General features: G+C 45.0%; 3 protein-coding genes, 2 long non-coding RNA genes and 2 other non-coding genes across 10 annotated transcripts; 3 read left to right on the forward strand and 4 right to left on the reverse strand.

Moving 5' to 3' along the window:
* Positions 1–1,979: 1,979 nt before the first annotated feature.
* Positions 1,980–40,969, reverse strand: LOC136316669 (uncharacterized). 3 transcript variants are annotated; one of them, XR_010727787.1, is made up of 4 exons: positions 32,688–32,747; positions 29,902–29,996; positions 18,138–18,293; positions 1,980–2,113 (listed from the first exon to the last, which is right to left on the reverse strand). It is a non-coding gene; the product is annotated as an uncharacterized lncRNA (long non-coding RNA). The 3 variants fall into 3 exon arrangements; XR_010727786.1 differs by lacking the exons at positions 1,980–2,113; positions 32,688–32,747 and adding exons at positions 4,898–5,076; positions 40,896–40,969; XR_010727785.1 differs by lacking the exon at positions 1,980–2,113 and adding an exon at positions 4,898–5,076.
* Positions 40,970–41,165: 196 nt separating this feature from the next.
* UPF3B (UPF3B regulator of nonsense mediated mRNA decay) lies at positions 41,166–64,461 on the forward strand. 2 transcript variants are annotated; one of them, XM_066248641.1, is made up of 11 exons: positions 41,166–41,427; positions 42,529–42,635; positions 42,803–42,909; positions 49,764–49,862; positions 53,458–53,568; positions 54,594–54,637; positions 55,083–55,265; positions 55,690–55,728; positions 57,642–57,802; positions 58,103–58,403; positions 63,472–64,461. In XM_066248641.1, exons 1-11 carry the CDS (start codon positions 41,275–41,277, stop codon positions 63,619–63,621), a joined length of 1,455 nt encoding a protein of 484 aa, XP_066104738.1. In that variant the 5' UTR covers positions 41,166–41,274; the 3' UTR covers positions 63,622–64,461. The 2 variants fall into 2 exon arrangements, with proteins under 2 accessions (XP_066104738.1, XP_066104739.1); XM_066248642.1 differs by lacking the exon at positions 55,690–55,728.
* LOC136316668 (uncharacterized) lies at positions 42,221–79,790 on the reverse strand. Its single transcript, XR_010727784.1, has 6 exons — positions 79,662–79,790; positions 78,633–78,746; positions 74,467–74,507; positions 49,584–49,808; positions 42,517–42,631; positions 42,221–42,351 (listed from the first exon to the last, which is right to left on the reverse strand). It is a non-coding gene; the product is annotated as an uncharacterized lncRNA (long non-coding RNA).
* On the forward strand, positions 79,783–83,870 carry RPL39 (ribosomal protein L39). Its single transcript, XM_066248646.1, has 3 exons — positions 79,783–79,929; positions 81,741–81,844; positions 83,621–83,870. Exons 1-3 carry the CDS (start codon positions 79,927–79,929, stop codon positions 83,667–83,669), a joined length of 156 nt encoding a protein of 51 aa, XP_066104743.1. The 5' UTR covers positions 79,783–79,926; the 3' UTR covers positions 83,670–83,870.
* LOC136318000 (small nucleolar RNA SNORA69) lies at positions 83,001–83,129 on the forward strand. The gene has a single exon (XR_010727981.1). It is a non-coding gene; the product is annotated as a small nucleolar RNA SNORA69 (small nucleolar RNA).
* Positions 83,871–104,398: 20,528 nt separating the features above from the next.
* On the reverse strand, positions 104,399–104,505 carry LOC136317988 (U6 spliceosomal RNA). The gene has a single exon (XR_010727971.1). It is a non-coding gene; the product is annotated as a U6 spliceosomal RNA (small nuclear RNA).
* Positions 104,506–116,931: 12,426 nt separating this feature from the next.
* Positions 116,932–118,968, reverse strand: SOWAHD (sosondowah ankyrin repeat domain family member D). The gene has a single exon (XM_066249073.1). It carries the CDS (start codon positions 118,464–118,466, stop codon positions 117,510–117,512), a length of 957 nt encoding a protein of 318 aa, XP_066105170.1. The 5' UTR covers positions 118,467–118,968; the 3' UTR covers positions 116,932–117,509.
* Positions 118,969–143,138: the final 24,170 nt, after the last annotated feature.

Genomic DNA, 143,138 nt, shown 5'->3' on the forward strand with positions numbered 1-143,138 from the left:
ATAGAGCCTTGGCTGCGGGAGGGGAAGAGAGAGACAGAGAGGAAAGCGCGGCGGAGGGGTGGAGAAGCAAATGGGCGCCCCTCCCGTGTGCCCTGGCCGGGAATCGAACCCCGGTCCTCCGCACACTAGGCCGACGCTCTACCGCTGAGCCAACCGGCCAGGGCAATAAAATGTTTTTTTAAAATAAGCAGGTATCTGGCAGAAGAACATTCAAGAGAATACTCACATGCAAAGGCACTGAAGCAGGAAAGTACCAGATATGGCCTAGGAACAGTGAAGAACAAATATAATTGGAATGGACTCAAAGAAGACAAAAAATTCTAAAAGTGGCCCTAGCCAGGTAGCTCAGTTGGTTCATCCCAATATACCAAGGTTGTGGGTTTGATCCCTGGTCAGGGCATATACAAGAATCAACCAGTGAGTGCATAAATAGGTGGAACAACAAATTGATGTTTCTTTCTCTCCCTCTCTCTAAAATCAATTAAAAAAAAAAAGAATATTAAAAGGAAAAAGAAAGTACCGAGTTAAGAAGCGAAACAAAGGATGTATCAAGTTCAGGTCCTATTTTCTTTTTTAGCTTTAATACTAAAAATGAAATCACAAATAGGGCCCATGATATGTTAACCTTCTAAAATTCTTATTCTCAATTAGACTAAAAATTTATTAATTTTGAACTAAAAGTTCCAAAACAAATTAGGTATGACTGTTGGGAGGGAAGCAGAGAGAGGGGTTTAGTTATGGATTTGCTTAGAGATATAAAGTTGTATTTAAACTTGGTGAAGCAGTCTTACGAGTCTTTATTGGGTACTATTTACACATTTTTTTATTACAATCATGCAGTATGATTCCATTTGGGATTTCAAGGAAAGTTGGAATGCTTTAGTTCCTAAAAAAAAAAAAAAAAAAAAAAAAAAATGTTTAAGGGGGAAAAAAGGAATGTGGCCCTACCAAGTTGGCTCAGTGGATAGAATGTCGGCCCGGCGTCGACTGGCGTCGGCCCGGCGTGCGGGCATCCCAGGTTTGATCCCAGTCAGGGCATGCATGAGAAGCAACGATCTGCTTCTCCCCCCCCTTCTCTCTCTTCCCCTCTCGCAGCCAGTGGCTTGGTTGGTCTAAGCATCAGCCCCAGGCTCTGAGGATAGCTTGGTTGGTCCGAGCGTTGGCCAGACAGGTCGCTGGGTGGACCCAGGTTGGAGAGCATGCAGGAGCCTGACTCACTATCTCCCCTCCTCTTAAAAAAAAAAGTAAAAAAGGAATGTAATAATTCTGGCCAAAAGGTCTCCTGGAATTCATGATAAATGAAAAGAATTTTGGCAGTTCCTGTATCATTATGCATCTCCCAAGCAATGTGCAATTCCTCGCTACAACTTGGTTATTCACTGAAACACTGGTCTTATTACAAAACAAGTTAAACAAACAAAGCCTCCTTTAGTTCCCACCTTGATTCATTATTAGAATTCACCTTTCCTTTCACCTCACCCACAATCCCAGATATTGAATTGCAGATGTTGGTCTCACTGAAGAACAGAACATTTGACAATTTAAACTTCAGCAAAATTGAACTCAGCTATCCTTAGTCACTGATTGATGACTCTATTTCTATTTTTACATTTTTAAAGTAACACTATGTCCTTCCTGGAAGTTCTTTGCATTCCAGATTGTAACAGGGGCTGAAGTACAAGTAAAAATGCAAAATTTCAAGTGTCAGTATAAGTTAGATGCATACACACATATGTAGGTAAGTCTGGTTCAAATTCCTGTTCAGTAACATACTGATCTTTATAAAAATTTTAAATAAATACTACTTAATTTAGCTTAAAGAAACTAAACTTTGCCTTAGTATCAAATTTAAAATGTGATCTGAAAATATACATTCTAACAAATATAAGGGGAAGTATTTACAAAGCATTTTACAACTCTAATAAATAATATTTCACTGTACCACTAAAAAAAAAATACAAGCCTCACCAGTGGTGGCACAATGGATAGAGCATCAGCCCAGAATGTTGACGTCCGCAGTTTGAAACCCTGAGGTCACTGGTTTGAGCCCTGGTTTGTCGGCTTGAGCATGGGATCATCAATATGACCCCAAGATCGCTGGCTTGGCTTGAGCCTGTGGTCAAGGCACAGACAAGAAGCAATCAATGAACAACTAAAGTGACCAACTACAAATTGATGGTTCTCACTCTCCTTCCTCCCTCTCTCTCTCAAAAAATCAATCATTTTTTTAAAATACAAAACTGACATCATGTATCATCTTCCAGGTCACTCCCATCCCCCTCACTTGCACACAGGTAACCACTACACTAACTTATGTTAATCACTCCCTTGCTTTTTTGTGTGTGGCAGAGACAGAGTCAGAGAGAGGGACAGACAGACAGGAACAGAGAGAGATGAGAAACATCAATTTTTCGTTGCAGCTCTTTAGTTGTTCTTGGATTGATTTCTCAGATGTGCCTTGACCGGTGGGCTACAGCAGACCGAGTGACCCCTTGCTTGAGCAAACGACCTTGGGCTTAAGCTGGTGAGCCTTGCTCACACCAGATGAGCCCGCGCTCAAGCTGGCGACCTCGGGGTCTCGAACTTGAGTCCTCCGCATCCCAGTCCGACGCTCTATCCACTGCACCACCGCCTGGTCAGGCAATCACTCCCTTGCTTTTACTTGTTTATTTGTTTATTCATTTTAGAGAAGAGAGAGAGAGAGAGAAAGAAAGAAAGAGAGAGATGGGGGAAGGAGCAGGAAGCATCAACTCCCATATGTGCCTTGACTGGGCAAGCGCAGGGTTTTGAACTTGCATTCCAGGTCGACGCTTGATCCACTGCGTCACCACAGGTCAGGCTCCCTTGCTTTTTTTTTTTTTAATGTATCACCTCCTCTTTGTAGCCTGTGGAGGCTTGAGAGAGACATGAAGGGAAAGAGAGTGAGAGAAGCATCAAATCATAGTTATTGCCTGACCAGGCGGTGGCACAGTAGATAGAGCGTCGGACTGGGATGCCAAGGACCCAGGTTCGAGACCCCGAAGTCGCCAGCTTGAGCACGGGCTCATCTGGTTTGAGCAAAACTCACCAGCTTGGACCCAAGGTTGCTGGCTCGAGCAAGGGGTTACTCCATCTGCTGAAGGCCCATGGTCTAGGCACATATGAGAAAGCAATCAATGAACAACTAAGGTGTCGCAACGAAAAACTAATAATTGATGTTTCTCATCTCTCTCCGTTCCTGTCTGTCTGTCCCTGTCTATCCCTCTCTGACTCTCTCTCTGTCTCTGTAAAAAAAAAAAAATCATAGTTACTTTCACTTTAGTTGTGTGTTGATTGTTTTTCATACATCCCTTGACCGAGGGGGATCAGACCTCGGACCTATGCCAAGCTAGCATCCCCTTGCTCAATACAGTGACCTTTGGGCTCAAGCTGGCCACCTTTGGGATAGTGTGGATAATCCCCTACTCAAGCCAAAAACCCTGCACTCAAGATGACACAGATGAGCCCGCGATCAGAGCCGACAACCTAGGGGTTTCAAAACAGTGGCCTCAGCATTCGGGTCAACACTATTCACTGCACCGCCACCAGCTGAGTCACTCCCTTGTTTTTTTCCCATTTTCTCAGACTTCTTCTTTAACTATCTCTTCTTCCCTCTCACCAAACCAAGGATAATGTTTGCTTAATATCTTGCCTTTTTTTAAAAATTTTTTTAAAGATTTTATTTATTCATTTTAGAGAAGGGGGGACAGAGAGGGGAGGAGCAGGAAGCATCAACTCCCATATATGCCTTGACTGGGCAAGCCCAGGGTTTCGAACCGGCGACCTCAGCGTTCCAGGTCGATGCTTCATCCACTGAGCCACCACAGGTCAGGCAATATCTTGCCTTTCTCATCTCCCATTTACTCTCTTTTTGTAATAGCTTTATTGATATAATTCACATATATAAATATCATATCTCATTCACTATTTTAAAGCATACACTGAGTGGCTTTTAGTATATTCACAAGGTTATGCGAGCATCACCATCTAATTCAAGAACATTTTAAACACCCCCAAAAGATACCCACCCTCATTAGCAGTCACTCTCCATCACTCCCCCTCATCTCCACCCACGCAGGCAACCACTAATCTCCTTTTTGTCCATATATTTGCCTTTTCTGGGACATTTTTTCTTCTTTTCCAAATGAGAGGAGGGGAGATAGACATTCTCCCACATGCACCCCAACTGGGATCCACCCGGCAACCCCTGTTTGGGGCTGATGCTCTGCCTGTCTGGGGCCGTGCTCATAACCAAGCTATTTTTAGCTTCTGAGGTGGAGGCTCCTTGGAGCCATCCTCAGCACCCAGGGCCGATGTGCTTGAACCAATCTAGCCATGGCTGCAGAAGGGGAAGAGAGAGAGACAGAGAGAGAAAGGGGTGGAGAAGCAGATGGGTGCTTCTCCTGTATGTCCTGACCAGGAATCAAACCTGGGACATCCACATGCCAGGCTGACATTCGAACACTGAGTTAGTTTGACCAGAGCTTGGACATTTCTTATCGATGGAATCATATAATATGCAGCCTTTCTGACTGCCTGCTTTCACTTAGCATTTTTCCAAGGTCCATCCATGTTGTAGAGTGTATCAGTACATGCCTTAATGTGACTAAATACTATTCCATTGTATGTATATACTACATTTTGCTTATCCATTCATCACTTGATAGACATTTGTGTTGTTTCCATACTTTGGCTATTATGAATAATGATGCTATGAACACTCATTACACATTTTTGTGTGGACATTGTAATTTCTCTTGAGTAGGTACCTAGGAGTGGAAAGCCAAGTCAAAGGTAACTATTTACTCGTGTTCTTTTAAAAATATTTATCTTTATTTATTGATTTTAGGAAGAGGAGAGAGAGAGAGAGAGAGAGAGAGAGAGAGAGAGAGAGAGAAGGGGGGAGCAGAAGGAGCAGGAAGTATCAATTCATAATAGTTGCTTCTCATATGTGCCTTAACTGGCCAAGCCCAGGGTTTTGAACCGGTGACCTCAGCATTCCAGGTCAACACTCCATCCACTGCACCACCACAGGTCAGGCAACAAACATGTTCTTTACTAAAATGAAATTCACATAAAATTAATAAATTTAGAGTGAACAATTCAGTGGTATTTACTACATTCACAGTGTTGTGAAGCAAACACCTTTATATCATTCTAAAACATTTTCATCATCTCAGAAGAAAACTCCGAATCCATTAAGCAATTGCTCCTCATTCATTCTCTCCTTCCTGCATTGCCTAGAAACCACCAATCTGCATTCTGTTGCTATGGAGTTAGCTATTCCAGATATTTTATATAAGCAGAATAATACGTTATACAATCTTTTGTGTCTGCTCCTTTCACTTAACATATGTTTTCAAAGTTGATCCACATTGTAGCATGTGTCAGTACTTCCTTTTCAGGGACTGAACAATATTCCATTGTACATATTTACAATTTATCCATTCATCTGTTGGGACACTTCTGCATTTCCTACCTTTTGACTATTATGAATAGTGCTGCTCTAAAAAATGGGTGTACATAGAGTAGACTTGAGTACCTGTTTTCAATTCTTTTCAGTATTCTCACCTAGGAGTAGAATTGCTGGGTCATATGGTTATACTCTCTTTAACTTTTTGAAGAAACTTTGCCATAGCAGCTACACCATTTTACATTCCCACCAGCAATGTAAGAGGGTTCCAATTTCTCCACATCCTCACCAACACCTGTTTATTTCTTTATTTTTAAATGGCAATCCTATTAGGTATGAAGTGGGATCTTATTGTGGTTTGGATTTGCACTTCCCTAATGACTAATGGCAAGCATCTTTTCATGTGCTTGTTAGACGTTTGTGCATCATCTTTGGAGAAATGTCTATTTAAGTCCTTTACACATTTTTATTTATTTATTTATTTTTTTTTCATTTTTCTGAAGCTGGAAACAGGGAGAGACAGTCAGACAGACTCCCGCATGCGCCCGACCGGGATCCACCCGGCACGCCCACCAGGGGCGAAGCTCTGCCCACCAGGGGGCGATGCTCTGCCCATCCTGGGCGTCGCCATGTTGCGACCAGAGCCACTCTAGCGCCTGGGGCAGAGGCCACAGAGCCATCCCCAGCGCCCGGGCCATCTTTGCTCCAATGGAGCCTCGGCTGCGGGAGGGGAAGAGAGAGACAGAGAGGAAAGTGCGGTGGAGGGGTGGAGAAGCAAATGGGCGCTTCTCCTGTGTGCCCTGGCCGGGAATCGAACCCGGGTCCTCCGCACGCTAGGCCGATGCTCTACCGCTGAGCCACCGGCCAGGGCTAAGTCCTTTACACATTTTTAAAATGGGTTGTTATTATTTTTTCTTTTTAGCAAGAGAAAGAGACAAAGATAGACAGGCAGGCAAGCAGGAAGGGAGAGAGATGAGAAGCATCAACTCATAGTTGTGGCATTTTAGTTGTTCATTGATTGCTTCCTCATATGTGCCTTAACCAGGGGCGGGGGACTCCAGCTGAGCCAGTGACCCCTTGCTCAATCCAGCAACCTTGAGCTTCAAGCTAGCGACCTTTGGGCTCAAGCCAGTAACCATGGGGTCATGTCTATGATTCCATGCTCAAGCCAGCAACCCTGCGCTCAAACCAGTGACCCTGCGTTCAAGCTGGTGAGCCCGCGCTCAAGCCAGATGAGCCTGTGCTCAAGCTAGCGACCATGGGCTTTCAAACTTGGCAACTGAGCATCACAGGCCAATGCTTTATCCACTGTGCCCCTCCCTGGTCAGACTGGTTTGTTGTTGTTGTTTTTATTTATTTTTCAGTTGTAAGTTCTTTATGTATTCTAGATACTAGGCCTTTATCAGATACATGATTTCCAAATATTTTCTCCCATTCTGTGGGTTGTCATTTTACTTTCTTATTGGTATTCTTTGAAGCAGAAAAGCTTCTAATTTTGATGTACAATTTATTTTCTTTTGTTATTCATTCTTCTTAAATTTTGAGAGTATGTTTGTTAAAGCAGGGGACAGAGAAACAGGGTAGGGCTTACGATGGAACAAGCAACAGGAGAGCTAGGCGGGCCTGCTCTGGCTCTCCGGAAGTGCTACAGAAATAAAATGAGTCAAGGCAAGGCTGCTCTGGCTCACTGGGAAGTCAGAGAAAAGGAGCCTTGGAGACAGGCTCAGCAGTGAGCCTGGAATGAGCTGCTGCTGGTCATTGCTCCCCTAGTTGAAGTCATGAGGTCCCTTAGAGAGTAAGAGATGCTCACCTATGGGGGAAGAATAGGGGGAGAGGAAAGGTGTGGGCGTGCTCCCCTCCCCACCTTGCTTTCATATTTTTAGTATTACATTTAAGAATATATTGATAAATCCAAGGTCGCAGAGATTTACCCCTATGTTTCCAAGATATTTATAGTTTTTGCTCTTACATTTAGATCTTTGATCAATTCTGAGTTAATTTTTATATATGACATGAGGTAAGGGTTTCATTTCATTCCTTTGTCTGTGGTTATACAGGGATCCAGCTTCATTTCTTGAAAAGACCATTGAATGTTCTTGGCATTCTTGTAAAAAATCAGTTGACCATGGACACATGGGTTTATTTCTGGACTCACAATCCTATTCCATTTATTTTTGTCTGTCCTTATGCCAGTACAATAAAGTACTGATTACTATAGTTTTATAGAAAGTTTTTTTGTTTTTTGTTTTGTTTTGTTTTTTTTACAGAGACAGAGAGAGAGTCAGAGAGAGGGACAGACAGGGACAGAAAGAGATGAGAAGCATCAATCATCAGTTTTTCGTTGCAACACCTTAGTTTTTCATTGATTGCTTTCTCATATGTGCCTTGACCGTGGGCCTTCAGCAAACCGAGTAACCCCTTGCTCAAGCCAGCGACCTTGAGTCCAAGCTGGTGAGCTTTGCTCAAACCAGATGAGCCCGCACTTAAGCTGGTGACCTCGGGGTCTTGAACCTGGGTCCTCCGCATCCCAGTCCGATGCTCTATCCACTGCGCCATCACCTGGTCAGGCTATAGAAAGTTTTGAAGTCAGAAAGTATGAGTCCTCCTACTGTTTTGGATATCCTGGTTCTCTTGCAATTCCTTATGAATTTTTTAATCAACTTTTCAATTTCTACAAGTAAATCGGCTGGATTTTTTTTTCAGCTGGGATTTTGATAGAGATTGCATTGTAACTGTAGATCAATTTAGGTAGCAGTGCCATCTTAACAATATTAATTACTTTAATTTTTTTTTAGCAAGAGAGACAGGAAGGGAGAGAAATGAGAACCATCAACTTATAGTTGCAGCACTTTAATTGTTTATTGATTGCTTTCTCATATGTGCCTTGACCAGGGGGCTCCAGCCGAGCCAGCGACCTCTTGCTCAAGCCAATGACCTTGGGCTCAAGCCAGCAACCTTTGGGCTCAAGCTGGCAACCATGGGGTCATGTCTATGATCCCACGCTCTAGCCGGCAACCCCTCGCTCATGTGAGTGAGCCCGTGCTCAAACACGCCAGGCTGACGCTCTACCGCTGAGCCAACCGGCCAAGGCCTCCTTTTTCTTTTTTTTTTTTTAATAATTGATTTCTTAATCTTGATCTGTAACTATGCTGAACTCCTCAGGATTTTCTGTATATTTAAACATGTCATCTGGAAAGAGGAATAGTTTTACTTTTTTCTTTCTTAATCTGGATGCCTTTTATTTCATTAGTTTAAACAACTGCCACAGCAGGAACCACTAGCACTGTGTTGTACAGAAGTGGTGAAAGCGACATCCTTGTTTTGTTTATGATCTTAGGAGGAAAGCATACAATCTTTGACCACTAGGTATGTTGTCAGCTATGAGTTTTTTGTAGGTGCTCTTTATTTTTAATTTTGAGAAAGTTTCTATGCATAGTTTAAGTGTTTTTATAATGAAAAGGTATTGGATTTTTTTTTTTTTTGTATTTTTCTGAAGCTGGAAACGGGGAGAGACAGTCAGACAGACTCCCGCATGCGCCCAACCGGGATCTACCTGGCACGCCCACAGGGGGCGACGCTCTGCCCACCAGGGGGCGATGCTCTGCCCCCCCCCCCGGGCGTCGCTCTGTTGCGACCAGAGCCACTCTAGCACCTGGGGCAGAGGCCAAGGAGCCATCCCCAGCACCCGGGCCATCTTTGCTCCAATGGAGCCTCGGCTGCGGGAGGGGAAGAGAGAGACAGAGAGGAAGGAGAGGGGGAGGGGTGGAGAAGCAGATGGGTGCTTCTCCTGTGTGCCCTGGCCGGGAATCGAACCTGGGACTTCTGCACGCCAGGCCGACGCTCTACCACTGAGCCAACCGGCCAGGGCCAGTATTGGATTTTTTAAAGATGCCTTTCCTGTGTCTACTGAGATGATTATATGGGTTTTGTTTTTATTTAAAAAATATAGTGTATTACGTTTTTTGACCTCTGGATGTTAAATCAACCTTGCATTCCTGCAATAAATCTACTTGGTCTTGCTGTATCATTATTTTTATATGTTGTTGGATTCAGTTTGCTAGTATGTTGTTGAAGATTTTTTGTTGTTGTTGAAGATTTTTGTGTTCATATTCATAAGAGAGATTGGTCTGTAGTTTTTTTTTATAATGTCTTTGTCTAATTTTGATATCAGGGCAGTGGTGGGATTCAGCCGGTTTGCATTGGTTCGGCAGAACCGTTACCTAATTTTTTGTTGAGTTCTGTGAATCGGTTGTTAAAATGGCACTTGTAATCAGGGTTCTCTCTAAGGTGGGCACCTGGGCAGCCACCCAACGTGGAAATCACAAATTCCTTACTCTTTTTTAACGTTCATCTGCGCAACAGCGTATTCTCAGTGCCTGTACTAATGTTCATTCTCTCCATTGGTGAAAAAAATTGCAAGTGAGGACGCCAATCAAGAAGCAATATGGAAATATCATAAATAACAGTATTGTTTTTTCTCAGATATTATTTAATAATTTTCATTAATATTTTAAAACTCTTTCTTATAATCCAGTTTTGTGTACCTCTTTTATTGTTTTATTTAAGTATTAAATGCGTGAAATAATAAACTACCTTTCGGTGTATCATTTTCTTATACTTAGAATTGTCATTAGGGCAGAGAACCAGTTGCTGAATGATTTGAATCTCACCACTGTATCAGGGTAACACTGGTCTTATAAAATGAGTTGGGGCCTGACTGGTGGTGGCGGAGTGGATAGAGGATAGACTGGGATGCTGAGATCGAAACCCTGAGGTTGCCAGCATGAGCGTGGGATTGTAGACATGACCCCATGGCTGCTGGCATGAGCCCAAGGTCGCCGGCTTGAACAAAGGGTCACTGGCTCGGCTGGAGCCCCCCAGTCAAGCCACATATGAGAAGCAATCAATGAACAACTAAAAGTGATGCAACTACAGTTGATGTATCTCATTTCTCTCTTCCCCTTACTCTCTCAAAAAAAAAAATGAGCTGGGGAATGTACATTCTCTTCTATTTTTTGGAAAAGTTTGTGAATTATTGGTATTAATTCTTCTTTAAATATTTGGTAAAATTCAGCAGAGAAGCTATCTGAGCCTGAGTATTATTAGCAACCTTTTTAATGGTATTCCTTTATAATCCTTTATTATTTCTATAAGGTCAGCAGCAATGACCCCTCATTCATTTCTGATTCTTGTAATTTGAGTCTTCTGTTTCTTAGTAAATCTGAGGTTTGCCAATTTTATTGGTCTTTTCAAAGCTCTCCTTTTTTTAAAAGAAGAGAACTAGCTTTTGGTTTCATTGATTTTTCTCCATTGCTTTCTATTCTCTATTTCATTAATTTCCACTCTTATTTTTATTTATTTATTTATTTGTTTATTTGTTTGTTTTACAGAATCAGAGAGAGAAATAGATGAGGACAGACAGACAGGAACGGAGAGAGATGAGAAGCATCAATCATTTGTTTTTTGTTGCGTGTTGCAACATCTTAGTTGTTCATTGATTTCTTCCTCATATGTGCCTTGACCGCGGGCCTTCAGCAGACCGAGTAACCCCTTGCTTGAGCCAGCGACCTTGGGTCCAAGCTGGTGGGCTTTGCTCAAACCAGATGAGCCCGCATTCAAGCTGGTGACCTCGGGGTCTCAAACCTGGGTCCTCCGATCCCAGTCCAACGTTCTACCACCTGCACCACCTCCTGGTCAGTCTCCACTCCATTTTTTTTTTTAAAAGAGATACTCCTTCTTTAAATTTTTGTTTGATTTTAGAGAGAAACATTGATTTATTGTTCCACTTATTTATGCATTCATTCGTTGATTACTGTATGTGCCCTTACCAGGGATCAAACCCACACTCTGGCGTATTGGGACAATGCTCTGACCAACTGAGCTACCCGGCCAGGGCTCCACTCTAATCTCTATTATTCCCTTCCTTCTGCTAGCTTTAGGTTTAATTAGCTCCTTCTTTTCCAGTGTCTTAAACTGGACAGTTAGGCTATTAATTTGAGATTTCTTTTTTTTTTTTCTGAAGCTGGAAACAGGGAGGCAGTCAGACAGACTCCCGCATGCGCCCGACCGGGATCCACCCGGCACGCCCACCAGGGGGCGATGCTCTGCCCCTCCGGGGCGTCGCTCTGTCGTGAACAGAGCCACTCTAGCGCCTGGGGCAGAGGCCAAGGAGCCATCCCCAGCGCCCGGGCCATCTTTTGCTCCAATGGAGCCTCGGCTGCAGGAGGGGAAGAGAGAGACAGAGAGGAAGGAGAGGGGGAGGGGTGGAGAAGCAAATGGGCGCTTCTCCTGTGTGCCCTGGCCGGGAATCGAACCCGGGACTCCTGCACACCAGGCCGACGCTCTACCACTGAGCCAACCGGTTTTTTTTTTTGTTTTGTTTTGTTTTTCATTTTTCTGAAGCTGGAAACAGGGAGAGACAGTCAGACAGACTCCCGCATGCGCCCGACCGGGATCCACCCGGCACGCCCACCAGGGGCGGTGCTCTGCCCCCCAGGGGGCGATGCTCTGCCCATCCTGGGCGTCGCCATATTGCGACCAGAGCCACTCTAGCGCCTGAGGCAGAGGCCACAGAGCCATGCCCAGCGCCCGGGCCATCTTTGCTCCAATGGAGCCTTGGCTGCGGGAGGGGAAGAGAGAGACAGTGAGGAAAGCGCGGCGGAGGGGTGGAGAAGCAAATGGGCGCTTCTCCTATGTGCCCTGGCCGGGAATCGAACCCGGGTCCTCCGCACGCTAGGCCGACGCTCTACCACTGAGCCAACCGGCCAGGGCGAGATTTCTTTTCTTAATGTGAGCATTACAGCTGTAAATTTCTCCCTAAGCAGTGTTTTTGCTTCATCATGTAACTTTTGGTATGTTTGTCTTCAACTTCATCTAAAATTTCTAATTTTCAATTTGAATTATTCTTTGACTCATGGTTTTAGAGTGTTAACTTCTACATATTTGTAAATGTTCTAGTTTTTCTCGTGTTATTGCTTTCTAATTTCAATCTATTCTGGCTATACTCTATATTCTTTCAGTTCAAGTTATTGAGGCTTGTTATAGGACTATCATTTGGCCCATCCTATATAATGTTCCATGTATAATTGGGAAGAATATATATTCTACTGTTGTTGGGTAGTATGTTCTATGGGTGGATTGTACCTGTTAAGCCTAGTTGGTTTATAGCAGGGGTCCCCAAACTACGGCCCGCAGGCCACATGCGGCCCCTGAGGCCATTTATCCGGCCCCCGCTGCACTTCCGGAAGGGGCACCTCTTTCATTGGTGGTCAGTGAGAGGAGCTTAGTTCCCATGAAATATTGGTCAGTTTGTTGATTTAAAGTTACTTGTTCTTTATTTTAAATATTGTATTTGTTCCTGTTTTGTTTTTTGTTTGTTTTTTTACTTTAAAATAAGATACGTGCAGTCTGCATAGGGATTTGTTCATAGTTTTTTTTTATAGTCCGGCCCTCCAACGGTCTGAGGGACAGTGAACTGGCTGTGTAAAAAGTTTGGGGACCCCTGGTTTATAGTGTTGCTCAATTTTTCTCTTTCCTTGTGAATCTTCTGCTTAGTTGCTCTACCCACTATTGATCGTGTGATATTGAAGTCTCCATATTCAAGGAAAAATCCCTGTCCCACCAGAGGAGGCCTCCACCTCTCTCCTGCACTATCTCAGAACTTAGCCTCCACAACAGGTAGCTGAAAGCAGAGTGAGAAATGCTGATGTTCTTTCCTTTTTGGGACGATATCCGCACAACTGAGAGCTGCATGGAGAGGGAATTGTGTATTCCTGGCTACATCACTCTGGACTGGAGCTTCCCTCTATCTCACTGAGCTGGGAAGGGGGAGGGAGGGAGAGGACAGTCCTGATTCAAATACCACAAACTTGTTCTTATGGAGTCTTAGATTTTTTTGAATAGATATCTTCCTCATTTCATATGTCCACATAGGAAACATCCAAACCTGTAGAGGTTTTTTGTAACAGTTTATTTGAGCCTGACCAGGCAGTGACACAGTAGATAGAATGTCGGCCTGGGACGTTAAGAACCCAGGTTTGAAACCTCAAGGTTGCCAGCTTGAGTGTGAAATCATAGTCATGATCCCATGGTCACTGGCTTGAGCAAGAGCCACTGGCTCAGTGGGAGCCCCCAGGTCAAGGCACATATGAGAAAGCAATCAGTGAGTAACTAAGGTGCCACAACTATGAATTAATGATTCTCATCTCTCTCCCTTCCTGTCTTTCTGTCTCTCTCTCGCGCTAAAAATAAAAAGTTGATTTGAGCAAAAACTGATAATTGGTGGGAAGCAAGATCTCAAATGCTCTGTAGAATAGCACTTTGCAGCTTCTTTTATGCATTTGGAATTAAGGATGGAACATAAAAAAGGTTACATGAGTATAGCAGGAGGCAAAGCAGGATTAGATTATATAGTTCAAATTATGTGTTCTGTCATCTTAAAGGTGTGTTAACATAGATGCACAAGACAGGGCTGCCTTAAAAACCTTTCACTAAAGCCTCACAAACAGCAAAATGGCCCCTCGCAGTGGCGGGCAGGCAATCTGCCATCCGCGATCCCCCATCTCTGGAGTGCAAGCACCCCTAGCCTTATACAGCCCATACACACGTGGCGCTGCCACGCAGTCACATACCAGTCAGGCAAAGTGCTTGCAGCTGGTAACCCCGCCAGCAAGTCTAACACGGCTGCCGCACACTTCCATTGAGATTTAATCAACAAGTTTTGGTTTTACAATAGTGGGTAGGGGAAATATTCCCCAGCCAGACATACTATCCATTCCTATTTTAACATTCATGTAACAGAGCTTCTTTATATAATACCTGCTTAAACAATCCAACTTTTGCCTGACCAGGTGGTGGCACAGTGGGTAGAGCGTCGGACTGGGATGCGGAGGACCCAGGTTCGAGACCCCGAGGTCGCCAGCTTGAGCGTGGGCTCATCTGGTTTGAGCAAAGCTCACCAGCTTGGACCCAAGGTCGCTGGCCGAGCAAGGAGTTACTCAGTCTGCTGTAGCCCCTAGTCAAGGCACATATGAGAAAGCAATCAATGAACAACTAAAGTGTTGCAATGAAAAACTAATGATTGATGCTTCTCATCTCCGTTCCTGTCTGTCCCTGTCTATCCCTCTCTCTCTGACTCTCTAAAAAAAAAAAAAAACAAACACACACACACACACACACACAAAACCTTTCACTAAAGAATTTAGAGGCCTGGGCCATGACTACCCATCAGGACCTGCCCAGACCCATATTTATCCACAGGTTTGTGCTCTTACAATTATTTTCAGACATGAAAAATGGTTGTTTTTAAAGAATAAGCATCCTACTAATCTTTAAGAATTTTGTTTTGAGAGAGAGGAGATACGAGAAGCATCAACTCATAGTTGCTTCACTTCAGGCGTTCATTGATTGCTGTCATATATACCCTGACAGAGGAGGGGCTTCAAGTTGAACCAGTGGCCTTTGGCTCAAGCCAATAACCTTGGGATCGTGTCTATAATTTTGTGATAAAGCCAGAGACTCCATGCTCAATCTGGCAACCTCGGGGTTTCGAACTGGGATATCAGTGTTCCGGATTGACTCTCCAGCGAGTCACCACCAGTCAGGCACTAATTTTGTTTTTTAATAGTTTCACTGCCAAGACTGGTTCCATGGAGAAAGGCATGCTGTCTACAGGAAGTCAGTCCTTCTCTCATTTCCTCTTTTTAGCTCACCAGAAAGTTATCCTTTGGCCTTATCATTTTCCAGCCACATTCTGTTTTAAATGTTTTATTTTTATTTTTTGTAAGAAATACAGAGACAGCCTGACCAGGCAGTGGCGCAGTGGATAGATCGTCGAACTGGGATGCAGAAGGACCCAGGTTCGAGACCCCAAGGTCGCCAGCTTGAGTGCGGGCTCATCTGGTTTGAGCAAGGCTCACCAGCTTGGACCCAAGGTCGCTGGCTCAAGCAAGGGGTCACTCAGTCTGCTGTAGCCCCGGGGGTCAAGGCACATATGAGAAATCAATCAGTGAACAACTAAGGAACCGCAACGAAGAATTGATGTTTCTCATCTCTCTCCCTTCCTGTCTGTCTGTCCCTATCTGTCCCTCTCTGTCTCTGAAAAAAAGAAAAGAAAAAAAAAAGAAATAGAGACAGGAAGGGAGAGAGAAGCATCAAGTCGTAGTTGCTTCACTTCAGTTGTTCATTGATTGCATCTCATATGTGCCTTGCCTGCGGGGCTCCAACCAAGCTGGTGACCCCATGCTCAAGCCAGATGCACCTGTGCTCAAGCTGGCAACCTTGGGGTTTTGAATCTGGGACCTCAGGTTGCCGCTCTATCCACTGTGCCACTACTGGTCACGCAAGCCACATTATTAATACTGACCAAAGACACTGTTCCCCTTTCTTTGGGGTCATACAGGAAACTATAAAGGCATATGTGGGGCAGCTGCGTTAGGCTTGCTCGCGGGGTTACCAGCTGCAAGCACTGTGCTTGATTAGCGCGTGAGCACGTGGCAGAGGCCCGTGTGTCTGGCTTATGTAAGTCTATGGGTGCTTGTCCTGGGCGGCGATTCTCCCAGATCGCTCTCCCGACACCGTGAGGTGCCATTTTCCTGCTCCCTTGCCCTTACTGAGCATAGCAAGTTTTCCTTTATTAGCTCTTTCCCTTTTGTTGTTTATTTGCTCGCTAGTCCTTGAGAGCCTCCAATAAACAGGAATGGCCCGACACTTCCCGGCTCAGCAGTTCCTCTACCATCTGCCCGAATCCAGTGTGGACCTGCCTGGCCTCAGCCACCGGCATCACAGCATATCTTGGGGACATTATTTTAAGCTGCTTAATTTCAAGAAAGAGCAGACATGGAAGAAGCTCTAAAAACCAAATAGAGCCTGACCAGGCGGTGGCGCAGTGGATAGAGTGTCGGACTGGGATGGTGAGGACCCAGGTTCGAGACCCCAAGGTCGCCAGCTTGAGCGCGGGCTCATCTGGTTTGAGCATAAAGCTCACCGACTTGGACCCAAGGTCTCTGGCTCAAGTGAGGGGTTACTCGGTCTGCTGAAGGCCCGCGGTCAAGGCACATATGAGAAAGCAATCAATGAACAACTAAGGTGTCACAACGGGCAACGAAAAACTAATGATTGATGCTTCTCATCTCTCCGTTCCTGTCTGTCTGTCCCTGTCTATCCCTCTCTCTGGCTCTCTCTCTGTCTCTGTTAAAAAAAAACAAAAACAAAAAAAACAAATAGAAGTTACCCTTTGTAAAAGGACATTTACAGCCTGACCAGGAGGTGGCGCAGTGGATAGAGTGTCGGACTGGGATGCTGAGGAACCAGGTTCGAGACCCCGAGGTTGCCATCTTGAGCGCAGGCTCATCTGGTTCAAGCAAGGGCTCGCCAGCTTGGACCCAAGGTCACTGGCTCCAGCAAGGGGTTACTCGGTCTGCTGAAGGCCCGCGGTCAAGGCACATATGAGAAAGCAATCAATGAACAACTAAGGTGTCTCAATGCGCAAGGAAAAACTAATGATTAATGCTTCTCATCTCTCCGTTCCTGTCTATCCCTCTCTCTGACTCTCTCTGTCCCTGTAAAAAAAAAAAAAAAAAAAAGGACATTTACATTTGTAAGGGAAATGTTAAAAAAAAGTCATGATCTTTCCCTCACTCCCAGGAAGAGGACATCCTAATCTCTAGAAACTGTTACCAATAAAGGCAATGGCCTGGACTTAAATTTGCATAACAATATTACCAGTGGTGGAATTCAAATAATTTAACAACCACTTCTTTGCCCTAATGACCATTTTAAGTATTAAAAAACGGTGTACCAAAAGGTATTTTACTATTTCATGCATTTAATACTTGAATAAGAATAAAAGAGATACACAAAACTAGATTATAAGAAAGTTTTAAAATATTAATGAAAAAATATTAAATACCTGAATAAAAACAATAAAACTGTTATTTATTTCTATATTGCTGCTAGATTGGCATCCTCACTTGCAATTATTTTCACCTATGGATGAAATGAACATGACTATAGGTGTTTAGAATACACTGTTGTGTAGATGAACGTTAAAAAAAAGAGTAAGGAGCCTGATGAGGCGGTGGTGCAGTGGATAGAGTGTCAGACTGGGAAACGGAGGACCCAGGTTTGAAACCCCAAGATCGCTGGCATGAGCACGGGCTCATCCGGCTTGAGTGTGGGCTCACCAGCTTGAGTGTGGGATCATAGACATGACCCCATAGTTCCTGGCTTGAGCCCAAAGGTCACTGACTTGAGCCCAAGGTCGCTGGCTTGAGCAAGGTGTATGTATATGTGCCCAGTCAAGGCACATATGAGAAAGCAATCAATGAATAACTAATCTCTCTCCATTCCTGCCTGTCTGTCCCTCTCTCTGTCACTGTCACACACACACACACACACACACACACACACACACACACACACACACACAAAGAGTAAGGAATGTAAGTTTGTGATTCCCACATTGAGCAGCTGCCCAAGCACACACGTTAGAGAGAACCCCGATTACAAGTACCATTTTAACAGCTGGTTCGCTGAACTCAATAGAAACTTAGGTATCAGTTCTGCTGAACTGGTGTGAACTGGCTGAATCCTACCACTGACTATTCCCCTGTTTGCTCTGTTTTTCCTGCTAACATCCCATAACTGGCTCTCCACTCCCAAGGTCTTGTCTTCAGCTAAATGTACTATTTAAGGTGTCAGCTTTTACCATTTGTGGAAGTTACTCAGTTTTCCTGGATCTTTTCCATGTCTACAGGAGGTGTAATGCTGGTGGTTGAGGCCAGGCAGATTCATATTGAATTTGGGCAGACGGTAGAGGAACCGTGGAGCCAGAAGGTGTAGGGCTGCTCCCATCCACTGGAGGCTGGCAAAGACAGGCAAGCAAATAAACGAAAAGGGAAAAGAGCTAATAAACAAAGGAAAATCTGCTTTTTGCAGTGAAGGGCAAGGGAGCAGGAAAACCACACCTCGCAGTGGCGGGAGAGCGATCTGGGAGAATCGCTGCAGAGGGTGAGTCTCCATGGCCTTCCATAGACTATCCACACGTGGCGCTGCCACGCGCTCACGCACTAATCAAAGGGCTTGCAGCCGGTAACCCAGTGAGCAAGCCTAACAGCTGTTTGCCCAATAGGCGGTATACATGTTATTAAACTTTAATTTGTTTTTCTCCTGCTAACCTGCCTCATTTTAATTTCACTATTAGATGAGCCACAAGAAGCAGCCTAAAATAATCCTTATGCCAAAGAGATATATTTTGGCCTGACAAATTCTGCTCTCTCACACTCCCACATATGAAACTTCAAATAAGTTTTACATTTCAGAAGCTAAGTTGATAGAGTGTTCCATATTGCATTAAACCAGTCTCAGTCTTGAGACTAGGTCAGTTCAGTTAAACAGTTGTGTCTCATTTCAGGAGGTGGTCTCGCAGGTAGGCACCCAAGTTGAGCCTATATAATGCAAACAATCAGGTGATTAGTAAGAGGTATGTCCTTGGAAACAAATGAAAAACAATGGTTAATGTTTGCAGCAAATGATATGTTTCTGAGCTAAGGGTGCCACCAGTCAAGATTTGTAGATGTCAGGGTTGAAACATCTTTTGATGGAGTGAAGGCAGGCAGTGACAATCAATTAGATTTTTTTGGTTTTCAGTTTGAATGTCTGTGGTGAGCTTTCTGCAGTGGGCACGGCAATTGTCCATAGATTAGCTATTGTGGAGATTCCTCTGGGTTTACATCAACTCATCTAGTTTCAGTCTGAAGGGCTTCAGGAACTAGGGCAGTTTTAGTTCTCAATAATTCCAAGTCAGAAGGGTGGGAGAAAACTAAAAATGTGAGTTTGGAGAGCTATAACCATGTATTTGAGGAAATGAGAATTCTAGTTTACAGGTAGAAAACAAAATCTCAGAGTCAATTAACTAGATTATAATATCCACATGTATGTATTATAGTTTCTACTGAAACAAGTTTTCTCTCTAAAATCACATTTTAGCCTGACCGGTGGTGATGCAGTGGACAGAGTGTCAACCTGGGATGCTGAGGCCCCAGGTTCAAAACCCCAAGGTTGCCAGCTTGAGCACGGACTCACCAGCTGGTGTGAGGTGTCACCAGCTTGATCTGGGATCATCATGATTCCATGGTCATTGGTTTGAGCAAGGGGTCACTGGCTTGGCTGGAGGCCCCCAGTCAAGACACACATGAGAAAGCAATCAATGAACAATTAATATGCCACAACTATGAGTTGACACTTCTCATCTCTCTCCCTTCCTGTCTCTGTCTCACTAAAAAACATTTTTAAATCACCCCATTTTTACTAAAGACAGCCAAATTAAGGCTAATCTGTTTGAAAAATAAGACTAGATTCAATAAGATTGTCCTGTTATTTACATAGGAGCACAGGAGCAGCAAGAAGAGCAACGAACTATACTATATAGGCTCTTTTAAATTGCTTTACTGGAACCTGACCAGTGGTGGTGCAGTGGATATAGTATCGACCTGGGATGCCGAGGTTCCCAGTTCAAAACTCTGAGGTCACTGGCTTGAGCCTGGGGCCACTCAAAGTTTGGTGGCTTGAGCAAGGAGTCACTGGCTCTGCTTGAGCCTCCTCCCTCAAGTCACATACAAAATGCAATCAATAAACTGCTAATGTGAAGCAACTGTGAGTTGATGCTTCTCACTCTCTCTCTCTCTCTCTTCCCGTCTCTCTGTCTCATACTAATAAACAAACGAACAAACAAACTGCTTTACTGGAATTTTTCATGAGGAATCTTCAGATTGAACTTTAAAAGACCTCTCAAGGCCAGAAGACACTACAAGGACTTAGCCTCAGACTCTACCTGCAATACATATAGATTTGGGTGTTTCTGCATCTGCCAGGAAATGAACTTTCTTACTCACCTTGGTAAGGCTACTAGGATTCTTGTGAACAAGGTGGCAAGCCAGTGTTTCCAACGAGTTTATTGGCTTCTATAAGTCAATCAGAATTTCTTTAAGCTGTCTAGTCATATTTGAGTCTATGCATGTTGCTCTGACTTTCTAATCAAAGCCTTGGTAATATGACATGTATAGAACACAGTTTCCAAGTGTGTTCTATCCAAGAAGAACAGATTCTTCTTGAATTTATACAAATAATGACATGAGCATGAAAATAAAAATACTCACTGAAAGCTTCTGAATTCTGGAGGGATCAACTAGGGGAAAAAAGAAATGTTTAAATTCTGCTTATGGGCCCTGGCCGGTTGGCTCAGCGGTAGAGCGTCGGCCTGGCGTGCAGGGGACCCGGGTTTGATTCCCGGCCAGGGCACATAGGAGAAGCGCCCATCTGCTTCGCCACCCCCACCCCCTCCTTCCTCTCTGTCTCTCTCTTCCCCTCCCGCAGCCAAAGCTCCATTGGAGCAAGGATGGCCTGGGCGCTGGGGATGGCTCCTTGGCCTCTGCCCCAGGCGCTAGAGTGGCTCTGGTTGCAACAGAGCAACGCCCCAGAGGGGCAGAGCTTCGCCCCTGGTGGGCGTGCTGGGTGGATCCCGGTCGGGTGCATGCGGGAGTCTGTCTGACTGTCTCTCCTTGTTTCCAGCTTCAGAAAAAAAAAATTCTGCTTACGAAGCTGTAGTTTATTAAACTATTCTAAGTCATAGTTAGCTTAAGAGGAAAGGTTTCTGCCCTGGCCAGGTAGCTCAGTTGTTTAGAGCATTGTTCCGACACACCAAGGTGGCTGGTTCGATCCCCAGTCAGGACACATGCAAGATTCAACCCATGAGTGCATGGATAAGTAGAGCAACAAATCAGTGTTTCTCTCTCCCTTCCTGTCTCTAAAAATCCATCAATAAATAAACTTTAAAGAAAAAGAAGAGGAAAGGTTACCTTAAATCTTAGAAAAAAACAAAAATTTTAAAACCAGCAATATTTTCTTATTGATTTTGAGAGAGGAAGGCAGAGAGACAGACAGAGAGAGAGAGAGAGAGACAGAAACATTGATTTGTTAATTTTTTTTCCTTTTGTCTGACCAGGTGGTGGTGCAGTGGATAGAGCATCGGACTGGGATGCGGGACCCAGCTTCGAGACTCCGAGGTCGCCAGCTTGAGCCCAAGGTCACTGACTCGAGCAAGAGGTCACTCCGTCTGCTGTAGCCCTCCCCCCCCCACCCCGGTCAAGGCACAGATGAGAAATCAATCAATGGACAACTAAGGAGCCACAAGGAGGAATTGATGCTTCTCATCTCTCTCCCTTTCTGTCTGTCCGTATCTGTCCCTCTCTCTGCCACAAAAATAAAAATGTTTTTCCTTTCCATTGACTTTAGAGAGAGAGAGAGAGAGAGAGGAGGAATATGCCCTCATGGGGAATCAAACCTGAAACCGTAGCATGTCAGGACAATACTCTAACTGACTGAGCTTCCTGGCCAGGGCGTAGAACCAGCAGTATTTTAAACAAAAAGTCATAAAAACTATAATCATCCCTGTGCGGCAGCTGTGTTAGACTTACTCGCAGGTTTACTGGCTGCAAGCACTTTGCCTGATTGGTATGTGACTGCGTGGCAATGCCACGTATGTATGGCCTATATATGGTTAGGGGTGCTTGCACTCCAGAGAGATGGGAGACTGCAGATCCGTGCATTGCCTGCCTGCCACTGTGAAGGGCCATTTTGCTGTTTGTTTGCCTGAGGGGCTGTTTCCCCTGCCTGTGTGCTTGTCCGCCATTGTGAAACTTTATTAAACAAAATGACCCAACCTTTCCCGGCTCCGCAGTTTTTCTACAGTCTGCCCAAATCCAATGTGAACCTGCCTGGCCTCGGCCACTGGTGTTACATTTGGTGTAGTGGGCAGGATTTGGTTCAGACTGATAATGGAGCCACCAACACTCTTGAGGGGTGGAATACAGTGGCTGCTCCTGGTGGCTCTCCTTCTGGTGGGGACCTTGGGTTGGATTTTTTTACAATTCTGCCAGAAAAAACCAAGAACTCTGTGTGAGAAGCTGAGCGAGGCCGAAAGCTCCAGGATCAGCTGCACACTGAGCAGCAACGACAGTATGAACTGCAGTGAGCACTGGAGAGGGAGGCCGACTGGGTCCAAGAGTTGCAGTGTGAGGTGCAGGCTGAGCGCCAACGGCACCTGGAACTAGACTGGCCTCTGGACAAAGAGTTACAGGTTTCGCGAGTTGCAATTTGCCCTGGAAACTGAACTTTGGCAGCGACAGCTGTCAGAAGAACAATTACAGGTTCAGGAGCTCGAGAGTCAGCTTCAGGCTGAGCCAGGAGTCACAAGAGCCAAAGCGGGCATGGAAGACGGAGCTGCATTCCTGCTGGCAGAGTGGCTCTGAGTCAGCGGGAGCAGGTGTTTCCAACTCCTCCTCTTCTGAGGGGGAGGTTTGGGCTTCAACTGCTGTCTGCAGAGTTGGAACCTGGCTGGTGGTCACCAAGAAGGTCAAGGCCCAGCAGCCAGGAGTCCCTCAGTGGTAGCCATAGCCTCCTCCCCAGGTAGTGGAGCACTCTGTGGTCTGGCCCTACACCTGAGCAGAGCTGATCGAGTTGGGGGTGTAATTCAGGTAGAAAGCCACTGAGCCCCTGGCAGCCTGCTTGGTGCGGCTGTGGAACAGGGGTGGATGGCATCATGCTCTCCGGAACAGAGATGGACTGTAAAGCTGTGAGAGCTGCTGGCCATGCTGCCCCACCCCCCAGACTAACAAGAGAGAGAACGGGCCTGGGAAAGTTACCTGAACACAGATGTGGGTAGATCTGATTGCGGCTGGGGCAGATAGAGAGAAAATAGATGGCAAGACTCATAAGGTCTTGTGGGAGCTATGGTGACAGCTTCAGTCAGAATAGAGGTTCCAGCTGCTGAAAAAGCAAGGAAAGCGGGTGGTCCCAGCATCTGTCAAGAAAATGTCTGGCATTCAGGTAACAGGACCCCCAAGACCCGTTGTTCCAGTTTGAATAGGGGGAAGGGTGAGGGACGCGTCCGACAGGGATGAGCGGGGGCAAGAGGCCCCGTGTGAAACTGGCAATCCACTGGTCCCCTTCTAATGTGCAGCAGGTGTTGGCATTAGAAGATAATAGGTGCTTTTTTTTTTTTTTTTTTTTTTTTTTTTTTTTTTTTTTTACAGCACCAGCAGCTAAAAGAACCGTTAAGGTGACACAAGCCTTGAATATGTTTGATCCCGCCAGGCCCTGTGGGCTTGTTGAGGGGTTTGATGGGGCTGGTGGCAACGGACAGCACACTGTGGAAAGTGCTGAGGCCCGTTAATAAAGAGCTGTACGGCCAGTTGCCTGCAATGGACCTGGGCCGTGGGGATCTGCACAGACAGCGGGGCTGTGTATCACGGACTGACTCTTGGACTGTGACCAGAGTGGGGCAGCAGCTCCCTTGATGGATGGACATGTCGCTCGTGGACAGTACTATGGGGGGTCCGTAGCACCTGTGGAGGCCCTCCTGCACTGGTTCTCATCCAGTTGCAGGTGCACCAAGGACACTTTACAGTTTCCATGGACGCAGCCCTGGACTGTACAGGCCCGCCCACCTGCCATGGGGTAGGGAGTTAGAGCTGGGCCTCCAGGTGACACCCTGGGCAGAGTGCTCAGGGAGACGTTGTGAAGGGCACCTTTGGAATTATTGTGTAACTTTTGCTGTTGCTGTAGTCTCTATTTGCTGTAACATAGATTGTGAAGTGAGCAACCCTAAAGAGATGGAATGTGGGGCAGCTGTGTTAGGCTTGCTCACTGAGTTATGGGCTGCAAGCCCTTCACCTGATTAGTGTGTGAGCACATGGCAGCGCCACGTGTGTATGGCCTGTATAAGGCTATGGGTGCTCGCGCTCAGGGGGATTGTGGATGGTAGTTGCCTGCTCGCCACTGCGAGGGGCTATTTTGCTATTTGTCTGCCTGACGGGCGGTTCCCCCTGCCTGTGTGTTTGTCCGTTGTGAGGCTTTATTAAACAGAATAGCCCAACCCTTTCTGGCTCCGCAGTTTCTCTACCGTCTGCCCGAATCCAGTGTGGACCTGCCTGGCCTCGGCCACCGGCATTAGATAGAAGGAACAAGAGAGCCTAGATAGGGCTGCGCTGGCTCACTGAGAAGTCAGAGAGGGGGCCCTTGGAGACAAGTTCAGGGGGTAAGCCCAGGACAAGCTGCCGCTTCCCATTGCTTGCATGGTTTAAAGCAGGGGTCCCCAAACTACAGCCCGCCGGGCCGTATGTGGCCCCCTGAGGGTATTTATCCGGCCCCCGCTGCACTTCCTGAAGGGGCACCTCTTTCATTGGTAGTCAATGAGAGGAGCACATTGACCATCTCATTAGCCAAAAGCAGGCCCATAGTTCCCATTGAAATACTGGTCAGCTTGTTGATTTAAATTTACTTGTTCTTTATTTTAAATATTGTATTTGTTCCCGTTTTGTTTTTTTACTTTAAAATAAGATATGTGCAGTGTGCATAGGGATTTGTTCATAGTTTTTTTATAGTCTGGCCCTCCAACAGTCTGAGGGACAGTGAACTGGCCCCCTGTGTAAAAAGTTTGGGGACCCCTGGTTTAAAGTCTAGTAGGGTCCTAGAGTTTAGGAGATGCTTGTCTGTGGGGGGAGGGGGATGGGAAAGGTGCGGGCATGCTCCTGGGAGGGAAAGTGGGCTCCCCCCTTCTCTTAAGATAACATCACTGACTCACAATCCCAAAATGTCCTGCAGAAAAGACCACCTACCTGGCCACAGTCAAGAAGACACCCAAACAGGATGCCTCCAGGAACTAAATGAGATTAAGAAAATTGTTGAAGCTTGCTCCAGAAATGATGGATCAACATAGGACATGACCCTGAACTCCTTACTCATGTTTACACTTCTTTTTTGCCTTTAAAACCCCTCAGTTGTAAACCATCGGTAATCTGGAATTTTAAGCGACAGCTTCCATTTCTCCTTGCTTGATGCCCTGTAATAAAGCCACCCTAATCCCTCCACTGCAATTCTTGGTATTCAGTGTTTGGCTTTACTGCGTGCTCGGTGAATAAATTCTCTCATCTATACCTAAAGCCTTTGACCGAGGCCAGGCAGGTCCACGTTGGATTCAGGCAGAGAGTAGAAAAACTGCAGAGCTGGAAAGGGTTGGGTCATTCCGTTTAATAAAGCCTCACAATGGTGGATAAGCACACAAGCAGAGGGGACCGCCTCTCAGGCAGACAAACAGCAAAATGGCCCCTCGCAGTGGTGGGCAGGCAATCCGTGATCCCCCATCTCTGGAGTGCAAGCACCCCTAGCCTTATACAGGCCATACACACGTGGCGCTGCCACGCAGTCACATACCAGTCAGGCAAAGTGCTTGCAGCTGGTAACCCCGCCAGCAAGTCTAACACGGCTGCCGCACACTTCCATTGAGATTTATTTATTTATTTATTTTGTATTTTTCTGAAGCTGGAAACGGGGAGAGACAGTCAGACAGACTCCCGCATGCGCCCGACCGGGATCCACCTGGCACGCCCACCAGGGGACGATGCTCTGCCCACTAGGGGGCGATGCTCTGCCCCTCCGGGGCGTCGCTCTGTTGCGACCAGAGCCACTCCAGCGCCTGGGGCAGAGGCCAAGGAGCCATCCCCAGCGCCCGGGCCATCTTTGCTCCAATGGAGCCTCACTGCGGGAGGGGAAGAGAGAGACAGAGAGGAAGGAGAGGGGGAGGGGTGGAGAAGCAGATGGGCACTTCTCCTGTGTGCCCTGGCCGGGAATCAAACCCGGGACTTCCGCACGCCAGGCCGACGCTCTACCACTGAGCTAACCGGCCAGGGTCCATTGAGATTTAATCAACAAGTTTTGGTTTTACAATAGTGGGTAGGGGAAATATTCCCCAGCCAGACATACTATCCATTCCTATTTAAACATTCAGGTGAAGTTGACAGAGCTTCTTTATATAATATCTTCTTAAACAATCCAACTTTTGCCTGACCAGCAGTGGTACAGTGGGTAGAGCGTTGGACTGGGACACGGAGGACCAAGGTTCGATACTCAGAGTTCACCAGCTTGAGTGCAGGCTCATCTGGTTTGAGCAAAGCTCACCAGCTTAGACCCAAGGTCGCTGGCTCGAGCAAGGGGTCACTCAGTCTGCTGAAGGCCCATGGTCAAGGCACATATGAGAAAGCAATCAATGAACAACTAGGGAACCACAACGAAGAATTGATATTTCTCATCTCCCTTCCTGTCTGTCTGTCCCTCTCTCTGACTCTCTGTCTCTGCCACACACACACACACACACACAAAATCCAACTTTCTTTTCCTTTTTTTTTTTAATTTATTGGTTTTGAGAGAAAGAGGAGAGAGACAGAGAGAGAGAGAAGGGAGAAGTGGGAAGCATCAACTTATAGTAGTTGCTTCCTGCATGTGCCTGGGCCGGGCAAGCCCAGGGGTTCAAATCATGGACCTCAGAGTTCTAGGTCGACACTTTATCCACTGCGCCACCACAGACCAGGCACAATTCAACTGTCATAATCTTATTAAGCATACATTTTACCCAATCTAAGTAAAGTAAAAGTCAGGGATTCACCAATGGGTTTTGGTACCTAGGCCCTTTTGTCAATCTTTTAGCTTCATAAATTGACCTAATAGCTGCCCCAAGCAATTGCTGGTCAGGTTTCTGATTGTGTTTTTTGCCATTCAGATTTTTTTTTTTTGTATTTTTTCTGAAGCTGGAAAATGGGAGAGACAGTCAGACAGACTCCCGCATGCGCCCCACCGGGATCCACCCGGCACATCCACCAGGGGCAACGCTCTGCCCACCAGGGGGCGATGCTCTGCCCCTCCGGGGCGTCGCTCTGCCGCGACCAGAGCCACTCTAGCGCCTGGGGCGGAGGCCAAGGAGCCATCCCCAGTGCCCGGGCCATCTTTGCTCCAATGGAGCCGTGGCTGCGGGAGGGGAAGAGAGAGACAGAGAGGAAGGAGGGGAGGTGGAGAAGCAAATGGGTGCTTCTCCTATGTGCCCTGGCCGGGAATCGAACCTGGGTCCCCCGCACGCCAGGCCGACGCTCTACCGCTGAGCCAACCGGCCAGGGCCTGCCATTCAGATTTTTAAATTTCTTCAAATTATGGTAAATGGTTCTGAAATGTTTGGGGCCCTTTAAAATTGGGGGATATGAAAAAGGTGTCTCTTTGGCCTGCCCAGCCTTAGGTTTTTAACCCAGCTATGTCTACTTATCCCATTCCTTAATAATTATCTAAAGATTTCCATCCTGCTAGGACAAGTCCTGTCAACCTCCCATTTCTGTTTCCTTTCTTTTGTGCCTATCAATATTTGCACCATTCACCTTATTTCTTAATAACCTTTTGTAAAAAGAAATCTAAGAGTCTCTTGAGTTTCTCCTCAGACTCTTCCCATTCTCTTATTAATTAACCTAATGCTTTTATTAGCATCTATGAGACCCATGACAGAAGCTGAGACAGCAAATTCAATAAGACTCTCAACCTACCCAACTGGTGGTGGTAGAGTGGATAAAGCATCAACCCACAGTGCCAAGACCTTGACACTGGTTCAAGACCTGACGTTGCCAGCTTCACGCTGCAGTCACCAGCTTATTGATCACAAAGTGGTTAGCTTGAGCCCAGGATCATCAGCTCAATCCTGAGGTCACTGGCTTGAGCCCGAGGTCACTGGTTTGATTCCTCATCAAGGCACATGAGAAGCGATCAATGGATGCACAACTACATGGAACAATGAGCTGATGCTTCTCTCTCTCTCCCTCCCCCCTCCTTCTCCCCATCCTCTCACCTGCTTGCTCTCTCCCCCCCCCCATATAAAAGACTTCTCAACCTGATTTTTATTCGTAAGGCTAGTCATTATCATTCTTTGCATCCACTTTGAAATTTGGTCTTTCTATAGATACCAATTAAACAGCTGTTATGATGAGAGCTCTCTAAAAAATTTCCAATTTAGAAGTTTTTCCAATCCAGCCCTGGCCAGTTAGCTAGTTGGTTAGAGTTGTCCCCAAATGCCAAGGTTGCGGATTCAATCCTTGGTCCGGCACATACAGGAAGCAACCAATGGAAACACAACTAAGTGGAACAACAGATGAATGCTTCTCTTTGTCCCTTCCTTTCTCTGTCTCTCTAAAAGCAATCAAAACAATAAAAAGGGTTTTCAGTTTGGAGTGTCGTTCTGGAGCACAAAGGTTGCCAGTTCGATTCCCCGATCAGGGCACATACAGGAGCAGCTTGATGTTCCTCTGTCTTTGTCTCCTTGCCTCTCTCTCTCAAAAAGAAAAAAAGTTATTTCCAATAGAAAGTATACATTGTCTGACCATTCCACAAGAAGAATCAAGTTATCTCAATAGTGACTGAAACCATTAAGTTTTTCGGCTTAATGAAGGAAGCAAGAGTGGTTCACTAGAGAGTACAAAGGATGCAGCCTTCACAACAGACAGAAGCTCACTCCCAGAGTAGCCTAAGACAGTGAAAGCCCTTCATTACTACAGGTGGTAAAGCAACAAAGGTTAAGAAGATACATGCCCCTTACGGTCGGGCACTCCTCGTGACCAATTCCCCTGAGAGTTACCAAGATGAGACAAAAAGGTGAGAAGATGACAGTCTAATGCAGAGGTCAGGAACCTATGGCTCGCGAGCCAGCTGTGGCTCTTTTGATGGCTGCATCTGGCTCGCACAGACAAATCTTTAATGAAAAAAATAATAACATTAAAAATATAAAACATTCTCATGTATTACAATCCATTCATATCCTACTGCTCATGTCCATGTTTGCGGGTGGCTGGAGCCAATCACAGCTGTCCTCCGGGACAACAACAAATTTTTATTGGATAATGCGTAGGTACACGGGTCATTGTATGGCTCTCACGGAATTACATTTAAAAATATGTGGCATTGCCTGACCTGTGGTGGTGCAGTGGATAACGCGTCGACCTGGAAATGCTGAGGTCACCGGTTCGAAACCCTGGGCTTGCCTGGTCAAGGCACATATGGGAGTTGATGCTTCCAGCTCCTCCCCCCTTCTCTCTCTCTCTCTCTCTCTCTCTCTCTCTCTCCCTCTCTCTCTCCTCTCTAAAAATGAATAAAGAAAAAAAAAGATTTTAAAATATGTGGCATTCATGGCTGTCTCAGCCAGAAAGGTTCCCGACCCCTGGTCTAATGGCTAATGGCTACAGCTGCCCAGTCACAAGGCCCAGGTATTTCTGTGCTTCGAGCCCACTGGATACAGTGGCCTGGAGCACCCAGTCTATATGACTGGGTGCCAAATGCATGCCAGTCTGTGCACCATCAGGATGGCAGAGACAAAAGAAGTGAAATCCAAGCCTTCAGAAGAGAACAAGACAAACAATATACACAAAATAACCCTGACCATCTCGAGAGAATGGTCAATAGAAAAAAGAAATAAAACAAGAGTCTCTAGGCCCAAGAAGCCAGCTTCACGCTTCTCTTGCCAATCTAGAAAGAATAAGGACTCTCAGCACTTCTAACTTCCATAGAACGCCACAGACAGCGATCAGGGAGGCTGACAGTGTAAGAACGCTTACCTCTAGGCAGCATCTTGTCAGACATCAAAGAATTCTAAGCTGCAGCAGTTCCCAGTAGGTAGTGATGTTCTACCCAGTGAGTTCTCCTGGCTTACCTGCCAAAACAGTCCGAAAAGAAAAATTTTACTCTGCCTGACCAGGTCATGGCGCAGTGGATGGAGCATTGATCTGGGACGCTGACAACCCAGGTTGGAAAACCTGGGCTCACCGGCTTGAGTGCAGAATCACAGCCTTGAGCATGGGATCATCAACATGACCCTATGGAAGCCGGCTTGAGCCCAAGGTCACTGGCATGAGCAACGAGACACAGGCTTGGCTGAAGCCCTCCATCAAGGCACATATGAGAAAGCAATCAATGAACAACCAAAGTGCCACAATTACGAGTTGATGTTTCTCATCTTTCTCCATTCCTGTCTATCTCTTGCTATCTCTGTCTCTCGCTAAAAATTTTTTTTAAAAAAAGGTCCTGGTCAGATAGCTCGGTTGCTTATACCATCGCCTGAAGCACAGAGGTTGCTGGTTCGATCCCTAGTCAGGGCACATAAAGGAACAGATAAATGTTCCTATCTCTCTCCTTCCTTTTCTCTGTTGCTAAAATCATAAATCAAAACAAAAAGGAAAGAAAAGAAAAAGTTTACTTTACCTTTCAAGGTTTATCTGGCTGGTCTAATCCAATTGACATGAGACTTTCTCAGGAAGAAAACAAACTTTAGTAACATGCATACCTCCTGTAGACATGGGAGAGACCCAAGAAAACTGAGTGACTCTCACCAAAATGACAAAGCCATATGGTATTGGCAGAAAAATAGACACTCAGACCAATGGAACAGAATAGAAAGCCCAGAAATAAAACCACATATGTATAGTCAAATAATTTTTGATAAAGGGGCCAACAACACACAATGGAGAAAAGAAAGCCTCTTCAATAAATGGTGCTGGGAAAACTGGAAAGCCACATGCAAAAGAATGAAACTGGACTACAGTCTCTCCCCCTGTACAAAAATTAACTCAAAATGGATCAAAGATCTAAACATAAGACCTGAAACAATTAAGTACATAGAAGAAGACATAGGTACTCAACTCATGGACCTGGGTTTTAAAGAGCATTTTATGAATTTGACTCCACAGGCAAGAGAAGTGAAGGCAAAAATTAATGAATGGGACTACATCAGACTAAGAAGTTTTTGCTCAGCAAGAGAAACTGATAACAAAATAAACAGAAAGCCAACTAAATGGGAAATGATATTTTCAAACAACAGCTCAGATAAGGGCCTAATATCCAAAATATACAAAGAACTCGTAAAACTCAACAACAAACAAACAAACAATCCAATAAAAAAATGGGAAGAGGATATGAATAGACACTTCTCCCAGGAAGAAATACAAATGGCCAACAGATATATGAAAAGATGCTCATCTTCTTTAGCTATTAGAGAAATGCAAATCAAAACGGCAATGAGATACCACCTCACACCTGTTCGATTAGCTGTTATTAGCAAGACAGGTAATAGCAAATGTTGGAGAGGCTGTGGAGAAAAAGGAACCCTCATCCACTGTTGGTGGGAATGTAAAGTAGTACAACCATTATGGAAGAAAGTATGGTGGTTCCTCAAAAAACTGAAAATAGAACTACCTTATGACCCAGCAATCCTTCTACTGGGTATATATCCCAAAAACTCAGAAACATTGATACGTAAAGACACATGCAGCCCCATGTTTATTGCAGCATTGTTCACAGTGGCCAGGACATGGAAACAACCAAAAAGCCCATCAATAGATGACTGGATAAAGAAGATGTGGCACATATACACTATGGAATACTACTCAGCCATAAGAAATGATGACATCGGAACATTTACAGCAAAATGGTGGGATCTTGATAACATGATACGAAGCGAAATAAGTAAATCAGAAAAAACCAGGAACTGTATTATTCCATACGTAGGTGGGACATAATAGTGAAACTAAGAGACATTGATAAGAGAGTGGTGGTTACGGGGGGGAGGGGGGAATGGGAGAGGGATAGGGGGTGGGGAGGGGCACAAAGAAAACAAGATAGAAGGTGACAGAGGACAATCTGACTTTGGGTGGTGGGTATGCAACATAATTGAACGACAAGATAACCTGGACTTGTTATCTTTGAATATATGTATCCTGATTTATTGATGTCACCCCATTAAAAAAATAAAATTATTAAAATTAAAAAAAAAATTAAAAAAAATAAAAAAAAAATGACAAAGCCATCACCATAAATACCACCCTCACCTCAAGACAAAAGAAGACTTGCGGGCCGAGACAGTGACGGGGTTCTGGGTACAGCACAGTACAAGGGTAGGACTGTCCTGAAGACTTAAGTCCATGCCTTCTCCACTGACAGTGAAGGCAGGCCTGATCCAGTGCGAAAAACACCCTTACAGATGGGGATTTCCACTAAAAATATAGAATTCCTTTACAAATGGCAACTTCTACTTGGTTTTCAGAGCTTCTCCCAGGTCGGCTGTATCTTAAAAATAACCAGCCTAAAATAATATCCCAAAGAGGCATATATTGGGGTGGCAAATTCTACTTCCACACACTGGCGAAAAGGTTAGTACTTCTAGAAATTTGGATGAGGGAGCAGGGTGTCAGGATTGGTCTGTGGAACAGGGAACTTCTCTAATGAGGGGCTCTCGGGCACCCTGAGGACAGCTACAGAGAAAGCAGCAATGCTTCCCTCTTTCTATTCCCTTCCCTCATCTGGTGGCTCATTTATTCATTCGGTCAGCAACCCTTTACCAAATACTTACTTAAGGCTGTGCAGGCAGCGGACTAGGCCGTCGGGAAGCAGGGTGAGATGACATGGTATCCGTCCTCAGGGAGATGCCAGTTCAGTGGAGAGGACAGACAGAGAAAGCACAGGAGAGTCAAGCACTGCCTGAGGCACGGACAGGCCGCTGCAGGGTCACCAAGCGGCAGCTGGCTGTCTCTACCTGGGGGCGTGGTGGCTTCACGAAGCTGGTGACAGTTGGGTCAGGTTTGGAAGGATGAGCAGGAGTTTTCCAGGCAGACTGAGAGGAGAAAGGGCCTGCCAAGTGTTTTAGGTAGTTAGACATGAGCAGAGCAAGGACTATAGGCCAGGCACAGACGGTCACCAGCACAGCAAGCCCCAGGAGCCCAGCAATGGGCAAAACTGGGAAGACAAGGACCCCACCTCCAGGGTGACCTTTCCTCCCTTAGCTGGTCAAGCGGGTTAGACCTGACTTCACATCACTGGTTGAGGGGTCAGACCCTCCACTGACCCTTCCTCCCCTGGCATATCACAGGTCATGTGGTTTCCGACCCCCGCAGAGGAGGAACAAAGGGCCCTGGAGAATAGCGATAATATCGAAGCCTCAGTTGGGTTTCAGCTCCAGGCCCAGAAAAACAGCAAAACCGGACCAGTGATGCCACAGCCAACCTCAGGACCAGCTGCACTGACTAATGACCCCCTGCTCTGGTGCCCACCAATCAGTGCAGACCACCACCCTAAAAGACCACACCTGGAAAGTGGTGAATATTCTATTCATATCCTCTCCTAGGACCTCCCCTAGAACCTAAGGGTTAAAAACCCTCAGGATGGATGACCGAGCAGCTCTCCCTTCTAGGAGCAAGCCCGTGCTTTCACTCTCCGTGCCTCTTTCTCCTAAGCTCTATGACAGTGGTTTTCAACAGCATGTCCATGAAAGAGTTAACCACCCTGCTGTTGTATGAAGATTACAGACCCAATGATTATAGACTCTATAATCTTTACACAACATCAGGTGGTTAACTCTTTCGTGGACCGGCACCAAATTTCTGGTGGACTGGGACTGGTCTGTAGACTGGCTGTTGAAAACCACTGCTGAAGTACCCCACAAAACTTGCAACCAGCGGAGCAATGGGCAGCAGCAGCTTGTCTCAGGTTAACCCCCTGAACCTGTCTCCAAGGTCCCCTTTTCTATGAGTTTCTTCTTACACAGCCAGTCAGTTCTTCCTTTACTTACTTCACTGTGTCTCTTGACTGAATTCTCTCTCTCGGCCCTGGCTGGTGGCTCAGTGGATTGAATGTCGGCCTGGCATATGAATGTCAGGGTATGGTTCCTGGTCACGGCACATAAGAGAAGTGACCATCTGCTTCTCCCCTTTCCTCTCCCCCTTCTTTCCATCTTCCCCTCCAACAGCCAGTGGCTTGATTAGTTCGAGCATGGCCCCAGACACTGAAGATAGCTCCATGGGAGCACATCAATCTCAGGTGCTAAAAATAGCTCGGTACTGGAGCATCGGCCCCACAGGGGGCTGCCAGATGGATTCCTATTGGGGCACATTCAGGAGCCTGTCTTACTATCTCTCTTCCTCTCACCTAAAAAGAATAGAATTCTTTCTCTCAAGAAGACAAGTATTGAAGTCTCATCACTCCCCCTGTAACATCTTTTTGGTGCCATGACTCTTCAATGGTCTTCTGGTTACACAAGCAGAGGGAATAACCTGGGCAAAGGCACAGAGGTGTGAGGGAGCATTGTAGGGGTTTTTTTGCTGGAAGAGCAACACGATCAGACTGATTCATTCTTTGACTCAATATATGTGTGCTCTGCCCTCTATGAGGTGGTGGGGATGACGGCAGTGACAAAACCAACCCTGTAACACATGGAGCTTACATTCTAGTTGGAGAGATCCATATGGAACAAGGGGATAAAAGTAAAGCAATGGATGCTTTAATGGGAGTTCATTACAGTATTTTCTCTACTTTTAAGCATACTTGAACATTGCCATAATTTAAAAAAATGTTTTATTTAAAAAACCCTTCAAAATATTTCTTCAGCCTGACCAGTCGGTGGCACAGTGGATAGAGCGTCAGACTGGGGTGCGGAGGACCCAGGTTCGAGACCCCGAGATCGCCAGCTTGAGCTCGGGCTCATCTGGTTTGAGCAAAGCTCACCAGCTTGGACTCAAGGTCGCTGGCTCAAGCAGGGGGTTACTCGGTCTGCTGTAGCCCCCCCAGTCAAGGCACATATGAGAAAGCAGTCAATGAACAACTAAGGTGCTGTAATGAAGAATTGATGCTTCTCATCTCTCTCCCTTCCTGTTTGTCTGTCCCTATCTATCCCCCCATCTCTGTAAAAAAAAGAATATATATATTTCTTCAGCTTTGGCCCTGTAGCTCAGTTGATTAGAGCGTCATCCTGGTATGCCAAGGTTGTGAGTTCGATCTCCAGTCAGGACACATACAAGAAACAACCAATGAATGCATAAATAAGTAGAACAACAAATCAATGTTTCTCTCTCTCCCTCTTTCTGTCTTATACAATTTTTTTAAAAGAGTAAACTAATGCAAAAGTTGGCACAACACAGAGGATGCATTATGCTCAGATGGGCTTGGGAGTAAGATTCAAATTTCTCACACCTACAAAATTCAGGGTCTCTCACACTGTGAAATAATAGTAACAAGCCCTGGCCGGATAGCTCAGCTGGTTAGAGAGAGCATCATCCTAATACGCAGAGGTTGCTGGTTCGATCCCCAGTCGGAGCACGTACAGAGACAGATTGTTTCTTTCTTTCATTCCCTTCTTTCTGTCTAAAATCAGTAAAATGAAATTAAAACTCTCAGCTCCCATTTAAAAAAATAACAGTAAACATCTCAACTGTTGGGAATCATGAGGTCCAGTAGAGGCAAACACAAAATTTATCTGTAAGGACATTTTCAGGCCCAGGCACATGGGGCTCCTACAGAGAGTAAGCCCAGTGAAGATGGGCTCACAGCCAAGATTACATTGCTGCCTGGCCTGTGGTGGCGCAGTGGGTAGAGCATCGACCTGGAGCGCTGAGGCCGCCGGTGTGAAGCCCTGGGCTGGTCCAGTGAAGACAGATAGGAGAAGCGACTCCTGTGCATTGGTGCTTTCCAGTCCTCCCCTGACTTCCTCTCTACCCTCTCTCTGAAATCAATCAATAAATATTTTTAAAAATTATTCTTAAAAAAAAATCTTTAAAAAGAAATCTTTTTTTTTTAAATAAGTGAGAGGCAGGAGGCAGAGAGACAGACTCCTACATGCGCCCTGACCGGGATCCACCTGGCAAGCCCCCTATGAGGCGATGCTTTGCCCATCTGGGGCCATTGCTTTGTTGCTTGGCAACAAGGCTATATTTTAGCTCCTGAAGCGAGGACATGGTGTCATCTCAGTGTCCAGGGCCAACTTGTACAAAGGAGCAATGGCTGCGGGAGTGGCAGGGATAGGAGGAGAGACAAAGAGAGAGAGAGGGAAGGGGGAGGGGGTGGAGAAGCAAATGGGCACTTGTACCATGTACCTTGACCAGAAATTGAACCCAGGACTTCCACATGCCAGGCCAACATTCTACCTCTGAGCCAACTGGCCTGGGCTAAAAAGAAATCTTAATGGGGGTCATGAAAAAGTTAAAATCAATGACAATAAAGTACATATAAAAGCATGGGAGATGCATCTAAAATGGGATAATGAAGAAAATTTATAGTGTGAAATTACTTTAAAAATATTCCAAATTAATTCATTAAGTATTCCATTTGTGAAGCTAGAGAAAGTGCAGGATCAACATGAGAAAATAAAGAGAAAAAATAATAAAGAACAAAAATTGATAAACCAAACACACACAAAAAATGGACATGATCAACAAAACCAAAAGTAAGTTATTCAGAAAGACTAATATAACAGACATACCTTTATCAAGCTAGACCTATTAAAGACTCTGGCTGGTTAGCTCAGTGGGTTGCTGGTTTGACCCCGGTCAGGGCACATACAGGAACAGATTGGTGTTTCTCTCTCTCTCCCTGCTTCTCTCACTAAAATCAATAAATAAGTTGGTTTTTTTTGACACGTTTCTTTTTCTTTTATTTATTTATTTATTCATTCATTCATTTTAGAGAGGAGAGGGAAAGACAGAGAGAGAGATGAGAGACAGAGAGAGACGGGGGGAGGAGCTGGAAGCATCAACTCCCATATGTGCCTTGACCAGGCAAGCCCAGGGTTTCGAACCGGCGACCTCAACATTTCTAGGTCGACACTTTATCCACTGCGCCACCACAGGTCAGGCCAATAAATAAGTTTTTTTAAAAAAAATTAGTAATAGGTACAACAAAACAAATCAAACAAACAAAATAACAAAGTAATCATTAATTTCAGGAAAAACAAAAAGTCATATATGGAAAGAAGCATAATAATATGTTTCAGCCGTGAACAACATTTAGATAGTCATAAGAATGCTAATACTGATGATTTAATGAAAAATATAACTTTGGAATAAAGGCAAGTACATGCAAGAATAAGACTTTGCATTTTGCTTTTACTTTCATTTATTTATTATTTTAAGTGAGAGGAGAGGAGATAGGGACAATCCCACACGCGCCCCACCCGGGATTCCCCTGGCAACCCCATCTGGGGCATATGCTTGAATCACTGAGCTATGCTCAGCGCTCAGAGCTGACGCTCAGACCAACTGAGCCACTGCCTGCGAGAGAGCAAGAGGGAGGGAAGGGGAGAGGGAGAGGAAGAGAAGCAGATGGTCACTTCTCACGTGTGCCCTGACCAGCGATTGAACCTGAGTCATCCGCATGCCAGGCCAACGTTCCATCCACTTAGTCAACTGGCCAGGCCCTAAGACTTTGCATTTTGAATAAATCTCTTTAAATCTATTACTGTTATTTTTTAAACTTTTTTATTTATCCATTGAATTTAGAGAGAGAGGAAGGGGGGGAGAGAGGGAGAGCCCCAGATGGTGGTTGCCAGGCAGATTCTGTTCAGGGTGCATGCGCAAGGCTGTCTATCTCCCCTCCTCTCACGTGGAAAAGAAAAAAAAAAAAGCCCTGCTTGCCTGATGAAGGCCCATACAAGAAGCAACTACTACTGCGAGTTGATGCTTCCCGCTCCTCCCCCTGCCCCTTTCTATCTCTCTCCTCTCTCTAAAATCAATCAGTAAAAATCAACCTGACAGGCAGTGACACAGTGAATAGAGTGTCAGCCTGGGATGCAGAGGACCCAGGTTCGAAACCCCAAGGTCACCGGCTTGACAAGGGTTCACCAGCTTGAACATGGGGTCGCCAGTTTGAGCATGGGATCATAGACATGACCCCATCGTCACTGGTTTGAGCCCATAGATCTCTGGCTTGAAGCTCACAGTTGCTGGCTTGAGCAAGGGGCCACTGGCTTGGCTGGAGCCCTTCCATCAAGGCACATATGAGAAAGCAATCAATGAACAACTAAGGCGCCACAACTACGAGTTGATGTTTCTCATCTCTCTCCCTTCCTGTCTGTCTGTCCCTGTCTGTCTGTCTCTCTCTCACTAAAATAAAAAATAGAAATAAAAATATCAAACATAAAATAAAAAATTCAAATAAAAAACAAACAGAAAAACAAGCTATTAGAGCTAATGCATGTCTTACAAAGGATGGGTAAAGACGGGTTCATTAGTAAAATATGAAAAGAGTCCTTCAGGTCAGGGAGGCACAATAAGCACACTCATAGCTTATGATAAAGAACAAAGTGTACTCAAATTCACTGTTACTTGGAAACTTGCCTTCAAGATGATTAGTCAGGTAACAAGGCTTTTTACTTAGCTAACAGGATCTTAAATATTCTACAGCTTTTTTACTGTTATTTTTTATAGAACAAAAGAAGACCACATGTGTTTATTGAAACTTGGTTATTGCACTGATATTGCTAACATGGTATTTGTTTTACTATATATGCAATGAAAACATTAAAGTGACATGAAGGAAGAATTCTTTTTTCTCCCTTGTTGATATATACAACTAGCTCTAAAACGTGTAAGACCAAAAAAAGAGAAAAAAACCTCATGAACATGGACAACAGTGTGGCAACTGTGGGGGGAGGGAGGAGTGGGGAGGTGGTGGGGGCATAGGGGGGGACAAATGGTGACTGATGGAGACCCGACTTGGGGCACTGAACACAGAATACACTGCACAGACCATGTGCTGTGCTGCAGAATGGCACGCCCGGAAACTGCATAATCTTGCTAACCAGTGACACCCCAATAATATTAGTATTTTTATTAATAAATTATTGTAAAATCTTTTAAAATTTATTGAATTATTATTTATATTAAAAGCAATCTATAGCAAAGCACATGTGAACAGCATATTTTAGGTTCCCAAAGTTGTTTTCTCTTTGTCTAATACTTGTCCATTTTTCTATTTCAGTTGAGTCAACAGAATATTCTAACAGTTGTATTCTACATTTCCCCTCTCATACACTTTTTGACTCTACTTGTGTGCCCACATGTGTGTATTTGATGGAGGTGATGGATATAAGTGAACTCAATACTCATCGTCAATAAAATTCAGTAGATAACTCTCTCCTTTGTTTCTGTGTAAAGCTGAATGTAGAAGAATTTTGTGATTTAATTAGGCAAGCAATCTTTTGTTTTTGAATTTAAGATTTAGAAGAAAATCTAAATAACTTTTTTAAATTGTCAGAGAATGGTAGCCTGACCAGGCGGTGGTGGCACAATGGATAGAGTGTCGGCCTGAGATGCTAAGGACCTAGGTCCGAAACCCCAAGGTCACCGCCTTGAGCATGGGCTTATCCAGCTTGAGGTTGGGGTCGCCGGCTTGAGTGTAGGGTTATAAATATGACCTCATGATCACTGGCTTGTGCCCAAAGGTCACTGGCTGGAGCAAGGGGGTCACTGGCTCGGTTGGAGCCCCCCCCTTATCAAGGCACATATGAGAAAGCAGTCAATGAACAACTAAGATGTCGCAACTACGAGTTGATGCTTCGCATCTCTCTCCCTTCCTTCTTGTCTGTCTTTGTCTTTCTCTGTCTGTCCGTCTCTCTCTCTCTCTCAAAATATGTAAACAAACAAATAAATAGTAGGAGAATGGCTCATTTAAACTTATTCATTTTATCATCAAGATAAAGCTTTTCTATTTGAAATACCCTCATTATTCCCCAAGTAGGATGAACCTAATGTGGCCCTGTTCTTAGCCTGAGCTGTGGTGGTGCAGTGGATAAAGCATCGACCTGGAATGCTGAGCTCGCCGGTTCAAAACTCTGTGCTTGCCCAGTCAAGCCATATACTACTACCAGTTGATGCTTCTCGCTTTCTCTCTCTCTCCCCCTCTCTAAAATCAATCAATCAATCAAAATAAATGAAACCAACCATTATTCATTACTCATATGATTATGTGAACAAAGGTTTAAAGTATTTGAAACAACCAAAAGGCTTAGGATCTCTAATGTCCATAAAGAGAAAAATGTGAACTATGAGATATTTTAACATAGAAAGCTTTTTAAAAATCTTTGGGACACTGCTCAACTTGAAAATAAGAAACTATTCTGAATCATTTTCCCCTTTGGCCTTAGCAGTCGTTTACCAAACATAAAGAAGAAACATTTCTGATCTTAACTTTTTTTATTCTTATATATTCTTTGATATTTTTTAAATTTGGAGTTTTTATAGTACCAAATCCCTCAAACCTGAATTTCTGTAAGTTCATTATTCTTCTAATTGTCTTCCTTTACTTCTATTGCTATAAAATGTGTTACTATACTTGTTTAATATTTGACATAAAATTTCTTCATATTTTTGTAATATAACATAATATTTCAAAGGCAATTCACATGGAGATGAAGAAGCAAATGTTCCTTAAATAGCTGTTTTCTGGACTATCTTTAACAATAGGACACAGAGAAGACTTCGTACGGTCCCTCCCTGTGTCACACACTAGTACATAGTAACTGTGAAGACAGCTCCCTTCTTGAAGCAGGTCCTATGTCTACTTTAAAGCAGTTAGGGTTATGGTGAAAGGTTCTTCCTGAGTCTTTTCTTAAATACTAACTAGCCTAAAATAATCAATATCCCAAAACAGATATTTCGGGCTGGCAACCTCTGTTTCCCCTTATAGGAGGAACACGTACTTAAGTATAGGTCTAGAATCTAATGTTAAAACACTAAACTTTTGATCTTAAAAACACTAAACTTTCAAGATTAGAGGACTAACTACTTTTACTTACAAATTGGGACCCGGAGATATACCCTCCTGACTCCCAGCCAGAAGTGGGTAACTGCTTTGCATGCCGGGATTTGTAGTCCTTCAAAGAATCTTTCTAATTAAGATGGCAGATATGCTAATAACATGCAGAGAACAGCCGTAGGGGAATCTCGACCCAAGACCGGATTGGGTGATGGGGATTCGGCAGGCGGAAACGTAAGAATAAAAGCAGGCTCCTTGAAGTCTCGCGAGATCTTGACGGCCCAGCGGAACACCGGTCTGTCATATCAGTTGGGTTGTCCATTGGGGGGCGGAGCTGTGACGGGAGTGAACTGGGAATCGTAGGTGCCCGGTAGGGGCATTTGGGCCGAGTTTCGACTTTGAGGATCAAAGCCGTGGCCATGAAGGAAGAGAGGGACCACAGGCCTAAGGAGAAGCGAGTAACCCTCTTGACTCCCCCGGGGGCCACAGGCAGCGGCTGTGGGGCCTCGGGGGACAGCAAAGGGGAAGATAAGCTGGATCGTAACAAGGAGAAGAAGGAGGCGCTGAGCAAGGTGCCTGGCTGGCCGTTGGCCCGTGAGAGGGCGGGACGCGTTCGCCACCTATGGAGGATGGTTGGGAATCGGGCTGCCCTCTTCCTCTCCCGGTCACCCCTTCCCTTTCTTCACCTGACTGAGAATCGCATCATCCTCATCCACTCGACTGGAATGGGGGGGAGCCCCTCCTGGCCAAGCCCCGGGGTGGGCCTGAGGGAAAGAGGGACATTTTGAGACAAGAACAGTTTGGCTCAGAGCTGTGAGATGATAATGGGAGGTGGGATTGATAAAGAGAATGAGGAATGGAAACGTTAATTGGGGGTATTATTAAATAGTGAAGGGGCTATTAAGAGTGGGAGTAGTTTATGATGGAAGTATTAATGGAGGCGAGTTGATTGAGTGCTGGCGGATTAATGGTCTGGGGGCCACATTGGGTTCATCCTACTTGGGGAATAATGAGGGAATTTTCGGTATCCCTTTGAGGTTTGAATTCTTTATGCTGAATGAGAAAGGATTTTGTTTTAGCATGTGTTGAATGTGGTAGGGAAATACTAGTAAATCAAGAGTTCATGGTACCCAAAAAAGACCAGGGTTGGCCTACTAGCTTCTTACCTCTACATTTATTGAAAAATAAATGAGAGAAAATTATGCGAAAACCTAGTAAACTGCAGGACTTCGGGTTACCAGAACTTGAGATTTTCCTTGCTCCAGACCTCATTTCTTTTCTTTTTTTTTTAATTTTTATTTTATTTATTCATTTTAGAAAGGAGAGAGAGAGGGAGAGAGAGAGAAACGGAGAGAGAGAAAGGGGGAGGAGCAGGAAGCATCAACTCCCATCTGTGCCTTGACCAGGCAAGCCCAGGGTTTCGAACCGGCGACCTCAGCATTTCCAGGTCGACGCTTTATCCTCTGCGCCACCACAGCAGACCTCATTTCTACGAGCTTTTAAAAAACCGCGTCACCACTATGTTGGATTAATTATGAGAGGACTGTTTTCTTCTGGGTTTTTATAAGTTATCCCCCCTTTGAAAGCCCAGCTTTCTTCACGGATGGTGATCCCTTTAGGTATGACAGAAAATTGATGTGTACTAATTTGCTTTTACTTACTCATTTCTGAAGGTGGTAATTCGGAGATTACCTCCCACTTTGACCAAGGAGCAGCTTCAGGAGCATCTTCAGCCTATGCCGGAGCACGATTATTTTGAGTTTTTTTCCAATGATACTAGGTAAAATCAATAAAAGGGAGGGCGGGTAAATGAAGAAGGTTTCTTCCATCCCATTTGACCCCACGTATGTTCTGTGTTTGATTTTGAGTTTCTCTTTAATATATGCATTCTTATAATTCAGCCAGACGCCCGCAAGCATATTTACAAAATTGCTTTCCTCTCTGCAGTCTGTATCCTCATATGTATGCCAGAGCATATATCAACTTTAAAAACCAAGAGGACATTATTTTGTTCAGGGATCGCTTTGATGGTTATGTATTCCTTGACAATAAAGGTGAGTCCTAACTGACAAGGTTTCTTTGTCATTTGTCAAGACAATGTGTGTAACACGGGTTTCTCAATGGTGTAATAGCTTTTCGAAAATCCTGGGTGATAAAGGCTCTATGTGGCACAGGTGGGGATGGCTCAAAAGAATAAAAAAAAAGAAAAAAAATCCTGGGTGACAAAATGTGTAACATCTAAAGAGTTTTACACATTTGATATAAGCTTAATACAATCTTATATTTATATATAGGTGTGTGGCTTTTCCCAGCCCTTGGGTACTTTTATTAACCTGTTATTTCTATTGTTTGATTAATTAAAGGAAATTGCCTCTTTTCTTCCTCCTGTGACAGATTTTTTGCCCTGGATTAGAATCTGCTCCTTTGACTATTTACTACTTTCAGCAGTAATATGAATAAGTGACTCTTTAAACTTGTCTGACAAGTTTTAAACTTCTATTTCTCATCTTGCTTCAAGGACCACAATTTATTTATTTAATTCACATCCCTTTAAGCCTGCTTCACGTTCTACGTTGTATGTAATTAAAACATCCAACTTGATCATCTCCCTCTTTGTATCCAGGAGGATATAGGGAAGAAAAAAAACTGCCTAAACTCTTTTTTTTTTTTTGTATTTTTTTTCTGAAGTTGGAAACGGGGAGGCAGTCAGACAGACTCCCTCCCTCATGCGCCAGACCGGGATCCACCCGGCATGCCCACCAGGGGGCAATGCTCTGCCCATCTGGGGCGTTGCTCTGCCACAACCAGAGCCATTCTAGTGCCTGAGGCAGAGGCCATAGAGCCATCCTCAGCGCCTGGGCAAACTTTGCTCCAATGGAGCCTTGGCTGCGGGAGGGGAAGAGAGAGACAGAGAGGAAGGAGAGGGGGCGGGGTGGAGAAGCAGATCGGCGCTTCTCCTATGTGCCCTGGCCGGGAATCAAACCCGGGACTCCTGCACGCCAGGCCGACACTCTACCACTGAGCCAACTGGCCAGGGCCTAAACTCTTTTTATTCACTTTTTCCTGCTTGCAATATTTAGCCACAGACTGTCTAGGCTGCCATCTGCCACTTTCCTTGGCTTTGCAATTATAGTGAATTATGGCGCTTCTGTTGAGGTTTTTCTTTTTTTCAGTATTAATTCAAAGTTAATGAAAATGTAATCTTTGTCAGAGAATATGCTTATAAAATTAGGATTGCCACTATTTGTCTAACTTTATTAATCCCCACAAACTAGGTACTTCTCCATTCCAATTTTATTCCAGTAGATAGCAATGATTTCCTAGTGATTTAGCCTGGAAATCTGTGTTGTGTCTAACCTTTTCCTCTCATTTTTTATATCTTACATGTAAACAAATGATGAATCTTTTAAATTTTTTCAAAAAATTTTGTTAATTGATTTTAGAGAGGAAGGGAGAGAGAAAGAAAGAGAGAAACACTGCTTTGTTCCACTCTTTTATGCATTCACTGGTTGATTCTTGTATGTGCCCTGACCAGGGATCAAACCCACAACCTTGGTGTATCACCAGGATGGTCCAACCAACTGAGCTACCTGGCCAAGGCTCTAAATTTGTTTTTTAACATCTTGTTCATCTAGTCTTTCTAATACTTTCATACTTTATGTCTTTGTCACCTAATACTTAGAAAACCACTGTCTCTAAACTCATAGAGTTCTCAATTTCTGTATAATTCCACCTATTATATTGCCATGAAATTTATTAATCTTTTAGAAAATATTGATTTAAAAGTCCAAACTCCTTGCCTGACCAGGCGGTTGCACAGTGGATAGAGCGTTGGATTAGGATGCGGAGGGCCCAGGTTCGAAACCCCAAGGTCGCCAGCTTGAGCATGGGCTCATCTGGTTTTGAGTAAGGCTCACCAGGTTGAGCCCAAGGTCGTTGGCTTGAGCAAGGGGTCATTTGGTCTGCTGTAGCCCTCCTGTCAAGGCAAATCTGAGAAAGCAATCAATGAACAACTAAGGAGCCTCAAGGAAGAATTAATGCTTATCATCTCTCTCCCTTCCTGTCTGTCTGTCCCTATCTGTCCCTCTCTCTGTCTCTCTCTCACACACACACAAAAAAGTCCAAATTCCTTAGCCTCATAGTTAAGGTCCTCCGTAGTCTTGTCTCACTTGTTTTTATCAGCCTATCTTCCCCAATTTCCTTCTGCTTCAGTCTGGTTTATCCATTCCTTTTCAAATATATCAGTTATTAAGCTAATCCAATTCTGCATTCACCAGGGTTTCCAAAATCATATTTCCTCCATACCTGCTTTGTGATACCTTAGGGTCAATTCTATTTATTTTATTCTGGCTTATGTCTACATGTCAGTGATCTTTTAATATTTTTTTCAAATTTTTTTTATTGATTGATTTTAGAGAGGGAGGAAGGGGGAAAAGAGGAGGGAGAGAGAGAGAGAGAGACATCAGTTTGTTGTTCCATTTATTTATGCATTCTTTCGTTGATTCGTATATGTGCCCTGACTGGAGATGGAACCTGCAACCTTGGTTGGTGTATCAGGACGATGCTCTAACCAACTGAGCTACCCGCCAGGGCTACATATCAATGATCTTAATACATTGTATGATATTATCCTGAAGCAGAGACCTGGTGTATTTTTTTTTCAGTAGTCACTTGTGTGTGTGTGTGTTTATTAATTGAGTTAAAACTCACAGCCTGACCAGGTGGTGGCACAGTGGATAGAGCGTCGGACTGGGATGCGGAGGACCCAGGTTCGAGACCCCAAGGTTGCCAGTTTGAGCGCGGGCTCATCTGGTTTGAGCAAGAAAAAGCTCACCAGCTTGGACCCAAGTTCGCTGGCTTGAGCAAGGGGTTTCTCGGTCTGCTGAAGGCCCACGGTCAAGGCACATATGAGAAAACAATCAATGAACAACTAAGGTGTCGCAATGAAAAACTGATGATTGATGCTTCTCATCTCTCTCCGTTCCTGTCTGTCCCTATCTATCTCTCTCTCTGACTCTTGCTCCATCTCTGTAAAAAAACAAAAAACAAAAAACAAATCCCCTCACATACCATAAAAGTCAATGGTTTTAGTATATTCACAAAGTTGTGCAATCATCACCCCTATGCAAATAAAGCATTTTTTCATCACTCCAAAGAGTCCTATATCCACTAGCAGTCATCTCCCACTCTCCTCTCCCCTCCGCTGCCCCTGGCAGCCACTCATCTAACTATGGATTTCCCTATTCTAGACATCCCATGTAAACAGAATCCTAACTCATTCCTTTAGTTTTGTTTGCATTTTAAATAATTGTGGGATCATTTCTCTACCTTTTGGCTAAGATCAAGTATTAAAAATTGTGGTAAAATACACAGAAATAAAATTTAACATCGTTTTTTCTTTTTTTCCAAGTGAGAGGAGGGGAGACAGACATACTCCCACATGCACCAGGCAACCCCTGTCTGGGGCAGATGCGCTGCCCATCTTGGGCCATGCTTGCAACGGAGCTATTTTTAGCACCTGAGACAGAGGCTCCATGGAGCCATCCTCATGGCCTGGGGCCAGTGTGCTTGAACCCATCCAGCTTGGCTGTGGGAGGGGAAGAGAGAGAAAGGGGAGGGGTGGAGAAGCAGATGGTTACTTCTCCTGTATGACCGCGAATTGAACCTGGGACATCCACATGCCAGGCCAACACTTTACTACTGAGCTAACTGGCCAGGATCAAATTTAACATCTTTTTTTTTTTGTGACAGAGACAGAGAGACAGATAGGGACAGAAAGACAGGAAGGGAGAGAGATGAGAAGCATCACTTCTTCGTTGCAGCACTTTAGTTGTTCATTGATTGCTTTCTCATATGTGCCTTGACCAGGGGGCTACAGCAGAGCGAGTGACCCCTTGCTCAAGCCAGCAACCTTGGGCTCAAGCCAGTGGCCTTGGGCTTCAAGACAGTGACCTTTGGGCTCAAGCCAGTGACCATGGTGTCATGTCTATGATTCCACACTCAAGCCGGGTGAGCCCACGCTCAAGCCGGTGACCTCAGGGTTTTGAACCTGGGGTCCTCCGCATCCCAGTCTGACGCTCTATTCACTGTGCCACCACCTGGTTAGGCCTAAATTTAACATCTTAACCATTTTTTGGGGGGTGAGTGAGAAGCATCACCTTGTAGTTTCATCACTTTAGTTCATGGCTTCTCATATGAGCCTTGACGGGGGGTTCAAGCTAAGCTGTGACCCCTTGCTCAAGCTAGCAACCTTTGGGCTGAAAACCAGTAACTTGGGATGTTGATGATCCATGCTCAAGCTGGCAAGCCTGAGCTCAAGCTGGATGAGCCTGCGCTGAAGCCAGTGACCTCGGGGTTTTGAACCTGGGACCTCAGCATTCCAGGTTGACACTCTATCCACCTCGTGACCACCAGTCAGGCCCTATCTTAACCATTTTTAAAGGTACAGTTCCCTTGTGTTGACGTGTACATTCACATTGTTGTGCAGTTGATCTTTAGAACATTTTCATTTTTCAAGGCTAAACCTCTATGCTGATTGAACAAGTCCCCATACCCCCTCCAGCAGCCCCTGGCACATACCAGGCTATCTCTATGAAGCTGGCCATTCTAGGTACCTCATGTAAGTGGGAGAATATAGTATTTGAGTTCTTATGATTGGCTTCTTTCACTTAGCATAATGCCCTCAAGGCTTATCCATGTTGTAGTATATGTCAGAATTTCCTTTTTAAGGCTCAGTAATATTCCATTGTATGTATATTCTGCATAGTGTTTATACATTCATCTGTCAAGGGGCATTTGGGTCACTTACACAGACTCTTGGCTATTGTGAATAATGCTTTGGCGAATGTGGGCGTACAGATAATCTGTTCAGGTCTCTGCTTTCACTTCTTTCGAATATATACCTAAAAGTGGAACTGCTTAGTCATATGGTAATTCTTTTTAAAAGGTTTTGAGGAGCAAAAAATAAATAAAAATTAAAAAAAATAAAAGGTTTTGAGGAGCCACCATTTTACACCCCCACCAGTAAAGCGAAAGCACTCTAATTTCTCCAAGTCGCATAGGCACTTATTATTCTATGGTTTTCTCTTCCTTTAACAGTAACCATTCTAATGGGTGTGAGGTGATAGCTCATTGTGGGTTTGATTTGCATTTCCCTAATGCAGCTGTTCTCAACCTGTGGGTAGGGACCCCAGCAGGGTCGAACGACCAAAACACAGGGGTCGCCTAAAGCCATCGGAAAATACATATTTATTATACAATACATTTTAAAATAAAATATGTATTTCTGATGGCTTGAGGCAACCAAGACCCCTGTGTTTTGGTCGTTCGACCCCCGCCGGGGTCGTGACCCACAGGTTGAGAACCGCTGCCCTAATGAGTAGTGAAAATATTTTAATGTTTTCATATGCTTCAGCATATGAGCATCTTTTCATGATGCTTTTTCGCCATTTGTATATCCTTGGAAAAATGACTACTGAAGTCCTTTGAACTTTTTATTTTATTTATTTTTTAGTGACAGAGAGAGACAGGAAGGGAGAGAGATGAGAAGCATTAACTTGTAGTTGTGGAACTTTAGTTGTTAATTGATTGCTTTCTCATCATGCCTTGACCGGGGGCTCCAGCTGAGCCAGTGACCTTGGGCTCCAGCCAGCGACCTGGGGGTCATGTCGATGATCTCAGTCTCAGGCTGGTGAGCCAGCGGTCAAGCCGCCAAGCTCGAGGTTTCAACCTGGGATCTGTGTCCCAGGTCATCGCTCTATCTGCTACGCCACCACCCGTCAGCCAGAAATCCTTTGAAATTTTTAAAATTGGGTTGTGGCTTGTTGTTGTTGTTGAATTATAGGAGTTCTTGATATGTTCTGTATATTGACTCCTTATCAGATGTATGGCTTGAGAATATTTTCTCCTATTGCGTAGGTTGCCTTTTCACTATATTGATTGTTCTTAAATGCACAGAAGTTAATTTTGATGTCCAATTTATCTATTTTTACTTTATTTGACTGTGCTTGTGGTATCCTGGTATATTTTTTAAATAACAGCTTTATGTAATATAATTCACATACCACAAAATTTACCCTTTAGAAATGATTTTTACTGCCTCACCAGGTGGTGGTGCAGTGGATGGAGCGTCAGCCTGGGACACAGAGGACCCAGGTTCAAAACCCTGAGGTCGCAGGCTTGAGCACAGGCTCACCAGCTTGAGTGTGGGGTCACCAGCTTGAGTTGGGATCACAGACATGACCTCATGGGCACTGGTTTGAGTCCAAGGTCACTGGCTCAGCTGGAGCCCCCCAGACAAGGCACATATGAGAAAGCAATAAATGAACAACTAGGTGCCACAACAAAGAATTGAAGCTTCTCATCTCCCTCCCTGTCTGTCCCTGTCTGTTCCCACCCCCCTCGCCTCTCTCTCTCTCTCTCTCTCTCTATTTAAAAAAAAAGATTTTTCTTGTGCTCCCCGCTGCTCAGGTATCCCCGCAATCTCATTTTAGAACACGTTCATTACTCCAAAGAGAAACCCCATACCTATTAGCTGTCACTCCGTTCTCCCCAGCCCTCCCGTCCAGTCCTAGAAAACCAGTAATCTTGGTTTTCTCTATAGATCTTATTCTAGAGATTTCCAATGTTTTATTGAAGTGAAAATGAGCTTGTAGACTTCCCCCACACATATCAAAACACCACACTTTGGAAGTGGAATTGAAATGAATGTATTACTGCCCTGACGTACCTTTCCACGGGGGCTCCTTTGCTAGGGTGTTGGTTTAGCTGTGCCAGTGTGGGTGGCACCCGACTGCAGACACACCTCAGATGACGGCCATCAAAGGAGGCCTAGAGAGCAGTGGGTTGGCTCTTGTATCCACTTGACGTTTTCTTTGTTTTAACAAGTGTGATATTTTTTTCTCAACAGGTCAGGAATATCCTGCAATAGTAGAATTTGCACCTTTTCAAAAAGCTGCAAAAAAGAAGAATAAGAAAAGAGATACCAAAGTTGGGACTATTGATGATGGTATAGTATAGCTCTAGTCATGTAATGCTATTGCCATGGGTGTTTTGTTGTTGTTGTTTTTTAAATATTACCTTTGTGGGAATTCATTGGACTCCAATCTTTTAAGTAAGAGAACATATGGGATCAAGTTAATATGAAATCTAATTCATCAGTGAAGCTTTGCTTAACTGTTAGAATGGAGGTAGGTATGCTATAGAGTTTTCCCTCTCTGGCTAGTTGGTTGGAGCATTGTCCTGATGCACCATGGTTGCGGGTTCCCGGGTCATGGTGCATGCAGTGATCAACCCATGCATGAGTGGCTGGAACTAAGAATTGATATTTCGCCCTGGCCGGTTGGCTCAGCGGTAGAGCGTCGGCCTGGCGTGTGGGGGACCCGGGTTCGATTCCCGGCCAGGGCACATAGGAGAAGCGCCCATTTGCTTCTCCACCCCCCTTTCCTCTCTGTCTCTCTCTTCCCCTCCCACAGCTAAGGCTCCATTGGAGCAAAAGATGGCCTGGGTGCTGGGGATGGCTCCTTGGCCTCTGCCCCAGGCGCTAGAGTGGCTCTGGTCGTGGCAGAGCATCGCCCCCTGGTGGGCAGAGCGTCGCCCCAGGTGGGCGTGCTGGGTGGATCCCGGTCGGGCGCATGCGGGAGTCTGTCTGACTGTCTCTCCCCGTTTCCAGCTTCAGAAAAATACAAAAAAAAAAAAAAAAAAGAATTGATGTTTCTCTCTCTCTCTCTCTCTCTCTTTCTCCCTTCATCTCTCTAAAATTAATCAATAAATAAAATTTATTTTCAAAAAGATAATGGAAAAAATCAGATGTTTCAGAGAACATGAGGCCTCTTACCATTGTTATAATTATTTCTTAGACTTTTCTATTTTTATAAAGAGGAAGATTTCTCATTAAGAAATGTACTGGAAAAATTGATGTATTCAAGTAACTTAATATAAAGTAACTGAAGTAGCCAGTCCTATTTCCTCGGCTTTGAATATGGAATTAACTACACACACAGTAATTACATTGAACCAAAAAACAAACTAAAAACTGGAATGATTGCCACTTAAGGTAAACTGGATCCAGGCTTTCATTGTTGTTTTTTAGTTAGACAGACAGACAGACAGACAGGGATAGACAGGAAGGGAGAGGGATGAGAAGCATCAACTCGTAGTTGTAGCACCTTAGTTGTTCACTGATTGCTTTCTCATATGTGCCTTGACTGGGAGGCTACAGCAGAGCAGGTGACCCCTTGCTCTAGCCAGCGACCTTGGGCTCAAGCCAGCGACCTCAGGGTTCTAAATTTGGGTCCTCAGCATCCCAAGTCAGTGCTCTCTCCACTGCACCACCGCCTGGTCAGGCTGGATCCAGATTTTGAGATCTCTGTAACTTATGTTGGATAAGGGCTTAGCTACAATATTTTCTATCCAATTGATATTTTAGAATCATCTAGTTTGAGTTCCGTTATTTATTACTATAGTGCGTATTTTATAAATCACACAGAAAAGACTCAACACACAGCTGCTTATTGATTATATCATAGATTCAGACTTGGAAGACTAGACCAAGCAACACATTCTACACTACATAGAAACTCCCAATACAAGAAGTATAATGACTCATATTTGTTACCCCGTCTGATGTCAGAGGCAGCTTGAAAAGAACTGCAGAAATTACCATCACCTCCATTGCCACATCTAGGATACCCCCCTAATTTACCTTTTTGGAACATCTCATTTTCTTTTTCTTTTTTTCAGAGACAGAGTCAGAGAGGGATAGATAGGGATAGACAGACAGGAATGGAGAGAGATGAGAAACATCAATCATTAGTTTTTCATTGTGACACCTTAGTTGTTCATTGATTGCTTTCTCATATGTGCCTTCACCGTGGGGCTACAGCATACCGAGTAACCCCTTGCCCAAGCCAGCGACCTTGGCTTTGCTCAAACCAGATGAGCCCGTGCTCAAGCTGGCGACCTCGGGGTCTCGAACCTGGGTCCTCTGCATCCCAGTTGGACGCTCTATCCACTGCGCCACCGCCTGGTCAGGCTGGAACATCTCATTTTCATATGTTGAGTTTACTTAAAGTGAAGTATACCCGCATAGGAAATGCTTATCCTCTATATACATAATAATTATATACTTTAACTACATATGCAACTATATGTAATATATAAATACATACTGTAACTGTATATACATAACAGATCTCCCACAAGTGTGACTCTGGATTAGCAGGAACAGTGACTTTTATTTTAAGATTTTTATTTATTGACTTTAGAGAGAGGAGAGAGAGAGAGAAAGAGAAAGAAGGGGGGCAGAGCAGGAAGCATCAACTCATATGTGCCTTGACCAGGCAAGCCTGGGTTTCAAACCAGCGACCTCAGCGTTCCAGCTCTTATCTACTGGGCCACCACAGGTCAAGCAGGAGCAGTGACTTTTAAAAGCAAACCATGGAGGCCCTGGCCAGTTGGCTCAGTGGTAGAGCGTCAGCCTGGCGTGATGGAGTCCCGGGTTCAATTCCCAGCCAGGGCACACAGGAGAGGTGCCCATCTGCTTCTCCACCCCTCCCCCTCCTTCCTCTCTGTCTCTCTCTTCCCCTCCCTCAGCCAAGGCTCCACTGGAGCAAAGTTGGCCCGGGCGCTGAGGATGGCTCCATGGCCTCTGCCTCAGGCACCAGAATGGCTCTGGTTGCAACAGAGCAACGCCCCAGATGGGCAGAGCATCGCCCCCTGGTGGGCATGCCGGGTGGATCCCGGTCAGGTGCATGCAGTAGTCTGTCTGCCTCCCTGTTTCCAACTTCAGAAAAATACAAAAAAAAAAAAATTAAAAAATTGAAAAAATAAAAATAAAAAATAAAAGCAAACCATGCATCATCCCTGGAGGTTTTGTTATAATGTGTGGTATCTCATTTTCCCTGACCCCATATTACACTAGACTCCCTTTGTGATTATCTCTAATAGGAGTTCTGAGAGTAACCAGTAGTCTATCTTTGTATTATTATTTATTTATTTTAGATTGAGAGAAAACATCAATTTGTTGATTTGTTGCTCCACTCATCTATGTGTTTACTGGTTGATTCTTTTATCTTTTTTTTTTCAGTGAGAGAGAGAGATAGACAGGGAGGGACAGACAGATTGACAGGAAGAGAGAGAGATGAGAAGTATCAACTCAAAGTTGCAGCACCTTAGTTGTTCATTGATTGCTTCTCATACGTGCCTTGACCAGGGGGCTCCAGCCGAGCCAATGACCCCTCGCTCAAGCCAGTGACCATGGGGTCCTGATTATGACCCCATGCTCAAGCTGGTAACCCTGTGCTCAAGCCAGCGACCTCGGGTTTTTGAGCCTGGGTCCTCAGCGTCCCAGGTCGACACTCTATCCTCTGCACCACCGCCCAGTCAGGCTTATTGGTTGATTCTTGTGTGTGCCCTAACCAGGGATCAAACCCACAACCTTGGTGTATCACAACAATTCTCTAAATAGTCTATCTTGTGGGTACAGGTTTATTTTGAATGTTCCATGAAATAGGAAATTATCTTCTTTGATCAACAGCCTAGATAATAATTTCCTATTTGTTTAAAGTCTGCTATATTTTCTGTTTGCTTAAACAATTATTTAGATCCAGAATATAGAAAATTTTTGGAAAGTTATGCTGCAGATAATGAGAAAATGACATCTACTCCAGAGACACTGCTAGAGGAAATAGAAGCTAAAAATAGAGAACTAATAGGTAAGTAGACAGAAGGAATTAAGGGCAACACTTTTTCATCAGAAGTCCTTTCTGACTCTTACTTCTGTCACTTGATAGCTGTGTGATCATGGCAAAAGCACTAACTTCTCTGAGACTCTGTGTCTTCTACTGTAATATGCAGATGATAATTCCTATGTCACAGGATTATGAGAATGCATTGATTAGATGGGGGAAATTCTATGATTCTATGACCTATTTAGTGCTACACAAATGTAGCCTAAATATAAAACGTTTGGAGACTCATGGCACCTTTAGATGTTGGTAAGCATTTGAAGATCACTTGGTGTTTTCTATTAATAAGAAGCTAATATTCCTAAAAAGAAATTTGATCTGAAATAACAAAAAAAATGGATGTAGTTACTGCCAAACTGAAAACCTTGATAAATTCTAGCTTGGATGTTGGTTCTGGTAGTAAGCTATCAATACTGTATCAGCTTTAAACATAGGCATAGCCTCTGACTCAAGATGTCCACTCCTAGGAGTTTATCCAAAAGAAGTATGTTTTCAAAAAGCTAGCTGCAAAGCTAGATAGCATTGTTCAGAATATTGGAGAAATGAATGAAATATTCTTCTAAAAGTTGGTTTTATTAATGGACACATAGTATAAGCCCATCTCTGGTCATTTCCTTAGAATAAACTCCCAGAAGTGAAATTATGGGATCAAAATGATACCTGACTTACCCCAATACCTTCCCAGTTAGACAAGTCTATATTCCTGTCTATAAAATAAGACAATGTCCTTTGCACTTAATTCTCACCAACACTGGGAATTACACTTTTTTTTAAGTTTATTGTTTTATTTTGTATTTCCTCAATTTTCTTAAAGATATTTTAAATTTGCAGAATTGGAAGACTGAAAACTTCTTTCTAATAATATAGTTGTGAACTCTCTGTTTAAGGGGGTATCGTTTTTCCCACCTTGGGTGGTTGGCAGGGAATGTCAGAAAATGGAATCCTTTCTAGGGGTGATAAGTATTATTAATAATCTGTTTACATTTATGTAGCTAAAAAGACAACCCCACTATTGAGCTTCCTGAAAAACAAGCAGGTAAACCTTTGTTTTTATAGTTCTCTCAATACTTTTATTTCATTGGTTCACATTCTGTTAAACATTTTAAGAACATTGGGATCCCATAGGAGAAATAGCCATTATCCTTTAAAGACGTGGCACATTGGCCCCCTCCTTCTCTTCAGCTACTGGATCAAGGAATCCCTCTGAACACCCAGAGAATCCTTAGCCTGTTCCAGAGACACTCTATTGATTTTCTAAAAGCCTCTGAACCCACAGCAAGGCAGCAGTGGGAGACTCTGACATTAGCAGGCCCTGGTCTTTATTCTCTTTCATACACTGAGTGGGTGGGAGGGGTACAGAGGTGGAACGTAGGAAAGAAAGAGGATCCAGTTTAGCAGGGGCCCACCATGCCTTTGGGATTGATTTAAGTGTTTGGTGATGATTACCTTGTTTGAAGGTGTACGCTACTGTTTCTTTCTAGAGAATGAGAGAAGAAAAAAGAGAAGAAAGAAGAAGGCGAGAAATAGAAAGAAAAAGACAAAGAGAAGAAGAGAGGAGGAAATGGAAAGAAGAAGAGAAACGCAAAAGGAAAGATATAGAAAAGCTAAAGAAGATAGAAAGAGTTCCAGAAAGGGACAAATTAAAGGAAGAACCAAAGATTAAGGTGTGAAAATAGCTTTAACTGACTGCATGTGGCTGAAAATTGCTTGTATCTACTTCTTTATAAACATGCATGCATCTCGTGTGGTGTAAATGTAGTTTTTCAGTTTTGTTTTTATCCTTTCTGGGGGGGTTGAACCAATAGAAATCTTTCTATAATACTAATAGTATGATTTTTTAATTTTAAGATAATTTAAAAGGACTAAGTAGTTTACATGGTATTTCTTCAGTGCAGATCTGTGGTTTTCTTTTTTGTTTGTTTTTTTTTTTTCATTGAAAATGTTCAGTTTTGGGATGATTATTCATTCTCTCAGTTCTTCATAAATTAGGGCTTAGGGCTGGCTGGCATGATTATGGTTTTTATTCAGCTTTTCCTTCATATTTGATACATGAAGTTGCCTCATCTGTTTGTTTTCCACTGTCTTCAGGTACACAGGTTTCTGTTACAAGCTGTGAATCAGAAAAATGTAAGGACCAAGTACATGATACAGAACACCTAGTATCATGTCACATACACAGGTCTTAGTTAATAAGTCCTTTTGGTGGTGGTGGTAGTGTTACCTGTAAAAAACCCTTCAGACTGACTTGAGTCTTCTTAAAAGCAAGCTATTTAAAATTCCTACTTTAAAGGAAGCCCACATGACTTTATGAAGCTCTGCTGTGTACCCAGAAGCTTCAACACTGTATAGCCAGAGGACGACCATGCCTAAAGAGCTTTCTCTTTTGTAGCTGCCTCTCATAACTGCCTGTGCAAGTACTAGAGATAATATTCTGCATTATGTGCTTTCCCCTCTAACGTGATTCCCATGGTACCTTCTTGCATCTACCTGGGAATCTGTGAGCAGCAGATTCCGATGAATTCATTGCACATAGGAAGAGGAAAAGCTGCAGGAAGACCCCAGCCTTGCTGCTCCCCTTTGGAGGGCATGGCGCGGGCCTTGCTCCAGCGAACTCGGGGCAGTGCTGGTACTTCAGAGAAAGTCCGAGAAAATCTCACAGAGATGGCGGCAGAGTTTCCTTTCACCTCCTGAAAATTCAGTTCATGTGGTTCCCCGAGGATCGCCAGGGCTCATTATTGTTGTTGAGGGGCTTGGCAACTGCGTGGGAAAGTTCCTAAATCTTAATTTGTCTAGCAGTCTGTCTGCCATTCCACATGTGACTAGACTTGCTATTCCTATCAGCAAGGCAAAGGTCGAGCTATCCATGCTAGAGACATCCATCGATGTTCTTATTCGAGTAATGACCATCTTGGTTTCTGACAAAGATGTTCATTAGAGAAATAAGAACACTTCCAATAAAAGCTGTCATAGTATCCTTGCTTTACTCTGGTGCCTTCGTAGCATCCAGTCTGGGCTCACCATTTGCAGTGGCTGGCTGTGTGCTGAAATACTTCATGCTTAAATCTTTTGGTGCTTGGGCTTTTGCTAGGGGACCTATATGATGCCTTCACCCTGAGATGAATCTTTGTATGATGCCTTTACAATAAGACTTTAAATTCATCTCTTTTGACTAAAAATATCTCTGAGTATGTAATACTCAGGGATATTCTAGCGAGACGTGTCACAGTGGCATGAAAAAGAAATGTTAGTTAGAAAATTGGACTTTATAAACCACTTTTAGTTTAGAATTGCATTCTGTCGTATAGATGACACTGTGCAGAGTTCCTACCCAGCAGAGATGGGACTCCACTGCTTTGTTGTATGAGGTATTTGGATGTTTAAATCCCATGCCAAATAATTCTTACTATTCATATCTAATGATAATGTGATTCATCATATAAGTATGTCACTCTCAGGGTTAAGGCAAAATTATTCTCACAATAGATCACTCCTTTGGTGACCAAGTTGTTTGTCATTCCAAGTACAACATAAGAACTACTCCATCAGTAATGACCTACCTAGCATTTTAAATTTGTGACATATTTTCACATCGAATTGTACTGACACACTGGTTTGCTACAAAAGGCATATTTGGAAGTGTGTGTTGGTTCACATAGAGGTTGGCCCATTTGTGCACACAGTCAACTATACAGAATGTGTGTTGTAGAATCGTGCACTTGAAACCTATATAATTTTGTTAACCAGTGTCACCTCAATAAATTAAATTAAAAGAAAAAAAATAGTTGACCCATTTAAAGCCAAAGGAGTCTTGATACTATTGCCACAAAGTGATTAACCACTTCACTTGAGTGGGTAACACTTTCACATTAATAGCAAACTTAGTAAATCACTGCTCTTGTGTACTTTCACCTGAAAGTCTGCGCACCTGCAGAAAAAGGGGCCTTCTATAGTTAAAAGTATTTAGTATATTGTTTTCGTTGATAGACTCAGAAGACAGTGTCCCACCCTTCAAAATAAAAATACATTTGTTCTTTTTAAAGCTGCTCAAGAAGCCAGAAAAAGGAGATGAAAAAGAATTGGACAAAAGAGAAAAAACCAAGAAACTGGACAAAGAGAATCTGAGTGATGAAAGAGCCAGCGGGCCAAGCTGTGCCCTGCCCAAACGGTGTGAGAGCGAGCTGAAAGACGAAAAGCCCCAAAGGTCAGTGGACGAGGGTTCTTTGCCGCATTTGTGTTCAGCCTATTTCCAGATGCTAGTCTTGCTGCTATGTCCTGGGCTGAATTCAGACCAGCTCTTTAACCAGGGGCCAGGGCGGGAGGAGGGGGGTTTCAAATATTCCGCCCTAATCTGGGTGGATGACTTCGGGGTTTTGTTCACTGTTTATCATGTGTTAGCATTTCTTTACTCTGCTCCGAAAGTGTAGCCTCATTTCAGTGGGCAAGTCAGAATCGCTGTCCCTGCATTCGTGATGATAAGGTCTTGGAGATGTTTCTCTTGCAGACCTGAGGATGAGTGTGGCAGAGACTACCGCGACAGGGAGCGGGATTACGAACGAGAACAAGAGCGCATTCTCCGGGAGCGGGAGAGGGAGCGCCTGAAGCGGCAGGAAGAAGAGCGCCGGAGGCAGAGGGAGCGCTACGAGAAAGAGAAGGCTTTTAAAAGAAAGGAGGAAGAAATGAAAAAAGAGAAAGAAGCTCTTCGGGATAAAGGAAAGAAGACTGAAAGTACAGAATCACTAGGCTGCTCAGAAAAAACTGACAAGAAAGAGGAAGTGGTTAAGAGAGATCGCATTAGAAACAAGGTGCTGCTTTTCGTTTCACTCTTTAGGAGTTTTTCTTTCTCTTTCTCTGCAAGTGGAAAGGAAAGGGCTAGCTCGTTGTTTACTATAGAATTTTTAAAGGAAATTCTATTATAGATAATTTTATTATAGGAACTTTATCTGCCTGCAACTTCTTTTCAGTTTTGGTTGGGCCCTTTTATTATTGTAGAAATTTCAAACACGGACGAAAGTAGAACAGAATAATGCAATGGGCCCATCACGCCTGTTCATTAATCATCAAATGGTGGCCAGCCTTCTTTCTACTTTACCCCATCCCGGCCCCTACTGGGATGACGTTTCTTAACAGCATTTTCACATAAAAAAAACTAACAGTAATTAACATCCTACCTACTCAGTGTTCATATTTTTCCAGTTCTCTCATTTATATATATATTTTTTTTATGTATGTATTTTTTTTTTTTTTACAGAGACAGTGAGTCAGAGAGAGGGATAGACAGGAACGGAGAGATGAGAAGCATCAATCATTAGTTTTTCATTGCGCCTTGCAACACCTTAGTTGTACATTGATTGCTTTCTCATATGTGCCTTGACCACGGGCCTTCAACAGACCAAGTAACCCCTTGCTCGAGCCAGTGACCTTGGGTCCAAGCTGGTAAGCTTTTTGCTCAAACCAGATGAGCCCGCGCTGAAGCTGGTGACCTTGGGGTCTTGAACCTGGGTCCTCTGCATCCCAGTCCAACGCTCCATCCACTGCGCCACCGCCTGGTCAGGCTCATTTATATTTTTATAGGTTTCAGACAAGGTCCACAAATAGTATTTGCTTGATATCTCTCCTTAAATCTCCTCTAAACTAAATAGCCTCCCTCCTTTTGTCTTCCTACATGTATTTGTTGAGCAAGCCCATTTGTTCTGTAGAGCTCCTAAGGGTCCAGATTGGCTAATCACATTCCTGTGGTGTCACTTAACATGTTGCTGTACCTTCTTTATTTCTTTGAAAACTGATGGCTGTGTCTAGGGCAGGGGTTAGCAAATTTTTCTATGAAGGGCCAGATGGTAAGTAAATATTCTAGACTTTGTGGGCCATATGGTTGCTGTCACAACCACTAGACCCTGTAGGCAGAGACAGATGTAAAAGAATGAGCATGGCTGTGTGTCAATCAAATTTTATTCAAACAGGCAGCCCCTCACCTGGAGGCCTGAATATATTCAGGCTCAGTGTTTGGCAAGAACAGTTCATGGATAGCGTTGTACACTTCCTATGCATCACAACAAGAAGCATACAGTGTCTACGTATCCCGTTAGTGTGATGCTGTGATTGATTGGTGGCAGCTGATTGTGGTTGTGTAATAGGATGTCCATGTTCTTAGGATATACACGTGTGACCAAGTGTTAAAATTATGACTCTAGAAGAAAGGTATTAGGTATTCATTGTTTACATTTTACAACATTTCAATAGAGTTAAAACCTTTCAAGATAAAAAGTTGAAAAAAACACAACTGATCAATAGTTTAAGGCAGTGGTTCTCAAACTTTTTGATGTAGGGGTGCATTTAAAATCCTACAAATAATTGTAGGCGCACTATATACAAATTTCTGAGAAATATGTTATATAATTAAGTCAAATATTAAAAAATATATAAAGTCCAAGCATGCTTTTATGGTAATTAAACAAAATAAATAAGACAAAATTAACTTTATTCTGACATTAAAAAACATTCTTATCTTAGCTTTTTTTTTTTTTTTTTGTATTTTTCTGAAGCTAGGAACAGGGAGAGACAGTCAGACAGACTCCTGCATGCACCCGACCGGGATCCACCTGGCACGCCCACCAGGGGCTATGCTCTGCCCACCAGGGGGCGATGCTCTGCCCCTCCGGGGCGTCGCTCTGCCGCGACCAGAGCCACTCTAGCGCCTGGGGCAGAGGCCAAGGAGCCATCCCCAGCGCCCGGGCCATCTTTGCTCCAATGGAGCCTTGGCTGCGGGAGGGGAAGAGAGAGACAGAGAGGAAGGAGGGGGGGGTGGAGAAGCAAATGGGTGCTTCTCCTATGTGCCCTGGCCGGGAATCGAACCCGGGTCCCCCGCACGCCAGGCCGACGCTCTACCGCTGAGCCAACTGGCCAGGGCCCTTATCTTACATTTTTTGAGTTCTGCTTTTTAGAATTTGTAAAAAAGGGGTTAAAAATAAAAAAAAGTTATCTTTATATATATAGATACATTCTTAGTAAGATTTAGTAAATTCATCAGATCCCGGTGCAAATGTTTTAAGGTTTTTCATTCTTGTGTTTATGAGAAACATGAGCCTGATGTGTCCTAGCAATTTCTTCAGTGTTTAGGCATCTATTTGAAAGGGAAATTCTCATTTCCTCGTCAATACATTGAAGAATTCCTCTTTTTACTCTTAATTGCGTTGAGTACAGAAAACCGCCACCATCCTGGCCTGACCTGTGGTGGCGCAGTGGATAAAGCATCAACCTGGAAACACTGAGGTAGCCAGTTCAAAACCCTGGGCTTGCCTGGTCAAGGCACATATGGGAGTTGATGCTTCCTGCTCCTCCCCCCTTCTCTCTTTCTCTCTCTCTCTCTCCTCTCTATAATGAATAAATAAAGTCTTTACAAAAAAAAAAAAAAAAAAAGAAAACCCCCACCATCCATATCATCTTAACTTGACATCAAACAAAGGATAGAAGAAACTTGCCTCCAGTCTTTCTGGAGAACATGGGGGGGGGGTAGTGTAAACAATCCAGCACCACAGCTTAACAACCTTTTGCAACCTAATCAGGCAAGCAAGGTGAGGGGGTTGGGCAGACTGTCAGCTTACAGCCAATTCCCACACCTCTGTAGCCCAAAGATCTAAACTCCAAAAACCCTGTTGGTTTTTTAGTCCCCAACAGGCACATATTTCTCTGAAATACCAAGGGCGCACCTGGAAATCTTCTAGGGCGCACCAGTGTGCCCTGGCGCACACTTTGAGAACCACTGGTTTAAGGTGTTCCAAGCCTGATCCAGCTGTTATAAAAAATTTTATCAGCCTTTCTCCTAACAATTTTGCCTAGATTAATTATTTCCCAGGGGATGGAGGTGGGGTGGAAAATGGTGATATACAAATTCTGCCTTTCCTGTTGTATTTATTACCTGTTCTTTTATAAAGAAGAATTTCCCTCGTCAGCTTTTTGGTTAGCCTAAAATTCAATTTACACAGGAAAGGCAGGATAAATAGTTGATTCTTCCCTTCTATTTGCCAGTATTCAGAGTAATGAGTTGGTGTTCCGACAACTTGTAGGGGTTATCCTTGAGTTGTGGAGTCTTTAAGAACTCGTGGATTTAGAGTACTTGCTGCATTCCAGCTTGTCATTCCCAGTGAGCGTCCTCGCTGATGTTTACATCATTCCATCTTTAAACAGTGGGAGCCATCAGCCATTCTTTAACTACTATGCACGAGTCTCATATGTTTTAACATGTCATCTTGTGACAACAGTGAAGTATTTTGCTGGAATTATTCAATTGAGAATAATGCTTTCAGGCTAACTGTTATACCTCAGGGAGAAAGGGTAAGGCAGGCTCATGCAATATTTTGTGAATTCTAAAAAAGGCCTACACATTTAAGGATCATATTGTCACTAAACCAAACACATTGCTTGAACTGAGAGCTACATGATGATTTATTGAGGCTTATTTAGGAATCTGAGATGTAAAGTGCCACCTAGATAGGGTGGCTGGGTATTACAGTGTTCTACCTGAATTAAGAAACAATCGTGTTTGTGGCAAGTTACATGGGGTCTGAGCTTAGAAGTTCAGGGAGGTCTCCACTTAAGATGGCATTCCTGTTGTTGCTTATACTTATAAGATTTTCTTATATAAGGGTGCATTGAATTTTATTTATTGATTTTAGTGAAAGAGGAAGGGAGAGAGAGAAAGAGAGAGACAGGAACACTGATCTGCTCCTGTATGTGCCCTGACTGACTGGTGATCCAAACTGCAATCTGCGCTTCAGGATGATGCTCTAACCAACCGAGCTGTCCAGCCAGGGCTATATCATGCGTTTTAAAATCAGTTTACTGAGCCTGACTGCTGGTGGCGCAATGGATAGAGCATTGACCTGAGACACTGAGGACTCAGGTCTGAAACCCTGAGGTCACCACCTCGAGTGCAGGCTCATTTGGCTTGAGTGCAGGGCCGCAGCTTCAATATGGGAGCATCGACATGATCCCATAGTTGCTGGCTTGAGCCCAAAGGTCGCTGGCTTGGATGGAGGCCCCCGCCCCTGTCCAGGCATGTATGAGAAAGCAATCAATAAACAACGAAAATGCCAAAAATACAAGTTGATGCTTCTCATCTCTCTCCCTTCTTGTCTGTCTGTCTCTCTCACTAAATAATAATAATGTCATTTTACTGATGACGAGGAGAGATAGGCAATGGCTGTGATTCCTAAGTAAAAAAAAAAATTAAGCTAATTCCGTTCCTCTTAAGATGGTTAAGAAAATTAGGTAATAGATTTATCAAAAATTTAGTCTAGGCGTGTAAAATAATACTTTTGAAATGGTTGCTTTTCTTTGGAGATAGGAGAAAGCAGGTTGTTAGAAGTAAATTAATCACCAGCATTTACTGTCATGTATCATGCCCTCAGTTTTGGTCTACTATGAATTGTTTTCTTTGTTGTTGTTGTTGTTTTGTCTTTTACAAAGAGAGAGAGTCAGAAAGAGGGATAGATAGGGACAGACAGACAGGAACAGAGAGAGATGAGAAGCATCAATCATCACTTTTTCATTGTGACACCTTAGTTGTTCATTGATTGCTTTCTCATATGTGCCTTGACCGTGGGCCTTCAGCAGACTGAGTGACCCCTTGCTCAAGCCAGCGACCTTGGGTCCAAGCTGATGAGCTTTTTTTTGCTCAAACCAGATGAGCCCGCACTCAAGGTGGAGAACTCAGGGTCTCGAACCTGGGTCCTCCGCATCCCAGTCCGATGCTCTGTCCACTGCGCCACCACTTGGTTAGGCTTGATAGATAGCAATACCTCACTTGTGACTCTGAAAATGCCCCGTAAACACTTAGGAGCAATGTTGTAACATGAACATTTCCTTTTACTTTAGGATCGCCCAGCAATGCAGCTCTACCAACCAGGAGCGCGAAGCCGAAATCGACTCGGTCCTGCTGATGACAGCGCCAAGCCTGGAGAGTCAGCAATAGAAAAAAAGCAGGAAAGTGGTATTAGCCATAGAAAAGAAGGAGGAGAGGAGTGATACAGATCACACAGCCCTAGGTGTCCTCCTGACTGTGTAGGCAGCCAAAGAGCATGTATTAAGCAATCCAGAAGTGCCTTGGGGCAAAGGCGTAGAGAGAAAGGGGGTAGTTGTGCTGGTGGGGTGCACTGCAGAGGAGTATGTTTTGCATCAAAGCAGGAACCTGGCTGCAGGTTCAGATTGGAAGCACAATTTCTTTTCTTTGCAGTTCCTACAAATGAACTTTAAAGTGTCAGGCAAAGATAAGTTAGAGGGTAGGCATTGTAATTTGCAGGTGGAAAATGTCAAGCTAGGACTTCATTAAGGCATGACAGGAGGAGAGGACGAGAGCCGCCTCTAAAATCAAAAGGTTTTCTTAATCCTGGATGGAATTTTCTTAATTTAGTGGAGCAGAGTCACTTTGAAGTCTTGTTCGGATCTAGTTCTAGTCACTGTTGGTGATAACTGTTGACTTTGTGTAACGTAGAAGCAGCAAGCATATAATTGTAGTACAAGGATGACAAATGTTTGCTTTGCAAAATTTAAATATTCATGTCACGTCTATAGCCTCTGTCCTAAAACTTTAAGATTAGTTTGAGATATTTGTTTGCTTATGTGAGCTTAGCATAAAGAATATTTTTACACCTCCCTTTTTGCCTCTAGCAATTTTTATATTAATAAGTAAAATTTAACCCTTGTTTGGTTCTTGACAATCTAGTCTTTGTTTTATCTTAGGTCTCATGATCTGAATGCATGACCTGTCCAAGAAGGAAACTGCACCAATATTTGTTCCTGTTTAAATAACAACTTTTTGTCTTAATCTGTTTCACATTGGTGTCAATAAATATTAGCATCACTCCAGTATGAATTTAAATGTGTTTATTAACTTTGCTAAATAGCTTCAGTTCTGAAAAATTAAATTGGATACCAAATTTACCTCGTGGGGATTTTGAACGGAGAGGAATGGTATTTGTTTCTCCCTTCACTAGTGAGCAGCCACCTTTGTTTTGCCCAAGATCAAATCATGGTTCCCTACTCTTCCATCAGAACCAGAATGTTCGCACAATGTCCTTGAGCTGTTGCATAATTTTCATCCTGCCAGCTTCTAATGTGTCAGTTTTTCTTTACTTGTAAGTCACTGCCTGTGCTTTCCTCGGCTTTTAGAAACCAGTAACCCTAGAGGCAGGGAAAGAGGAAGGGCCATCAAAGATGATTGAAAGAGAACAGTCCTCACTTCGGGGAGAGAGTAGTAAAAGAAAAGCTGGGAAAATTCTGAGACTGGCTGGCCATGTCCCTTGTCACAGAGAAGTGAAGGAAGATAAGAAAGGTGAAGTGGGCCCTGGCCGGTTGGCTCAGTGGTAGAGCGTTGGCCTGGCGTGTGGATGTCCCAGGTTCGATTCCCAGCCAGGACACACAGAAGCGCCCATCTGCTTCTCCACCCTTCCCCCTCTCCTTCCTCTCTGTCTCTCTCTTCCCCTCCTGCAGCCGAGGCTCCATGGGAGCAAAGATGGCACGGGCGCTGAGGATGGCTCCATGGCCTCTGCCTCAGGCGCTAAAATGGCTCCGGCTGCAATGGAGCAACGCCCCAGATGGGCAGAGCATCGCCCCCTGGTGGGCATGCCGGGTGGATCCCGGTCGGGTGCATGTGGAAGTCTGTCTCTCTGCCTCCCTGCTCCTCACTTCAGAAAAATACAAAAAAGAAAAAGAAAAAAAGGTTAGTAGTGTCTGTGACATTTGTAAGCACTGAGGTCATCAGTGAAATGCAGACCATCTTGGTGGCAGAGGTTAGAGTTGGTCTGAGTGGAAGCAATGCTCCGAATGCATCATTTGTGAGTTGGCATCACATACAGCCTTAGCCAGCCTAGCGCCAGCTGCCAGCTCTGCAGTCTGTTTCCAGCACTTCCCTCTTTCGTTCAGCTTGCCTGGCCAGTCCCACTTGGTGAACCACTTCCCCACTCCCCCTTAAATTTCTTCTCCCTTTATGTCTCCATTTAGCAAACATTTACTAATCACTGACAGTGCCAGGCCCTGGGTGGGGGGTGTCAAAGACTCAAACAAGTCCTTGTTGCTGAATAACCATGGCCCAGTGGCGGCAAGAGACAGCTAAAGATAACCAGAGCACAGTGCAGCACGAGAAGCGCAGTGGTGGCGCTGCCGTGGGAGGCTCCTGCCCCGAAGCTGCCACGTGTTGCAGCAGAAAATCCCTAAACTGCTAAGGCTATACAGCAGGGCCTGTCCTCCTGCTAAACCATTGTTTTTACTTTTAGATTTTATTTATTTTTAGAGAGAGAGAGAGAGAACGAGGGGGAACAGAAAGCATCAACTCCCATATGAGCCTTGACCAGGCAAGCCCAGGGCTTCAAACCAGTGACCTCAGTGTTCCAGGTCGATGCTTTATCCACTGTGCTACCGCAGGTCAGGCGCTAAATTGTGTTTAAAGTCCACCTTGAGCCTGACCAGGCGGTGGTGCAGTGGATAGAGCATCGGACTGGGATGAGGAGGACCCAGGTTCAAGACCCCAAGGTCACCAGCTTAAGCACAGGCTCATCTGGTTTGAGCAAAGCTCACCAGCTTGGACCCAAGGTCGCTGGCTCGAGCAAGGGGTCACTCAATCTGCTGAAGGCCCATGGTCTAGGCACATATGAGAAAGCAATCAGTGAACAACTAAGGTGTCACAACGAAAAACTAATGATTGATGCTTCTCATCTCTCTCCGTTCCTGTCTGTCTGTCCCTATCTATCCCTCTCTCTGACTCTCTGTCTCCGGAAAAAATAAAAAGTAAAGTCCATCTTCACTTTCTTTGCCACAGTGCCTCCTGTCTTTCTCTAGTTTGCTTCCTTGTTCTCTTTCTTGTGTCAGGGGAGAAGGTGAGGACCACTTCCTCATAATTCATAATTTCATGTTCTTAATAAAAAAATGCTGTAAACAGAAAAGCATTCATTCCACTTTTGTTTACTTTTCTTAGACATAGGTCTTGATTTCTCTGGAAATAAACACAGGATGGAGCCTGACCAGGTGGTGGTGCAGTGGATAGAGCATCCGACTGGGATGCGGAGGACCCAGGTTCGAAACCCCAAGGTTGCTGGCTTGAGTACGAACTCATCTGGTTTGAGCAAGGCTCACCAGCTTGAGCCCAAGGTCACTGGCTTGCACGTGGGATTATCGACATGACCCCATGGTCACTGGCTTGAGCCCGAAGATCACTGGCTTCAGCCCAAAGTCACTGGCTTGAGCAAGGGGTCACTTGCTCTGCTGTAGCCCCTGGGTCAAGGCACATACGAGAAAGCAGTCAATGAACAACTAAGGAGCTGCAACGAAGAACTGATGCTTCTCATCTCTCTCCCTTTCTGTCTGTCTGTCCCTACCTGTCCCTCTCTCTGTCTCTCTGTCTGTCACACAAAAAAAATCCAGGATGGAGCCTGACCTGTGGTGGCGCAGTGGATAAAGCATCGCCCTGGAATGCTGAGGTCACCGGTTCAAAAACCCTGGGATTACCTGGTCAAGGCACATATGGGAGTTGATGCTTCCTGCTCCTCACCTCTTTTCTCTCTTTCTCCCCCCCTCTCTCCTCCTTCTCTCCTCTCTAAAATGAATAAAGTCTTAAAAAAATAAATTAAAAAAAAATCCAGGATGGAAACAGCTCAGACATGAGTATGTAAACATTGCGCATGTGCTACGTGCCGGCACTAAGACCACGGCAGTGAACACTGTCCTGCTCCCGTGCTTCTTTCAGCATGGGAGTTTGCTGTTCTGGTGAAAGCAGCGATGTTAAGGGGTGTAGGCAGGAAAACCTCAAGAGGCAAACTAAGATCTAACCCTATGGGAGTCATAGATGTTATCTTTAAACCACTTCCATTGGAGAAAAGTTAGAGGAGTTAGCCTTTGTTGGCATGCAGAAGTTCTATATGCTATATGTTTTTATGAGGGCCCAAAATTTTCTTTAGTGTCTTCAGGGCTGTCCTCTACAGCAGTGGTCCCCAACCCCTGGGTAGCGGACCAGTACCGGTCCACAGGCCATTTGGTACTGGTCCACAGAGAAAGAATAAACAACTTACATTATTTCCGTTTTATTTACATTTAAGTCTGAACAATGTTTTATTTTTTAAAAATGACCAGATTCCCTCTGTTACATCCGTCTAAGGCTCACTCTTGACACTTGTCTCGTAAGTTCGACAATTATATTTAAAAGTACCACATTTTTTACACCAGTCGCATAATTTTATTTTGTACATTTATCCGTCCCACCCTAAAGGCTGGTCTGTGAAAATATTTTCTGACATTAAAACGGTCCATGGCCCAAAAAAGGTTGGGGACCACTGCTCTACAGCACAAACATTTATTATGATTATTTATATAATTAAAGATGTCAAGGTAGCAAAGATAGGCTCACACTTGGTGAAATCTTGAAAAGTATATATTGATGCCTGGCCTGTGCTTGTGCAGTGGATAGAGTGTCAACCTGGAACGCAGAGATTGCCTGTTCAAAACCCTGGGCTGCCCGGTCAAGGCACAAACAAGCAAGCAGTGAACAACTAAAGTGAAGTAACTGTGAGTTGATATTTCTCGCTGCCTCCCCCTCCACTCTGTAAAATTAATCAATAAATAATACAGTATAAATTGATACCTATATACCTAGGATTAGCCATCCTTAGGAATCTCACAGAGCTCAATTATTCCTTCACAAATATTTCTCACACTCCTACTACAAAAGGAAAAGTACATGATAAAGCCCCGGGATTAGGAGTGTCTGGCCTGTTCAGAAATGGCAGAGGCCATTATGGCTGGAAAAGAGCGAGCAGGGGAGAGTAATCTAAAGGAATGGAATAAAGTCATGGAGCTAATGGGCAAAATCTTACAAGTCAAAGTTAAACTTGGGCTTTTTGCACCGGCCAAGTAGTTCACTTGGTTGAAACATCACTCTGATATGCCAAGGTTGCAGGATCAATCCCTGGTCAGGCAACACAAGAATCAGCCAATGAAATCATAAGTAAGTGGAACAAAAACTCGATGTTTCTCTCTCTCCTGCCTTCCTCTCTAAAATCAATCAATCGATACAATTTATTTTTTGACAGAGAGAGAGAGAGAGGGATAGACAGGGACAGACAGACAGGAAGGCAGAGAGATGAGAAGCATCAATTTTTCGTTGCAGCACCTTAGTTGCTCATTGACTGCTTTCTCAGATGTCTCTTGACTGGGGGGCTACAGCAGATCGAGTAACTCCTTACTCAAGCCAGCGACCTTGGGCTCAAGCTGGTAAGCTTTGCTTAAACCAGATAAGCCCGCACTCAAGCTGGTGACCTCAGGGTTTCAAACCTGAGTCCTCCATGTCCCAGTCCGATGCTCTATCCACTGCGCCACTGAATGGTCAGGCAATCAACAGAATTTTTTAAAAAGACTTGGGACTGACCTGTGGTGGTGCAGTGGATCAAGCATCGACCTGGATGGAATGCTGAGGTCGCCGGTTCAAAACCCCGGGCTTGCCCGGTCAAGGCACGTATGGGAGTTGACACTTCCTGCTCCCCCCCCCCCCGTCTCTCTTCTCTAAAATGAATAAATAAATAAAAATAATTTTTAAAAAAGACCTGCAAACACTTGGATTTCAAAAAAAAAAAAAAAGACTTGGGCTTTGACTGACCGGTGGTAGGTCAGTAGACAGAGCATCAGCCTGGGACACTGAGGTCCCAGGTCCAAAACCCCACGGTCACCAGCTTGAGCATGAGATCATAGACATGATCCCATGGTCACTGGCTTGAGCCCAGAGGTCTCTAGCTTGAGCAAGGGGTCACTGGCTCAGGTAGGCCCCACTCTCCACCGGTCAAGGCATGTATGAGAAGCAATCAATGAACAACTAAAGTTACGCATCTACGAGGTGATGCTTATCACTCTCAGAAAAAGAAAAAGGCCTGACCTGTGGTGGTGCAGTGGATAAAGCGTCAACCTGGAAATGCTGAGGTCGCCGGTTCGAAACCCTGGGCTTGCCTGGTCAAGGCACATATGGGAGTTGATGCTTCCAGCTCCTCCCCCCTCCTCTCTCTCTGTCTCTCTCTCCCTCTGTCTCTCTTTCTCCCTCTCTCTCTCCTCTCTAAAAAAAATGAATAAATAAAATTAAAAAAAAAAAAAGAAAAAGAAAAAGAACACTGAATTGTATACTTTAAAATGATAACTTATGGTCTTATGGTATATTCTATCTCAAGAAAAGGAATGGAGGAGAGAAACTGCAAACAGTAATACAGACAGATCTTTTAGTTAGGAAGGAGCAGTAGTTGGATGGAAATAGAGCTGGGGTAAAGAGCAGGTTTTAGCCTGACCAGGTGGTGGCGCAGTGAATAGAGCATCAGACAGGGACGCAGAGGACCCAGGTTCAGAACCCCAAGGTTGCAGGCTTTAGCGCGAGGTCACTTGCTCTGCCATAGCCCCTCCTTCCAGTCAAGGCACATATGAGAAAGCAATCAATAAACAACTAAAGAGACTAAGGAGCCTGATCAGGCGGTGGCCCAATGACAGAGCGTCAGACTGGAATGCAGAGGACCCAGGTTCGAGACCCTAAGGTCACCAGCTTGAGTGCACGCTCATCTGGTTTGAGCAAAAGCTCACCAGCTTGAACCCAAGGTCGCTGGCTCAAGCAAGGGGTTACTCGGTCTGCTGAAGGCCTGCGGTCAAGGCACATATGAGAAAGCAATCAATGAACAACTAAGGTGTTGCAACGCGCAATGAAAAACTAATGATTGATGCCTCTCATCTCTCTGTTCCTGTCTGTCTGTCCCTGTCTATCCCTCCTTCTGACTCTGTCTCTGCAAAAAAAAAAAAAAAAAAAAAAAAAAGAAGTTAAAGAGACGACTAAGGAGCCACAATGAAGAATTGATGCTTCTCATCTCTCTCCCTTCCTGCCTGTCTGTCCCTCTCTCAGTCTCCCTCTGTCTCTGTCACACACACATACAAAGAGCAGATTTGTTTTATTTTGGGGTTTTTTGTTTGTTTGTTTTGTTTTTGCTTTTTAGTTTATGTATTATTTTAGAGAGAGAGAGAGAGAGAGAGAGAGAAACACTGATCTGTTCCCTGATAAGATCAAACCCACAACCTTGGCATTTTGGTACGATGCTCTAACCAGCCAAGCTATCAGGCCAGGGTGAGTTATGGAAATTCTTTGATGGCTTAAATATTCTCAGTGACTAGGAAACAAAGCCACCAACTGAGAGTGAGAATGGAGGAGGAAGGGTTGTGAGTGTGATGAGAAAGGAGAGGTTTGAAAACTGGAGCAAACTCAGCCACTGCCTATCTGTGTACAGCCTGCAAGCTGAGGATGGTTTCTGCATTTTTTAGTACTTAAAAAAAAATCAAAAGAAGCATATCTTGTGACACATGAAAATTCTTTGAAATTCAAAATTTTATTATCTGTAACTAAAATTTTATTGGAACCAGGCACACTCATTCATTCACATTTTGTCTAGCTGCAAAGGCAGTTGAACAGCAGCAACAGACGTCATATGTCGCCTACAAAGTCTGAAAGATTTAATATGAGAAAAAGTATTTCATCCCCGGCCTATGACCATGCTACTTAAAAGTGTGGCTCCATGCTCCAGCAGCAAGCACAGACCTGGGAAGTTGTCAGATATGCAGAATCAGATCTATATTCTTACAAGATCCCAGGTAAACTGTATAAACATTAAGCTTCAGAAGCACTGCTCTAGTATGAGAGAGTGTCTGGACTCAAGAAATATAGGGGCCCTGGCCAGTTGTCTCTGTGGTAGAGCATTGATCCGGCATGTGGAAGTCCCAGGTTTGATTCCTGGTCAAGGCACACAGAAGAAGGTACCATCTGCTTTTCTACCCCTCCTACTCCTCCTTCTCTCTCTTTCTCTCTTCCTCTCCCACAGCCGTAGCTTGATTGATTCGAGTATGTTGGCCCTGGGCATGCTGAGGATAGCTCTGTGGAGCCTTGCCTAGGGTGCTAAAAATAGCTCAGTTGTGAGCATGGCCCCAGATGGGCAGAGCATTGGCCCCAGATGCAGGTTTCTGGGTAGATCCTGGTCAGGCCACATGCAGGAGTCTGTCTATCTCCCCTCCACTCACTTAAATAAAATACAGTGTGTCCATAAAGTCATGGTGCACTTTTGACCGGTCACAGGAAAGTAACAAAAGATGACAGAAATGTGAAATCTGCACCAAATAAAAGGAAAACCCTCCCAGTTTCTGTAGGATGATGTGGCAGCATGTGCGCATGCACAGATGATGACATAACACTGTATATACAGCGGAACAGCCCATGGCCATGCCAGTCGAGATGTGGATGGTACAGAGGAAAGTTCAGTGTGTTCTGTGGCTCACTAAATTCGAATCCGTGACCAAAGTGCAACGTGAATATCAGCGCGTTTATAATGAAGCGCCACCCCATAGGAATAACATTACTCGGTGGGATAAGCAGTTGAAGGAAACCGGCAGTTTGGTGGAGAAACCCCATTCTGGTAGGCCATCAGTCAGTGACGAGTCTGTAGAGGCTATACGGGATAACTACCTAAGGAGCCCTAAAAAATCTGTGTGTGAGCCCACATCGAACTGCACTGAATAGGTATGAAACTGGGAGAGTTTTCCTTTTATTTGGTGCAGATTTCACATTTCTATTGTCTTTTGTTGCCTTCCTGTGACCGGTCAAAAGTGCACCATGACTTTACGGACGCACTGTATATATATAGGGTTTTGAGGAAGCACTGAAGGCCCACTTGAAATTAGTGGTCATGAACCTGACATAAGACCAGTCGGCTTCCTCCTGCCTCACTCAGCTGACAGAGGGGCAGGTTGGTGAGCAGGTAGAGAACTGGATTTACCAGGGTTATGGTTTCACCAACCAAGTACACGAAAGGGCAACCTCGGGGTTTCGAACCTGGGTCCTCTGCGTCCCAGTTCGACGCTTTGTATACTGTGCCACCTCCTGGTCAGGCACAAAAAAATAGTCTGCTAAAGAAGTTGCAAATTGTTTGCCCCCAGGATAAAGCTCAGACAATAGGGTGGTTAACTATTTTGTGGACCGGCACAAAATTTCAGGCAGACTGGTCGCTGGACCAGTGGTTGTAAACCACTGTCTAGGCTTACCCTGAAAGGCCCTGGATATGTGCTCTTGGCCTCTACACTTTTACAAATATAGTTCCTTCCCGGAAAGCTGTCCCTCGCTCCCCTTCTCTGCCCTCTCCTATTCCTGTCAGGATTTCCCTCAAGCAACTGCTTCTCTGAAGACCTTTTCCCCCAACCCTCTACCGCCCAGTCTACCCAACTATTGCACACAGTAAGGTCATTCACCTTCTCAAGTGAATGCACGTATCTCTTCCAAACCCTTCTCTCTTCTCCAAAAGCCTTTATTCTCCACAGTTGGCTGCTCAGCCTCCTGATTTCCTGTGCTTAAGCCAACTACTGTGTGCCATTTGGTTCTCCTTCTCTCCATCTCCCAAGTTCTCTCTTCTATATAACATCCTACTTTTGCTACAGGAAGGTGAAAGGGCAGTTATTCTAATATATGAATATTTGAAATTAAATGAAAATGAAACGATTCAGATATTTTCCAGAAAGAAACAATGGAAGGAGAAATCAGTGACTAATACAAATTAGCTATGGGAAAATAGCCTATGGGGGAGGGGAGAAGGGGCAGAGCCCAGAATAGCCGTTAGACCAGGGGCAGGAACTTATGGCTCGTGAGCCAGATGTGGCTCTTTTGATAGCTGCATCTGGCTCACAGACAAATCTTTAATAAAAAAAAATAACGTTAAAAATATAAAACATTCTCATGTATTACAATCCATTCATTTCCTACCGCTCATGTTCATGGTTGCGGGTGGCTGAAGCCAATCACAGCTGTCCTCCGGGACAACATCAAATTTTTATTGGATAATGCGTAACATACACGGGTCGTTGTATGGCTCTCACGGAATTACATTTTAAAATATGTGGCATTCATGATTCTCTCAGCCAAAAAGGTTCCCGACCCCTGCGCTAGACCATGGTACATGTTTCATCTCCGGCTTTGTCTGCAGACCCATATAAATGTGTTTTTAACTTATATTGAAATACAACACCCATTGCCTGACCAGGTGGTGGCGCAGTGGATAGAGTGTCAACCTGGCATGCTGAGGACCCAGAGTGAAAACCCCAAGGTCACTGGCTTGAGCGTGGCATCACCAGCTTGAGCATGTGATTACTTTATTTTACTTGATTTCACCGGCTTGAGCGTGAAATCATCGACAGCACCCCACGGTCACTGGCTTGAAGTCCAAGGTCACTGGATCAGTGGGAGCCCCCCCCCCCCGTTAAGGCACATATGAGAAGCAATCAATGAACAACTAAAGTGCTGCAATTAACGAGTTGATGCTTCTCATCTCTCTCCCTTCCTGGTCTGTCCCTGTCTGTCCCCTCCCCTCTGTCTCTCTCACTAAAAAAAAAAAAAAAAAAATAGCCTGACCTCTGGTGGCGCAGTAGATAAAGCGTTGACCTGGGAACACTGAGGTTGCCGGTTCAAAACCCTGCACTTGTCTGGTCAAGGCATATATGGGAGTTGATGCTTCCTGCTCCTCCCCCCTTTCTCTCTCTCTCTCTCTCTCTCTCTCTCTCTCTCTCTTTCTTCTCCCTCCTTCCCTCCTCTCTAAAATGAATAAATAAAAATAAATAAAAAATAAAATAAATAAAAAAATACCTTTGACCTCGCAGATCCTCTGAAAGATACTGATGACCCGCCAGAGTTCCCTGGATTACAGTTTGAGCACTGCTATGTTATCAGCCCTCGGTAAATGGACCACAGTTTATCCATTCACCTGGTGATAGACTAGGACAGTTTACAGTTTGGAGCTATTAGAAATAATTCTGCTATAGCAATTTAGTACATACCTTTTGATGCACATTCGTTCACCCCTCTGTTGGGGAAACACCTAGGAGAGGAAATGCAGGGTCATATAGGATGTAAATGGAAGCATGTAAAATATTTACATAATTAAAAAACAAAATTAAATTTGCAAAAAAAAATTCTCTTCATCCATCCTTCCCCTTCCATGTGGGAAATGGCTGTTCTTTTCAAGGCAAACTCCTCTCTTTATGCTCTTCAGCGCTACCCCCACGTCCTCCAAAATCCCCCCACTATCCATTATTCCTAGGTTTCCTTACATCTTTATTCTCTCTCCTTCTCGTCTTCCTGTCCATCATCAAGCAGAAATGACCAACGCTTGAGCCCACCACCCTCTCACTGCCCTCCTTGTCTCCTTCCCTTCACACCCAAACATCCTAAAAACATCCCCTTCAGGTCCCGCCCCAGCTCACCACACTCTTTCCCCTTCTTGCCGCTTTCCTGCCTCTTTACTGCCCAACTTTGGTGGGCACCAAGAAACCCCTTACATCACATTCTGGAGCCTGTTCATAGTCCTTGTCCTTTCTGACCCCTGAGACCCAGCTCTGTTGAACCCGTTGATGAAACTGGCTTCCCTGGTTCCAACCAATCAGAATGTACTACGTATCAACCCTTGTGACTGGAGGTGGGCTGGTCCTCCTAGCTGGAAAACCCTTACCCCTTAGCTCCCCATGTGCTGATCCCACCTGTATTGGTCTGCTAGAGCTGCCATACTAACATACCACAGACTGGGGGGCTTACACAACAGAAATTTCTCACAGTTCCAGGAGCTGGAAGTCCAAGATCAAGGGGTCACCAGGTTCCGTTTCTCCTGAGGCCTCTCTCCTTCATTTGCAGATGGCTGAGCACCTTCTCATTGTGTCTTTTTTCAAATGGTCTTTCCGCATGAGAATGCATCCCTGGTATCTGTGTCCTAATCTCATCTGATAAGGACCCAGTTCGACTGGACTAGGGCCCACACTAACAAGCCTCATCTTAATCACCTCAGTAAATGCCCTACCTCCAAATAAGGTCACATTCTGAGATACTAGAGATTAAGGCTCCAACATATGAACTTTGGGAAAACACAATTCACCTCATAACACCACCACCACTCACCTTGCAAGGCCGAGTTCAAATGTTACCTCTGCCTCTTAACTGTCAATCATCACCCCTTCAACGTTCTTGTAATAGTGTGTGTGTTTTTTATGGTTCCTAGCACTATCTGCCCTGTTACAATTCAAGGGAATGAATGCAATCATGGGTGCTCTTCACTGAGCTTGGTAGCTATTAATATCGGGTATATATCCTACCAGTGACTTGAAATCCTCACCACAGCACTATGAGTTAAGAAATATTATTTATCCCAATTTTACAGCAGATGAAACTGAAGCACAGATGGGCTGCCCTGGCCGAATAGCTCAGTTGGTTGGAGCCTTGTCCCGATATGCAGAGGATGCCAGTTTAATCTCCGATCAGGACATATATAGGAACAGATCAGTGTTTCTCTCCCTTCCTCTCTCTCTAAAATAAAAATAATAAAAGATAAAGACCTGAAGCACAGATGGGCTAAGTTATGTGTTCCATTGCCTGCCTAGTCAAAGTCACATAGCTAGTATGTTGCAGTGTCAGTCACACCCTAAATCTGAGGTAAATGAAAGCTATGATGATGATGATGCTAATTTAATCAATTAAGGGCTTATCTGCTGCAAATGAATGAATGAATACATAGATAGATAGATAGATAGATAGATAGATAGATATAGATGATAGAAAGAATAATCCAGGTTACAAAGCCTAAGGTCTCTCTCTTCAATTAAATGTAAAATTATCTGGATGAGGGTCTGAATTTTAAAACTGGATGGGATTAATGTAAGAAAACTTGCACTGTTAAAAACCGGTAATTGTGAAATTGGGTTCAAGCTTCCCATGGTTTCTGGAATCCCACTCTAATTCTAAGGCACCAGCATGCTCAAGGCAGAAACATGGAACCACATCTTGTTACTTTTATGTTTCAATGTCTCTTGATTTTATTTCTTCCTTTTTTTTTATTTAGTAACTTTAGAGAGGAAGGGAGAGGGAAAAAGAGATAGAAACATCAATCTGTCGGGTGTCTGTCCTGACCTGGGACTGAACCTGCAGCCTCTGTGCTTAGGGAAGCTCTAGCCAACAGAGCTATCTTATCTGGACAGGGCTTGATTTTAGTTCTCCTTATTCAACATCATGGGGACTGTCTTACTTTGGGCCACCATCATTTCTTGTCCAGACTATTTCCAAAACCTCCTATCTACTTTGTTCTACCATGTCAACATACCATTTTTGTGCTGTGGAACCCTTTGGCAACCTCATGAAGTGTAGAGATTTATTTTCGGAATGTTTTTAAAACAAAGTACATATGATTACAAAGAAAAACCAATTACACTGCAAAACAGCTCTCAAAATATTTTCATTTATTTTACTTTATTTTATTTATTAAGTGAGAGGCGGGGAGGCAGAGACAGACTCCTGCATGCACCCGACTGGGAAACACCCAGCAAGCCCCCTACAGAGCGATGCTCTGCCCATCTGGGGCCGCTGCTCCATTGCTTGGCAACCGAGTTATTTTAGCACCTGAGGCGAGGCCATGGAGTCATCTTCAAAGCTTGGGGCCAATTTGCTCAACCAGTTCAAGCCCTGGCTGTAGGAGGAGTAGAGAAAGAGATAGAACAGAGAGAGAGACAGAGAGAGGAGGGGAAGGTGGAGGGGTGGAGAAGAAGATGGTGCCCTGACCCAGTAGCTTAGCGAGGCGGGCCAAGGGGGTCTATCATGCAACCGGCGCCACTCACAGAGGGGCGCCAAATGGTCTCCAAGACAAGCAAGAAAAGTGTAGTAGAAGGGGAGGGGAGCGCCAATAAAGTGTCGTGCCCTGGGCACCAGTTATGTTCGCTACGCCACTGCCCTGACCGGGAATTGAACCCAGACTTCCACACAGCAGGCCGACGCTCTACCACTGAGTCAACCAGCCAGGGTCAAAATATTTTCTAAATAAATGAGTATAGCAACACATGGGCTTCTTAACACAATTCTACTTGTGGTCCTAATAACTAGTGTAACTTCAAACAAGCAATATATATATATATATATATATATATATATATATATATATATTTTTTTTTTTTTTTTTTTTTTTTTATTTAGTAACTTTAGAGAGAGGAAGGGAGAGGGAGACATCTACATTGTAGGAGTCCAGAACGTGTCTCCCCAGAATGTGCCACCCTGGCATGTAGATTATTTTGAGCTGAAACAATAAAAGTCCAACAAACTAAAAAAAAGGCATTTTTTAACCTCTTCCTTTACCTGCCTAAAGGAATTCAGATAGAAAAATCTGCTTGGGGGGTGGGAGGAGGGAAGGAGGGAGAGGGGGAGGGGAGGGGGAGGGGTACAGAGAGAACTGGATGGAGGGTGGCAGAGGACGATCTCTCTTTGGGTGATGGGTATGCAACATAACTAAATGACAAGATAACCTGGAAATGTTTTCTTTGAATGTATGTACCCTGATTTATTGATGTCACCCCATTAAAATAAAAATTTATTTATATATATAAAAAAAATCTGCTTGAAGGAAGGAGCATAATATGATGTAAGTGTGGTCGATGGGGAAGAATCTAGAAAGTCTGTTAGACTTCCCATGTTTCTGGTGGCCAGGCAAGAATTTATTTACCAAATGTTTGCTCTTTTTCCCCTACCTGTGAGTTGCCTACTCTCCCTTTGAAGTCCCAGACTTGTCTCCTTCTCCTTAGTCCAGAATGTTATATGCCTCAATTGCATAATGAGTCCCTGAATCTTATAGCCTTACGAAACACCCTATAGGCAATTATGTAATAAATTTGGTCATTTATCTCCTGTTAATATCTCATTTTAATTTGATTAGTCAAACCTAAAGAATTTAGAAATATGGAGGAAAATTCTTTTTACACCCCCCCCACAGCATCAACTTGAATGTGGTATGATCTGAGATTTCTATTGGTGAGCAAGACATTTGGTATTGCTAATTACCACTGCAGTTTGTTGCCTACATTTGTATATAAACTGCTAGACTTCTGAGTTGAATGAAAACTAAGTGAACCATCCAAGTTCATGTATTCTGTGAATTCTAAACATGAACCCTTGTGGACCACAGGTTGAAAACTCTTACCTTACTCTATTGGTGCAAAACCACTGGAGGTGACTGCAAAGACACATAAAAACTTCTTTGTTTTCATTTTTAAAAACTTTGCTTAGCAGGCTTCTCTGTTTTCAAATGTTCTTTCTTTATAAATAAGAAAAAGATGAAAATGGAAACAGTAACATCCAAATTGTTGCCATGACTTCCTGTATATTTTGCCAAAGGTGGACTACAATGTTAGTCTGGGCTTCTCAGCAAACAAGGAAACAGTTCTGTCCAGAACTTTCTAAGCTTAAAACCTTCATCGACAACCTCTTGCCTACACTGCCTACAGTTCCTTGGCTGTCTCTAGGCTTATAGGGCCCACTCACCTGGTCCAGCCCCCGCTGGTATCTCCTGCTTCCTCTAAGAGCACTGTCCCTTCCTGTCCCACACCGCGTAGCCAGGTGGATACTACAGTTGACCCTCAACAACACGTGTTGGGGGTGTTTGGCCGACCCCCCACGCAGTAAAAAAAAACCCCACGTGTAACTTCTGACTGCTCAAACACTCAGTCCCCCTTTGGTATCCGCCGGGCAGGGGTGGGAGGTTGGTTCCAGGACCTCTGCCCTCATACCAAATCCACAGACGATCAAGTCCCTTATATAAAACAGCGTAAAACAATGCACACAGTCCTAGGACAATGCAGGCCGCGGTCCTCCAGACCCGCACCCCAGGATTTCAAACCGCGGATCAAAAACACTATTTTGCTTGAACCCACGGATGTGATAACAGGGGAAAGTTGAGAGCGGACTGTATATGGTTTGCAAAACATCCACGTATAAGTGGGCGCACGCAGATCAAAACCGTATTGTTTAGAGCCAACTGTACTCCAAGCTGCCCAGAAACCGCGTTCCCACCCAGAACCTCGAGGGCCCAGCTTCCGCGCGCGCAAGCGGAAATCTCGCGCGCTCAGACCTGACGCCCCGCCCCCTTCCCTTGGAGTTAGGCCCACCCACTTAGCGCTCTCGCCTCCCGAAGGGCTTCTGTTTTGGTCTTGATAATGGCGGTCGTCCTTACCCACGAAGCAGGTGCCCCTGACACGCCGACGGGCTCGGAGGAACCCACTTACGGAAGACACGCAAAGCGAAGCCCATTTCGCTGGAAGGAGCCCGGTTTCCCACGGCGCCGCGGGAGCGCCTGAGAGGAGGGGCCCCCAGGAAGGGTGGGGACTGCTCGCGTCAGACCGAAGCCCCGCCCGCCAGTCCCACTAAACGCGTATTTCCGCCTGCTTCGTCCTTTTTCTCTCCGCCATCGTGGTGCGTGCGGTTGTTTCTTCCTCGCCATGGTAAGTCCATCCATTACCATCCGCGCGGGGGTGGCTTCCCGAGATCGGAGGTCTCCCGCAAGCTCGCACGCGGGGTGGGCGTCGCCAAGGTGCGGGGGTCTGTTTACGGGCTTTTTGCAGGGAAGATGAGTTTGGTCCCTGCTCCAGTTGGGCCTGGCGGGAAGCTAGTGAGCAAGCACTTGGGAAGGGGCGGCCTGCGCTGGCGCCACGAGGTGGGGGGGGGGCTGTGCTCCAGGCCGCGGCCCAGGTGGTCGTTGCCCTTTCCCTTTGCTCTTCTCCCGGGGCGAACTGAGGTCCTAGGACAGAGAAAGAGGTCGCGGGGGGGGCACCCCAGAAATCGTGGCCTGACTGCGCAATGCCTGCGACACGTACCTGGCATCGAGGATACGATGTGGGCTACTGGTCTTCGCAGTGTTTTTTGGGGGGGAATTTTTTTTGTTTGGCGGCCAGGCGCCTACCACGTTATGGGCTTCCAGGCGTTTTTTAGTTCTTTGTTCAAGGACTTGAGTTTCATTCGGTGGAAGCCACTTGAACAGCAGTGCTCTTACGTGAACCTATCTGCCCTGTGGGCGTTCTTCGTAAAATGCTAACGGTGAACATTCACTGTTCGGGGTTTTTCCTGTGACAGTTCCCTGAGAAGTTAAACTTATTTATAGGCTTCTACATATGGAGAGGACCAGTTATTTGTTTTTTTTATAGTTTTAGTAGATGGTAGAAGTTTTAATTTACAACTACTACTGCGAGCGAGGAGATAGAGCATAGTCTTTGTCTTTATAATGGCCTCTGTTGCACAAGGGTGTCCTGGACCACACTGGCTGGCCAGACTTAGGCCACCATCCATGCTATTTCTCCAGATTGTCCTGTGGGTATGGGGGGTGTTGGTTGCAGTTGGGCTTAGATGACCGAGTTCTTCATGAAAGCCCCCCAAAATGCAAAGGGAAATGGGAAAAGTCACCCTTGGAAAAGTGCCACTTTAAATAATTAGAATTAATAAAAAAGATCAGTGGTTTGGGAATAAATGTACTGAATGTGGTGGGGGGTAGGGATGTCAATCTTAATTACTTTCTTGGTGACTCTTGGAGGTGGGTACTCCTGGTTTAAGAAGGGCACTGAGACCGACTTGCATGTGTTACATTTTGCAAGTGATAACATTGTTTGGTTTATTAAAAATTGTATTTCTTGAAAACAAAGTTTCCCAGTTCTCGCCATGCCGGATGTGGGCCTCCTAGGGAAGACGGGAAGATTCCCCTCCCCTGGCCTCAGAAAAGATCTGGGTTGAATTTCAGCTCTGCACATTAGTATTCCTATGGAGGCAGATACTGTACCTCCCTAACCCTGGTTTTGTTTTTTGTTTTTAAACGATGGGGATTATGGTATCTGCCTCCAAAGAACTTGCAAGGAACAAAACAAACGGCATGAGGAGTAGAGAGAGCCGTTTTCAGTATATGCTAGGCATTCAGATGTTTGTTGGATTGAGGGAGTTGATGACGTTGAATATAACTTCATATATGTATATATTTATTGTTTTTAGAAGTTAAATTTATTGGGGTGACACTGGCCCATAGGATCACATGGGTTTTAGGCGAACATCTCCCTGTCACATACTGCATTGAGTGCCCCAACACCCTGTGACCACCTTCTGTCCTGTGTGTTTGGCCCTTCCTAGCCCCTCACCCCTTTCTTCTGGTAACCACCATACTTTTATTATGCGTCTCAGTTTTATATCCCATATATGAGTGAAATCATACAATTCTTTTTGACTTGAGCAAGCTATGGTATTACTGTCTAAATTGATTGCCTGTCCTTCCCAGTCTTCTCACAAGACTTTCAGGATCAAGAGGTTCCTGGCCAAAAAACAAAAGCAGAATCGGCCCATTCCCCAATGGATTCGGATGAAAACTGGTAATAAAATCAGGTAAGGGCACCACCCTCCAGTGTTTCTTATTTTGTTTTCAATGTAAGATTGCTTTGGGGGCATAAATATCCAATTAAAAGTTCTATGCAATCCAAGCTAGACCTAAAACTCCGGTCTCCTGTGTGCCTTCAGCCCCGCTGCTCTTGGGAGACCTGGTGGGCCTTGGGATGGGTGGTGAGGGGCAGAAAAACGAGCATGGAAATGATGAGATTTACTAAAGGGTTCACAGCCAGCAACATGTAAAAATTGCCACCCACTATAGCTCTATATGCCAGTTGTTTGCTACGCTTGATTTATTGGATACTAGACACTAGTCTTTATTATTTTTGCATATTAATATGTATAAGGGATGTTTCATTGTTACAGGTGCAACTAGAGTTTAAAGCACATGGTGTTGCCATCATACCATACTGAGAAAGGAGCGTTGAATCACTTGGTGAAGTGGTTTGTGTGACAGCTCAACCCTTCTACAAGTTTGATGGATTTCTGTTGAGAACGTCAGGCATCCATAGTAAAGCCCCCCTTTTATATACATATGTTTATCAACGGGAACATGAGTTTCTCTGTCTGGTGATGGTGGGACCTGCCTTTATAGATTTTTTAAGAAATGTATGTGACAAGTCAGTGCCTAGCTCAATAGAAAGGTGCCTGCAGTTACTGATACTCCCCTGTTGCTCTGGATTCCTAGATCTGGGGAAGTATTTTGTATTTTATATTCAGCATTACATACTCTTGACCCAGAGAATTGGCACACTAGGATGATTTTTCTATTGACTCAGCTGTCTTCTAATTTTTATTTATTCATTGTTTTTTATTGAATTTATTGGGGTGACATTGGTTAACAAATTATATAGGTTTCAGGTGCCCAGTTCTACAACACTTAACTGTACATTGCTCTGTGTACTGAGTTGGGAGTACAGAGACCACAAGTCAAGTCTCCCTGCATCACCATGTCCTCCCACCACCCAATTTCTTTTTAAAGATTTTATTGATTTTACAGAGAGAGGACAGGTGGGTGGGGCGAGAAGCACCAGCTCCTAGCTGCCTCACTTTAGTTGTTCATCCATTGTCCTGTGTGCCAGCGACCTCAGCGTTCCAGATCAACGCCTCATCCTCTGCACCGCCACAGGCCAAGCCCAACCTTTCAAATGTATTGAAAGCAGGTTGCAATTACAGTGCTTCATTGTGTGGAAGTACTGCCATTTATCCTGCTGAAAGAAAACCATGTTTGTTTTTGATTTTGCCTTAAAGCAGGTAAAATCATGACAGACTAACATGGACAATTAGGTTTGCCAATCACTTATTTTGGTTTCGAAGTGAGTGAGAATGTTTGTGTAAATTACGCAGAAGCGCGTGCGTGTGTGTCCCATTGTGTAGTAATGACTGTTAACTGATGTAGTTCAGAGAGGAGGGGGGTTCAAGTATACACGTCTCTGTCTTGGTCTGCTCCAGGTCGGTTGGATCAAAGTCGGTGAGTACCCACTTGGAGAGGGGTGAGCCTCTCCACTGCGCCCGTCCCAGTTAAGAACCAGTGTGTTTCCTACCCTGGAATCATTTTGAGAGGTAAAAAATTGATTTGACTAGTTCTTATACATCTAGCAAATCATTTTTTACTCTCCAAAAAGAGCTCCAAACTTGTAAAGGAAAGAAAAATGGGACTGGGACCGTTTGCTTTTCAAGGATTTCATGGTACATAAAAGGCCAAGTTTGTGGTATATGAGAGCAATTCAGTTGAGATTAAGACTGCTTTGTAACTTGCGATTTCCTCTTGTGTAGGTACAACTCTAAGAGGAGGCACTGGAGGAGAACCAAACTGGGTCTGTAAGGAACCACACATGAGATGACTCACATTTATGCTGTGTTCACGTTGCCTACACCTCATAAATCACTGGAAAGAGCACTGCTGTCGGACAGTTGGCTATTTTAATTGGGAGATTGTTGGGGAAATGAGTTTTCTCTATGATAATTTTTTTTTTTTGCAATAGGATCTGGATCAGTAATAAATGTGAGACCTTTTAAACTGCTATTGTATTCTGGTTTGTGAGTATTCACTGACACCAATGTTCTCTGGCTACTAAGTACATTGATTTGACTAGTTCTTATACATCTAGCAAATCATTTTTTACTCTCCAAAAAGAGCTCCAAACTTGTAAAGGAAAGAAAAATGGGACTGGGACCATTTGCTTTTCAAGGATTTGAAAAGCAAGTGTGAGTAAGGAACTAATTTTTTGCTAGTGTGAGTAAGGAACTGATTTTTATTTTATTTTTAGTTTTATTTCATTGTAATTAAATAGCTCCACATAGATGGTGGGTTTTTTATACCTTCAGTTATGGGAAGTGCATATATGTCATCCTCGTACCTGAGGGAAGCACATTCTTTTAATTTTTTTAATTGATTTTAGAAAAAGGAAGAAATGCGAAGTGTTAGCAGTAGTTGCTTCTTGTATGTGTCTTAACCCGGCAAGCCCAGAATTTCAAACCAGCGACCTCAGTGTTCTGGGTCAACAACACTAACCACTGCATCACCACAGGTCAAACGCACATTCTTTGTAAAATAAATAGCTTCTTTATTTGCTCTTCCTTGGCACGAGTTGAAATCCTCTCAATCAGGTGGACAGACTGGTCTGCTGCCTGGTTTTGTATGGCCTATAAACTAAATTTCTGCAATTTTAAATGTTTGGCAAAAATCCAAGAGTATTTTGGCACTTAGGAAATTAAGTTTACTGGATATTTATGTGCTGGGAACTGTTCTAAGTACTGGGGATTGATCAGTTGGTAGTCAGATAATATCATATGGTAGATTAATAATAGGCCATTATACATGCCATAGCAAATGTCTGGAAAAGACAGGAAGCAACAAGTCCTCATTACCTGTGGAATTAGGATGAAACTGCAGCAAGTAAAGGAATTCTTTAAGTCTGAATCTCATAGTTCTTGTATATATCTTCCTTGTTTAAATTGCTGGCATGTGGTTTCTCCTAATTCGAACTTGACTTAACACTGTATGTAGTGATACCTCTCTGCAGTTGTAAGGCTGTGGTGTCACAGCAGACTGCAGGGACCAGTTCAGAGAATTTAGTTGTCTGCTGTTAAGCCAGAAAAAAAAAGATCTAATCTTTTTATTTTCTTTTTCAATTACACCTAATACAACATTATGTTAGTTTTAGGTGTGCAACATAGTGATTACACATTTATACAATTAAGCAATGCACAGAATAAATCTAGTACCCATTCAACACCATACATAGTTGTTAGCGATATTGACTGTTCCCTGGGCTGTACCATACTTCCTGGGACTGTTCCGTAACTACCAATTTCTCTACTCAATCCCTTTACCGTTTTCACCCAACCCCATATCCCATCTGGCAACCATCAAAATGTTCTCTGTATTTGAGTTTGTTTCTTAGATTCTACATATAAGGGAAATCAATTCTGGATTTTTCCGAAGCCAGAAACGGGGAGGCAGTCAGACTCCCACATGTGCTGGATCGGGATCCACCCGGCACACCCACCAGGGGGCGATGCTCTGCCCATCCAGGGCGTCGCTCTGTTGCGACCAGGGCCACTCTAGCGCCTGAGGCAGAGGCCACAGAGTCATCCTCAGCACCTGGGCCAATCCCGCTCCAATGGAGCCTCAGCTGGGGGAGGGGGGAGGGGAAGAGAGGAAGAAGGGGGGGAAGGGTGGAGAAGCAGATGGGCGGTTCTCCTGTGTGCCCTGCCCGGGAATCAAACCCGGGACTCCTGCACGCCAGGGCCAAGATTTTTATTTTTTTAAGTCTTTATTTTTTATTTATTTATTTATTACAGACAGAGAGTGAGTCAGAGCGAGGGATAGACAGGGACAGACAGGAACGGAGAGATGAGAAGCATCAATAGTTTTTCATTGCGCTTGCAACACCTTAGTTGTTCATTGATTGCTTTCTCATATGTGCTTTGACCGCGGGCCCTCAGCAGACCGAGTAACCCCTTGTTGGACCCAGCGACCTTGGGTTCAAGCTGGTAGACTTGCTCAAACCAGATGAGCCCAGGCTCAAGCTGGCGACCTTGGGGTCTCGAACCTGGGTCCTCTGCATCCATGTCTGACGCTCTATCCACTGCGCCACCGCCTGGTCAGGCAAGATTTTTATTTTTTTAATTTAAACTCCCAAGTCATTTCATTGTATACATCACTTGATCCATTTGACTATTGGTGGACACTTAGGTTGCCTCCCTGTCTTGGCTATTGTAAATAATGCTTCAGTGAACATGGATGTATATGTCTTTTCAAATTTAAGAGTTTTGGGTTTCTTCAGATAAAGACCCAGAAGTGTAATTGCTGGGTCCTTCGTGTCTTTTTTTTTTTTTTTTTAATTTTTTTAGAGAGAGGGATAGATAGGGACAGACAGGAATGGAGAGATGAGAAGTATCAGTTTTTCATTCTGACACCTTTGTTCATTAATTTGCTTTTTTTTTTTTTTTTTTTTTTTTTACAGAGACAGAGAGTGAGTCAGAGAGAGGGATAGCCAGGGACAGACAGGAACGGAGAGAGATGAGAAGCATCAATCATTAGTTTTTCGTTGCACATTGCGACACCTTAGTTGTTCATTGATTGCTTTCTCATATGAGCCTTGACCGCCGGCCTTCAGCAGACCGAGTAACCCGTTGCTGGAGCCAGCGACCTTGGGTTCAAGCTGGTGGGCTTTTTGCTCAAACCAGATGAGCCTCCGCTCAAGCTGGCGACCTCGGGGTCTCGCACCTGGTTCCTCTGCATCCCAGTCCAACGCTCTATCCACTGCGCCACTGCCTGGTCAGGCAGCTTTTTCATATGTGCCTTGACAGCGGGCCTTCAGCAGACTGAGTGACCCCTTGCTGGAGCCAGTGACCTTGGGTCCAAGCTGGTGAGCTTTTGCTCAAGCCAGATGAGCCTGCACTCAAGCTGGCGACTCGGTCTCGAACCTGGGTCCTCTGCATCCCAGTCCAACGCTGTATCCACTGTGCTATCCCCTGGTCAGGCCCTTCTTCGTGTCTTGTTATAGCCTTTGTTTAGTCTGGTATGGTGTTATCCCAGCTTTTTTTGTTGTTTCCATTTGCATGAAATATCTTTTTCCGTTCCTTAACTTTCAGTCTGTCTTTTGTTCCACAGTGGGTCTCCTGTAGACAGGACATGTAAAGGTCTTGTTTTTTTATTTAGACAAAATTAACAAGGTGACATTGGTCAGAGCACATAATTTAGAGAAAACATTGCCACATCATCTGGACAGTCGATTATGCTGTATACCCATCACCCAAAGTCACATCATCTGTCACCCATATTTGTTTCTCTCTAAGCCCCAAGGTCTTATTTTCTTAAGCATTTAGCCACCCTATGTCTTAATTGGAGCATTTCTTTTTTTACATTCTTTTATGTTTTTTACAGAGACAGGGTCAGAGAGAGGGATAGACAGGGACAGACAGACAGGTACGGAGAGAGATGAGAAGCATCAATCAACAGTTTTTTGTTGCGATATCTTAGTTCAGTGGTAGTCAACCTGGTTCCTACCGCCCACTAGTGGGTGTTCTAGCTTTCATGGTGGGCAGTAGTGGAGCAACCAAAGTATAAATAAAAAAATAGATTTAACTATTGTAAGTTTTATAAAGATTTATTCTGCCAAACTTGGCAAAAATCCGACATAAAGTACTTAGTAAGTAATAATTATATGCTTTATAAAGTAAAGTTACTTCCCTACTTTATGTCACCATTACTGTGGAACCGGTGGGCATTTAGAAAATTTTACTAACAGATACAAAAGTGGGCAGGAGGTAAAAAAGGTTGACTGCCCCTGCCTTAATTGTAAATTGATTGCTTTCTCATATGTGCCTTGACCCGGGGGGGGGGGGCTACAGCAGACTGAGTAACCCCTTGCTCCAGCCAGTGACCGTGGGTCCAAGCTGGTGAGCCTTGCTCACACCAGATAAGCCGTGCTCAAGCTGGCGACCTCGGGGTCTCAAACCTGAGTCCTCTGCATCCCAGTCTGACACTCCACTGTGCCACTGCCTGGTTAGGCTTAATTAGAGCATTTCATACATTTGTATTTAAGTATTGATAGGTACGTATTATCGTTTGGTTTATATTTTATCTTAAAGAGGACTCTTAACGTAACTTTTGGGGGTAGGATGGGTGGAGCAGCATCAACTTGTAGTTGCTTCACTTTAGTTGTTCATTGATACTTCTCATGTGCTGGCCACCTCGGGGTGTCAAGCCTGGGACCTCAGCATTCCAGGTTGAGAATATCCACTGCATCACCCCCAGTCAGGCTAATACAACATTTCTTACTGGTTTGGTGCTAATGAACTCCTTTAGCTCCCCCCACCACCTGGACAGAGAAGGAGAGACAACGAGAAGCATCATTTCATAGTTGAGGCACTTCAGTAGTTTATTGATTGCTTCTCATGTTTCTTGACTGCGGGGTGAGGTGCATGCCAGCCAGTCAGTGACCTTGGGGTTTCAAAGCTGGGTCCTCGGCATCCCAGGTCGACGCTGTCCACTGAGCCACCACCTGGTCAGGCCCTTGAATGTTTTCTTGTCTGAGAAAATAGCTTTGCTTGGGTAAAGTCATCTTTGTTGTAGGACCTTGCTTTCTATCACTTTGAATCTCATGCCAACTCCTGGCCTGCAGTTTCCGTAGAGAAATCAACTGACAGTCATGGGAGTTTTCTTGTAGGTAACTGCTTTTCTCTTGCTACTTGTCTCTTTGTCTTGAACCTTTGCCATTTTAATTATGATGTGACTTGGTGTGGGCCCCTTTGGTTTCATTTGGGGGGGGGGGGACTCTGAACTTCTGGACTTCCTTCCTTCACTGGTTAGAGCAGTTTTCCATCAGTTCAGTGGGGCAGGGTCTGGGGGAGTCACCAGGGCGGGTGAACCATGTGGCTGTGGGCTCTGCCTGAGAGCTCAGCAAAGGAACATTGGCTTCTGCTGGGGCTTGGGCACTTAAAGAGGAGCAGCCCGGCCTCAAGTCACAGTCCCAGCTGGTTTTCACAGCTAGAAGTTATGGGGACTTACTAACGCTGGAACCCTGGGCTGGGCTGGGTTGGTGATGGAGGGGCTGTGAGGGTGATCAATGCCCTCATTTTTATTTGGAGATGGGGAGATGAGAAGCATCAACTTGTAGTCTTGGGGTTTCAAACTTGTCCTCGGCATCCCTGGTTGACAATTATCCACTGCGCCACCACCTGGTCAGGATGTAGATTCTCTGATTTTTAACCAGACCAACCTGTTCTGCATCTCTGCCTCCTACCAGTCTCCACATGGTTTCTGTATATCCTTAATTACAGGACTTCTGTTCAGCTAGACTTCAGGCACTTCTCGATGATGGTCGTTCTGTAGTTTCGTTGCAATTTTAATGTCGAGGACTTGAGTACAGCATTTACCTACTCGGCCATCTTGACTGGAAGCCTGTTTATTTTTGTTTTTAAAAGTTAATAAACATTTGCCTGACCTGTGGTGGCGCAGTGGATAAAGCGTCAACCTGGAAATGCTGAGGTCGCCGGTTCAAAACCCTGGGCTTACCTGGTCAAGGCACATATGGGAGTTGATGCTTCCAGCTCCTCCCCCTTCTCTCTCTCTGTCTCTCTCTCTGTCTCCTCTCTAAAAATGAATAAAAAATAAAAATAAAAAATAAAAAAGAATCCAGTTTTAAAAGTTAATAAACATTTAAACAAATAAATACCTGAGCCTCACTATTCAGAAGTTGGGACCTCCTCAGAGAGGCCCAGAGAAGTTGCAACAAGGCCGAGGTCACACCTATGACAAAGTGAGCTTTCTGCAGACCTTGAATAGGTAAGATTAGAATTGGAAGAGGGGCCTGACCTGTTGTGGCGCAGTAGATAAAGCGTCGACCTGGAAATGCTGAGGTCGCCAGTTCAAAACCCTGAGCTTGCCTGGTCAAGGCACATATGGGAGTTGATGCTTTCTGCTCCCCCCCTTCTCTCCTTTCTAAAAAATGAATAAAAATAAAAAAAAGAATTGGAAGAGAAAGTGATGTGGCCATTGGTGTTGATTATGTATAAGGGGTTTCTTTTGAGCCTGGGGTTTGGACACAGGTTCTGGATCCAGTAGCCTCTCACTACCTTGTAAAATTGCTAGTTGTTTCCTCATCTGTGCAGGACTAGATGCATGCTTCCTGAAGGGAGGAATGAGAGTGTAGGATTTATATTTATAAGAAGTGCAGTATAAGATGTCAGCTTTTGCAAGATACAGAACCAACCCTGTGATGATTCCTTCGAGGGCCTACTGAGAAGCAGGCAGCAGCAGAGTGGCGGTCAAGAGTTGGCAGATTCAGCAATGGCTGGATAGCTCAGTTGGTTAGAGCATTGTCTGGAAGCGCAGAAGTTGCTCGTTTCATCACTAGTCAGGGCACATGCAGGAACAAATTGATGTTACTGACTCACTTTCTTTCCCTCCTTTCTCTCACTAAAATAAATTAAGGAAAAAAAAAGTTGGCCTGACCAGGCGGTGGCGCAGTGAATAGAGCGTTGGACTGGGATGCAGAAGACCCAGGTTCGAGACACCGAGGTCGCCAGCTTGAGCCCAAGGTCACTGGCTCAAGCAAGGGTTTACTCGGTCTGCTGAAGGCCCGCGGTCAAGGCACATATGAGAAAGCAATCAATGAACAACTAAGGTGTTGCAACACGCAACAAAAAACTAATGATTGATGCTTCTCATCTCTCCATTCCTGTCTGTCTCTCTCTAAAAAAAAAAAAAAGTTGGCAGATTCAAATCTTGTTCTTCAGCACCCACCAGCTGTGAGCCTCAGTGCCATCTCCCTCTGGGGGCCAGTGGGAGGGACTGCCCTCAGAGGGCTGGGAGGACTGTATTTCCCCATGTTTAATATGTACCTTAATTTTGGGGCCTGAAATTTGAAAAAATATATATTACATAGTTACTAAACTTGTTTTATTCATCATAAAATTCATACAACTCATCACTGAAAACTCCCATCCATTAGCTTGTCCTCATCAGTCTTCAACGAGTCAGTCTTAACAATGAGCGCAAAAACAAGCACGAAAAAGTGGAAAATGAAAGTAAAAAATTCTGCAACCACTGTATAAGATGCACCCAGTTTTTAGACACCAATTTTTTTCAGAAAAAGGTGTGTCTTATGTTTGAGAAAATATGGTAATACTCAAAAGCACCTGATTCAGTTCCTGACTAGGAAGAGTGAGCAGGGTGAGAATTTTGCTCGGCTCCCACCCCAGCAGACATGTGCTACCTGCTGGATAAAGCTAAAATAAAACCGGGATCAAAGAGTGCTGCAGAGGGACAGCTCACCCTGGGAGGAGTCAGGCAGAGACAGTGCTCACTGATGGCTCCTTGGGCCCACGGGCCTGAAGCTGTTCATGAGGCCACTGGCAGGAGCAGCAGGACAGGATGTGGCTCTCAGCCTGACCATGATGAAATTGTTATCTTGGTCAATTTGAATAATTTACATTCTAGAAGAGCTGATAATACAGGTGTTTTGGAGGTTTCATAAAGACAGATGCATATAATAGTATTATTGAGGGAAATGATAGAAAAACACACCAAAAAAGCAAACACTAGCAACATAGGCCAGGCCAGAGTTATGTTCTAGAAAAAATGAAGAAAAGGGAAAGTTTAAAAGCTAACACCCACCGTGGCTGGATAGCTCAGTTAGAGCATCATCCCAAAGCACAGAGGTTGCCAGTTTGATTCCCAGTCAGGGCACATATAAGAACAGATTGATGTTTCTCTCCTTTCTCCAAAATCAATAAACATTTAAATAAATAAATAAAAGTCAACACCCTTCTCCAATAAAACACTATTAATACTGAAATTATCCTGACCAGGCGGTGGCACAGTAGAGTGTCAACCTGGGACGCTGAGGACCCAGGTTTGAAACCCCAAGGTTGCCAGCCTGAGCAGGGGCTCAACAGATTGAGCATGGGGTTGCTGCTGCCTTGAGCGTGGGATCACAGACATGACCCCATTGTTGCTGGCTTGAGCCCAAAGATCACTGGCTTGAAGCTCAAGGTCATTGGCTTGAGCCAGGGGTCACTTGCTCTGTTGCAGCCCCGCAGTCAAGGCACATGAGAAAGCCATCAATGAACAACTAAGGTGCCGAAATGAAGATTTGATGCTTCTCATCTCTCCCTTTTTGCCTGTCTGCCCCTATCTGTCCCTCTCTCTGTTTCTGTCTCTGTTGCTTAAAAAAAAAAAATAGTGGAATTATAAGCTATTTTAAAGTTCTATTGAATTATAATATACAGGAAAGTGCGTTTGTGGCCCTGGCCGGTTGCACAGAGGATAGAGCATTGCCCTGGCCTGTGGACATCCCAGGTTCAATCCCTGGTCAGGGCACACAGGAGGAGCGCCCATCTGCTTCTCTCCTCCTCCGTCTCCCCTTCTCCCTCTTCCCCTCCTGCAGCCAATGGTTCGAAGTTTTCAGCAAAAACCTGGGCACTGATGATAGCTGGGTTGGTCCCAGGGTCAGCCTCAGGCATTAAAAATAGGTCGTATTTGGAGGTCAGCCACAGATGGGGGTTGCCAGGTGGAACCTGGTCAGGGCACTTGCAGGAGTCTATCTCACTATCTCCCCTCCTCTCACTTAAAAAAAAAGTGAATTTGTATGTGTATAGCACGATAAATTCTCACAGGGTGAATCGAGTTTTGTCATTACCACCCAGATCAGGAGACAACATGATCAGTATCCCAGAAGCCCGTCCTTGGGACCCCTTCCAGTCAACATTGGCCCAAGTGTAACCACTGTCCTAACATCTACCAGCATACATTAGTCTCACCCATTTTTTTTTTTTTCATTTTTCTGAAGCTGGAAACAGGGAGAGACAGTCAGACAGACTCCCGCATGCGCCCGACCGGGATCCACCCGGCACGCCCACCATGGGGCTACGCTCTGCCCACCAGGGGGCGATGCTCTGCCCATCCTGGGCGTCGCCATGTTGCGACCAGAGCCACTCTAGCGCCTGAGGCAGAGGCCACAGAGCCATCCCCAGCGCCCGGGCCATCTTTGCTCCAATGGAGCCTTGGCTGCGGGAGGGGAAGAGAGCGACAGAGAGGAAAGCGTGGCGGAGGGGTGGAGAAGCAAATGGGCGCTTCTGTGTGCCCTGGCCGGGAATCGAACCCGGGTCCTCCGCACGCTAGGCCGATGCTCTACCGCTGAGCCAACCAGCCAGGGCAGTCTCACCTGTTTTTGTACTTGACATAAATGGAATACTAAACTGAACTTTGGTGTCTTGCTTCTTTTGCTCATTCACCATCACATCCCTGACCCTACTTATTGTGTGCAGTTGTGCATGATCCGTTTTCTTGCTGCATGGTGTTCCTGTGTGTGAATATACAATTTATTTTCCCATTTCACTGTTTACAGGCAATTATATAGTTTCCAGTTTGGGGCCTTGTGCTGCTGTGAACATCCTTGTACATATCCCTTGTCAAACATGTATGCATCTCACTAAAGCTGATTTAGTTTTCATTTTTATATTTCTTAGGATGTATAAATGCTTTTATAATAAGAAAGCTAACCTGCCTCACCTTTGGTGGTGCAGTGGATAGAGCATCGACCTGGAATGCTGAGGTCGCTGGTTAGAAACCCTGGGCTTGCCTGGTCAAGGCACATGCAGGAAGCAACTACTATGAGTTGATGCTCCCTGTTCCCCCCAGCCCTCCCTTTCTCTAAAATCAATAAATAGTCTGAGCAGGCAGTGGCACAGTGGATAGAGCGTCGGACTGGGATGCGGAGGACCCAGGTTTGAGACCCCAAGGTCGCCATCTTGAGCGTGGGCTCATCTGGTTTGAGCAAAGCTCACCAGCTTGGACCCAAGGTCACTGGCTTGAGCAAGCGGTCACTCGGTCTGCTGAAGACCCGCGGTCAAGGCACATATGAGAAAGCAATCAATGAACAACTAAGGTGTCGCCATGAAAAACTAAGAATTGATGCTTCTCATCTCTCTTCGTTCCTGTCTGTCTGTCCCTATCTATCCCTCTCTCTGACTCTCTCTGTCTCTATAAAAATAAATAAATAAATATAAAAATAAAATAAAATCGGCCCTGACCGGTTTGCTCAGTGGTAGAGCATCAGCCTGGCGTGCAGAGGTCCCGGGTTTGATTCCCAGCCAGGGCACACAGGAGAAGTGCCCATCTGTTTCTCCACCCTCCCCCTCTCCTTCCTCTCTGTCTCTCTCTTCCCCTCCCGCAGTGAGGCTCCATTGGAGCAAAGATGGCCCGGGTGCTGGGGATGGCTCCTTGGCCTCTGCCCCAGGCGCTAGAGTGGCTCTGGTCGCGACAGAGTGACACCTCGGAGGGGCATAGCATCGCCCCCTGGTGGGCAGAACGTCGCCCCTGGTGGGCGTGCCGGGTGGATCCCGGTCGGGCGCCTGCGGGAGTCTGTCTGACTGTCTCTCCCCGTTTCGGCTTCAGAAAAATACAAAAAAAAATCAATAAATAAAATCTTTTTTAAAGAAAAGAGAAAGAAAAAATGAAAGAAAAAGAAAAGAAATAAGGAAAGAAAGCCTGACTAGGTGGCGGCACAGTGGATAGAGTGTTGGCCTGGGACGCTGAGGACCCAGATTTGAAACCGAGGTCACCGGCTTGAGCCTGGAGTTATAGGCATGACCCATAGGTCGCTGGCTTGAGCAGGGGGTCACTCGCTCTCGTGTAGTGACCCCAGTCAAGGCACATATGAGAGCAATCAATGAACAACTAAGGTGCTGCAACAAAGAATTGCTTCTCATCTCTCTCCCTTCCTGTCTGTCTGTCCCTATCTCTCTCAAAACAAAAACAAAGCTAGTTAAAATTTCTACAATAAGTATGTGTTTATAATCTTGAAAAAAATTTCTTCACTAACAGAGAGGTAGAGAAGAACAGAATGGGAAGGGAGAGAGAGAGGCATCAACTCACTGTTACACTTAGTCATACATTCATTGATTGCTTCTCTTACGTCCTCTGACCAGGGATGGAACCACAACCTCGGGCTTCAGGTTGGTGCTTTATCTAGTACATCACCTGGAAAATTAAACATAACTTTAATGTTAGAATAGAACCACTCACATATGCTGCTTTAAAAAAAAAAAAGTGGGGCCTGACCTGTGGTGGCGCAGTAGATAAAGCGTCGATCTGGAAATGCTGAGGTCGCCGGTTCGAAACCCTGGGCTTGCCTGGTCAAGGCACATATGGGAGTTGATGCTTCCTGCTCCTCCCCCTTCTCTCTCTCTCTGTCTCTCTCTTCTCTCCCTCTGTCTCCTTTCTAAAAAAATGAATAAATAAAATTTAAAAAGATTCTTTAAAAAAAAAAAAGTGGCCTGACCAGGTGGTGGCATAGTGGATAGAGCGTCGGACTGGGATGAGGAGGACCCAGGTTCGAGACCCCGAGGTCGCCAGCTTGAGCACGGGCTCATCTGGTTTGAGCAAAAGCTCACCAGCTTGGACCCAAAGTCGCTGACTCGAGCAAGGGGTCACTCGGTCTGCTGAAGGCCCACGGTCAAGGCACATATGAGAAAGCAATCAATGAACAACTAAGGTGTCACAATGTGCAACAAAAAACTAATGACTAATGCTTCTCATCTCTCTCTGTTCCTGTCTGTCTGTTCCTGTCTATCCCTCTCTCTGACTCACTCTCTGTCTCTGTAAAAAATAAATAAAAAATTTAAAAAAAAACAAAAAAAAAACCCACCTTAACCTGTCCAACAAGGCTGCAAGGTCTGGCCCTTCCTACTTAAAAAATAATAATAAAAAAAAAAAAGCAAAGGAGGAGAATCTAATACAAGCCTTCAAAAACATCTCAGGGGCAGGGGGCAGGGGGCAGGGGGCAGGCAGCCTTCAAGAAGAACCAGAACTGCCCCCACTGGATGCTCAGTTGGTTAGAGCATTGGTCCAAAGCACTAGAGGTTGCTGGTTTAATCCCTGCTCAGGGCACATACAGGAACAGATCAATGTTCCTGTCTCTGTTAATCTCTCTCATCCTCTCTCTAAAATCAATAAATTAAAAAACTTTTTTTTTGCGTGTCCTGTGGTGGCGCAGTGGATGGAGCGTCGACCTGGAATGCTGAGGTCATTGGTTCGAAACCCTGGGCTTGCCTGGTCAAGGCACATATGAAAAGCAACTGCGAATGAGCTGGTGCTTTCTGGCCCCCCCCACTTCTCTCTCTCTCTCTCAAATCAACAAATAAAACTAATAATAATAGTAATAATAAATAAAACATTTTAAAGAGGCCCTGGCCGGTTGGCTCAGTGGTAGAGCGTCGGCCTGGTGTGCGGGAGACCCAGGTTCGATTCCCAGCCAGGGCACATGGGAGAGGCGCCCATTTGCTTCTCCACCCCCAACCCCCTCCTTCCTCTCTGTCTCTCTCTTCCCCTCCCGCAGCCAAGGCTCCATTGGAGCAAAGATGGCCCGGGCGCTGGGGATGGCTCCTTGGCCTCTGCCCCAGGTGCTAGAGTGGCTCTGGTCGCGGCAGAGCGACCCCCCAGAGGGGCAGAGTATCGCCCCCTGGTGGGCAGAGCTTCGCCCCTGGTGGGCGTGCCGGGTGGATCCCGGTCGGGCGCATGCGGGAGCCTGTCTGTCTCTCCCCGTTTCCAGCTTCAGAAAGAAAAAAAAATTTAAAGAAGAAAAACTGGAACAAGGGCTTTGTAAGCCATTGAGAAGCCCTGGAGGCTGCTCTTTCTCCTAGAACCTTTCTTACAGCTCCTCTCTGCTCGTCCGCTTTACTCTTGTCACTCTTGGCAGAACTGCTTCCCCTGCTTCTCTTAGCACAAGGCCAAACTGGCCTCCCCTCTGACTCGGGTTAAGCTACCAGAGGAAATGGGTGAGAATTGTTGACTCCCAACAGCATGATCACAAGACGGTGAGCCTGCTCGCCCAGTCAAGAGTCAGTCAGCTATGGCTGAGGGGACATAGTCTGCTATATTACTAAATGCCCTGGTGCTGGGCTGTGTGGCCTCCAGAGAGACCAGTATGGGCTGAGATGTCCGCAAGAGCATTTACTTCGGTGAAGTTCCGAGCTGTAAACAACCCCTGCGCTAATCCTGGTGTTGCCTCAAACAAACCCCTTACATCTCTGTGCCTTTATCCTCTTCTGTTTGTTACTGTTCACCCAGTGCTTTCCATGGGCCTTTAGGTCAGTTTTTGTTTAAGTTTGCTCTTCTGTGAGGTATTTTCAGAGGCTTCCAAGAATGCCGAGATGTAGGAAAGATAACGTCAAATAAACAAGAGAGAATCCTGAGACAAATTAGGCCTGTGAGCTGTGTGATTTGAAAAAGACATACCCTTTTGACCTAAAACCAAATTCTTGGGTTTGGACTGCACAGACAGGAAGCCAAGTTAGAATCAAATATTACCTCTCCAGAGCAGGTGTCCCCAAACTTTTTACACAGGAGGCCAGTTCACTGTCCCTCAGACTGTTGGAGGGCCGGACTATAAAAAAAACTATGAACAAATCCCTATGCACACTGCACATACCTTTTTTTTTTTTAATTTTTCTGAAGTTGGAAACAGGAGGTAGTCAGACAGACTCCCGCATGCGCCCGACCGGGATCCACCCAGCATGCCCACCAGGGGGCGATGCTCTGCCCCTCTGGGATGTCTCTCTGTTGCGACCAGAGCCATTCTAGCGCTTGAGGCAGAGGCCACAGAGCCATCCTCAGCGCCCAGGCCAACTCTGCTCCAATGGAGCCTTGGCTGTGGGAGGGGAAGAGAGAGACAGAGAGGAAGGAGAGGGGGACGGGTGGAGAAGCAGATGGGCGCTTCTCCTGTGTCCCCTGGCCGGGAATCGAACCCGGGACTCCTGCACGCCAGGCCGACGCTCTACCACTGAGCCAATCAGCCAGGGCTGCACATATTTTAAAGTAAAAAAAAAAAGGGAACAAATACAATATTTAAAATAAAGAACAAGTAAATTTAAATCAACAAACTGACCAGTATTTCAATGGGAACTATGGGCCTGCTTTTGGCTAATGAGATGGTCAATGTGCTCCTCTCACTGACCACCAATGAAAGAGGTGCCCCTTCCGGAAGTGCGGCGGGGGCCGGATAAATGGTCTCAGGGGGCTGCATGTGGCCTGTGGGCTGTAGTTTGGGGACCCGTGTTCCAGAGACTAAGGGACAACTCCCATGTGCTGATCTGGAATTGCTCCTCGAAGGAGCCCTTCTAACTGTCCTACACAATGTGGCCCAGCACCTGTCTCTCTGAGTGTTCTCTAAGACATGTATTTTGTTGAGTTCCAAATAGCACAGGGTAGAGGTAGTTTATTCTATTATTATCAATTCATTATTGTGGTTGTGATTGAAAACATTTTAAAAATAAAGTAACCATACGGGAAACTGAGTACAGCTAGCTATATAGGAACTCTAATATTCATGCAACTTTTCTGTAAATCTACAATGTTAACTTAAAAGAACCAACCAGCCTGATCAGGCAGTGGTGCAGTGGGTAGAGTGTCAGCCTAAGACACTGAGGACCAAGGTTTGAAACCTCAAGGTCACCGGTTTGAGTGCAGAGTTGCTGGCTTGAGTGTGAGATCATAGACATGACCGTATGGTCACTGGTTTGAGCCCAAGGTTTCTGACTTGAGCAAGGGGTCACCCGCTCTGCTGGAGCCCCCAGTCTAGGCACATAACAGAAAGCAATCACCCTGATCAGGTGGTCACACAGTGGATATAACATTGGACTGGAACACAAGAGGACCCAGGTTTGAAACTCCGAGGTCTCCAGCTTGAGGGTGGGCTCATCTGGTTTGAGCATAGCTCACCAGCTTGAACCCAAGGTCACTGGCTTGAGCAAGGGGTCACTGGCTCTTATGTAGTCCTTGGTCAAGGCACATACGAGAAAGCAATCAATGAGCAACTAAGGTACTGCAACAAAGAATTGATGCTTCTCATCCCTCTCCCTTCCTTCCTGTCTGTCCCTTTCTGGCTCTCTCTCTCTTTCTCTCTCTCTCTCTCTCTCTCTCTCTCTCTCTCTCTCTCTCTCTTTCCAAAAACAAAAATAAACACCTTAGCCTAAGGATGAAATTCATTACATATGTATATTCTATTTAAATATTTAGAAACAATTTTAACTACATTTGAGATTAAATATTATATTTGTACCCAGTGTATAACATTTACATAACTTACTAAGTGTTCCTTCAAATAAATGTAATACTCACCTGACACCAAATATAGTTATAGTACCCAAGTGGCTCCATATATAGCTATTATATTCCCTATGCTGTACTTTATGTCCCTGTGACTATTTTGTAACTACCAATCTGTATTTTTTTTATTAAAAAAAATTTTAAGGCTTTATTTATTTATTTATTGACGAGAGAGAGAGAGAGAGAGAGAGAGAGAGAGAGAGAAGAGGTGAGGAGCCGGAAGCATCAGCTCCCATATTTGCCTTGACTAGGGAAGCCCAGGGTTTCAAACCAGTGACCTCAGCATTCCAGGTTGACACTTGATCCACTGCGCCACCACAGGTTAAGTCAATTTGTATTTCTTTTTTTTTTTTTTTTTTTTTGTATTTTTTCTGAAGCTGGAAACGGGGAGAGACAGTCAGACAGACTCCTGCATGCGCCCGACCAGGATCCACTCGGCACGCCCACCAGGGGCGATGCTCTGCCCACCAGGGGGCGATGCTCTGCCCCTCCGGGGCGTCGCTCTGTCGAGACCAGAGCCACTCTAGCGCCTGGGGCAGAGGCCAATGAGCCATCCCCAGGCCCGGGCCATCTTTGCTCCAATGGAGCCTTGGCTGCGGTAGGGGAAGAGAGAGACAGAGAGGAAGGAGAGGGGGAGGGGTGGAGAAGCAGATGGGCGCTTCTCCTGTGTGCCCTGGCCGGGAATCGAACCTGGGACTTCTGCATGCCAGGCTGATGCTCTAATTTGTATTTCTTAATCCTTGTACTTTTTTTACCCAGCCCCCTAATTCCCCTTTCATCTGGCAACCATCAATTTGTTCTCTGTATTAGTTTGTTTCTGTTTTGTTTGTTCATTTACTTTTTTCTGGTTTTACATAGAAGTGAAATCCAGAGGCCGATTTAACGGTGGGCAAACCAGGCGCACCCTGGCCCCAACTTCTGAAATGCCCCACAAAACCCCAACTTTATACTTTTTTCTAATGAAGGGGCCCAATATTTTCTTCTGCACACAGGGCCTCAACCGACCTTAATTCACCTCTGGTGAAATCATAAAATATTTGTCTTTCTCTCTGTCCCATTTCACTTAGCATAATACCCTCTTCCATCTATGTTTTTGTAAATGATAAGATTTCATTCTAGCCTGACCAGGAGTGGCGCAGTGGATGGAGCATCAGACTGGGATGCAGAATGACCCAGGTTCGAGACCCCGAGGTCGCCAGCTTGAGCGAGAGCTCATCTGGTTTGAGCAAAAGCTCACCAGCTTGGACCCAAGGTGACTGGCTCGAGCAAGGAGTTACTCAGTCTGCTGAAGGCCCACAGTAAAGGCACATATGAGAAAGCAATCAATGAACAACTAAGGTGTCACAAAGAAAAACTAATGATTGATGCTTCTCATCTCTCTCCATTTCTGTTGTTCTGTTCCTATTTATCCCTCTCTCTGACTCTCTCTCTGTCTCTGTAAAAAAAAAAAAATTTCATTCTTTTATTATGGCTGAGTAATATTGGTTTGTATATATATGTACACCTCTTCTTTATCCAATCGTATATTGGTGGACACTTAGGTTATGTTCATATCTTGCTGTGTTCATATCTTTCTATTGTAGATAATGTTGCAATGAGCATAGGGATGCATATATTCTTTTTTAGGGGACTGGACACACAAGGACAGACCGGAAGGGAAAGAGATGAGAAGCATCAATTCGTTGCAACACCTTAGTTGTTCATTGATTGCTTTCTCATATGTGCCTTGACTGGGAGGGAGGGGCTACAGCAGAGACAGTGACCCCTTGCTCAAGCCAGTGACCTTGGACTCAAGCAAGTAACCATGGGGTCATGTCTCTGATCCCACGCTCAAGCCGGCAACCCCGCACTCAAGCCAATGACTTCGAGTTTCGAACCTGAGTCCTCAGCATCACAGTCTGATACTCTATCCACTGTGCCACCGCCTGGTCAGGGTTGGGTGCATGTATCTTTTTGAATTAGTGTTTTTGTTTTCTTTAGATAAGTACCCATAGGTGGAATTGCGGGATTATAAGGCAGTTCCATTTTTCTCATATGTGCCTTGACTGAGGGGCTCCAGCTGAGCCAGTAACCCCTTGTTCAAACCAGTGACCTTGGGCTCAAGCCAGAGACCTTGAATTTCAAGCCAATGACCTTTGGGGCTCAAGCCAGTGACCATGGGATCATGACTATGACCCTACTCTCAAGCCGGTGACCCCTTCCTCAAGCTGGTGAACCCTCAATCAAGCCAGTGACCTCGTGTTTCAAACCCGGGTTCCCAGAGTTCCAGGCCAATGCTCTATCCTCTGCTACACCACTTGGTCTAGCAAGGCAGTTCCATTTTTAATTGTTTTTTCTTTTTTAAAAAAATTTATTTATAAATTTTAGAGAGGAGAGAGAGTGAGCTAGAGAAAGAGAGAGAGAGAGAGAGAGAGAAATGGGGGAGGAGCAGGAAGCATCAACTCCCATATGTGCCTTAACCAGACAAGTGCAGGGTTTTCAACCAGCGACCTCAGTGTTCCAGGTCAATGCCTTTATCCACTGTGCCACCACAGGTCAGACATCCATTTTTAATTTTTTGAGGTATCTCTACACTGTTTTCCCCAGTGGCTTCACAAATCTGCATTCCCACCAACAGTGCACAAAGGTTCCCTTTCCTCCACACCCACACCAACACTTGTTTGTTGATTTATTGTTGATAGTCATTCTGACGGGAGTGAGATGATATCTCATTGTGATTTTTCCTCTGAAAATTAGTGACATTGAACATATTTTTATGAATCTATTGGTCATCTGTATGTCTTCATTGTAGAAATGCTGTTCTTTTTTGGGGGGGGCGAGGTATGTGCTTTGACAGAGCAAGTTCAGGGTTTTGAAACGGCAACCTTAACATTCCAAGTCAATGCTTTATCTACTGCGCCACCACAGGTCAGTGTGGAAATGTCTACTCATGTCCTCTGCCTATTTTAAAATTGAATTGGGTTCTGTTATTGATTTTGTTTGTTTGTTTTTGGTGTTAAGTTGTATGGGTTCTGTACATATTTTGTGGTTTTGGGTTTTTTTACAGGAACAGAGAGAGAGTCAGATAGAGAGATAGATAGGGACAGACAGACAGGAACAGAGAGAGATGAGAAGCATCAATGATCAGTTTTTCGTTGTGGCATCTTAGTTGTTCATTGACTGCTTTCTCATATGTGCCTTGACCACGGGCCTTCAGCAGACCGAGTAACCCCCTGCTGGAGCCGGTGACGTTGGGTCCAAACTGGTGAGCTTTTTTTTTTTTTTTTTTTTCTCAAGTCAGATGAGCCCGCGTTCAAGCTGGCAACCTCGGGGTTTTGAGCCTGGGTCTTTCCACATCCCAGTCCGACACTCTATCCACTGCGCCACCATAGGTCAGGCCTCCCTATGTTTTCTTATAGGAGTTTTATGGTTTTGAGTCTTACATTTAATCTTTATTCCATTTTGAGTTTATTCTTGCGTATAGTGTAAGAAAGTGATCTAGTTTGATTTTTTGCATATATCTGTACAGTTTTCCCAACACCATTGATTCAAGAGACTATCGTTTTACCCCATTGTGTATTCTTGTCTTCTTTGTCATAGATTAATTGACTATATAATCATCAATTTATTTCTATTCTGTGCCTTTGATCAATGTGCCTGGTTTTATGTCAGTTCCAGGCTGTTCTGATTACTATGACCTTGTATTGTTGGATATCAAGTAGCACGATTCCTCCAACTATGTTCTTCTTTCTCAAGATTACTGTGGCTATTTGTATACATTTTAGGATTATTTGTTCTAGTCTGTGGAACATGTCATTGGTATTTTGATAGGAATTTCTTTGAATCTGTAGATTGTTTTGGATATCCATGAGCACAGTATATGCTTCCATTTATTTGTATCTTCTTCAGTTTCCTTCTTCAGTGTCTTATAATTTTCTGATTATAGGTCTTTTACATTTTTGGTTAAACTTATTTCTAGATAGTTTTTAAATGCAAATTTGAAAATGAAATTGTTTTCCTAAGTTCTCTTTCTGATAGTTTGTTATTGGTGTATAAAATGCCAATGATTTCTGAATATTAATTTTGTAGCCTGCTACTTTACTGAATTTATTTATTCTTAATAGTTTTTGGTGGAATCCTTAGGGTACTCTACATATAGTGTCAACATTTGCATTTTCCAGTGTGGAGGTCAAGGTGGTATGCCCATGGGACAGTAAGTTCCTGGTATGTTTACAAATCACCAAAACCTGTTGAGCTCTACCTGTGATAAACACCGGCCTTAACATGTGTCCACATGGATTGGTTACTTATAGGTTGACAGAGAAAATGTACTATTTCTGGGTTGCTTGGTCTTAGCACAACCCTCTGTAGGTGCTTTGATTAAATGCATGGGGGCAGCAGAGTAACATGGAAAGCTTATCACATACCTTCCACTTAGACTTTAGGGGAGTTACTTAACCTCCCTGAGTATGTGTGAAATGGAGGTTAATAACTGTCTGACCTGGGGTGGTGCAGTGGATAAAGCGTTGACCTGGAATGCCAAGGTTGCCAGTTCAAAATCCTGGGCTTGCTCGGTCAAGGCACATATAAGAAGCAGCTATTATAAGTTGATGCTTCCTGCTTCTACCCCCCTTTTTCTCTCTCCCTCTCTCTCAAAAAAAAAGAAAGAAAGAAAAGAAAAGAAATAGAGGTTAATAATATTGTACTACAGACTGGCTATGACAATTTAAAAAGACAGTGTGTCAAAAGTGCTTCGTCTTATATCAGAGTTTAGTAACTGACATTTTGAAGAACACTAGAGACAGTATATTTTCCATCATCTATTGCTGGGTAACAAACTATCCCAAAACTTAGTAGCTTAAAACAAACACTTTGTTTCCATTACATTTTTGTAGGTCAGAAGCTTGGGCAGGCCCTGGCTGGGTGGCAGGGGCTGCAGGGTCCACCCCCAAGATGGTCTCTTCACTCATGTGCTGGGCACCCTGGGGCTCCTTAGCCTCTCTTCACATGGCACCTCATCCCCTATGGCCTGGACATGTGGCTTCGGCTTCTCACAGTGTGGTGATCTCAGAGCAGTCAGCTGCTTCTGTGGCAGCTGGCTTGACTGAGTGTCTCAGCAGGCAGGAACTGAAGGCTGCCAGTCTCTTAAAACCTGGGCCCTGACACTGGCAACAGGACCAGCTTCATGGGCATGCGGCCTGTGCAGTCACACAAAGCCTTGTGCTTAGTCTGATGCGCTGATTTTGCTATCTTGACATTTTAAAATACATTTTTTTCTTAACAGTATAGTTGGCATACAATAGTATATTAGTTTCAGGTGTACAACATAGTGATTCAACATTTACATATGATGTGATCACCTCGGTAAGTCTAGTAACCACCTGTCATCATACAGAGTTTTTGCGATATTATGGACTATATTCCCTGTGCTGTATACTACATCTCCATGGCTTAAAAATATAGGATGCTTCACAAATTTGTATGTCATACTTGTGCCGGGACTATGCTAACCTTGTCTGTATTGTTCTTTTCTTAATTGATTCATTTGAGGAGGGGGTGAAGAGAGAGAGAAGAAAGCACTCATTCTGTTGTTCCACTTAGTTGTGCATTCACTGGTCATTTCCCATATGTTCCCTGACCCAGGACTGAACCTGTAACCTTGGTGTTTTGGAAGGACACTCTAACCAACTGAGCTAACCTGCTGGGGCCTCTATAATTTTCATTTTAGTTCATGTGCTGCCAAAGAGAGCGCTACCATCTTGAAATTCTTTTTCCTTTTTTTCCCCCACTTTTGTTTTTTGTTTGTTTGTTTGTTTTTTGTATTTTTCTGAAGTTGGAAACGGGGAGGCAGTCAGACAGACTCCCACATGCACCCAACCAGGATCCACCTGGCATGCCCACCAGGGGGTGATGCTCTGCCCATCTGGGGTGTCGCTCTGTTGCAACCAGAGCCATTCTAGTGCCTGAGGCAGAGGCCACAGAGCCATCCTCAGCGCCCGGGCCAACTCTGCTCCAATGGAGCCTTGGCTGCAGGAGGGGAAGAGAGAGACAGAGAGGAAGGAGAGGGGGACGGGTGGAGAAGCAGATGGGCGCTTCTCCTGTGTGCCCTGGCCAGGAATCAAACCCGGGACTCCTGCACGCCAGGCCTATGCTCTACCACTTAGCCAACCGGCCAGGGCTCATCTTGAAATTCTTAATAAATTTTTATAGGGGATCTCAGCTTGGGCTGCCAAATATATCTCTTTTGCTGTATTTTATTGATCTAAGTAGTTACAGAATCTACCTGGATTCAAGAAAAGAGGATATAGATCCCACATATCATTTGAAAGAGTATCAAAGAACTTGTGATCATCTTAATCTGTCACATCATGGTATAAGATAAGGTAAGATTATAGGAATCAAGAAATCTGGCCTGACCAGGCGGTGGCACAGTGGATGGAGCATCAGACTGGGATGCAGAAGGACTCGGGTTCGAGACCCCGAGGTCGCCAGCTTGAGCGCGGCTCATCTGGCTTGAGCAAAAAGCTCGCTGGCTTGGACCCCAGGTCGCTGGCTCCAGCAAGGAGTTACTCGGTCTGCTGAAGGCCCACGGTCAAGGCACATATGAGAAAGCAATCAGTGAATAACTAAGGTGTTGCAACGAAAGACTGATGATTGATGCTTCTCATCTCTCTCCATTCCTGTCTGTCTGTCCCTAACTATCCCTCTCTTTGATTCTCTTTCTGTCCCTGTAAAAGAAAGAAAGAAAGAAAGAAAGAAAGAAAGAAAGAGAGAAAGAAAGAAAAAGAAAGACAGAAAGAAAGAAAGAAAGAAAGAAAGAAAGAAAGAAAGAAAGAAAGAAAGAAAGAAAGAAAGAAATCTGAAGGCCCTGGCTGCTTGGCTCAGTGGATAGAGCATCGGCCTAGCGTTTGATTGTCCTGGGTTAGATCCCCAGTCAGGACACACATGAAAAGCGACCATCTGCTTCTCCTCCCTTCCCTCTCCCCCTTCTCTCTCTCCTCCCCTTTTGCAGCCAGTAGCTCAATTAGTTCTATCAGGATAGCTCAGTTGATTGGAGCATCAGCCCCACATGGGGGTTGCCAGGTGGATCTCAGTCTGGGCGCATGCAGTAGTCTGTCTCTCTATCTCTCCTCCTTTCACATAAAAAAAAGAAAGAAAGAAATCTAAGGTCGAGTCCCAGTTTTACACATAGATACATAGAGACCATTATCATACGGTATTATAAGTATAATGAAAAATAAGTACTGTATTCAAGATTACTGCACAAGATTACTCTCTACCCAGCAAAGCTATCATTTAGAATTGAAAGACACATATAAAGAGCTCCCTCAACAAGAAAAACTTAAAAGAGTCCATCACCACCAAACCAGTATTATATGAAACATTGCCTGACCAGGCAGTGGCACAGTGGATAGAGAGCTGGCCTGGGATAATGAGGACCCAGGTTCAAAACCTCGAGGTGGCCGGCTTGAGCACAGGCTCACCAGCTTGAGCATGGGGTCGCCAGCTTGAGCTTGGGATCATACACATGATCCCATAGTCGCTTTAGCCCAAAGGTCACTGGCTTGAGGCCAAGGTCATTGGCTTAAACAAGGGGTCACTGACTCTGCTGGAGCCCCCCCTCCCTGCTGTCAGGGCACATATGAGAAAGCAGTCAATGAACAACTAAGGTGCTGCAATTATGAGTTGATGCTTCTCATCTTGCTCCCTTCCTGTCTGTCCCTGTCTGTCTGTCTGTCTCTAAAAAAAACCCAAAACACATAAAAGAAATGTTAAAGGGTCTTCTTTAAGAGAAGAAAAGATAAAAAACATGAACAATACATTGGCAATAAATACGTATTTGTCAACAATTTAATCTAAAAAGCAAAAAATAAATAAATCAAAAACAAAAACAAATAAGCAGAACAGAAACAGACTCAGATATAGAGAAGATTTTGATGGTTCTCTGGGAGGGGAGTGGGGGATGGGTGAAAGAGATGAGGGGCGTAAGAAGCACAAATTAGTTGTTACAGAATAGTCATGGGACTAAGTACAGCACAGGGAATATAGTCAGTAACATTATAATAACTATGTATGGTGTCCAATGGGTACAAGAATTATTGGGAAGATCTCTTAGTAAGTTATGTGATATCTAACCACTGGGGTGCACACCTGAAACTAATATTGTATGTCAACTGTAATGGAAAATTTTAAATAGATAATTCAAAAATAAAAATATTCTCAGGAGAGAAAACAATAAAATATCATTGATCCCCACCCCCCAAAATTAAAAAACCAGAAAGAGCGGAGAGAGGTTAAATTAATCACCAATAAAAATAAAAAAAAGAAAAAAAATTAATCACCGATGGTCAATGATTTAATGAATCATAACTGTAATGAAGCTGACATAAAAACTCAAGAAGATAGGGTTCCGGAAGTGTCAGGGTTGGGGCAGGGGAGATAAAGAAGTATTCATAGTGCCCAAAGGAAGTATTCTGAACTCACATATTTCTAGATAGTGAGCCTGCTACTAAGAAGCCATTTAAGCTTTTGAAACTTGTTTTCTTCCTTTTGAAATGAGGAAGTTGCCTCTAAATCATGAGCTTCTAATGCCACATTTGTAACTCTAAATGTACTTCTGATATGGTATTCATTAGAAAAAGTGTTTCACAGGGCTCCCCAGTGGGAGGAGGGCATGGAAAAAGAAGGCGAAGAGCCACAAAACAACGATTAGTTTAATCAGAAAGCCCATCCTGTAGATATAAATTAAAGGTCAGCTGCCTCCAACTCCCACTCCAACTCCCACTTGTTCATTTCACAAACCCCCAGTACAGACCACAAGGCAGACACGCAGTGCTGGGTGCCGGGTGCTGGGTGCCGGCCTGCAGCAGTGAGCCCTGTCAGCGGGCCCTCATCCTCGTGGGCTCACAGTCAGTCTGCAGTGGGCAGGCGAGTGTGCAGACAGTTGCAGCCCAGTGTTGAGTGCTGTGACAAGGAAGGCTTAGGTCCTTAGGAACCTGCCCTGAACATGCAAGTGGGGACGGGCTGAAGAACAGCAAGCTGAGCCCTGAAGGCTGAAGAGGAGTTAGGTCTGGGTGTGGAGAATGGCTTATGTCATGTCCTATGCAGAGGAAATGGACTGCAGAAGAGCCCAGTGAAGAGAAAGCTGGGAGACTTAGGGAACTGAAAGTCAGTCTGTCTGCTGGCAATATAGAAAGGGAATATATTGGGGCAAGGGGAGGTGCCTAGAGAAAACTAGTGATGAGGCTGGAGAGAATGAGGCTAGAGAGATAAGCCAGGCCAGATCATGGGGAACCTCTATGCCTTGAGAGGGAGCTTGGATTCTACCCTTAGACCCAGAGAAACATTGAAGGGTTTAGAATTAAACAGTGGCTTCTCCAGTGTAGGGGGAGGAAATCAGAGGTTAGTGGACTGCTGAGAGCAGGCTGGTTAGGGGAGGGGCAGGCTGTGCTAGAAGTAGAGACTGGTAAGAGGTTGTGGTTTGTCGTCCTGGCGAGAAATGATGGTGACCGGAACTAGTGCAGAGGCAGTGGACATGAAGGGAAATGGACAGATAAGAGAGATTTAGTAGAATCAGCCAGCCTGGCAATTGACTGAGTGTAGGGGAGGAGAAAGAGGAAGTTCATAAAGATGATGCCCAAGTTTCTGGCTTGAGCAACAGGATGGATAGTGATGTCATTTGCTATGAGGGAAAGACCACAAGAAGAAGTGTTTCCTGGTAGGAGGGCAGAGGGATCACTCTTTCAATTTGAGATGTGCAGTTGACCATTGAACATCATGGGTTTGAACTGTGGGGGACTATACTTTTGCAGATATTTTTCAAGAAACACCAATTTGTTGTTCCACTTATGCTTTCATTGGTTGATTATTGCATGTTTCCTGACTAGGGATCAAACCCACAACCTTGGTGTATCCGGACGATGTTCTAACCAACTGAGCTACCAGGCAAAGGCCTTATGATTTCTCTTAGTAACATTTTCTTTTCTCTAGCTTAGTTCATTGTAAGAATATAGTACATTGTGCATACAACTTACAAAATATGTATTAGTCGACTATTTATGTTATTGGTAAGGCTTCCAGTCAACAGCAGGCTATTAGTACTTAAGTTTTGGGGGAGTCAAAAGTTATATGCAGATTTTCAACTATGCGGGGGTAGGTGCCTCTAATTTTCTCGTTGTTCAAGGGTCACTTGTATTTAGTTTGCTAGACTTCCAAGTGAAGATATTCAATATACAGTTGGGTTGTGGATATGAAACTCAGGAGAGAACTGGAGGTAGCCATGGGATTAGGGAAGGGGATTTGTTTTGACCTGGGAGTGACAGATTGTATGCATAATGTCCTGAAGGACAGAGAAGAGGGGAAGGGAACAGGTAGGAAGACAGAGATGCATTCAAATGGTCAATGGATCAAAGCTCCCTCGGGCTGGGAAGGGATGAAGCAGAACAGGACTATGAATTTGTCTCACAGAGGAGAGTGAAGGAGTTCAGAGTTCACACTCTGGAGTCAGACCATCAGGGTTGGAACATGGTTCTATCACCTTTTTAGCTGTGACATCTTGGGCAGGTCACTTACTCTCCCTGAGTGTGTTTCCTCGGCTATAAAATGGGGAAATTATGAGAACCTATGTCTAAAATGTGGCTTGATATTAAAAGTGGTAATGAATATGCTTATCATTGTGGCTGGCAGGTAATTAAAACTGCATAAATGGTAGCTGCTGTTGTTATTTTAATAGGAACACAGGAGGGGAAATGGGTGCACATACAGGTAAATTCATAGGTTTGCTCTCAGGAAGTTGAGCAAACTACTTTTATCTTTTTTCTTAAATATGGTTTCTATCTTTGGATGAAATACAAGGTGAGGTTATCTACAGGATTGGGAAGGTATCCGCGAATGCCTCTGAGGTGAGAAAAGCACTTATTTGGCACTGATTTAGCAGTGGTTAGTAGATAAGACAGTCACTCCTGATGGAGTGTCAACAAACTGCCGCTTAAAGTCCTAAGACTTGCTTTAAATTAAATTAAAAATGGAAACAGCAAAATGATTCCTAATTTTGTAGCCTAGTACTACAACTTGTACAGAGTACACATTCAGAAGTACTTGTTCAACTAAGTTTTTTTCTGATCTGGTTTCTTGGGTTTTTTTTTTTTTTTCTGAAGTTGGAAACGGGGAGGCAGTCCGACAGACTCCCTCATGCGCCTGACCGGGATCCACCCAGCATGCCCACCAGGGAGCGATGTTCTGCCCATCTGGAGCATTGCTCTGTTGCAACCAGGGCCATTCCAGCACCTGAGGCAGGGGCCATGGAGCCATCCTCAGCGCCCGGGCCAACTTTGCTCCAATGGAGCCTTGGCTGCGGGAGGGGAAGAGAGAGACAGAGAGGAAGGAGAGGGGGAGGGGTGGAGAAGCAGATGGGCGCTTCTCCTGTGTGCCCTGGCCGGGAATCGAACCTGGGACTCCTGCAATCTAGGCTGACGCTCTACCACTGAGCCAACCGGCCAGGGCCTGATCTGGTTTCTTAATACACTTTTTTTAAACAATAGTTTTAGGTTTACAGAATAATTGAGAAGATAATAAAGAAAGTTAAAGTTCATAGTTTTCTTTCCAGATTTCCTTAGATCTTATCTAACATCCTCTTTCTTCTCTTTTCTTTATTCTTTTCTTTTCTTTCTTCTTTCTTTCTTTCTTTTTGGAGAGAGAGAAGCAGACAGACAGGAAGGGAGAGAGATGAGAAGCATCAATTCATAGTTGTGGCACCGTAGTTGTTCATTGATTTCTTTCTCATATGTGCCTTGATGGAGAGCTCCAGCCAAGCCAGTGACCCTTTGCTCAAGCCAGTGATCTTGGGCTTCAAGCCAGCGACCATCGGGCTTCAAGTCAGTGACCTTTGAGCTCAAACCGGTGACCATGGGATCATGTCTATGATCCCATGCTCAAGCTGGAGACCCTGCATTCAAGCTAGTGAGCCTGCATTCAAGCTGGTGACCTTGGGGCTTTGAACCTGATATCTCAATGTCCCAGGTCGACACTCTATGCACTGCACCACTACCTGGTCAGGCCTAACATCCTTTTTCTGTTCCAAGATGCCATCCAGGGTACTACTTTGCATATCACGGTTATCTCTCCTTAGGCTTCTCTTGGCTGTGATAGTTTCTCAGACTTTCCTTGTTTTTGATGACCTACAGTTGTGAGGAGTACTGGTCTAATATCTTATAGGGTGCCCCTCTTTTTCATATTTTATTTGTTTATTCATTTTATAGAAGAGAGAGAGAGAGAGAGAGAGAGAGAGAGAGAGAAGGAGGGAGGAGCAGGAAGCATCAATTCCCATATGTGCCTTGACCAGGCAAGCCCAGGGTTTTGAACCAGCGACCTCAGTGTTCCAGGTCAACACTTGATCCACTGTGCCACCACAGGTCAGGCCCCTCTTTTGCATTTTTAAAAATCACTTTGAGAGAGACAGACAGGAAGAGAGAGAGAGAAGGAGGAAAGTGAGAGGCATCAAGTCATAGTTGCTTCACTTGAGTTGTTCACTGATTGCTTTTTCATATGTGCCTTGACCAGTAGGCTCCAGCTGAGCCTCTTGCTCCAGCCAGCAACCTTGGGCTCAATCCAGTGACGTTGGGGTTCAGTCTAGTAACCTTTGGGCTCAAGTCACTGACCTTGGGATCATGTCTATGATCCCACACTCAAGCCAGCAACCCTGTGCTCAAGCTGGTGAGCCTGCACTCAAGCTGGCAACCTCAGTGTCCCAGGCTGATGATGCTCTATCCACTGCACCACTATTGGTCAGGATATCGGATTTTGTTTGATGTTTTTCTTATGATGAGAGTGGGGTTATGACTTTGGAGGAGGAAGATCACAGAGGTAAAGTGCCATTCTCATCAGATCATATCAAGGCTATGTACAATCAACATGACTTATCGCCACTGATATTGGCCTTGTTCACCTGGCTCTAGTGATGTTGGTCAGGTTTCTCTACTGTAGAGTTCCTCATTCTGCTACCTTACCAACTGTACTTTTTGGAAGGAAGTTAAAATGTGTAGCTCTCTCTCTCTCTTTCTCTCTCTCTCTTTTTTTTTTACAGAGACAGAGAGAGAGAGTCAGAGAGAGGGATAGATAGGGACAGACAGGAACAGAGAGAAATGAGAAGCATCAATCATCAGTTTTTCGTTGAAACACCTTAGTTCATTGATTGCTTTCTCATATGTGCCTTGACGGGGGGGGGGCGGGCTATAGCAGACCGAGTAACCCCTTGCTCAAGCCAGCGACCTTGGGTCAAGCTGGTGAGCTTTTGCTCAAACCAGATGAGCCCATGCTCAAGCTGGCGACCTCGGGGTCTCGAACCTGAGTCTTCTGCATCCCAGTCCGACGCTCTATCCACTGCGCCACTGCCTGGTCAGGCTAGCTCTCTCTTTTTAAAAACATTTTATTAGCACTGGCTGGATAGCTCAATTGGTTGAAGCATCATCTCAGAGCATGATTGCTAGGTTCGATTCCCTGGTCACAGCACATACAGAAGCAGCTTGATGTTCCTGTCTCTCTCTCTCTCCCTGCATCTGTCAAAAAAATTGTATTTATTGGGTGACATTAATAAAATTATATAGGTTTCAGGTGTACAATTCTGTAGTACATCAGCTGTATATTGTATTGTGTGTTCACCACCCAAAGTCATGTAGCTCTCTTAAGGAGTGAGGAGTTACATTCCCTCTTTTTAATGGAGGAAATCTCAACATGGGAGATTTTTTTCTTTTCTATTTATTTATTTGTTTGTTTGTTTCTTCTATAATTTTTTACATCAAAATTGACTTATGGATATTTCTTTTGTACTTCCTGTTATAATTCAATACTTCTCCAGCCCTAGAATTAGCTATTTCTCCATGACCCAAGATCTGGGCAGCAGGTGTGTTCCAACTTAATAAACTTGAATCTGATCACAAACTCACCATCTTGGAGTAACACGTTGCTTTTTGTATGAGTCAGGGCTCAATCAGGGAGGCAGGACCAGTAGGAGATATATATACTGCTCACAAAAATTAGGGGATATTTAAATGAATATGAAGCTATAAATTATCCCCTATTTTTTGTGAGCAGCGTATTAAGAGATTTATTGCATCTGACCGGGTGGTGGCGCAGTGGATAGAGTGTCGGACGGGATGCGGAAGACCCAAGTTCGAGACCCCGAGGTTGCCAGCTTGAGCGAGAGCTCATCTGGTTTGAGCAAAAGCTCACCAGCTTGAGCCCAAGGTCGCTGGCTTGAGCAAGGAGTTACTCAGTCTGCTGTAGCCCCACAGTCAAGGCACGTATGAGAAAGCAATCAATGAACAATTAAGGTGTTGCAATGCACAATGAAAAACTAATGATTGATGCTTCTCATCTCTTCGTTCCTGTCTGTCTGTCCCTATCTATCCCTCTCTCTCTCTCTCTGTCTCTGTAAAAAAAAAAAAAAGAGAGAGAGAGAGAGATTTATTGCAAGGAATTGGCATCTGCTATGGTAAGGCTCAACCAGGCAAATCGGGAGTTCATAGGGCAGGCTTCCAGGAAGGGCACCCTGAGCTGCACGGGCCTGGGCGGTCCTCACGTGGGGTTGTAGCCTAGCCAAGCTGACAGACCGTTTTTCCTTTTCCCTTTTTAAACTTTTCTATTGAATTTTTAGTAAGATAGGGAGGGAGGAAGGGAGGGAGAGAGAGAGAGAGAGAGACCTGTTGTTCCATTCATCCAGTCATTCATTAGTTGACTCCTGTATGCACCCCGACCTGGGACTGAACCTGCAACTCTGGCGCATAGGGACAACATTCTAACCCACTGAGCTACCTGGCCAGGGCACTAACATATCTTTTGTCTCTTTTGCTTTTAAGGTCAAATCTATGATTCCATTGTCATTCAATACCTATTTATTGAGCACTTTCCATCTACCAGGAACTAGGGATACTATGATGAATAAAACAGAGTTGGTGGCCCTGGCCAGTTGACTCAGTGGTAGAGCATCGGCCTGGAGTGCAGGAGTCCCGGGTTCGATTCCCGGCCAGGGCACACAGAAGCACCCATCTGCTTCTCCACTCCTCCCCCTCTCCTTCCTCTCTGTCTCTCTCTTCCCCTCCTGCAGCCAAGGCTCCATTGGAGCAAGGTTGGCCCAGGCGCTGAGGATGGCTCTATGGCCTCTGCCTCAGGTGCTAGAGTGGCTCTGGATGCAACAGAGCAACGCCCCGGATGGGCAGAGCATCCCCCTTTGGTGGGCGTGCCGGGTGGATCCCGGTCAGGCGCATGCGGGAGTCTGACTGCCTCCCCGTTTCCAACTTCAGAAAAATACAAAAAAAGAAAAAAAAGAAGAAAAAAACAGAGTTGGTCTCTGCCCTCATGGAATTTAAGTTTGGTGGGGGCAGGGGATATATATATATATATATATATATATATATATATATATATAATAACCTCTTGAGCCTGACACGTGGTGGCGCAGTGGATAGAGCGTCGACCTGGAATGCTGAGGTTGCCAGTTTGAAACCCCAGGCTTGCCCAGTCAGGGCACCTATGAGAAGCAACTACTATGAGTTGATGCTTCCCTGTCCACTCTCTCTCCTCTCTCCTCTCTCCTCTCCTCTCCTCTTCTCTCTCTCTCTCTCTCTCTCTCTCTCTCTCTCGCTTTCTCTCTCTCTCACTGCTTTCTAAAACCAATAAATAAAATCTTTAAAAACTTGTTGTTATTGTTGATTTTACAGAGAGAGGAAGGGAGAGAGAGAGAGAGATGATCTGTTCCTGGGCTATGAGAAGAAAAAAGTTGAAAGCCACTGACCTGCATAGGGATCTTTGAACTTCTCAGCTGAAGTATGCCTTTTCTTGGAGGTTTTCTTCAGAAACACTGCTTGTGTGATGCGTTTTCCCCAACTTGTCTCCCCTGGCACATCCACGCTCAGCGTGTCTGGCAGAGTGGTTTTTGTAAAATCCCATGTTATTCCTCTGCTTGGAAACCTTCTATGGCTCCCAGCTACCTTTAGGTGAAAATTGATGTTCCTCTTTTAACATGACCTATGAGGCCCTTAGTGATCTGGACCCCCACCCACTTCTCCAGCTTTGCCATCAGTTACTCCCTAGCTCCCACCTTCCCACCAAACAGGCTGGCTTACATTTCCTGACACTTGCATGCTCGCCTAGACACACTCCAGCGCTCCGCCAGGAGGCCCCTCCCCCTTCTCCACGGACTGTCTCCCACCCACCCAAGCCTCAGCTCAGAAATTACCTTCCTCCCAGAAAGGTTTTCCAGCACCTTTCAGACCCCGCCCTCCAGCAGCACACCCTCCCCCCAATTTACATGTCACAACCCTGCTTCTGTTTCCTTTTCTTGTGTGCACGCCCCACTAGAATGCAGATTCGCATCATCTGCTTCACTCCGTTTTGCTCCCCTGGAAAGAAGTTTCTCAGGGAATCTGTTCTTTCTCTTGGGGTAAGCATACCAGCCTTGCCTCGAAAAGCATACCAGAAATGCCAATGGCTTGATGTGAGGCATGGAGAGTTTTCAGCATGGGAGCTCGTCCCCTGCAGCCAAACCTCAATTTTACATGGAGGAGGTAGGCTAGGCAATATCACATGATGAGAAAAATCTGTGGGGAAGAATAGCTGACTACAGGAAAAACTATAGAAAGCTGCTTTCAAATCTTCTAGCTGATTTGGTTTTTATTTTGGAAAGAGCAAGGCGGATGCTGGTCTCAGGTTACCAAATCAGCTAATAGTTAAGACATTTAGGTTCCAACTTTGCCTATCATGAGGAGACCACTGCTATACGCTGTCTTTGAATGTTGAACAAAGGCACTTGCCAATCTTCCCTTCAACTCAGGAACCCACAGACTCAGCCCCGTGGTAGGAAGGTCCCGCCCTGGCTGCCCACCTTGGCAGCTGGCTGTCAGGGGCAGTCATGGAGCAGAAACCACAGTCTTGCATCAGTCAGCCAATTTGTATCTATAAAATGGGCACAAAAGGCGCAGGGGGGTTATGCCAGCTGCTGATGCCAAATACCAAAAGCTGCTCACCCTCTTTGCTTCAAATATCAAAGTTCATTAAGAAGAAGAAAAAGGAAATGCTACATTACACTGTATAAATATGTTTAAGGTGTGATTCCTAGAGACACGGGACGGGCTGAAAACATCACTAGAAAGGGATTGGATCATATCATGCATGAGAAGAATTATTAAGGGAAGGGGGGATATTTAGGGGGCCCAGGGGGGTAATTAAAGGTCAATGGGCCCATCAAGCAGAGGTGGCGATCTGGATGGATGGGCTCAGGGGGGTGTTTCTGTATTCTGTGATGACTCAGTTTCTCCCTGGTGTGCAAGGACTGAGATGGGAGGGCCAGGGCCACGGCAGCCCATTGCAGGGGCTACCCAAGCCTCCAGGAATATAGCATTAGTTTTAAACTACACTGTTTTCTAAGGCAACGTGAAGTTCTAGCTTCCGAGTTCTTTCCCCTTCTTTCAGTTTGAGTCAACTGGCCTGTATTCTACTCAATTCCACTTCTAAATGGGAACCGTTTTTCAAACTACAACTTAGGTATTAAGTATAATTTTTTTAAAAATGCTGATGATTAAAACCTTATCTCAAAAAAAAAAAAAAGTGCCAATGGGTGTGTCTCATTGGAGGGCAGAAGTCCGGGTAAGTGACATGACTCACCACAGAATATCAGAAGTGTACATTTGCAGGTTTCCCCCTTTTCCCACCTCTCTTCCCCCTACTCACGACTCCTCTCTGAGGGGATCTGGGCCACAGGCTAGACCTATGCTCAAGAGGGCGACAGACAGGTGAACTTGGCTGAGTCAAGGGGAAAGGAGACCCTGCAGTGCACAGCTCAGCCATTCGCTCTGAGAACGAGGCCCGGGGCCTGCCTCGGTCACCAGCTCCCGGCCATGCCATGGGCGGGTGACCTCTTCTCTGAACATGAACGAAGCTTCCCCCTCAGTGGTTAATGGAAAAGAAATAACTCAAAGGACAGCTTTGTCATGCGAAAGGAAAACAGAATTCTACTTTAATATGCTTAAGAGGTCATGCGTGATACATTTGAAAAGGTGCCCATAAGGCCTGGTTGCCTCAGGAATAGGGAGCCAGGGGCTGACTCTGGCAATGACAAGTGACCCGCTAACAGCTAAGTCAAGCCTGCTCGTTAGGCGCTTCCTCTGCACCAGTGATTCACAGTCTTAATCATTCTTTTAGCAAATGCATCCTAATAAACCAGAACTACTGCCAGATCAGAAACGGCTACTGCAAGCTTAACTTCTCGTCTCCCAAAAGCGGGACCACGGTCCGGCCGCTAACTCCAACTCCTTTTGGGATCGGGCGCCAGTACTGCTTTGTCTCGGCTCTCTCGCGGTTGGGGTGGGGGCGCTCGGTCCCGGGTCTCCCGGCCAGTAGCTGCAGGAGACCTGTGACTGGAACACGAGACAGGCCCGAGGTGGTCTGCTCCTTGAAGGCCCGGCGCACTCGGGTCGCTCCGAGGCACCACCCCTTCGTCGGAACCCCGAACAACCCGGGACCGAGGCCTCGCCGCAGTGTCGCGGGCCCTCCGCGCTCTCCTCTACGTCGCCCTCAGCGGTCCTGGAAGAAGGGAAATACCTGGCGAAAAAAGCTTTGAATTTGCCCCACTCGGTTGCCGGCGGAGTCCTTCTCCTTGTCGGCCAACGGCGCCTGTCCCGCCCTTGTCTCCGCGGCCGTCGCGCGCACTGCGTGCAGAGACCTTCGCAGCGACCGCCCGGCGGCCCCGCTGCTGTTGTTGTTGGCGTTTTTCCGCTCGCTGCCGCTCGCCGTCTCCCAATCCTCAGCCCCCGACAGCTCCCGCAGGCTCCAGGGCGCGCTGGGCGGCAGGTAGTAACAGGCCCGATGGCCGCTGTGGTCACGGCGCGTGGGGTCAGCCCCCAAGGCGCCAACCAGCACCTTGATGACCAGGTAGTGGCCCTGCAGGGCCGCCAGGTGAAGGGGCGTGAGGCCGCCGCTCCCCGGGGCGCTCACGTCGAGCTGCAGCCCGTGGCGCTGGGCGAAGTCGTGCACCAGGATGAGCTCCTCGTGGCGCCCGTGCTTGGCCAGCCAGTGCAGCACCGAATAGCCGGTGATCGGGTCGCCCCGAAGGAGCAGCCCCGGCTCGGCTTCCAGCAGCTCCCGCAGCGCCTCAAAGCGGCCCTCGGCGGCCGCCAGAATCCACGCGTGTTCCCGCGGCTCCAGGCACAGCCTGCTGCCGCCCGCTCCGTTCGGCCCGCCGGGGGACGGCTCCTCCGCGCGCTCCTTAGACGGCCACCCGGCGGGCGCCTTCCCCTGCAGCCCCAGCAGCTCCCGCAGCACTCCCCGCCGGCGCGCCGAGCCGGCTCCGGAGAGCATCAGCGAGCCCTGAAAGGCGGGCTCCCGGGAGGCGGCGGCGCTGCCCCAGTACCTGCCCAGGCTGCCGGCGTCCGCTCTCGAGGGGCGGGGCAGCGGGACGCTCCGCAGGCTCCGCGCGCTCAGCGCCAGAGAGGCCCCGGGCGCCGGGGCCGCGACCCCTCGGGAGTGGGCCATGGTCCTGCGGCTCGGCCGCCGAGGTCCCCGTTTCTAGCGTCCGCGGTCCTTCCCGGGCCCCAGTAGCAGAGGAACTGCGCTGGGGGAGGAAGCAGCTTGAGCAACTGCGCTCGGAGGGAGGTGGGAGGGAGCAAGCAAGTGAGCAGAGGGGAGGGCCGGAGGGCGAGGGCTAACAGCCGAGGGAGGGCCCCGGCGCGGGCGTAGGGGGCGTGGAGGGCTGGCAGCACCGGCGGAGTCCCCGGGCGAGCCCCTCGCGGGCGCGCCCCGCACCGCCGCCACCTCCGCTCCCGGCGCGGGCGGCCCCGCCCCAAACGGCCAGGTGAGCGGGGCAGCCCCGCCTCCGGCCGGCGCGGGCAGCCGGCGGACGGACGCGGCGAGGGAAGCGAGCGGCTCGGAGCGTCGCCCGGCGCAGCCCCGCTGCCCTAGCAGCGGACCTCAGATTCCCAGCAGCTGTTGAGATGAAGAGACTCGAGGGCGCCCCCTCCCAGGCGGGTTGAGCTCGGCTATCAACCGGGGCCTCCGGGAGCAGGAGCCGGGAGCTCCAGGGCGCTCGCTCCCCGCCCCCTTTCTTCGCCCGTCCCTCTTATCTCCTCCGGAGTCTCCCTGTACTTTGTCCCCGAATCGCCTTTGTCCCGCGCCTAGCATTCACCTAGGCGGGCTGGCTACCCCATGTGACGCTGGCTCGCCAGCTCTGGCCTTGTGCGGCCTAGACCCTTCCCGCAGCGCCCCGAGCTACGCGGGAGACTTGGGCCCGGGCAGAGCCTTTCCAGGGAACCGAGAAGGGGTATTCTATTCCTGTCTCCCTGCGGGTCTCTGCTCCGCCCACTTCTCTCCCCTTTAACCTCTTCCAGGTTGGCTTGAAGAAGCAGGTGCAGGTGAATCTGAGTCAGCGGTCACGGACACGGGAACGCCCTGCCCTCTACAGAGATGTGACCTGCTCTCTCTCTCTCTCTCTCCCCCAGACCTGCTGATTTCTGCAAATTCAGAGCTTAGGGGCTTTTCAAAGAGGAGGGTATTTTATGTTTTTACTCCTAACTCTGACCTCTTTGCTCTTCTCTTTCTTCGATAAATGGTAGCTCTTGCCTCTTGCCCGCCCCATCCCTTAGGGAGTTCAGTCAGTGAGTAATCAGGAACCATAGAAGGTTCTTGAGCTAGAGAGGGACACAGCTATGATTAAGGTGGTATTTAGGAAAATGACTATGGGAGAAGTAGAGGCAGAAAAGCAGGAGGCTGTCCCAACAGTGTTGGCCAGAGGGGGTGGGGCCTCAGGCCAAGCCAGCCCACTCCACTGGGGTCCAACAGTGATGGAAGGTATCAGAGGCTTTTCCTCTTTCACCTTCAATGACTGGGATCAGCACTAAGTATCTCCAGCTTTCCTTTATGACAGCCTATGCATTTGTGATCCATTTTTGGACATACTATGTGCCAGACACTGTGCTAGATGCAACACTTTTAATTTCTTTTATATTGATTTTTTAGAGAGGAAGGGAGAGAGACGAAACATCGATCTGTTCCAGCATGTGCCCTGACTGGGGATCGAACCTGCAATCTCTGCACATCAGGATGATGCTCTAACCAACCGAGCTGTCCTGCCAGGGCGCAGACCACAGACGCAACACTTAATCTTCCCAATGACCCCAAGAGTATCCTTATTATCCTCAGTTTGCAGAGAGGTTAGACCACTTGCTCAAGGTCATCCAGCAGGAAGTGGCAGAACAGGTCTGTGTAACACCATAGCCTTTTCCTGGCACAGATCTGCTGATATTCAAGCCAGATTTATTGGCTGCAAACCACTCACACAAGCCCCAAGTTTCAGCCAAAGGGATGGACATGTCCTATCCTGAGTATGTCTTGAACTTGCCCTCCTTTACCTAGAATATCCTCCCTCACAGCTCTGTCTAGTGAAGTTCTTCTCCCTATTCTTCAAGGCTGGCCTCAGTTTCCACCTTCTGCAATAAGCCGCCTCCCATCACCGCAGTCCAGAGTGACCCTCTCCCTCCCCCAATCATCTGCTTGTATTACTCCTTTGGCACCTGGCACAGACCGCCTTATGTTGTATTTCTCTCCCCCTGTCCTGACAAGCCAATTGAACTGTAAACTCTTTGATAGCTGTGTCATACTATCGTTGTGCACCTAGTAGGTGTGTGAGAAATATTTGTTACCTTGTTCCGGTTTGGCAGCCTGGGAAAAGGTGATTGTGCGTACATGTGGCGGGGTGTATTGTATGTGGGAATGTCAGCAGGGTGCGTCTGCAGCCGGAACCTTGCTGCCCACTCTCACACTCCTGCCTGGACTGAATCTGGAGGACACCAAAAGCAACTCATGGGTGTGATCAGTTCATTAAAAGAGTAATAGCGATCGGTGGTTCATTCGCAGGGCTGACTAGCCAAAGCCACCTCCTGGTCTTTGCTGACTCCTCAGAGACCAGGCCCAGGCTCAAAGTGGGCCCCACGCTTTCTGGCTTTCATTTTCAAAATGAACCCTGACTGACAAGCAGTTACTTCCGTTGCTCTGGAAACTCCCCTCCACAACCCCAAATCTGTAAACACCAAACCACACACATGCACACACACTTCCAGAATATGCAAACAGCTGCAGCAATATTTTTTTTTAATCAAAATGCCAGCATGGAGAATGCAGGATGGAAGAATGCTTGGGCTATTAATTTTCCTGACCACTAAGCAGGCATTTCCCTTCCCTATCAGCACTAATATCTCTTGTTCGAAGACTGCAAAGGCAGTTGCCCGACCAGCACCACAGACCCATGACGCACGTGCTCTTGCTTAATTCTGTTGCCAGAGGCCAAAGCCACGGCACTTCCCTAGCAACTCATTTCATTTTTCCTTAGCAAGTGCTTCCTATTCTAGGCCACCAGTTGCATACGAAGCTGCCCAGAATCCCAGCACCCCTCTCTATTTCAGTAGAAAGGGTCTCTGGGATTTGATACCTGGGAGTGGGGTAGAGGGGACAGAAACAGAAGGTATGGTACCAACCGTCCTGAAACAAAGGTGTCAGTCACCTGAGGCAGCTGCTCTCCTTCAAAGGAGTGGGGCAACACCCCCCCAAGCCCTGGGAACAGCCTCCCCAAAAGTTAGATGTGGGGCATTTGAATTTGAAATGGTGGTGAGACAGGATAGTAGGAAGCTAGCAAAAAATTCCTTGACAAGTAGAATGGGGAAACTGAGGCAGATAGCTGCATGAATTGGCTGAGCAATTATCAGCCATTGTTGGTCAGATAAAATATATTATGCTCACTTTGTTAAAGATGGCGCTGCCCACGTGGAAGCCCGTTGCCCAGGTGATAATATTAGTTGCCCTTCTTGCTTGGGATGGGCGTGATTATGTTAATGTGTGTTGTGGGAGGGCTTTTGCACCAAAAGGTTTTAAAAGGCGCAGTGGATAAAGCATCGACCTGGATTGCTGAGGTCGCCGGTTCAAAACCCTGGGCTTACCTGGTTAAGGCACATATAGGAGTTGATGCTTCCTGCTCCTCCCCCTGTTCTCTCTGTATCTCTCCCCCCTCTCTCTCCCCTCTCTCTCTAATAAAAATGAATAAATACAAAAATTTAAAAGGAAGAGAGATCACGATCATGTTGTTGTTCCGGGGGAAGAGTGATTATGTTCTAGGAGGTACCCATGCTGGAGGAGAGCAGAGAAGGCCACGTGGAGGAGAGGAGAGGCAGCCAAGATGGCGGAGTGCTGAAGGAGAAGCCAGTTAGTGCAGAGTTTGTGCAGAGAGAAGGAGATGGGGAACAGAGGTGAGTAAGTCCGGTGAGCTAGAAACCTTTGATTCTAGGAAACTCGGATAAGTCAGTAGCTTTGTGAACACTGAATGAGTGGGTTTTGGATCCCAGTGTGTGTTTTTACTTCCTGCCGGGTGCAAGCTAGGATTAAAGATGATGGCCCACCAGTTCTTGGCTCCGCTGTTTCTTTACCGACTGTTCGAATCTAATGCGAACGTGCCTGGGCCAGGCAGCTGTGATGGTAGCCGTGGCTACTGGCTTTATACAGATCTAGGCCTCAATTGTGTTTTGGCTCCAGGCCCAGGTGGGTGACCCAGGGACCTGGCTGGTGGCCCCTTGCCCCAGGGCTGACACACCTGGAAAAGCTGATGAATATTCTATTGAAATCCTCCCCTAAACCCCCACTCTTTAAAAACCCTCAAAACAAAGGACCCAGCAGCTCTCCCTCCTACTGACCCCTTTCCCTTCCTCTCTTTCCTCTTTTTCCTCCACTGCCACATTGCCTAAACTCTAACCCCGTCCGACCTGCACCAGAGCTACTGTGGGCCGTGGGGGCAGGTCCCCGGCTAACCCGCCTAGGCTCTCCTGTTGCTTTTTCTGTTCTGGGCCCTTCCTTGTTTCACTGTCCCGAGGTTTAATAAATGTATTCTCAAAATCACTTGAAATTGTGTTGTGAAATTTTCCCTGCACAAAGTCAAGAACCCACACACTACCTGCTGGCCCTAGATAGACCTGAAGGGCAAATAGCAGCCTCTCCAATGTATTTGCGGGTTTGTTTACAGATCCTGGACTATTGGAACTGGAAGAGACCCTAATGCTTTATTGGTCAGTTCTTCATCTTCCAGATGAGGTTCAAGTAACTGTGAGAGAAGATGACAGGAGGTAGAGGAGCTTGAAGTTGAAGTGTTGGGCATTCATTGAAAATCAATCTCAAAGAAGAGAAACTGGCTCAGAAAGCGTATTGGAGTCCATGGGGAATCATAATTGCTCTGCAAAAAAATTAATTTGCACGCAGCTTTTCAGGAGCATGCTCCAGGGACGGGGGAGCCAAAAGGCACAAGTGTCTTTGGCTCTCAATGGAATTTGCCAGTGTGGCTTATGGACCCCGAAGAATCCAGGGATGCGAACAGACAAGGGGGGGATGTGAAGCCAAGTCCCTCAGGCTTTCATAACCCTCACCGATGGAGGGAGCGGAACCATCTTGAAGTTCCAGATAGAAAATATATCCTTCCAAAGACCTGCTATGATCGCATCACATGATTCTCAGCGAGAGAGCAGGCCACAAGAGATAAAATTCCTTTCCTATGAACAACAGTGTGTGGCTGTGAGTGTATGTCTGAGTGTGTGTGTGAGAGTGTATGTCAGAGTGTGTGTGTGAGAGTGTATGTCTGAGTGTGTGTGTGAGAGTGTATGTCTGAGTGTGTGTGATGCACGCACACTGCCAGATGTCACTGTCTCTGGTTGTCATTTTCTCCTTTCCAGTTTCCAGGGCTGTATGTGACAAGGCCCCTGTGAAAGGTTTATCATTCTGACTACCTTTCATATTTAGTAAACACTTAAAAAATTATTTCCTAATACTTGGAATGACTTTTTCCTCCAGTCCTTCATTGAAGTGTAATGTATTTTTGACCAAAAAAAAAAAAAAAAAAAAAAAGGTTATTACATTATATTACTTTGGGATCTTGGTAAGCTTGGAATAACAGACGTGACAGGACCAAGTTGACATCTGTAACCCATGAGACCAGGGCTTCTGAAATGACTAAGGAGATGCAGGGAGCAGAAAGAAATGCTCTGGGCTGAGTGCAGGCAGGAAACCTTCCAGAAACTCAGGATGCCATGGCTTAACTGCATTCCAAGTGTCAACAATGGGCCCTGAAATGTGACGAGGAAAAAATTTTCGTTACACGTTTTATTGGTACTGTGATGAAAACAATGTCACGTCCTAGGAAAGACCTAAAGTATTCCCATGTGGAAACACACGAGGGCGCTCTAACCAACTAGAGATTGAGAAAACCAGAAAGTTTGCATCGATTTCAACGTGGGAAGAACAAGCCACTACAGACCCTTTGTTGATGTGAATTCAGGTTTTTACCCAGGAGCAGACTGCTCAGCCTTGGCCCTTAAATGGATACAAAGAAGGAAGCACCAGTGTCAGGGGCTGTGGTCAGAAGGCCAAGTGTCATCTTGAAGAGGATGTGAACAAGCTGGAGAGAGGAGGAGGATGAGAACAAAGTGTTTCCTTACTTTCATCAAAAGGAGTTGGAGTCTGTAATATGTAAACCTTGGAATAATAATCTTTAATGGTTTCCAAAGTGCTTTTGTTATTTATTTTTTTTATCTATCCATCCATCTATCTATCTATCTATTTGAGAAGGAAAGAAGAGAGAAAGAGGAAAACCATCAACTCGTAGTTGCTTCACTTTAGTTGTTTATTGATTGCTTCTCATATGTGCTTTGATGGGGGTGGCGGGGCTACAGCCGAGCCAGTGACCCTTGCTCAAGCCAGCGACCTTGGGAATCATGTCGATGACCATGCACTCAAGCTGGTGAGCTGGAACTCAAGCATATGAGCCCACATGCAAGCAGGTGACCTCAAGGTTTCAAACGTGGGACCTCAGTGTCCCAGGTCAACACTCTATCCACTGCACCACAAGTACGGCTGCTTTTATATTTTAAATTATCTCTTTGACCGAGGTAGCAAGCTTGTGAGGTAAGTAGAAAAGAGAATATTTATATCCAATTTATGCACAAAACAGAGAGGTTAAGGGACTTGCCCAGAGTCACTCAGCTCGAAAGTGGTAGAGTGTTATAATGTAATTCATGAGTTTCACAGAGACACCAAGGCAGGTTACAGAAGTAATATTAGAAGGAGTTTTATTATTAAGCTGGCGACACGCACGGGGCGTTATCAAACCCAAATCGTGCAGTCCAGAATTCAGCTCTGAGGTTGGTTATATAGACATGATCACATACTGGTTGGGGGGGAAAGGAGGGGGCGCACGGTACAAAAGGATTTACAAATAAGCTTATTGAGTTTTTACTGTCTTGTTACAACTTTACATATAGGATCTATCAAAAGGAAAAACATTCCTACACATTAGGACCATAAGATAACACAGTAGTGATGAATGTTTTACATACCTGACAAAGACATTTCCAAACCTTCTAGGATTTACAACCTATCCCTGTTGCCACAATAGTGGGAAATGTTTAGTCTGATAAGGAGAGAAGCTAAATGAAGTTACTTTTGCTAAGAGTGTTGGGGTTAGCTTATTAGGAAGTCTAAAGCTAGTCCTCGCTTGCTTAGTTTACAAGTTTTGTACACACAAAGAATTTCAAAATGATGTTTATTAGAAAGCATATAAAATGTTACAGAATACAGATTTTTATGCAAGGGGGGTTCATGATCTCTTTGTCTAGAGGTGTGCGTCACTCTCATGACTCCAGGACGGGAGGAAGAGTCAGGATTAATGTAGGAATTTTTATTTCAGGCACGTAAACATTGTTTCCTAAAGGCTTTTAAGAAAAAAGAGAGAAGAGGAAGGGGTTTTCAGATAGGTTCTATCTTCTCTGCTCTGTCTAGCAAGTGGCGTCAGTCTTTCTGGAAAACTATAAGAACTAGTTAAACTATGACTAGCTGACTTTTGCTCCCTGTAAGCTCTTCTTGTTTTTTTTTTCCTCAGAAAGGAGGGGTAAGGGGGCCTGACTCTTCCTTCTAAAATACTAATGTTAAGAATTTTGTAGTTCCTCGGCACCTTGTCACCAGAGCAGTTTGTGCTCTTGCCTCGATGTCCTGCTGCCTTACTCACTTGGCTACGGGAGCAGAGACAGCTCTTAGCAACATCGTGCAGTAAGTGCATGTTGTCTTGGTTCTTTCTGCCTTTCATTTCTGACATACAGAAACCCTGTGCCCCAAATCACTCAATGCAGCACTCCCAAATAATAAGAGTAACAGCTACCTGCTAGTATTGAGCACTTGGGTTCCTGGTAGGCTCTGTGCCAATCATTAAACATGCATTATCATACATGAAAGTTCATAGTAGCTGAATACCCAACAGCTAAAAGGTGGAAAGAACCCCAATGTCCATCAACAGAAGAAACAATAAACAGAATGTGGTATATCCCACCTGACCTGTGGTGACACAGTGGATAAAGTGCCTGCCTGGACCACTGAGGTCGCCAGTTTGAAACCCTAGGCTTGCCTGGTCAAGGCACATATGAGAAACAACTATGAGATGATGTTCCCTGTTCCCTAACCTCCCCCGAACTTTCTCTCTCTTCTTTCTAAAGTCAATAAAATAAAATATATATATTTTACTGTGATGTATCTGCCTGACCAGGTGATGGTGCAGTGGATAGAGCGTCGGACTGGGATGTGGAGGACCCAGGTTTGAGACCCCCAGGTCGCCAGCTTGAGCGTGGGCTCATCCAGTTTGAGCTAAGCTCTCCAGCTTGGACCCAAGGTTGCTGGCTTGAGCAAGGGGTTACTCGGTCTGCTGAAGGCCCGTGGTCAAGGCACATATGAGAAAGCAATCAATGAACAACTAAGGCAGGTGTCGGGAACCTATGGCTCAAGAGCCAGATGTGGCTCTTTTGATGGCTGCATCTGGCTTGCAGACAAATCTTTAATAAGAAAAAATAATTACGTTAAAAATATAAAACACTCTCATGTATTACAATCCATTCATTTCCTACCGCTCATGGTTGCAGGTGGCTGGAGCCAATCACAGCTGTCCTCCGGGACAACACCAAATTTTTATTGGATAATGCATAACATACACAGGTCGTTGTATGGCTCTCATGGAATTACATTTTAAAATATGTGGCGTTCATGGCTCTCTCAGCCAAAAAGTTTCCCGACCCCTGAACTAAGGTGTTGCAACGAAAAACTGATGATTGATGCTTCTCATCTCTCTCTGTTCCTGTCTGTCCCTTTCTATTCATCTTTCTGACTCTTGCTCTGTCTCTGTAAAAAAAAAAAAAATTGGTGTATCCATGCAATGGAATATTATTTGGTCATAAAAAGGAATAAATAATGATACATGCTACAAAATGAAAGAACCTTAAAAGCATTATGCTAGCCTGACCGGGCGGTGGCACAGTGGATAGAGCGTCGAACTGGGATGTGGAAGACCCAGATTTGAGACCCCGAGGTCGCCAGCTTGAGCGAGGGCTCATCTGGTTTGAGAAAAAGCTCACCAGCTTGAGCCCAAGGTTGCTGGCTCGAGCAAGGGGTTAATCAGTCTGCTGAAGGCCCACGGTCAAGGCACATATGAGAAAGCAGTCAAATGAACAATTAAGGTGTTGCAACACGCAATGAAAAACTAATGATTGATGCTTCTCATCTCTCCTTTCCTGTCTGTCTGTCCCTGTCTGTCCCTCTCTCTCTGTCTCTGAAAAAAAAAAAGTGTTATGCTAAGTGGAAGAAGCCAGACATGAAATGCTGCATATTGTCTCATTCAATTGATGTGAAATGTCCAGAAGAGGTAAACCCATTAGAGACAGAAAGTGAGTTAGTGATTGCCTGGGCTAGGGAATGGGGTGGGGGAGAGCTAATGGAGAATGACTGCTAATGGGTACAAGTGTCTTTTGGGGGATTAAAGTATATCTTCTACTCTGAAACTCTTTCGCCTGCCCTGTGGTGGTGCAGTGGCTGGGACATTGACCTGGAACACTGATGTTGCTGGTTCAAATCCTGGGGCTTGCCCGTTCAAGGCACATACGAAAGCAATGAATGAACAACTAAAGTGAAGCAAGTATGAGTTGATACTTCTTACTGCCTGCCCCCGGCTCTGTAAAGTCAATAAATAAAACTTTAAAAAAAGAAACTCTTTTAAAGACTTCTCTACAACATAACCAACCAACTCCTGTGTTGTACCAAGGTGACAAAGGAAGTGTCACTTTCTGACTCGTTATAAAATAGAATACTGTACAGTTTTTACTGTGTATCAAAAGTCTAGTTTCCATATCATATTGATGAGCCTTATAGCACATGGCCTATATCAGACTTCACTATCTTTGCTGGAATAGCTTGCCAGTTTTCTCAGTAAACTTTCCTTTAAATCCATCTTCACTTTTGAAAAAACAAACAAACTGTTATCAAAGCAGTACTTGATAGTGTATTTCCAGTTTTTCTAGAAGACAATTTAATTTTTATTATTATTATTTTTTTACAGAGACAGAAACAGAGAGAGAGGGATAAATAGGGACAGAAAGACAGGAGTGGAGAGAGATGAGAAGAATCAATCATCACTTTTTCGTTGCGACACCTTTGTTGTTCATTGATTGCTTTCTCATATGTGCCTTGACCGTGTAAACCCTTGCTCGAGCCAGCGACCTTGGGTCAAACCAGATGAGTCCGCACTCAAGCTGGCGACTTCGGGGTCTCGAACCTGGGTCCTCAGCATCCCAGTCCAATGCTCTATCCACAGCGCCACCGCCTGGTCAGGCAAGACAATTAAAAAAATTAAACCAGCCCTGGCCGGATAGCTTGGTTGGTTAGAGCAGTGGTCCCCAACCCCTGAGCCGCGGACCGGTACCAGTTTGTGGGCCATTTGGTACCAGTCCGCAGAGAAAGAATAAATAACTTACATTATTTACATTTTATTTATATTTAAGTCTGAACGATGTTTTATTTTTAAAAAAATGACCAGATTCCCTCTGTTACATCCCTCTAAGACTTACTCTTGACGCTTGTCTCGGTCACGTGATACATTTATCCGTCCCACCCTTAGGTTGGTCCGTGAAAATATTTTCTGACATTAAACCGGTCCGTGGCCCAAAAAAGGTTGGGGACCTCTGGGTTAGAGTGTTGTCCTGATACTCAGAGGTTGGTGGATCCCTGCTTGCTGCACATACAGGAACAGATCGATGTTTCTGTCTCTCTCTCTCCCATTCACTCTTTCTAAAATGGGTAAATTAAAAATCCTTTAAAGAAAATTAAACCAGTCATTTTTAGTTCAGATATGTCTTCTCTTTTACATCATTCCTTTAGTAACCATCACCCCCATATAGTTCTTTGTTCCTGGCCAAGTAGCTCAGTTGGTTAGAGCATCATCCCACTACACCAAGGTTGTGGGTTTGATCCCCAGTCAGGGCACCAATGACTGAATAACTGAGAGGAACATCAAAATGATGTTTCCCGCCCCCTTCCTCTCTTTCTCTAAAAATCAATAAACATATTTCAAAATTCTATAATAGCTTTTTGTGGATTTCATTACTGAAATACACAAAATTGAAATGGAATCTAGCAAATACAAAGCTGAAATTGTTACAAACATTTTATGTACCTGCAAATCAAACTTCCCACATTATACCGTTTATTCTGTACCATTTGTTCAAATCTTCAGCAACATTTTCTAGATGCCTTTCAGTAGTATTTGCTGACAAAGGAACAGATTTTAGTTTGTCACCATATTGTTTTGCATGGATTTTTTTTTTTTTTGTATTTTTCTGAAGTTGGAAACGGGGAAGCAGTCAGACAGACTTCCGCATGCGCCCAACCGGGATCCACCCGGCATGCCCACCAGGGGGCGATGCTCTGTTGTGACCAGAGCCATTCTAGCGCCTGAGGCAGAGGCCACGGAGCCATCCTCAGTGCCTGGGCCAACTTTGCTCCAATAGAGCCTTGGCTGTGGGAGGGGAAGAGAGAGACAGAGAGGAAGGAGAGGGGGAGGGGTGGAGAAGCAGATGGGCGCTTCTCCTGTGTGCCCTGGCCAGGAATCGAACCCGGGACTCCTGCATGCCAGGCCGATGCTCTACCACTGAGCCAACCGGCCAGGGCCCGCATGGATTTCTTTTGACCATTTTTTACCATGATAAGAAATACAAGTGTTTTCCCAAAGGGATCTGTGAACTTTTGTTTTTCTTTATTAAGAGACTTCAAGTGAAGCTTCTGTTAAACATGTATTTTATGTTTAGTGAGATTTAATAAAGTACTACATTGAAAACAGCAGGATGTGAAACATCGCTGAAAAATAGTAGAGGTTTATCTTATATTCTGAATGCTCAGTTTCTAAAGGAACTTTAAGAATTAGAACATCACACAGCAACCAGAAATCTCCTTTGCACCCCCTCTCTTTTATATATACCCCTTCAGTTCTTACTGCTGTATAACAAATCACCCCAGAATTTAGTGTCAAAAAGTAACCATTTTATTGTGCTGACAGACTCTAGATCAAGAAGTCAGCCAAGCCACATGGTGGCTTGTCTCTGCTCCATGATATCTGGGGGCATTGGCTGGGAAAACACGATAGCTTGGGGTGAGGGGACAGCTGGCTTGGAATTGTCTGGAGATGTCTCTCCTCACATGTCTGTCATTCTGTGAGGGCTGTTAGCTGGGACCTCAGGCAGGGGCTCCTGGCCGGAACACTAACAGGTGGCCTCTCTATGTGGCCTATGATCTAGCTTTGGCAGTTGGGCAGCATCACTTCCACCATGCTCTGTTGGTCTCTCAGATTCAAGGGAAGGGGACATAAACTCCTTCTCTCAGAAGGAACAGTATCAGAGAATTTTTGAACTTGTTTAAAAATAACCACACAAAACCATGACCAGGCGGAGGTGGAGTGGATAGAACGTCAACCTGGGAATGCTGAGAACCCAGGTTTGAAACCCCAAGGTTGAGGACTTGAGCACAGGCTCACCAGCTTAAGTGTGGGGTCACTGGCTTGAGCGTGAAATCATAGACATGACCCCATGGTCGCTGGCTTGAGCTCAAAGGTCACTGGCTTGAGCAAGGGGTCACTCACTCTGCTGGATCCTCTGGTCAAGCACATATGAAAAAGCAATCAATGAACTAAGGTGTCGCAACGAAGAGTTGATGCTTCTCATCTCTCCCTTCCTGTCTGTCTCTCCTGTCTGTCCCTCTCTCAAGCTCTCTCTCTCTCTCTCTCTCTGTCACTTAAAATAAATAACTTTTTTAAATGGCCACAAAAAGCCCTGGCTCAGGGCTCAGTTCATTAGAGCGCCACCCAGACCTGCCGAGGTTGTGCCCCCAGTCAGGGCACGTGTAAGAATCAACCAATGACGGCATGAGTGAACGAAACAACAAGTGGACATTTCTCTCTCTCTCTCTCTGTCTCTTTCCCTTCTGCTTTCTCTAAAAATCAATCAATACTTTAAAAAAAATGGCCACTAAAAGGCCTGACCAGGCAGTGGCATAGTGGATAGAGCATTGTCCTGGGATACTGACGACCTAGGTTCAAAGTCCCAAGGTCACTGGCTTGATTCCAGGCTCACCAGCTTAAGCATGGGGTGGCCGGCTTGAGTATGTGATCATAGATATGACCCCATGTTTGCTGGCTTGAAGCCCACGGTTGCTGGCATGAGGCCAGGGTTGTTGGCTTGAGCAAGGGGTCAGTGGATCAGCTGAAGCCTGTGTGAGAGGCACATATGAGAAAGCAATCAATGAACAACTAAGGTGACACAACTACGAGTTGGTGCTTCTCATCTCTCTCTCTTCCTGTCTGTCACTGTCTGTCCTCCTCCCTCCCTCTTGCTAAAAAAAAAAACAGGCCACAAAAAATAACCACCATCTTACCTACCACCATAGACCATTATGCATCCATTTTGAGGATGCTTAGATTGTAAAGATCTTGTTAATTATGACTCCTTCATATTATTATTAACTAATATTTCAAGAGAAATACACACAAAGTGATTATGTTATTTATTTTTTAGACAGAGACAGAGAGAGTCAGAGAGAGGGACAGATAGGGACAAACAGACAGGAAGGAAGAGAGATGAGAAGCATCAATTCTTCGTTGTGGCACCTTAGTTGTTCATTGATTGCTTTCTCATATGTGCCTTGACGGGGTGAGGGTGGGGAGCTCCAGCAGAGTGAGTGACCCCTTGCTCAAGCCAGTGACCTTGGGCTCAAGCCAGTGACCTTGGGCTCAAGCCAGCGACCATGGGGTCATGTCTATGATTCTACACTCAAGCCAGTAACCTTGGGGTTTTGAACCTGGGTCCTCTGCCTCCCAGTCCTATGCTGTATCCACTGTGACACCACCTGGTCAGGCAAAATGAGTGTGTTATTAACAAAAGGAATGTGAATCATACTTTAAATGGGTTTCTTTCTCTTTCTTTGTGTGGCTTATTTCTTATCTTCAACTTGTTTGCTGTTGCTTCTACTTTGTATGGGGCTGATGAAAAACTCATACTAGCACTGGGAGGTTAGTGAGTTCCGCCATTTTTTTATTGCCCACTTGTATCCTTCATATCATCTTCATTCAGTCTGGCATTTATTTGTAGGAATCTTCTCAAGCCACTTTTCCACTGGGGAGGATTGGTTTAGTTAAAACCAGATGTCATAATCTGTAAATTCACAACCTAACGCAGAATTCACAGAACTCTGGGACAGGCTAAATATAAAATGAAAGAGGGTGGGTGCCACTATCCACCCTTTTGTTTTGTGGAGTTCCCACTCCTGCTTTCAGACGTCTGTCAGTGACCACCTAACAGACGAAATGAGGGTGTCATATTTTGTATACATTACAGTTTAATTTCTTTTATCTTTTTGTTATAAAATAAAGTAGCCCTGGCCAGATAGCTCGGTAAGTTTGAGCGTTGTCCTGAAGCATGAAGGTTGCCGGCTCGATCCCTGGTCAGGGCACATACAGAAACAGCTAGATAGTCCTATTTCTCTCTTTCTTCCTTCCTCTCTCACTGAAATCAATAAATAAAATTTAAAAAGTTTTTTTCTTTTTCTTCTTTTCTCCAAGTGAGAGGAGGGGAGATAGAGAGACAGACTCTAGCATGCACCCTGACTGGGATCCACCCAGCAACCCCCATCTGGGGCCAATGCTCTGCTCATCTGGGGACATGCTCACAATTGAGCTATTTTTAGTGCCTGAGGTGGAGGCTCTATGGAGCCATCCTCAGTGCCTGGGGTTGGTGCACTCAAACCAATCAAGCCATGGATGCTGCAGGGGAAGAGAGGGGTGGAAGAGGGGTGGAGAAGCAGATGGGTGCTTCTCCTGTGTGCCCTGACCAGGAATCGAACCCACAGGACATCCACACGCAGGGCTAATGTGATACCATTGAGCCAAACAGCCAGGGCTATAATTTTTTAAAATATATATTTTTAATTTATTGATTTCAGTAAGAGAGACAGGAACACTGAGTTGCTCTTGCATATGCCCCAATTAAGTAATGAACCAGTAACCTCTGTGCTTCGGTACAACACCCCAACCAACCAAGCTATCTGGCCAGGGGCAAGAATAGAAAATTGAAATACAAGTTCTAATATTTGCTTCCCACACCGCAGTGAATCAATCATCTTGCACACCCCACTTTAGAGACAACTGGTTCATTGATTGCATTTTATCAATGAGACAGCTGAGTAATGACAGGTGAGGAAACTTCCTTGAAGTTACACAGCTGCTATGTGATGGAGACAGTATTCAAATGGTTCTGTTTGACTCCAATGCCTACACTCCTTCTATTATGACCAAAAGCTTCTAGCTGGTTCACAGACACACAGTTGTTCGTTCTAGACACCAAAATGGGGGAAGACTACTGAATCTTACTCTTCCAGCCGAGGGCATGTTTCTCTCTGAACGGTCTACGGCAGAGTAAGAGTTAGGATTAGAGAGAGCATGTGGACATAACTGGAATCTAACTCCCAGTCATTGGGCACTTACTATGTGTAAGACAGACACAGAGCTGAGCTCTGCATCCTGCCCACAGCCTTAGGAGGTAGCTATGAATGTTACTTCCACTTTACAGATGACAAAATGGAGCAGGTGGCCATGCTGGCATTCCAAGTCAAAAATGGAATAAAACCTGGAAACATTGTGATGCCTCTAGTCCATCTGCCTCAGAGACAACATTGTTATAGTTAGCACACAGTAAGAGTTAGTCACATGCCAGGCACTGTGCCAACTACTTTCCATAAATTATATCTCACTTAATTCTCACAACAGCCTCAGAAGAAACGTACTACAGTGGTACCTCTTTATTCATGATTTCACTTTCCTTGGTTTCAGTTACTCACTGTCAGTCGAAGTCCAAAAATATTACATGGGAAATTCGAGAAATAGACACTTCGTCTGATTTAAATTGTGTACCATTCTGAGTAGTGTGTTGAAATTTTTGCCATCCCAGTCTGTCCTACCCAGGACGGAAATCACCCTTTGGTCAGTGTAAACTGTATGCACTACCTGGCCCTCGTCACTTAGTGGCCAGCTGGTTATCAGATCTGTTGTCATAGAGGGGGTGGGTGGAGAAAGAGAGGGAAAGGTATATTCACATAACTTTATTACAGTATGTTGTCATAATTGTTCTATTTTGTTAGTTACTGTTTTGATCTCTGACTGTGCTTAATTATAAATTAAACTTTATCATATGTATCTAGGTTTAAAAAACACAGTAGATCTAAAGTTTGGAACCGACCTGGGCCTATTCACCCCTCCTTAGGCAACTTGGTGGTCCCCCACTCCCGGGAGGTCACCATATTGATACCGAACTTAGTGCAGACACCCGATCGGCATAGCGCACTACAGCCCAGAACTCCTGGGCTCAAGCGACCCTCCCGTCTCAGCCTCCCGAGGAGCTGGGACTACAGGCGTGTGCCACCACGCCTGGCTATGGTTTGGAACCATGCACAGTTTCAGGCACCCACAGAGGGTCTTGGAACAAACAATTCCCCAGTGAATGGGGGGGTGACTTCTGTATTATAGATTATCCTCATTTTATAGATGCAGAAACTGAGTCTCAGAGTGGTTGGGTAACCTGTTCAAGGTCGCCTGGCTGCTAGCCCGCGGCAGGGCTCCCAGCAGTCCGGCATCTCTTCCATCACTGCTCTGGGTAGGAAATGGACAGACTCTCCGCAGAGCCAGCCTTTCTCGAGGAGTCCACTGGCCATACTGTCGGCATCTTGTCACTGAGCAGATGGAACCCACAGAGGCCTCGAATGGTGCCAGCCGGGGGACTGGTGCCAGTCCGAGAAGATACTAAAACAAATTGAACATTTAGAAATCTTCATAGAAATTTTATATTGGTACAGCATCCAAGCGCATGATTCAGTTTTTTTAAATTTTACAAAAGTGTGTGTCCATGACAGATTGGAAATTTAAAATACGAATAACCTCCTTTTGATGAAAAGGAGGCACCAAAAGCCAAGAAGAAAGCCCCTGCCCCTCCCAAAGCCAAAGCCAATCAAAGCAAAAGCTTTGAAGGCAGAGAAAGCAGTGCTGAAAGGCATCCACAGCCACGCACACACTAAAAGAGATCGTCATGTCACCCACCTTCAGATGGCAGAAGACACTGCGACCCCGAAGGCAGCACGGAAGAGCGCCCCCAGGAGAAAGAAGCTTGACCACTGTGCCATCATCAAATTCCCCCTGACTACTGAGTCAGCCATGAAGAAGATAGAAGACATGATGTTGTCCATTGTAAATGTCAAGGCCCAACAAGAACCCGATCAAGCAGGCTCTGAAGAAGTTCTATGACAGTGACGTGGCCAAGGTCCACACCCTGCTCAGGCCTGCTGGAGAGAAGAAGGCTGGCTCCAGACTAAGATGCTTTGAATGTTGCCAACAAAATTGGCATCACCTAAACTGAGTGCAATTGGCTAATTCTAAATATAAAACATGTTCAATGTAAACAAAAAAGGAAGAAAGAAATAACTTATTGTTCACCACAGGTAGTTTGAAAAGCACTGCCTGACCTGTGGTGGCGCAGTGGATAAAGCATCGACCTGGAAATGCTGAGGTCGCCGGTTCGAAACCCTGGGCTTGCCTGGTCAAGGCACATATGGGAGTTGATGCTTCCAGCTCCTCCCCCCTTCTCTCTCTCTCTGTTTCTCTCTCTCCCTCTCCCTCTCTCTAAAAATGAATAAATAAAATTTAAAAAAAAAAACAGAAAAAAAAAATAGAAAAGCACTAAGATGGACAAATCCTGTCTATTATCCATTATTATCCATGCCCGTGACCTGTCATTTTAAGGGCAGGCGTGGTCAACTTCAAGCCATAGGAGCAGTGAGCCAGTTTCGAAAAGATTGTGGGGATGGATTGATTCACCCCAAGTTGAACCTGATGCTGAGGGTTTGTCAAAGACAATAAAAGCCTGATCTTGTTCCTTTTGGGAGGTCCCCAAGAAGAATGAGGCAGTTGGCTTTAAATGACAATGACGTTGGCTTTAAGGACGAGGCATCAGTTTTATTTCAAGGGCTTTCTCGGTAGTATTCCAAGCAGCCATCTCTCAACAGAGGGCATCAATGCGCTGTCCTCTCCATCCAGAGGTGCCACTGCTGTCCTCCCTCAGTTTCAGTAGACCTTGCCATCTTTCCAGATACAGCTGAACATGACCTAGTTATCTGCTGTGGGATAGGACAGGGAGGGATGGGAAGTGGAACTAGATTATAAAGTGAGTTTTAGGGGCTAAGCTACAGGTCCAGGCAGGTGACCAGACTATAGCTTTTCCCTTCCACCTTCTGCTGGATCAAATGCTACTTATCCCAGCTCTGCTTCCTCCAGGCAGCTCTGCTTGACTCCTCTAAATCAAATCATTTCTTCTTTGACAGAATCCCTGTAGTCTGTAACACCCAGCCCAACGCTTTTGCATACAGTACCCTGAAAGGTTCTCAGACAATTCTGTGTCAATTTCCCATCTAAGTTCAAGGTCCCCAAAGCAAACACGGGGGAAAGCTCTAGCAGCCAGAACTGAGGCATTAAAGTTGACCCCAGGCAGAGTCCCGGAGTGCTAGGCTGGAGCTGCTAATGTCACTCTGGCTTAGCGCCTGCGGCAAGGCTGAGCTTGTAGCAGGAGGGTTGGTTGATTCTCAGAAAGTGGGGGGAGGAGCAGAGTGTGGGAACCAGCAGAACCTGAGCCCACATTGTCCCTTTACCTGGAATCCAAAGTGCTTCCCAATCTGACCCGATTGTGATGCTAACAGTTAATATCCAGTGAGCACTTTTTATGTGCCAGCTACCATTCCAAGCTGACATGTATAATAAACCCACTGAATCCTCAAACTAATCTTATGAGTTCCAGTCTTAGCTCCATTTTACATATGGGGAAATTGAGGCCCAGAGAAGTTATGAACTTAAGTGATAGCTAATATGTGGTGGAGTTGAAATTCAAACCCAGGGAAGTGTGGCTCAGAGGGGCAGATGTTTAGCCAATAGCTTATCCTCTGAAACACAGGGTGGGAAAAAAGTAGGTTTACAGTACTTCATATGGAAAATAATACCATAATTAATAAATAACAATACAAAGATCAACTCTGTTCTGTGTACACACAAACCTACTTTTGCCCACCCCTGCGTTTGCCTTGTCATAGGGACCTTAAATGCCTTAACCCAGGGGTCAGAAAACTATGGCTCGGGAGCCAGATGTGGCTCTTTTGATGCCTGCATCTGGCTCACAGGCAAATCTTTTTTTTTTTTTTTTTGTATTTTTCTGAAGTTGGAAATGGGGAGGCAGTCAGACAGACTCCCACATGCGCCCGACTGGGATCCACCCGTCCACCCGGCATGCCCACCAGGGGGTGATGATCTGCCCATCCAGGGCATTGCTCTGTTGCAACCAGAGCCATTCTAGTGCCTGAGGCAGAGGCCAAAGAGCCATCCTCAGCGCCCCGGGCCAACCTTGCTCCAATGGAGCCTTGGCTGTGGGAGGGGAAGAGAGAGGCAGAGAGGAAGGAGAGGGGGAGGGGTGGAGAAGCAAATGGGAGCTTCTCTTGTGTGCCCTGGCTGGGAATTGAACCCAGGACTCCTGCACACCAGGCCGATGCTCTACCACTGAGCCAACTGGCCAGGGCTGCAGACAAATCTTTAATAAGTTGACTCAACATTTGTAGCGTGCCTTTATTTTTATTTTTTATTTATTTTTTTACAGAGACAGAGAGTCAGAGAAAGGGATAGATAGGGATAGACAGACAGGAACAGAGAGAGATGAGAAGCATCAATCATCAGTTTTTCATTGTGACCCCTTAGTTGTTCATTGATTGCTTTCTCATATGTGCCTTGACCACGGGCCTGTAGCAGACCGAGTAACCCCTTGCTCGAGCCAACGACCGTAGGTTCAAGCTGGTGAGCTTTTGTTCAAACCAGATGAGCCCACACTCAAGCTGGCGACCTCAGGGTCTCGAACCTGGGTCCTTGGCATCCCACTCTGATGCTCTATCCACTGCGCCACCACCTGGTCAGGCAGAAAATCTTTAATTAAAAAAATAATGTTAAAAATATAAAACCTTCTCATGTATTACACAATCCATTAATTTTCTACCGCTCATGTTCATGGTTGCGGGTGGCTGGAGCCAATCACAGCTGTCCTCCGGGACAACACCAAATTTTTATTGGATAATGAGTAAGGTACATGGGTCGTTGTATGGCTCTCACAGAATTACATTTTGAAATACATGGTGTTCATGGCTCTCTCAGCCAGAAAGGTTCCCGACCCCTGCCCTAACCTGTAGGAGTGGCTCTAATGGTGGAGATTTCAGACACGGGGGAGCATGATAGGGGAGAGAATTCTAGTCTTGGAGTCCTTCCTTGAAGGCACACTCAGTTGTGCTATCTGAGCCCCACATCTCATGATAGCTCCTTTGTGAGACCAACCATTCCTGCCACTTATAGGAAGTAAATGAGAGAAGATAGTCTCCTGCTTGTGCTTGTGGCATCTTTTTTTTTTTTTTTTAGATTTTATTTATTCATTTTAGAGAGAGGAGAGAGAGAGAGACAGAGAGAGAAGGGAAGGAGGAGCAGAAAGCATCAACTCCCATATGTGCCTTGACCAAGGAAGCCCGGGGTTTCAAACCCGCGACCTCAGTGTTCCAGGTCGATACTTTTACCCACTGCGCCACTGCAGGTCAGGCTTGTGGCATCTTTGTAAATGATCCAAGACCTCCAAGCCTTGGCTTCAAAGCTTCAATGGCCCTTGCTTGTATGGTTTGAGTTCATTTGAACATTGTTTCCACTAGAATAAGCAGAGAACCTAGTGAGATCTCAACTTGAAGCATTTTTTGTTGTATTTTGTAGTGTTCCTCACTGTCCTTGTTTCTGTTTCTGGGGATAAAAAAAATACAGCCTTTGTACCCTGGTCAGTGGCACAATGGATAGAGTATTGTCCCAGAGTGCCGAGGGTGCTGGCTTGATCCTGAAGTCATAGCTTTGAGCCCTAGTCAAAGCCCATATGAGAAGCAATCAGTGGCAAAACTAGGTGGAATGTGTTGATTTTTTTCTCTTTCTTTTCTTTAGTTTTATTTTTAAAAATTTTTATTACCCTGACCTGTGGTGGTGCAGTGGATAAAGCATTGACCTGGAAATGCTGAGGTCACCGGTTCACAACCCTGGACTTGCCTGGTCAAGGCACATATGGGAGTTGATGCTTCTAGCTCCTCCCCACCTTCTCTCTCTGTCTCTCTCTCCCTCTCTGTCTCTCTCTCCCTTTCTCCTCTCTAAAATGAATAAATAAAATTTAAAAAAAAATTTTAAATAAAATTTTTATTAATTTTATTTGATTGTGTTAACATGGATTCAAGTGTCCCACTCAATAAAACACCCTCACCCCCACCCCAGTGCCCCTATTTATACCCCCTTTGCTCCCTCTCCCCCAACTCCCTTCCCCTTCCCTCTGGGACTTGCTGTCCTGTTATCTGTATCTATGTGTTATGTATATATAATTTCTCTAATCCCTTCACCTTCTCTGGTCCCATCCCCTCATTCCCCTTCCCTCTGACAGCTGTCCCTCTGCTCCCTGTGATCCTGCCTCTGTCTCTATTCCATTCCTCAGTTCACTTTGTTCATTAGATTCCACATATAAGTGAGATCATATGATATTTGTCTTTCTCTGCCTGGCTTATTTCACTTAGCATAATAACCTCTAGGTTCATCCATGCCATTGCAAAAGGTAAGATTTTCTTCTTTTTCCCAGTTATGTACTATTCCATTGTGTATGTGTACCACTGCTTTCTAATCTACTCATCCACTGATGGATATTTGGGCTGTTCCCAAATGTTGGCTACTGTAAATGATGCTGCAACAAACATGGGAAACCACATATTTTTTTGAATCAGTGATATGGTGTTCTTAGGATATGTTCCTAAAAGTAGGATAGCTGGGTCAAAAGGTAGTTTCATTTTTAATTTTTTTGAGGAATTTCTATACTGTTTTCCACAGTGGCTGCACCAGTCTGCATTCCTACCAGCAGTGCAGGAGGGTTCCCTTTTCTCTACATCCTCGCCAGCACTTATTCTGTGTTGTTTTGTTGATGAGCGCCATTCTGACAGGTGTGAGGTGATATCTCATTCTGGTTTTAATTTGCATTTCTCTGATGATTAGTGACATGGAACATTTTTTCATATGCCTATTGGCCATGTGTATGTCCTCTTTAGAGAAGTATCTATTCAGTTCCTTTGCCCATTTTTTAATTGGATTGTTTACCTTCCTGGTGTTGAGTTTTAGAAGTTCTTTATAAATTTTGGATATTAACTCCTTATCAGATGGATTGGCAAATATGTTCTTCCATTGTGTGGGTTGTCTTTTTATTTTGTTAATGGTGTATTTTGCTGTGCAAACCCCTTTTAGTTTGATATAGTCCCATTTGTTTATTTTGTTTATTATAGTCCCATTTGTTATTTTGTCTTACTTGCCATGGAGATAAATCGGCAAAAATATTGCTACTAGAGATATCAGAGAGTTTCCTGCCTATGTTTTCTGCCAAGATGTTTATGGTTTTGCAACTTACATACAAGTATTTTATCCATTTTGATTTTATTTTTGTGAATGGTGTAAGTTGGTGGTCTAGTTTCATTTCTTTGCATGTACCTGTCCAATTTTCCCAACACCATTTATTTTTTTATTTTTATTTTTTGATTAATTTTAATGGGTGACATTGGTAAATCAGGGTACATATGTTCAGAGAAAACATCTCTAGGTTATTTTGACATTTGATTATGCTGCGTTCCCATTGGCCAAAGTCCAATTGTCTTCCGTCACCTTCTAACTGATTTTCTTTTTTTTTTTTTTTTTTTTTTTATAATTTTATTTTTTTAATGGGGTGACATCAATAAATCAGGATACATATATTCAAAGATAACAAGTCCAGGTTATCTTGTCGTTCAATTATGTTGCATACCCACCACCCAAAGTCAGATTATTCTCTGTCACCTTCTATCTTGTTTTCTTTGTGCCCCTCCCACCCCCTATCCCTCTCCCATTCCCCCCTCCCCCCCCCCCCGTAACCACCACACTCTTATCAATGTCTCTTAGTTTCACTATTATGTCCCACCTACGTATGGAATAATACAGTTCCTGTTTTTTTCTGATTTACTTATTTCGCTTCGTATCATGTTATCAAGATCCCACCATTTTGCTGTAAATGTTCCGAAGTCATCATTTCTTATGGCTGAGTAGTATTCCATAGTGTATATGTGCCACATCTTCTTTATCCAGTCATCTATTGATGGGCTTTTTGGTTGTTTCCATGTCCTGGCCACTGTGAACAATGCTGCAATAAACATGGGGCTGCATGTGTCTTTACGTATCAATGTTTCTGAGTTTTGGGGATATATACCCAGTAGAAGGATTGCTGGGTCATAAGGTAGTTCTATTTGCAGTTTTTTGAGGAACCACCATACTTTCTTCCATAATGGTTGTACTACTTTACATTCCCACCAACAGTGGATGAGGGTTCCTTTTTCTCCACAGCCTCTCCAACATTTGCTATTACCTGACTTGCTAATAACAGCTAATCGAACAGGTGTGAGGTGGTATCTCATTGCCGTTTTGATTTGCATTTCTCTAATAGCTAAAGAAGATGAGCATCTTTTCATATATCTGTTGGCCATTTGTATTTCTTCCTGGGAGAAGTGTCTATTCATATCCTCTTCCCATTTTTTTATTGGATTGTTTGTTTGTTTGTTGTTGAGTTTTATGAGTTCTTTGTATATTTTGGATATTAGGCCCTTATCTGAGCTGTTGTTTGAAAATATCATTTCCCATTTAGTTGGCTTTCTGTTTATTTTGTTATCAGTTTCCCTTGCTGAGCAAAAACTTCTTAGTCTGATGTAGTCCCATTCATTAATTTTTGCCTTCACTTCTCTTGCCATTGGAGTCAAATTCATAAAATGCTCTTTAAAACCCAGGTCCATGAGTTGAGTACCTATGTCTTCTTCTATGTACTTAATTGTTTCAGGTCTTACGTTTAGATCTTTGATCCATTTTGAGTTAATTTTTGTACAGGGGGAGAGACTGTAGTCCAGTTTCATTCTTTTGCATGTGGCTTTCCAGTTTTCCCAGCACCATTTATTGAAGAGGCTTTCTTTTCTCCATTGTGTGTTGTTGGCCCCTTTATCAAAAATTATTTGACTATATATATGTGGTTTTATTTCTGGACTTTCTATTCTGTTCCATTGGTCTGAGTGTCTATTTTTCTGCCAATACCATGCTGTTTTGATTGTCGTGGCCCTATAATAGAGTTTGAAGTCAGGTATTGTTATGCCCCCAGCTTCATTCTTTTTCTTTAGGATTGCTTTGGCTATTCGGGGTTTTTTATAGTTCCATATAAATCTGATGATTTTTTGCTCTATTTCTTTAAAAAATGTCATTGGGATTTTGATGGGAATTGCATTAAATTTGTATATTGCTTTGGGTAATATAGCCAACTTGATTATATTTATTCTTCCTAGCCAAGAACAAGGTATATTCTTCCATCTCATTATATCTATTTCGATTTCCCTTAACAATGGTTTATAGTTTTCATTATATAAGTCCTTTACATTCTTTGTTATGTTTATTCCTAAGTATTTTATTTTTTTTGTTGCAATCGTGAAGGGGATTATTCTTTTGAGTTCCTTCTCAGTTGTTTCATTGTTGGCATATAGAAAGGCTATTGACTTCTGTATGTTAATTTTGTATCCTGCGACCTTACTGTATTGGCTTATTGTTTCTAGTAGTCTTTTTGTGGATTCTTTGGGGTTTTCGAT

The sequence above is a fragment of the Saccopteryx bilineata genome, chromosome X (assembly GCF_036850765.1).
Source record: "Saccopteryx bilineata isolate mSacBil1 chromosome X, mSacBil1_pri_phased_curated, whole genome shotgun sequence".
In the NCBI taxonomy this organism is placed as follows: Eukaryota; Metazoa; Chordata; class Mammalia; order Chiroptera; family Emballonuridae; genus Saccopteryx; species Saccopteryx bilineata.

Bases quoted from the DNA above. Each gene is read 5' to 3' on its own strand.
- UPF3B (XM_066248641.1), top strand. From the start codon at position 41,275: ATGAAGGAAGAGAGGGACCACAGGCCTAAGGAGAAGCGAGTAACCCTC. The intron at 54,638-55,082 runs GTAAACCTTTGT...GTTTCTTTCTAG, and splicing joins GCTTCCTGAAAAACAAGCAG to AGAATGAGAGAAGAAAAAAG. The intron at 58,404-63,471 runs GTGCTGCTTTTC...CTTTTACTTTAG, and splicing joins GAGATCGCATTAGAAACAAG to GATCGCCCAGCAATGCAGCT.
- RPL39 (XM_066248646.1), top strand. The intron at 81,845-83,620 runs GTAAGGGCACCA...CCTCTTGTGTAG, and splicing joins AAAACTGGTAATAAAATCAG to GTACAACTCTAAGAGGAGGC.
- SOWAHD (XM_066249073.1), bottom strand. From the start codon at position 118,466: ATGGCCCACTCCCGAGGGGTCGCGGCCCCGGCGCCCGGGGCCTCTCTG.